We start from the raw sequence: 104,517 nt of genomic DNA, 5'->3' as shown, positions 1-104,517 counted from the left end.
GCAAAACTATTACTAGAATGACTGAACAAACATGAATAGATGAAAAGAACTAAAATATCGGAAACAGGACATTCTGAGTTGAAGAACTCCAGTATTTAGAAGCAGCTAGCTAGTGTGTAACACTGGCTAATCTAGGGGCTTTTACTCCAAGACTTGGCACCATAAATAATAAATCTAAAATTGCTGCAAAATATAGTGTATGTACAAAAAGTACAGTTTCCTGGAGCGTCTGGGTGGCTTAGTTAAGTGTCATCTTTTGGCTCAGGTCATGATCCCAGGGTCTGGAGTGGAGCCCCATATCTGGCTCCCTGCTCAGTGGGGAATCTGCTTCTTGCTCTTCCTCTCCCTTTGCCCCTTCCCTTGCTCATGTTCTCTGTCATTCTGTCTAAAATAATTCTTTTTTAAAGTGCTGTTTTCTGGGCAGCCCAGGTGGCTCCGGGGTTTGGCACCACCTTCGGCCCAGGGCGTGATCCCAGAGATCCTGGAGATCGAGTTCCACGACGGGCTCCCTGCATGGAGCCTGCTTCTCCCTCTGCTTGGGTCTCTGCCTCTCTCTCTCTCTCTGCGTGTGTGTGTCTCTCATGAATAAATAAAATCTTTTTTAAAAAACAAAAAAAATAAAGTGTGGTTTTCTAAAAAAAAGTCTGTTAAACAATGGGTTTTATATCTCTAAAGGTTTACTTAAGAACCATTGATAAGGGGGGATCCCTGAGTGGCTCAGCGGTTTAGCGCCTGCCTTTGGCCCAGGACGTGATCCTGGAGTCTCAGGATCCAGTCCCACATTGGGCGTCCTGCATGGAGCCTGCTTCTCCCTCTGCCTGTGTCTCTCATGAGTAGATAAATAAAATCTTAGCAAAACAAACGAACAACAACAACAAAAAAAACATTGATAGGGACACCTGGGTGGCTCAGTGGTTGAGTGTCTCCCTTCAGTTCAGGTCGTGATCACAGGATCCTGTGAGCACAGTCCTGCAATGGGCTCCCCACTGGGAGCCTGCTTCTACCTCTGCCTGTGTCTCTGCTTGTGTGTGTGTGTGTGTGTGTGTGTGTGTGTGTGTGTGTCTCATGAGTAAATAAATAAAATCTTAAAAAAAAAAAAAAAACATTGATAATTCATGGCTTTGTTGCCCAAGTATAGTTAATTGAGAGATTTTCCCATTTCAAAGAATTTCTATCTTCTACATATGTGGCAGGCACATCTATAGTTTACTTATCAGGTCTTTTTTTTTTTTTTTTTTTTTTTTTTTTCCAGTTTGCTAGGGTAGTAAAGACATGTTTGAGTAGTTATAGTCCTACCACTACAGGAATTTTCTCAGCTTAGTCAGAGGAGACCCCCTTTTACTAAATACAAAATAAGACAAACCGACCTTAAACGAATACCAAAACGAATACCAAAGTCTTTAACTTACTAGCAAAGGAACAACAAAGGTGTTAAAACAATGAGCCAGTTTAGAGAGTATGGAGGGAAACAATGCTTATACTCGTAGCTAATTAAATAAAGACCCTAATAGTTGTGACCCAGGAAACCAGAGGCAGGAAGCTCCGAGACGCCAGGGGTGCCCACAGTCCATCTCAGAAACAGAAAACAATGCATCTAAGAAGCCGATGCTGGGCAGCCCGGGTGGCGCAGCGGTTTGGCGCCGCCTCCAGCCCAGGGCATGATCCTGGAGACCCGGGATGAGTCCCACGTCGGGGTCCCTGCAGGGAGCTCGGCCTGCTTCTCCCTCTGCCTCTCTCTCTCCTCTCTCTGTCTCTCATGAATAAATAACTAAAAATCTTTAAAAGAGAGAGAGCGAGAGCGAGCGGGAGGGCAGGGGCTGGTGAGGGCCGAGGGAGAAGCAGGCCCTCTGCAGAGCGGGGGCCCTCCAGGACCGGCATCGCCGGGGCATCACCGGGGCATCACCAGGGCAGCGGAGGGCAGCGGCGGGCAGCGGAGGGCAGACGCTCGACCACGGAGCCACCCAGGTGCTCCTCTGCTTATTTTTTGTTTGTTTCCTCTGCTTATTTTTGAATAAGCACCACCAGTGAATTTCTCAAGCTGTTAACCAAAGCGCAGAACACAGTTTACACGTTCCTGAGACTGGAGGTTTTCAAAGCTGTTTCTTGCTGCTTGGAGGTCGTCGCTCGTGTCTAACATGTTTTCGTTCTTGCCACAGGTACCAGCACGAGCAGACGTCACTCCTAATCAGCAGGGGCTAATTTTCATCAGCAGGGACCCAGCCTTTCAATTTGAAATAGAACCTCCCCAAACCACACAAAAATCTTGCATTATTTCTGGCCCCATGCTTTATCTATTATCTACCTCGCCTCCCCCTCCTTCAGTAAGGGATTTTTGTCTGATAATTTGCCACATCCCCCGCTGCTAGAACTGTGCTTAGCACACAGCATTTGTTCAATGAATGAGCGAGCGAGGTATCCACAGACCGACCATCAGAGGGCGACAGAAAGACTTGGTGGAGGCGGGAACGGAGCGTTTCACCCGTTCGATTCGGCCGTTCCGCGAGGCTTGACCTCGCTCGGCCGCCGTAGTGCAGAGGCCGGAAACGACTGGCCGGAAACGACTAGTCGTTTCCGGCTTCTGCGGTCCGAGAAGACGGCTTGGGGCTGTGGGAAACCGAGACCCAAGGGTCAAAGGCCGGTCCTTTGCGGAGCTGGGACTCCAGTCCAGGGCTCCAGGCCTGCAGGCCTCCGGCGGGCCCAGCCGCCAGCGTGTTCACTCGACATAGTTCAGGGCCAGGAACCGGGCCGCGTGGGTCACCATGGCGACGCCGGCCGGGCTGGAGCGCTGGGTGCAGGACGAGCTGCACGCGGTGCTCGGGCTGAGCGAGCGGCACGTAGCCCAGTTTTTGATCGGTACCGCGCAGCGATGCGCCTCGGCCGAGGACTTCGTACAGCGCCTGCGAGACACCGATACTCTGGACCTCAGCGGACCGGCTCGCGACTTCGCCTTGAGACTCTGGACCAAGGTGTCTGCAGGGGCGGGGCGGGGCCCGGCGTGGGCGCGGCGGGAGAGCAGGTGGAGCAGGGGCGGGGCCCCAGGTTGTCTGTCCAGGTGAGGCTAGGCTAACTGTCCTTGGGGGAATTAAGTAAGCTCGGTTCACCAGCACCTAGCCTTTATCCGTTGTCGCCTGGGTACTGTACTAGGTGCTGGACGTGCAGCTCTGGGGAGAAGTTCAAGGACCGTGAAGTGCTGTAGAGCAGTGTTTCACGAACTTTAATAGGCATGCGACTCACCCAGGACCCTTATTTTAATGTGGATCCAGATTCGGTAGGTTTGGGGTGAGATCTTAGTTTTTGCATTTCTAGCTAGTTTTCAGGTGAAGCGGATGGTCCACGGACAGCATGTTGAGTAGCAAGGCTATAGAAGAAATGTGTGAGAAGTGCTGTGGTAGGGCACAAAAGGTAAGGGTAGTGATCAGGGGAAAGCAGGCCCAAAGATTACCCGGAATCTGTCTGATAGAGAAGGGGGAAGGAGTAAAGGTGTAAAAGTGAATTCCTGGAGGACAGGACTGTGTATTGCTTGTCTTTGTATTTCTTCCACCTGACAACACCTTACAGAACAGGTGCTTAGTAAGTATATCGAAGAGTGAAAGTGTTCAACGTGTTCATAGAATAGCAGATAGCCTGCTTGAGTTGTCACATATGGTTCCTGATGAAAGATGAATTTAGAATCTAAGTGGTATGAGGATAGGGACTTTATGTAAATCCGTGTAGCATGTATCCCTGGAATCTGGTACGGTGCCAAACATATGACAGGCCTCTGTAAACCAATCCTTGTAGCATGTCAGTCCTTGCATCGTGATGACTTAATTGTGGGGAAGAACAGAGTCTGAGCAATTGAGAATTGGTTTTGAGAATGTAGGGACTTGCCTTTGTCCCAGGGCGTGATCCTGAAGTCCCAGGATCGAGTCCCACATCAGGCTCCCTGCATGGGACACCTTAAAAAAAAAGAAAAAAAAAAAAAAAAGAATGTAAAATAAACTCCATGAGGGCAGGAATTTTTATTTATTTATTTTTAAATATTTTATTTATTTATTAATGAGAGACACAGAGAGAGGCAGAGGGAGAAGCAAGCGCCATGGAGGGAGCTCAATGTGGGACTCAATCCCAGGACTCCAGGATCACGGCCTGGGCGGAAGGCAGACCCTCAACCGCTGAGCCACCCAGGCCTCCCGAGGGCAGGAATTTTTGTCTTGTATTTATTCCTGTGTCCTTGATCCCTAGCAAGTACCTGGTGCATCAGACAGGCTTCAATAAATGTTTGTTAAATGAATGACTGCAAGGAGGGTCAGAAGCTGAAAGGCCCAGTTCAGGCTGATGAACATGGTGTGAAGCCATGGGGAAAAGAGACAATGAAGGTTGGTTTAAGATCAGGCCATTCCAGGCAGCCCGGGTGGCTCAGCAGTTTATTGCCTCCCTCGGCCCAGGGCACGATCCTGGACACCCAGGATCGAGTCCCACGTTGGGCTTCCTGCATGGAGCCTGCGTCTCCCCCTGCCTGTTTTTCTGCCTCTCTCTCTGTGTCTCTCATGAATAAAAAAATAAAATCTTAAAAAAAAAAGTCACGCCATTCCTTAAATTCAGAATGGGGCAAAGTAGATGGGTAAAAATCAGGAGTTGCTCACATCCCATTATCTTCCCTTCTACTGATAGGTACCACGGAAGGCAGTGGTAGAAAAGCCAGCTCGGGCGGCCGAGCGAGAGGCCCGAGCCCTGCTGGAAAAGAACCGATCCTATAAGTTGCTGGAAGACAGTGAGGAGAGCAGTGAGGAGACCGTAGGTAGAACTGGGAGCAGTCTCCAGAAGAAGCGTAGAAAACGGAAACACCTCAGGAAGAAATGTCAGGAGGAGGAAGAAGAGGAGGAAGAGATTTCTGAGAAAGGGAGAAGAAAGACAGGGTAAGTTAGAAGCAGAGTGAGAGAGGGTGGGGCAGGGGATAAGGGGGCAGTAAGCTTCCTAGGAGACCTTATGTAATCCTTTGGACTGGTTTGCAGGGGGAGTAAACAGACTGAGAAGCCAGAATCTGAGGATGAGTGGGAGCGGACCGAGCGAGAGCGCCTTCAGGACCTGGAGGAACGTGATGCCTTTGCTGAGCGGGTTCGGCAGCGAGACAAGGATCGGACTCGCAATGTCCTGGAGCGGTCAGACAAGAAGGTGCATAGGAGCAGCATGTTCTGTAAATCCCCAAGAAGATCCCTGGGTCAGATCTGGGTCAGTTGGGTGTGATTGCAGAGATAGGGCTCTCTGGGAAGACCAGGATGGCCTCTGGAGGTGTTAATCTCTGTAGTAAGAGGACCCTTTGGGTCCTCTGCCTCTGCTGATCCTCTGCTCAACCTGTAGGCCTAGAGATTCCCCCCTGAGAAGGGACATTTCTTTATGCTATAGTATATCCAAATGATCCTTGTGATTCTAGAGAGGGAGTGGCTGTGGGAGATTTTGGCCTCACAGCCCTGCACCCTTGGATTCTTCTAGGCTTATGAAGAGGCTCAGAAGCGCCTCAAGATGGCTGAGGAAGACCGGAAAGCCATGGTGAGTCCCAGCGCCCAGGGAGCTAACGTCAGAGGGCAAAAGAAAAAACAACTTTGTGATGAAGTGGTTTAGGGTAGGGAAAAAGGATACAAGGAAGTACAGGGAGGGTGCTGATGGGGTGTCAGGTCTGGGGTGTGAGGTCTGTGTTGACAGGAGCCTGCCAAGGACAGACTTAAGTTGTAGAAGGAAAGAAGCTGCCTACAGACCCTCCTGACTCCTTAGGATTGAGTCAGAGTGTTTTCGTCAGGGAGATGTGAGCTTTGCTTGCTCCTGAGACTTAAGGAGCCGTACTCAGTCAGCTGGAACATCAAGGGGTGTGGTTGGAGGACGGGGGACAAGGCAGTTGTCCCATTGCCTAGGAATGTGCTATTCATTCAGCTTAAGCACACTTGATTCCAGATGCCTTCCCTTTTTTTTTTTTTTTTTTTTTTAAGATTTTATTTATTCATGAGAGACACTGAAAGAGAGGCAGAGACACAGGCAGAGGGAGGAGAAGCAGGCTCCATGCAGGGAGCCTGATGCAGGACTCGATCTCAGGAATCCAGGATCGGGCCCTGAGCTCAAGGCAGACGCTCAACCACTGAGCCCCCCAGGGATCCCTCCAGATGCCTTCCTACCATCTAACTCCTCCATCCCAAACATGGCCTTGTGATCCTCTTCTATTCCCCAAGTTGGTCTTCTCTCTGACTGGGGACACAGCCCTCGCAATTCATGAACTGAACTTGTTATCATATGAGTTTTGGTAGAGCTGGCGGTTTTCCAAAAGTCTGGTCTTCTCAAGTAAGGTCACATTTCAGTTTCTAAAAAGAATTTTGAGACTTGATGCCCTAAGAATGGCCTAGTGGAACTCAGATCTCCTGATCAAGCCATCTCATGACCCACCCCACAAAATGACTGTGGTCAGAGACTTCGAAGATATCTGTCAGTATAGATGTAATGTTTTTATTTCCCAGAATTTAATTTAATTTTCTCTCTCTCTTTCTCTTTCTTCCTTCCTTTCTTTTTTTCTTTCTTTCTTTCTTTCTTTCTTTCTTTCTTTCTTTCTTTCTTTCTTTCTTTTCTTTCTTTCTTTCTTTCTTTCTTTCTTTCTTTCTTTCTTTCTTTCTTTCTTTCTTTCTTTCTTTCTTTTTTAAGATTTTATTTATTCATGAGAGACACAGAGAGACAGAGACACAAGCAGAGGGAGAAGCAGGTTCCCTGCAGGAAACCTGATGTGGGACTTGATCCCAGGACCCCAAGATCACGACCTGAGCCAACGTCAGATGCTCAACCACTGAGCCACCCTGGCATCCCTGGTGGTTCAGTCTCTTATGTTTGTTTCCTTTTCTCTCATCTGGTACCATGTCCCTTATTCTGGATTTATCTAACTCTTACCTTGTGGTATTGAGTTCTTCTATGCCCTGTGCTTCCTTTAGAGTGGAAATTGGGTCCAAATATTGCCTCAATTTAGATTAAAAAGTTGTGACAGGAACACTTCTTAGGTGGTGATGTGCCCTTCACATGACACCAATCACTTTAGGGGGACATACAGATTATGTACCTGTTAGTGCAGATAGCGTTTGTGCCAACAGCCTTTCATCTAAAGGTTTTAGCATAACTAGCACTACTACTACTACTAATGCTTTCCTGAATCTGCTGTTTCACTGGGATTGCAAAGGTGATTTTTGGAGTGTGACATTCCTCCATTTATTGGCTAACCTTTTATATAAAGAGTTTTTCCTTAACTAGAAATGAGCAAGGTGCCCTGGTAGCTTAGTATGTTAAGCATCTGAGTCTTTTTTTTTTTAAAGGTTTTATTTTATTTTATTTTTGTTAAGATTTTATTTATTCATAGACACAGAGAGAGAATGGCAGAGACACAGGCAGAGGGAGAAGCAGGCTCCATGCAGGGAGCCGGATGTGGGACTCCATCCCGGGTCTCCAGGATCACACCCCAGGCTGCAGGTGGTGCCAAACCGCTGTGCCACCAGGGCTGCCCAAGCATCTGAGTCTTGATTTCAATTTTTTTTTTAAAGATTTTATATCTTCATGAGAGACACAGAGAGAGAGGCAGAGACACCGGCAGAGGGAGAAGCAGGCTCCATGCAGGGAGCCTGATGTGGGACTCGATCCCGGGTCTCCAGGATCATGCCCTGGGCCGAAGGGAGGTGCTAAACTGCTGAGCCACCCAGGTGTCCCTCAACTCTTGATTTCAACTCAGGTCATGATCTCAGGGTGGTGAGATCCAGCCCCGAGTCATTCTCCGCCCTCAGCGAGTTTGTTTCTCCTTCCTCATCCTTGGCCCTCCCTCTACTTGCATTGTGCATGCTCGAGCGCTCTCTTTCTCTCTCTCTCTCAAATAAGTAAGGCTTAAAAATAACCAGGAATGAGCTACAATTCTTTCTTCAAAGGCTGAGCAAATGGGGCACCTGGGTGGCTCAGTCAGTTAAACATTCAACTCTTATCAGCTCAGGTCATGGTCTCAGGGTTGGGAGGCAGAGCCCCATGTCGGGCTTCGAGCTCAGCAGAGCTTCAAGAAGTGTGGAGTCTGCTTGAGTCTCTTTCCCTCTGCCCTTCCCTGTTGATGCTCTCTCTCTGTCTAAAAGAAGAATCTTAAAAAAGGCAGGGCAAATGTTTAATTACTAATTTTGAAAGTAAGGAGTTTGATGTAATAGTCACCTCACTGGTGGTAAAAACTTATTTCCCATGAGTTGTGTGTATGTGTGTCACACTGAACTCATGTGTTTTTATTTTTCAATATTTTACAGTTGCATATGATTTTTTCTTTTTGATACTCAAATTGCCCTGAGTTGGGTTTTATCGTTGTTGTTATTTATTGTTTTAGTAATCTCTACACCCGGTGTAGGGCACAAACTCAGGACCCCAAGATCAAGAGCTGCCTGCTCTTCCGACTGAGCCAGCCAGTGCCCTCAAATTGCCCTTTTTTGGGGCCCATATTTTAAAAGAACTTCCATGTGCTTCCCCCATCAGGTTGAAAGAGTATTTGATTGTGGTACTCAGATTAGATCATGAGCATAAACTCCTTTCAAGTCTTCACAGAATAAGCAAGAAAAGCCAAGCTATTAAGTAGAATCAGGGACCCCCAGGAGAGGGCTTGATGAAGTTTGGCCACCACCGTGGAGGAGGCTGTTTTGATCCCAGGGAAGACAGTGTTGCCACAGTGGGCAGGTTCATGGTGAGAGCTGAGACAAGCCTTAAGGATGATGTGACCAGTCTTTATCTGTCATCCATTATGTGTACTGAAAACCTCTTATCAAAGGAAATATGTAGAAGCTAGCTGCCAGATTGTATGAGGCGAGGAGAGGTTAGTCCCAGAGAGCTAATAAGCATTTCTGATTACATCTTGCAGAAACACTCTCTAATGCTGTACTTCCATTTTTTGTATATACTGTATTCCCCCCCTTTTCCAAACTATAGTCATTTGATTTAAGACCAGGGAGCATCTAACTAAGGCAGATTACCTTCTGTTGGCACATCCAGTGGTTACCAATAGTCTCACTTATTTTCAGTTTGAGACCTGTGCTTCTAAATGCTGGTATTAGCCCTTTAGTTTTCCTCCTTTCTTTTTTTTTTTTTTTTTATTTAAATATTTATTCATGAGAGACACAGAGAGAGAGAGAGAGAGGCAGAGATACAGGCAGAGGGAGAAGCAGGTTCTATGCAGGGATCCTGACGTGGGACTCGATCCTGGGTCTCCAGGATCAGGCCCTGGGCTGAAGGCGGCGCTAAACTGCTGAGCCTCTCAGGCTGCCCTGTTTTCCTCCTTTCCACTAAGTCGAATAAAATAGAATAAAACCTGAAACATACAAATAACCGTAATGCATCTATATTGACCAAGATGGCGAAGCTGTCCAGAAGGGCCTTCAAGCTGGATTGTGCTGCTGAAAGATAGTGTTGGGGGTCAGTGTGTGGCTTTCAGAGAGGCCCAGTTTGGGGCAGGTCAGGTTGGACATTGCAGAGGGACACTGCTGGCCTGTTGGGGGATTTGTCACTCTTACAGATAGGTAAGGAAGGGGGTTGCTGTTCCAGCAAGATGAGGATTTGGCTACCCTGTCCTGACCCAGGTTCCCGAGCTGCGGAAGAAATCACGCCGCGAGTACTTGGCTAAGCGGGAGCGAGAGAAGCTTGAGGACCTAGAGGCTGAGCTGGCTGATGAGGAGTTCCTTTTTGGGGATGTAGAGCTGAGCCGACATGAGCGACGGGAGCTCAAATACAAGCGGCGAGTGCGGGATCTGGCCCGAGAGTACCGAGCGGCTGGGGAGCAGGAGAAGCTGGAGGCCACCAATCGTTACCACATGCCCGAGGAGACCCGAGGCCAGGTGAGGCAAAGCAGAGTCCACTTTAGCCCTGCTCTCCAAGCTGAGCAGAGGGAAGTCTTCAGGGCTTTGGACAGGGCCTCCACTGGCCCCTTCTTGGTCTTGCCTTTCCTAGTGGGTACGGATAGTGACCGGAGAGGAGAGGCCTGGGAAGAGGGCATCCTCTGTCTTCACATGCCCTTCTCTCCACAGCCATCACGAGCTGTGGATCTAGTGGAGGAGGAATCAGGCGCCCCTGGGGAGGAGCAGCGACGCTGGGAGGAGGCCCGGCTAGGGGCAGCATCTCTGAAGTTTGGGGCCCGAGATGCTGCCTCCCAGGAGCCCAAGTATCAGCTGGTGCTGGAGGAAGAGGAGACCATTGAGTTTGTCCGGGCCACTCAGCTCCAGGGCAACGAGGTGAGCAGGAGAACTGTGGCACGTTCTAACGAGGTTGGGAAGCCGACCCTGAAGCTCACACCCCTCCTCCTCTGCAGGAGCCATCAGGCCCATCGCCTCCATCCCAGGCCCAGCAGAAGGAGTCCGTGCAGGCTGTCCGCCGCAGCCTCCCAGTGTTTCCATTCCGCGAGGAGCTCTTGGCTGCCATTGCTGATCATCAGGTCCTCATCATCGAGGGTGAGACGGGCTCCGGGAAGACCACCCAGATCCCGCAGTATCTCTTTGAGGAGGTACAGTTATCCGCACCCTCCAGGTTGCCGGCCACTGGCCCTTGACAAGCACAGTCCTGTCAGAGCTCCTTTCACCTGTTGTTTTGAGCAGTCACTTATCTTTTCATCTTTAGTCATAGTCTTCTCCATTAAATTGTGAGTTTAAGAATAAGGGCAAACTTGTTTCCTGTTTCTGTTCTCACTTCTAACACAGTATCTGTGTCTAGTGCCAGCGTTCATGTTGGAAAGATGCATAGACAGGTAGATGGTGGGGTTGGGACCTTCCCATACCAACCCATTCAGCCATCAGTCCTCTGCAAAGGCCAAAGAATGAGGAGTCAGAGGATTCATTTTCTTGCTTTTTCACCTTCTCTGGCTCCCCCTTGCTTCTGGGTCTGCCCTAGTTGGTCTGTCCTTTTCCATCTCAGATCTGAGCCTGAATGTGATCACCCAAAAGTCTGGGACCCTCAGAGGGTCAGGTTTTCAGTTTCTGTCTGTTCCTTCATCTCCCCCTGCCCTGTCGTGCACTTACACCTTTTTTCTCTGAATTATCCTAGGCCCCAGGAATATATTTAGCAAAGGGAAAACCTCTTCTTTTGTCATTCAGGGATACACAAAGAAGGGAATGAAGATTGCCTGTACCCAGCCCCGGAGAGTGGCAGCCATGAGTGTGGCTGCCCGAGTGGCCCGGGAGATGGGTGTGAAGCTTGGGAATGAGGTGAGATCTATGGGGCCTAGGTAGGGAGGGGAGCCTCTAGGGTCTGGGACGTAGCCCACACTGCATAGGGCTTCACACCACACGTCCAGGCCCTGACCCCTCATTCCCTAGCCCTGCACTCCCTTCCAGGAGCACCAGCCCAATCTCTATCGTTAATGGTCCCCTTGACAGGTTGGCTACAGCATCCGCTTTGAGGACTGCACATCAGAGCGAACTGTCCTCCGCTACATGACAGATGGGATGCTCCTCCGGGAGTTCCTCTCTGAACCTGACCTTGCAAGTTACAGGTACACATGGGGTCACCACCTCCCACCAGAGAGCCACCACCATTCCCGCCCAGTCTGCTGCATTCTGACCCTTCAGCACCTTCCTGTGTGTTCTTTAATCTCTAGCCTATTTTTCTTTTCTTGTCATCCAGCTATTTTGGCCTTTGTCTTCTGATTAGCCCACTGGTTTTTTTTTTTTTTTTTTTTAAAGATTTTATTTATTTATTCATGAGATACAGAGAGAGAGAGAGAGGCAGAGGCACAGGCAGAGGGAGAAGCAGGCTCCATGCAGGGAGCCTGACGGGGAACTTGATCCCAGGTCTCTAGGATCATGCTCTGGGCTGAAGGCAGGCACCAAACCTCTGAGCCACCCAGGCTGCCCAAGCCCACCAGTTCTTGAAGCTTTATGGTGTGGACAGTCCTAGGACTGACCTGTAGGCACCATGGAGATGAGGTAGAGGGACTGCAGAGATAGACCCCCACCCCCCATTGCTTGCAGTGTTTAGAAAAACACCAGGATGACAGAATGGTGCTTGAAAAGCCACGTGAAGACCCTTTGAAGAAACTTAGAATGTCCAGCTTAGAGAGAAGAGACTCAGGGAGACATCCTGGTTCCCTCTAAATGTGGGAAGGGCTGCTCCGTGGAAAAAGAGGTAAAGCTTGTTTCACGTGGCTGCAGCGAGCACAACTAGCAACCACAGGAGTGGCTACAGGGGAGACAGGTTTCAGTGCAACACTAAGAAGCGAGAGTGGTAGAGATTGAGGCCCTCAATTGAGGTAGAGATTGTGTGCTGGGGCCCTCATCTTGGGCCTTTGGCCCAGGTCTTGGAGTAGCTTGGTCTGTGAATAGTGCCTTCCCAGTTCTGGTGTTGGCCAAGCAGGGCTTGGATAAATATGTGTTTAGGAGGAGAAGGGATCTATGCATGGGCTGCTGGTGGGATCAGGCCAGCTGAGCAGTATGTGGTTTCTCAAATCTTAGGAGGCTGTGAAGTTCTGGTCCTAGAAGATCACAGATGGAGCAACAGGACAAATATGATCTGAGCCTTCACATCCCTTGCAAAAATCTCAGAAACCATGGAAGGCCAGCCAGTGCAAGAGTGTTTAGGGTGTGGGGTTTTCCTGTCAAGCCAGCCTGCTTTGTGAAACAGCTGGGGACTTCACTGGCATAGTCAGGGATACGCACAAAGAATTGAGGTCAGGGGTGAGCTCCTGTAGGCATGGCTGTCACCTGAGAATCCAAAGACTTTAGCAAAGATATCAGAGATGTGTCCCACATACAACTAAGGAGGAGACCAAGTGGCCCGCAGAGCCCTCTAAGGTTGGGGTAGAAAGGCCTACTGGGGGACACCTGGGTCCCTCAGTGGTTGAACGACTGCCTCTGGCTCAGGGCATGATCCTGAAGTCCCAGGATTGAGTTCCATATTGGGCTCCCCACAGGGAGCCTGTTTCTCCCTCTGCTTGTGTCTCTGCCTCTCTCTCTGTTTCTCATGAATAAATAAATAAAACCTACAGAAAGAAAGAGAGAGAGAGGAGACAGAGAGAGAGAAAGAAAAGAAAGACAGACAGACAGGCTTACCTGGTTCCTCTCTCCAGAAGGATGCAGCAGGACCAAGAGACATGCACAACAGCAGTCTCATGGAAGCCTGGGAGCTCCTGGGCTGTGCAAATCCTGGTGTTTCAGGTCTGTATGTTCATTCTCAGCCAGCCCGGGGAGCCCAGCCTTACTCCAAAAGGCCCTGTTCTCACTTTTTTCCCCCCCTTTAAAACAGAAACTCTTACTTCTGTTGAGTCTAACAGATCCATGACTCTGATCCAGAGAGCATATATGACTTGTCCTGGCCTTGGCTTTCAGCCTCCAGATCTTGGCCGTTGTTGTCTGTCCAGGCTGAGATAAACTGCAGACTGCGGGCCCTTGGCTTTCTTTAACATTGTATTAGTCTTCCTTAACTGGGGTGATTGGCCTCTCTTTGGAACCCCCCCTCCCATATTCACCATTGGGCTCTTTGCTTTCCCTTTGTGCCCTTGTCCAGGGGATCCTGTTGTCCTCTCCTGGGCAGCTCTCCTGGCTCACAGCCCTCTTGTTCTTTCCCCAGTGTGGTGATGATAGATGAGGCTCATGAACGAACCCTACACACAGACATTCTCTTCGGGTTAATCAAGGATGTTGCTCGTTTCCGGCCTGAGCTGAAAGTCTTGGTGGCTTCAGCCACACTGGACACTGCCCGTTTCTCTACCTTCTTTGATGATGCTCCTGTCTTCCGAATCCCTGGACGCAGGTTTCCAGTTGACATCTTCTATACCAAGGTGCTCCCCTCAGGGAGGATGGGCTGAAGTGCGAGGCTGAAAAGCTTGGGCCTTTGGAGAAGGTTGTCCCAAGGAGGGAAGGGGAAATGGAGAGTCTGAAGAAGAACTGGGATAAACTGATTATTGAGCTGGGAGAAGAGGAAGTTTCCTGAACAGATGGCCTTCCTGTGACCCTCTCCTCCTCACCCCCAGGCTCCAGAGGCTGACTACCTGGAAGCTTGTGTGGTGTCTGTGCTGCAGATCCATGTGACCCAGCCCCCTGGGGATATCCTGGTGTTCCTGACAGGACAGGTGTGAGACATGGGGCAAGGGGCAATGAGGTGTGTATCCCAGGGCAAAACAGAGCTGGCAGGTGGGCCTTCTGTCACTCTGGGACCTGTACTGCTCTCCCCATCCCAAATCCAGGAGGAGATTGAGGCTGCCTGTGAGATGCTCCAAGATCGCTGCCGCCGCCTGGGCTCCAAAATTCGGGAGCTCTTGGTGTTACCCATTTATGCCAACCTGCCTTCTGACATGCAGGCCCGTATCTTCCAGCCCACACCCCCGGGGGCACGAAAGGTCAGTTGGAGATGCCCACATTCTTCACCCCTATAGTTCACACAAATAGTGAAAAAGAGGGTGTGTGCCTGCCCTATGCAGGCTGTGTCCTGGGCACTGCTGCAGCTGCAAGGCTTAGTTGTAGTCAATCCCTAGCCTCCAGAGCTGGAGAGAGAGGGTGAATTCAGCAAATATTTGATCCAGTTAGTAAGTATGTGGAGATGCAGAGGAGAAGGGAAGTCCTCAGGGTGCCAAAAGGTGGGATTTGATTTGGATCTTTAGGAAAAAAGACGTAGGTAATACCAGAGCAAGGCTTAAGGTATGTTTAAGTCAGAATGTAATCCAAAAGGCTGAGGGGAAGGTTCACGTGGTGAAAACAGTTCTGGACTGAGATTAGGGAAGGCTTTTGATAGCAGTCGGAAGCATTTTGACTTTAGATGATTGGGTTTTGAGCAAAGACGTAACTTCCATCCAACAAATATATAACAAGCTCCTGCCATGTGCCAGATACTCTTCTTGGGCATGAAGATACAGTGATGAACAGAACAAAGTCCCTAGCTTCACAGCCGACAGTCTAACTTAAATTAGGAGACAGTGGACGCGTAGATGCCTGATGCTGATTTGTGACCAATGCTGTGGAGAGATATAGCCCAACATGGGGGAAAAGGAGACTGACTCCAGGGAGGCTGGGAGTGAGCAATGTCAGGAAGGTAGTTTCCTTGGAGTATAGGGAAGGTGAAAGGGAAGCTGAGGCCTGAACCCAGTGAGGGAGGGAGCCAGGCTGATAGCTGGGAAGGGAGTGTGTCCAGCAGAGGAAGGCGCTCATGCAAAGGACCCGAGTGAGGAGTGTGCTCAGACCAGCGAGGGAGCAACTGTGCAGGAGTGGAATGACGGAGCCCGTAGTCCTTGGAGATGAGATCAGAAAGGTAGAGCACTTGGAGACTTAAGGGGCTTGGATATAATTCTCCAGTAGGATGGGAAGCCATCAATGGATGGTGTTAGTGATGTGACAGGTTTACATTTTTAAAGGACAATCTGGGTGCCAGAAGAATGCCGGGTAAGCAGGACTTGGAGTAGAGGCAGGGAGACACATGAGGAGGCTATTGAAGGAAGTCCTAGCTGAGGCAGAGTGTGAAAGTGGTAGTGGGAAAGATGGAGGCAGGAACCTGGACTCCCTCTCCCATCTCTAAAAAAAAAATTTAACTCTTCCCATTTCCTTTCCGCCTTATGTCTTTTTTCTTTCCTTTCTTTTTTCTTTCTTTCTTTCTTTCTTTCTTCTTTCTTTCTTTCTTTCTTCTTTCTTTCTTTCTTTCTTTCTTTCTTTCTCTTTCTTTCTTTCTTTCTTTCTTTCTTTCTTTCTTTCAGACTTTTCTTTTTTAAATTTTTATTTATTTTTTATTTATTAAATTTAAATTTTTAAAATTTATTTATTCATGAGAGACACAGGCTCCATGCAGGAAGCCCGATGTGGGCCTCGATCCTGGGTCTCCAGGGTCATGCCCTGGGCTGAAGGCAGGTGCTAAACCGCTGAGCCACCCAGGGATTCCCTTATGTCTCTTTTCATTCCTTCTCTCCTTGACCCCTTCCTGGCCTTGTCCCTGTCTTCTGACATTAGGCAGTAATCCTCTTTGCTCCTGTCCCTTATCTCTGCCTGCTTCTTTACTCAAGTCTTCCGGATTACTCTTTCTAGGGAACTTGGTGGGTGGGGTCTCCGGGTGACTACATCCTCTCACTCAGGTGGTTGTGGCAACAAACATCGCTGAGACGTCACTCACCATTGAAGGCATCATTTATGTGCTGGATCCAGGGTTCTGTAAGCAGAAGAGCTACAACCCTCGCACAGGCATGGAATCCCTCACTGTCACACCCTGCAGCAAGGTCAGCCTGCTTGCACTCTCAGCAGTGTCTCTGTGGGGAAGGTTCGACTCAGGAGGCTGTGGGGGCCTCTTAGAGGACCGGAATAAGCAGCCTACGTCTTCTCAGATTTCTTGCATAAATATTGCACTTCCTTTTTCTCCTCACCAGTTGTCAGCCAACCTACCTCTCCTTTCTTTCCAGGCCTCAGCCAATCAACGAGCTGGTCGGGCGGGTCGGGTGGCTGCCGGGAAGTGCTTCCGCCTGTATACTGCCTGGGCCTACCAGCATGAGCTGGAGGAAACCACGGTGCCTGAGATCCAGAGGACCAGCCTGGGCAATGTTGTGTTGCTGCTCAAGAGCTTAGGTTATTGGGGTCGCCCAGTCCTGAGAGAGAAGGGAGGTGGGGGCTAGAGTCACAGATCCCTGTAGAGAATCTCTTCTACCCCTCATATCTTTCTTCAGGGATCCATGACCTAATGCACTTTGATTTCCTGGACCCTCCACCATATGAGACCCTGCTGCTGGCTTTGGAGCAGCTATATGCTCTGGGAGCCCTCAACCACCTTGGGGAGCTCACCACGGTGAGGTGGGATGGCAGCATGGTCTGGGGCACGATGAAGCAGTTGGGGTGAGCTCTTGGGTGCTGGAGGGGCACCAGAGGGAGGACTGGCCTCAACTCTTTTTCCTCTCCTTAGTCTGGTCGAAAGATGGCAGAGCTACCGGTGGATCCCATGCTATCTAAAATGATCTTGGCCTCTGAGAAGTAAGCACTGTGCTCCTACCCTACCCCATACCTGCCAGCCTGGCTAGGCCCCCAGCACCAGCACACGAACTGGCTGTGCCTCCTCCCATCTCTGGGCCATCTTTGTGACCTTGCTCTTTTTCCTTTCTCTCTCTGCTGTGGTATTCTTTAACAAATAAATTATTAGAAAACTCTTTCTGCGCCTTTGGAGGCTCACAAGGGCAATAAGACATTTATCAAATGGGTAAGATTGACAAACAGAATTTGGGGGTGTAAATTGGTATGGAAGACTCAGCACCTGTGGGGAGAGCGCTGTGTGTGGACTGGTCTGGAGATTCTCATTCCTGAGGTTTGGGGTTGTAACATTGAGATGTGGTTATGGAGGGACCACCTTTAAATGCCATTCCTCTGCCATGGTTGAGGTCAGAGGTCATTACATGAACTTGAAGTGCTGTCTTCCCTGATGCCCTTACTCCACACCTTCCTGCCGCAGAAGTCCTTCCTACCCTCAGAGGTCCCCAGTGCCCTCCTGCCCCCAGTTCTGTGGAGGGCCCTCCTCTGCCACTGTTACGTCTGCAGCCCACCTCCTTGACACCCCATGGCCAGCACCACCACCAAATCCATCCACTCTGACTTGTAGCCCTTACCCCACCCGGCAGTCTCCATGTGAAGACACATGTCCATAGGATGGTCGCTTACCCCACCCTGTGTACCTGTGTGTCTTCCTTTGAACCTCGTGCTTTGGTCTTCCTGCCCCAGGTATAGCTGTTCGGAAGAGATTCTGACAGTGGCTGCCATGCTGTCTGTCAATAACTCCATCTTCTACCGACCCAAGGACAAGGTAGTTCATGCTGACAACGCCCGTGTCAACTTCTTCCTCCCTGGTGGAGACCACCTGGTTCTGCTGAATGTCTATACTCAGGTCACTGGGCTTAGGTGATGGGACTGAGGGAGGCACAGGGGACTCTGGCTTTGCTATGTACTTAACCTCCCCCCTTTTTAACCATCTTCACAGTGGGCTGAGAGTGGCTACTCTTCTCAGTGGTGCTATGAGAACTTTGTACAGTTCAGATCAATGCGCCGAGCCCGGGATGTGCGAGAACAGCTGGAGGGGCTCTTGGAACGCGTAGAAGTTGGTCTCAGCTCCTGCCAGGGGGACTATATCCGTGTACGCAAGGTCAGCATTTCTTTAGTCTGCTGCCGTTCCTCCGATGCCCTCAATTTCCAGAGGGAGCTGCTCTGGGTGCCTGTAGCAGTACCTCCAGCCTGAGGCTAGGCCTCTTCCTCTGGAGAGTGTGCTCTTCCGTGCTTTCTTCCCCAGACCACTGAAGGTGCCTTCTCAGTGGGTTCTTCATGCATTCCTTACCTTTCTAGTTCTCCGAGGGCCTGACCTAAAAAAGGTAGTGAGTGCTTAGGGTCCCCAGATGTGTGGCTTTTCCGGTTGACTTTCTCTCCTTCTGCCCCTCAGGCCATCACAGCTGGTTACTTTTACCACACGGCCCGGTTGACTCGTAGTGGCTATCGCACAGTCAAACAGCAGCAGACAGTGTTCATTCACCCCAACTCCTCCCTCTTTGAGGAACAGCCACGCTGGTTGCTCTACCACGAACTTGTCTTGACCACCAAGGAGTTCATGAGACAGGTGAGGGGACCTTCCTCTGCCCAGGAAAGTGAGGATGTGTGGGGAGGTAGCATACTAGCAAGATTCAATTTGCTGAGACTAGCTGAGAAATAGGAAAACATTAATTTAAGGTAGGATAAAATAGAAAGGCGTGGTTTCTGTCAGATGTGTCAGCATCTACTAAGATCCAAGAACTGCATACTCATTCAGGGAGTATTTGAATGCCTATTGTCTCGTGTTTAGGATGCTGGGGTGAGAATGGTGAACAAAGCAGAAGTGGTCTCTGTCCTGAGTGTACTTTACAGTCTTTATGATTAGGTTTTTTAGGGATAGTTTATTGGGAATCCTGAAGGACTTGTAGAGGTGTGTCTGACCTTGAGGTATAGAGTATTAGAGCCTGGCACCTTTACCCTAGTCCTACAGTTGAAGGTAGAAGAAACTTTTTAAGATTTTACTTATTTGAGAGAGCGAGCGAGCACACAGTGGGGAGGGGCAGGAGAGGGAGAAGCAGACTCTCCGCTGAGCAGGCAGTCTGATGAGACCTGATCCCAGGACCCTGGGATCATGACCTGAGCTGGAGACAGATGCTTATCTGAACCATGCAGGTGCCCCAGAAGAAACTTTTTGATCACACATACATTAGAGTGCAAGTTGGAAAAAGGTGAACCTTACTGATTTTTTTCTCTCCTCTTGTAGGTATTGGAGATTGAAAGCAGTTGGCTTCTGGAGGTGGCTCCTCATTATTATAAAGCCAAGGAGCTAGAAGATCCCCATTCTAAGAAAATGCCCAAAAAAATAGGCAAGACACGGGAAGAGCTAGGATAAAGAGAAGGGGACGCAAGCTGAACTCAACATCAGCTCCTTTTCCTTCTGTACATTATTTAATATCTACTTTTGGAATAAAGCTTGGGGTAACTTTTATTTTTAAAGATTTTATTTGAGAGAATTTTTTATCTTAAGTAGGCTCCACGCCCAGCATGGAGCTTGAACTCACAACCCTGAGATCGAGTCATATGCTCGCTCTACTGTCTAAGCCAGCGAGGTGCCCTAAGCTTATGGGAATTTTTGAGATGCAGAGAATGTGACACGGAAATTCTCATATATTCACTTAGACTTTTATTTACAACTTAAATTACACAGCAGCTTTACACAGCATGAGATGGCAAAAAAGGAGAGCAAAAAAAGGGAGGAAGCTGGCTCCTGAGATTCTAGGCCACCTCCACCTCCTCCTCTTGTGCGTACATAGCAGAGTCTTCAGTGCTGCCTCCACTCCAGTTCCTGGATCAGGTCTTGGAACAGAGGTGTAAGTTGGGTTCTGGCTCTGACAGTCCCAGAGCCACCAGGGCTCCCACTAGCAGCTTCTTCACAGGCGTTGGGGCTGAGTGTGAAGGCATCAGCTGCAGGAACAAAGGTTAATGTCAGTTGATGGAATGTTCTGCCCCCTTCACACCATCCCTACCCAGCCTAAGGACTCACTTTGTCTAAGCGATGGCGACAAATGAGGCCGTTGGAATTCAGGTAGAAGGTGGAATAGGCATCATAGGTCCTGGTGTAAGGGAAAAAGAGAGTCTGACTGAGGGTTCCAAAGTTTAATTCAAGCATCTGTTTAAACCAGTACTTCCTAAATTTTGCTACATATTAAATCATCTGGAGAACTCCAATCCTGATGACCAGGCTGCACCCCATCCCACTCAAATCAGAATGTCTGGCACCAGTATTTTTTGAAGATCCTTAGATGACATCATCATGCTGCAAAGTCTGAGAACCACTGGTTTGGGCTGAGCCTAACAATTTCCTGGGATTCTCTTCCATGCCAGAAATTTTATGAAATACTCACCTAAGGTTGTGAGGCTCAACTTATTAGACGGGAATCTTCATTTTTTCAGTAAATACTTGAATGATTACTATGTGCCACATAACGTACACAAACTGAGTCTAGAGGTTTCCTTTTTTTTTTTTTTTTTAAGATTTTATTTATTTATTCACGAAAGACACAGAGAGAGAGAGAGGCAGAGACATAGGCAGAGGGAGAAACAGGCTCCATGCAGGGAGCCCGATGTGGGACTCGATCCCAGGTCTCCAGGATCACACCCTGGGCTGAAAGTGGCACTACACTGCTGAGCCACCTGGGCTACCCCCCCTTTAAAAAAAAAAAAAAAAGTCTAGAGGTTTCCTAACACAAAGTCTTGATTTCTCCCATATTAAAGTATATGAAAACAAAATCCCTGTCCTCAAAAAGGCCGAAGTCAGGGTTGATCAAGGACTCTCTGGAAGACCAGACAGACCGGAGCCCTAAAGGTAATAAAATTAGGAAACTGGATCTTTTCTCACTTGTCTTACCGATAAAGCTCTTCCTTGTCCCGCTTGTAGAAACGCAAAAAGAGCAGGTGGATGGGCAGCCCCACAAGCCGCCAGCGGGCTTGCAGGGTCCAATTCTCTGGGTGGCGGGTCAGCTGCAGAACCTCCAACCGAAGCTGTGCAAAATAGTTCCAGGCCAGGAAGCGGCAGAGGGTCAGTGACAGAATGTACCACGTCCGGCCCCTAGAAAGAGATGGGAAAGATTGCTCATGATGGCATAATCTGAAAACCAAACTGGCCTCTGGGGAATGGGAAACAGTTGTGAGAAGTGGCAGGACCTTCTCTGGTCAATGAAAAAGATCAAGTAGAAAACAGGGTGCTTTTCCTCCCCGAGGCCCTACCAGTGCCTGGATTCTCACTTGGTACGGATGTTCAGGATCTCATTGATGAATTCCACATCTGATGAGTAGAGAGTATAGTCGTGGGAGTGAAGGAAGAGATTGGGAAGCTAGGTGGAAGAAGAAGGCATCAGCCCCAGTAGGAAAGAAAAGATGATCATACTTCTCAGTTTTCTCTTTTTGATGCTTCTTTACTCTCCTCTGAATAAAAGGTCATCTCATCCCATGTTTAACTTCCCTTAAATCCAAACTGAAGAACATCTTTTCCTTAGGAAATGTTTATAACATATATATATATATATATATATATATATATATATTATAATTACCTCGTAATTCCAAGAAAACCCAGTTGACTAACACTCTATTTCCAAGTATTACCTACATCCCTTCTCAATGTGGATGAAGGCCACTTTCAAGCTGACTTACCTCTTGTCTGAGTCTCTCATACATGACAGCCAGGTGCTCCTCCATACTTGGATCTCCTGATGGAGTGGCAGGGGAAGGGCGAGCGGTCCCAGGGGCTTGGAAAGGTATCAAAGCCCCAGGACAGGGGCAGGGAGGTCCCTCAAATAGGCTCCTAAGCCCATCCAGGCAGCCACTATGCATTTCAGGTCCTGGTCCCTCCTCCCCCTTTCCTGGAGGGAGAACCACCCATGGTGAGCTGAAAGCCTGGATCTGAGGGAGAGGCAGTGGGGGAGCTCCAGGAAGCAGCCAAATGGGAGAGAGTGGGGGCGGTGGAGACCAGACAAGAGAAGATGGAGAAGTTGTTGTGGAGTGGGGCCAGAGGGGTGGGAATGGTAAAGCCCGTGGAGACAGCTGGTCCTAAGGGGAAGAATAAAAGGGAAAAAGATAAGAATCTAGCTGCCTGATGTCCCCCTCATCTAAACTCTCTTCATTGATGTGTTTCTAATCCCACCTGCTCCTCCTGACAAGAGATGAAATTAGAGGAAAATGGGATGAATTCATCTTCATCTCTACTGAAAACAGGAGAAAAAGTGTTTCCTATGACATAGGTTCAAGTAGTTCCCCAAAACGTTAGTAGGTACCTTTACATTGTTTAAGATCCCAACACTGTTTGGGGGCAGTCCCGATTCTCTTACAGAAAGAATCCTAATACATATTTTGAAAAATGAACGAGCAACAGGCTTTAGTGTACTGTGGATGAAATCACGTAGCTTGTAACAACTTCAGCATGGAGTGTGCGATAGAGAAAAAACATCCAACTGTACGTGGGAGGCATTTCTCTGAGCTCCGATTCCACTGTGACATCTTGGGCGCACTCATGCCCTATGCTTATCTCTTCTAAAACGAAGACGATGCAGCCATACTGAGTTATTACGAGGACTATACGACATGATAAACGTAGATAAAATTTCGCCGTCTACAAAGTGGTACGTACATGCAGGCTACGATCGTTTCGGGCCCCTCTAACGCCTAGGAGACCGTTAGAGGCAGGGACGTTGGAAGTGCGATGCGCGGGAAGTCACCTACAGTCGGGCCTAGTCCTTGCGCCCTCAAGGGCCCTGGGGGTCCCACTTCCGGGGAGGCTGGCCGGCACGCGCGCACCTGGGCGCCCGAGGGCAGCCAACGCGGGGGGCGTGGCCCCTGTGCCCGCCGGGCCTCGGGGGGAGCGAATCGTCGGCTACCCCCAGGCCAGCCTTCCCGGGAGACGGCTATCCCAATGGAAGACTCGCGGCCCACTCGTCTGTCTGGTCCGGCCCGGAGAATTCCGGGGCGGCTCCGCGATCAGGCTGCGAACCTCTCCGCCCCTTGTCCTTCAAGTCACCTCCAGGGCCAGGTAACCGCGTGAACGCGGGCGAAATGCAGTCGCGTCCCGCCGCCCAGACCCGGGAAAACCCACATCCCGTGCACCCCACGGCTGGCTGCGCAGCCCTCGGGTCCCCGCCAGCGACCCCGCGCCCCTCCCGCGCCGCCCAGCACAGGTGAACAGCGGCAGCAGGACGCTGCTGCGCCTGCGCGGACGGGGCGCACGCTCCGCCCCCCGCGCCGGCTCTGAGGAGGGTCCCCTCCCCTCGCCTCCCCTCCCGTTCCTCTCTGCCCTCACCTGGGGTCGAGCCTGGTAGGCACGGAGGCAGGGGCCGAGACGCCGGGCCGCCCCCCGGGTGGGCTGGTACATGATCTTCCGGGAGCAGAGGCTGCGCCTCCGGTGTCCGGCCTCTGGCCTCCTCACAGGGTTGACCGCGCCCCGGAGCCGGCTTCTTGAAGGGGAAGGGGGGGTGGAGGGGCTGAAGGGAGGGAAACGGAGATGGTGCGCGCTTGCGCACTGCAGCGGGCTCCAGAGGCGGCGAGGTCCTCCGCCCGCAGTGAGTGCGCCTGCGCTCGCCGGCCGCGGCGGCTGCCTCACAGCGCTTGCGCAGTAGACCAACGTCCCGGCGCACACGGCCGCCTCGCTGGCGCCGCTCACGCACGAAGCTGGGGCGTAGCGGACCGGAAGCAGGTACTCCGGGAAGCGAGTGACGGGATTGAAATAATGACAATACACTTTTGCAGCAGCTCTCGTGATAAAAATAAATACTTTTATTATTCTGTTAAAAAATAAAATACAAATGACTTGGCATTGATCAGCCCATGGAAGGAAGGAAGTTAGAAGGAATACATCCATCTGGAGGAACGGCTCGGGCCACCTCCTGCAGTGAGCATGCTGGCTGAGGGTGTGTGGGGGCTGTGCTCACCAAGGCCTGGTGCTGCGGCGGTCCTGCAAGTTTCGAATGAACCTGGCGTGGAGTATGTCCCCACCCATTGTCCAGGACTGGGTCTCTGGGGGCACAGTGTGCGTGGCTTCCTCCCCAGACCCAGCCTGGGACAAGCCCTGCTCCTGGCCGGCAGACCTAGTAGGCGGGAGGGAGATGAACAGTGGGTAATGGGGGTACTAGAGGAGCAGTGCAGAGGACTCTTCAAGGTCTGGTTCTGATGTGGAGTAGGGCTTAAGATGGACTGTGGGCTGAAACCATTAGTGCTAGGTACAAATTCGAAACCCCCTCAGATCGTGCTAAAGGTAAGCACGAACCCACGGGGAAAGAGGGTTTTAGGACGTTAGGTAGAACAATTTGTGGGAAGAGCTGGTGTTCAGTGGGGAAAGTAGCTGAGAGATGTTAGGAAAAGGAGTCAGAGATGGTGGGAGGCTGGCAGAGGAGGGGCTCGGACCTCACCTATTCTCTGTTTCCTGTTCCCCCTGCTTCAATTCCTGGTGGCCTATGGAAACACCAGGCATGTGCATGGGAAGGCTGGAGTGGGTAGTGAATGTGGCGTACCCTTTTTGAGGACAGGAGGGAAGAATACTTACCTGTATTGGGGGATGAGGAACTCAACCCCCCATGGCGGCTGTAGCAGCAGCTTTGGGCTACCAGCCCTGGGGGAGCCCCCCTGTAGAAACAATGGGAGATGATGGGGTAGAGGCCATAGGAACAAAGATGAGTGGGTATGGAGGAATCAGAGGAGAGGAATGGAAGAAATAGTACAGGAGAGAGAAGGGTAAATAACTACTTTTAATGTAAGCTGTGCCTCAGAAAAGGGGAGGGAGCTCATTTTATACCCCAAGATTTTCTGGAGCAGCCCTGGTTTGTTGGTATTAGTTCTAGTTGAGGTACTGTGTTAAAAGTAAGGCTAAACGAGGGCACTTGGGTGGCTCAGTGGTTGAATGTCAGCCTCTGGCTCAGCATGCTCCTTGGGCCCTGGGATCGAGTCCCTCATCGGGCTCCCCATAGGGAGCCTGTCTGCCTCTCCATCTGCCTGTGTCTCTCATGAATAAATAAAATCTTAAAAAAAAAAAAAAAAAGTAAGGCTAAATGTGATCGAAGTTATGTCAGAAAACCAGACTCCTATATAGGCAAAAAAATTTGTTGGACTAGGTGCCCTGGTGTTTGGTTTAGAAAACCTGATGACTTTAGTTACAGGACACGGCAGACCAGAGGGAAGTAGGGAGTGACAAGGCTGAATTCAGGAGGAAAAGGAATTGTCTTGGGAGAGGTCCAAGGCTGGGGGAAAGGGCAGGAAATCAGAACGGGAAGAGGAATTCAGGCAATGAGTGGATCCCAGGGATGTTGGCAGATCTTGACATTTTGGCAATGGCTGGCCGAGGCTAAAGGGCAGAAGTCACTGGGGGAGAACTGGAGGTTTCTGGAGGGAATGGGGGTGTAGATTTAGAAGCTGAAGTATCCAGTGACTATATGACAGGAGACAGAATCTGCAGAACATCCAGCAGATCACAATGGTAAGGAAGAGGATAGAGACAGGTCCAGGGATCCCAGGAAAAGAACAGGTGACACACAAACGAGGCTGAGACCTGAAGTTTAGGATTTTTTTGATTTTTTTTTTTTCATTGAAAATGTCCATTTAAAAAACACAAAAGAATGCACACTGTATTCAGACAACACTGAAAAAGAGAAGGAAAAGGAGTTGAGAGAGAGGGAGATCCTGCTCCCAAGTACTGGGATGGGGGAACACTGAGGGTACCTGAACTACCACACATTCAAGGAGTAGGGAGGGGGAAGGGTATTCCATACCCTGGGTATGGAGCAGGGAAGGTTCTTGGTATAGAGGAAAGAAATAGAGGAAGAATTCCCCCATTACCTCAAGATAATCTCACAAGACTGGAAAATACCATCATCTAGCTACGGGAAGAGGTGTATGCAAGAGGGGTGGGTTCCTGGGAGCTAACAGATACTTGAGACTCAGGGCTTGTCTCCTGAAACATGGTTAAGAGTGACCCCAGGGGACTCGGTGGGACCACTGCCAAGAAACGAACTCCCTCACAGAATCTGGAGCTGGGGGAAGTAGTGGTATCTTTAGAAGTGTGCGGAGTCTTTAGAGCCCCAAAGCAGACATCAGCTTGGGGGTTCCCAGACACATATGCAAAACATGAGAGTAAGAGTTTGGCAATGTTGAGTGGATCCCTTTGGGGAGCTGGTAAGGCCCTGTCCTTTATCACTGAACGGCTCTGAGGCAAAGCTCATTGGTCGGCTTCTGCAGGCCTCAAATGTTAAGTGTGGGAGGCAGCACAAAGCAGTGAGAGCCAGCAGGAACACTGTAGAAGGACCGTGGGATTTTTCCATGGACAAGACTCCTTATGGGTCTTGAGGAGCAGAGGAGGCCCTTGGGCCTTCCAGTGTATTCTTGAGTCTAACAGTAAGCAAGAGTGTGCTTCTCTGGATAATTAGTATGAGCCACCCAACCAAGGGATCTGGCAGCGAGTCAGGCTCCTGTCTGTGAGAGTGTGCGGAGCCCACTTAGGAAAGAAAGCGTGCTTTCTACGGGAAGAAGAGCTACAACGTACTAAGCCATCTGGGACCCTGACAACACCTTTGCCCAAGAAAGAGGAAAAGGGAATCCTACAAGCTCTGTCAGGTTCCCCTGGAACCTGGGACTACAATGGAAGAGTGAATCTGGGGTTCTCAGGGAGAGGGGACTCTGCCTGGCCCAGGTGTCCAGGGAGGGGGGCCACTAACTGTCAGTATCGACTCTCCTCTGAGCGGGGAAGGGAGCTGGGGAAGGGTGTTATGGACAGGAAGGGAGAGGGATAAGGGGAGAGAGAAAAACAGAAAGAGAAGTCAGAGGTGAAGAGAGAGCTAGGGAGAGAAATCAAGGAGGTACCCACTCTGCTAGGACAGGCCCTGCTATACAAAGCACCGACAAGGCCAGGGTTCCCCGAACTGCCAGAGACCCCACAGCTCACCAGTAAGTACTGAACCAAGACCTCCCCAATCGGAGACTGTTCTCTCCACCCAATGGATCTATACTTCCTAGCCTTCCTCCCATCTCTTGCTTTAAAAACCAGAGTCCCTCCTACACTCCATATAAAATACTATTCTACTCCTTCATGTACTTTATTTCCAGCTTCCAAAATCTGGTCCAATATATTCTTCTCAAAAGGTTCCGGGATTCTCCAATCCACCTGTCCTATCGCTTCTCCTCTATGGTAGACTCACACTGCCCTTTGCCATTGCTAACACCCTCTTTGACACGGTTCTGAGGCTCCCTGACCCTCCAGCTCTTCTTACCTGGTGCGGCGACGTTGGGCTGGGCTGCCCCCAGGATCAGTAGCAAGCAGAAGGCGAGCGGTAGGGTGTGGGGGGCAGAGGCGCAGGGAACGCAGCAAGTCCTGCTCTGGCACAAAGGGGCGGAGGGGACCCCGCTCTGGGGAGCTTCCCAGGCTGCTGGAGCGAGGGGGTGGGTGGGCTTGAGGCGTAGCTCGGCGAGGGGCTCTGTTCAGGGGCCAAGGAGGCTCCACAGCTACCTTCAGAACTGGCAGGAGGGAAAATACAGAGCAAGACGGAGAAAGGAAAAGGAGAGAGAAGAGATAGCAAAGATTTGGGTAGAAAAAAAGAGAAACCAGAGCCTTTAGAGAGAACCAATCCTTCTGGGTAACGGCCCCCAAGCCCAGCAGCCACCCTACCCCAGTCTTACATTCTCGGTCACTGGAGGAATATGGCTTAATGTCTCCCTCTGCTCTCTTGGGTGGCAGCTTTCTTGCTGGAGCTGGCAGTGGAGAGGACACACACAAGGTAAGCATCAGGAGACATACTTTGCACCCCTCCTCCCACCACCACCTCCTTGACCCCAGACCTCTGCTTCCTGACACCACAGTTCCTCCTGGGGAAAGACAGAGATCAGCTCCATCACAGAAGCAGCTGTGGCAATGCCTTCACACCAAGAGGGAGTTGAGGGGAGATGCTGGAGCACTTGAGGGGAGCCAGAAGGAGTAGGCCAAATGCAGAGTTGGGGAAGTTCAGGGGGAGACTCTGGGGCCTGGGAGATGCAGGAGAAGGGTGGCTAAGGGAGACAAGCTCTTACTGTTGGTGGGTGCTGTCAGGCCCCCCCGGGATCCTGGGGCAGTGCAATGGTCCCTGCCGGGCCAACGAGGACCCCAGGTCCCTCTGGATGAGATGGACAAAGTCCTTGGTTAATTAGGAATTGCTCTGGAGAGATTGGGGAGGGGGCTGGGGTAGGGCAGAACCTCGCCCTTCGGTGCAAAAATAGGACAAGATTGAAGTTTTAATAAGAAAAACATTTGACAAAACAAAGACATTTAGAGTTAGAGTAAATGGAAGGCAAACATATTATCCAAAGCCCTGCTTCCCGTCCCCTCCCTTTTCTAGTTGCTGACTCCTTTTCCCCGCTCAAGAGGTTCTCTTTTGTGTGTGGCAAATGAGAGACTTCTCAGCAAATCCCATTTAAGCTTTCCCCTGGTCCCCCCTCCCCTGTGGACCTCACCGGTCTTGTGGCTCTCGCTCCCTCTCACAGCCTGTAGGCAGCAGGAGCTGGATGGGGGCAGCCTTGGCAGGCAAAGCCAGTCATGGACATGAGCTGCCTCCCAGTGCCTGGCACTGGGCAAAGCTAATGGATGTAACAGATTGTTCTCTGAGGGTGGCTACTCCCCTTCCTGGCCACAGAGGAGGGGAGAGCTAGCCACAGAGCCAGCTCAGCAAGGGAGCACAACTGTGCACACTGTGCTTTCTCTACCTGTGGGAGGCAGTAAGGAAGGAGTGGCTCTCAGACTCCCATAGGGAGTGTGTGTGTATGAGGATGGAATGGGGAGCCTGCACGACATCTCAGCACCTCCTCGGTTAGTTTCTTCAGATCAATTTCATTATTTGGTTGGAAATAGTGTAAATTGTGAGCATATTTTCTAAAACTATTTCAACTTTGGACCACGTGTGTCACTATTCTGTGACTAGAAATAGAAGGGCTGATTGCACTTGTCTGTCCCTCAATGACGGACGGAAACCCAAGGGGTCCGCCAAGAAATGTGACTCTGGTCTCTTGTAATGGACCTGCAGCGACAAGAGACTCTACGAATATCGATCATCAAACAGGCTCCCAATGAGCTTGCTTAGTTAAAAGTTCTGACAAGCCTAAGATGTACTAAGTTCATGAGAGCAAAGGCAGATGGGTAATGACTGCCAGAGAATTCTCCTAAACTGACCACAATCGCACTGTGCTCCCTGTGGCCTCCAGAGGAACTAGCCACCATGGCCCTACAATTCCACCCACTCACTGCAGCTTTACCAGGGGGTGTAGGATCAACCGCAGCAGCACGAGAGTGTCGAGATGCCCTCAGGGAGGGAGCAGGGGGCCCTGTGAGGAAGGAAGTGGTGGTGCCCCTCAGTGAGGGGGCCAGTGGGATCAAGAATCCACCTCTTTCCTTCCCGTCACCCTAGCTACTTGGCCCACACACAAGGTGACAAAACTTACGATGCTGATGGGCAAAGAAGCCTTCGAAGATCACAAAGTTGTTGACCTATAAAATTAAAGAAGTGAAATAGTTATCCATTCAGCCATTCACCACCTAGGGACAGAACCTGGTCCTAAAAAAACTACAGTGGAAGAACAAAAGCCAACCTTCCTGTCCTTGTTGACAGACTTAGTCAAAAACTCAGATCCTGATAAGCTGATCCTAAAAGTTGATACGGAATTATAAAGGACCTCAAACAGCCAAAACAATCTTGGAGGAGTCATACCTCCTGATTTCAAACCTTACTTACAAAGTATGTTAATGAAAATGGTATGGAAGAGGCTTAAAGATAGACATAAACACCAATGGCATGAATAGAGTCCAGAAGTAAACCCACATTTCTACGGTTAATTTTCAACAATAATGCCAATACGATTTAATGGGGGAAAACACCTTCTTTAACAAACGGTGCTTGGACAACTGAATGTTTACATGCAAGATAATGAGCGTGGACCTCTGCCTCACATCAGACAAAAATAACTTCAACTGGGTCAAAGACCCTAAATGTTTTGGGTTTAAAAAAAATTGTTTTTAAAGTTTATTTAAGTAATCTCTGCATCCAACACGGGGCTCAAACTCACGACCTGCAGGACCAAGAGCCACATGTTCTTTGGATTGAGCCAGCCAGGCACCCCAAAGATCTAACTGTCAAGAGCTAAAAATGTGAAACTCTTAGAAGGAAACATGGAGGGGGGCACCTGGGTGCCTCAGTCAGATGAACGTCGGACTCTTGGTTTCAGGTCAGGTCATGATCTCAGGGTCATGAGATTGAGACCTGCATCAGGCTCTGTGCTCAGCTCAGAGTCTGCTTAAGATTCTCTCCCTCTGCCCCCACCTACCCCAAAGAAAGAAACATAGGGGGAAATCTTCATGATTTGGATTAGGAAATTGCTTCTTAAATATAACACCAAAGCACAAGCAACAAAAGAAAAAAGTAAATTGGACTTCATCAAAAGCAAAAACTTTTGCACTTCCAAAGACACGATCAAAAAAATGAAAAAGCCACCCACACATTAGGAAAAAATTTCCACATTAGGAAAAAATACTTCCAATTCATACATCTGATAAAAGTGTTATATCTAGAATATATAAAGAACACTTACAACTCAAGAACAAGGAACACAATTTAAAAATAAGCATAAAGGGATGCCTGGGTGGCTCAGGGGTTAAGCATCTGCCTTCAACTCGGGTCATGATCTCAGGGTCCTGAGGTATTGAGTCCCACATCAGCCTCCCCACGGGGAGCCTGCTTCTCCCTCTGCCTGTGTCTCTTCCCTTCTCTTTGTGTCTCTCATGAATAAAGAAGTTAAAATCTTAAAAATATATATATAAGTAAGCATAAGGAGGGCGCCTGTGGGACTCAGTCAGGTTAAGTGTCTGACTCTTGATCTCAGCTCAGGTCTTAATCTCAGGGTTGTAAATTCAAAGCCCCTTGTTGGGCTCCACGCTGGGTGTGGAGTCTACTTAAAAAAAAAAAAAATTGAGCATAGGTCTCGAATAAACATTTCTTTGAAGATGCAAATGGCCAATCAGCACTTGAAAAGATGCTGAACATCATTAGTCAACAAGGAGATCCAAATCAAAACTATAAAAAGACACCAGTGCATACCCACTAGCATAGCTAATAATTTTTAAAAAAGGAAAATGACAAATATTGGTGAGGATACTGAGAAACTGGAATACTTGTACATTGCTGGTAAAAGATGTAAAATGCTGTAGTCATTGTGGAAAAACATCTTGTCAGTTCTTCAGAAAGTTAAAGATCACCATATGACCCAGCAATTCCACTCTTAGGTATATACCCAAGAAGACAGAAAAGATATGTACAAACAAAATCTTGCACACAAATGTTCGTAGCAGTATTATTCATAATAGCCAAAACGCAGAAACCACCAAATATGAATCAGCTGATAAATGGATAAACAGAATGTGGCATATCCATATGTTGGAATAATATTCACCCCAAAAAAGGGATGCAGTACTGATACATGCTACAACTTGGGTGAACCCTCTAAAAACATTATGGTAAGTGAAAGCCAAACACAAAGGCCACATACTGTATGATTCCATTTATATAATATGTGTAGAAAAAACAAATTGACAGAGCAGAATACTGGATGACAAAGGCTGGGGAAAGGGGTATGGGAAGTGACTGCTTAATGAGTTGTGGGTTTCTCTTTCTGTGATGGAAAGGTTTTGGGATTAGATGGCAGGGATAATCACACAACACTGTGAATTTACTAAAAACCACTGAACTGTATATTTTAGATAATTAAAAGTGCATTTTATCTCAAAAATCAAAAGCTCATACCCTACTTTTTATTTCTCCCAGGACCCAGGCTAATGGAGACATAGTGCACAAAACATCAGGGAAGAAGAGCCATCCAAACTTTCAAAACAGCAACATATACACATACACACACATTAACAAGGCCAAATAGTTTAAGTATACAAATACTGAGAAAAACTAAGATTTAGGGTTCAAATGGGTGGAATTGTCAAGGGAAAACATACTGGAGGAGAGGGTTCCACTATGATAACTGTTTTAGAATTATTTTATAATATCATCACATTCAATTTGGCCTTCACAACAATCCTTGGAGTCACTATGTTTTTTGTTTGTTTGCTTGTTTTAAAGATTTTATTTATTCATTCATGAGAGACACAGAGACACAGATTATGCCCTGGGCTGAAGGCTGGCGCTAAACTGCTGAGCCACCCAGGGATCCCCTTGGAGTCACTATGTTAAAGAAGAGTCAAAAGAGCTTGGAGTATGGCCTGTCCAGAGTCAAGTAGCTAAGAAGTGACAGCTGGGCCTCAAGCTCCAGACTCTTGACTCTAGCTGTAGCACTGCAGTCAGGAATACAGTATAGTCATAAAGACTGGGCAATGGGTTAATTAATTGAATTTAAGTAAAAAAAAAAAAAAAAAAAGTAAAAACAAAACAAAGTGCTTAACATCAAAAAAAAGTGGGCAATGGGTTTAAATTCTTGCTCTACCACTTATTAGCTATGTTGAGTCTGGACAAGCTGCTAATCTGTACAAACCTCAAATGGAGTCAATAAAAGCACCCACCTTAAAGAGATGTACAAGGATCAACTGAGATGATCCATGGAGATGATGGCACCCAGAGTTCATGAATCATTGTTTATATGATTATTTATAGTGCTCTGGTCTTTTATATATATATATATATATATATATATATTATTTATTCATTCATGAGAGACACAGAGAGGCAGAGACATAGGCAGAGGGAGAAGCAGGCTTCCTGTGGGGAGCCCAATGTGGGACTCGATCCCAGGACTCTAAGATCAGGACCTTAGCAGAAGGCAGACGCTCAACCACTGAGCCACCCAGGTGCCCCTATAGTGCTTTGGCCTTACAGGTTACCAGGGTATGCTCCATACTGTGCTTCTCCACCGCTCTCCGCTGCCTCTTAATCGAACAATGTACTAGGAGAAGATATTCTAAATATAAATAGACCCTGCCTATCTCCTGCCTTAACCCTGTTTAGCCCCCCACCCTCCTCCTCCAGAAACAAGCAGATGCCCAGCACTCCTGCCACACCAAACTGCCTGCAATACCCCAAAAGATAGTTGAATACCCATCTGCTTTTGCTCATGCTAGTTCCTCTGTATGAAATGCATTTTAGTCTGCCCACTTCTGTCCCCATGATATTCACCTTTCTTTTCTTCTTTTTTTTTTTTTTTTTAAGATTTTATTTATTCATTCATCAGAGACACAGGGACAAAGAGAGGCAGAGGGAGAAGCAGGCTCGGTGCAGGAAGCCCGCCTCAAGGGTAGCACTCACCACCATGTCTTCATACCTTCTCTGTAAGCACATCAATCAAATCATATTGCTGTGGATTAAGTGTCCATGCTCCTAATTCAAGGCTAACTTGTCAACCCAATCCCGACCGCTCCTGCCCATTCAATGATATTGCTTCAGCAATTCACCCCACTTTCTCTGACATCATCACATTTTTTCTCTAGCAAGTCATTCATTTTTTTTTTTAAAGATTTATTTATTTATTCATTCAGAGAGAGCGCGAGAGAGAGGCAGAGACACAGGCAGAGGGAGAAAGAGGCTCCATGCAGGAAGCCCGATGTGGGACTCGATCCCGGGTCTCCAGGATCACAGCCCGGGCTAAACCGCTGCGCCACCAGGGCTGCCCCTCTAGCAAGTCATTCTTATGCTGTTGGTTCTCCCAACTGAAAACAATCAACCCTCTCTTAATCCACTTTCCCTCTAGTTCCTGCTCTATTTCTTTGTTCCCCTTAAAGTAGCAATTTATTTTAAAGATTACTCATTTGAGGGGTGCCTGGGTGGCTCAGTCAGTTAAGCGACTGCCTTAGGTTCAGATCATGATCCCAGGGTCCTGGGCTCCTAGCTCAGCAAAAAGTCTGCTTCTCCCTCTGCCCCCCCCCCATCCCCCCCTCTTGCACGCTCTCTCTTCTGTCAAATGAATAAATAAAATCTTTAATAAAAAGATTTACTTGTGAGAGAGCATGCAAGTACGCAACCCTGTAGAGCAAGAGGGGGAGGGGCAGAGGAGAGGGAGAAAAATATCCTCAAGCAGGCTCCCCGTTGAGCATGGAGCCACACAGACATGGGTCTCAATCCCAGAACCCAAGAGGATGGTCTGAGCCAAAATCGAGAGTCTGATTCCTAATCGACTGAGCCACCCAAGCGCCCCCTTAAAGCAGCAGCATTTAAAAAGAGTGGCCTATTCGTGTTGTCTCCACTTGCTAGCTTCTCAATCTCCTAAAGCCCACTCCATCCAGGCTTCCATCCACCACTGCACTGAAAAGGCTTGTTAGGATCACCAGTGGCTTCAGGGAACTAAATACAATGGTCACCTCTTAGGCCTCTTCTGACCTCACTGATCAGTAGCATCTGACTTAGTAAGCCATTTCTTCATACTAGAAACACCTTTTCACTGGCTTTCCAGGTCACCCTACCTGTAAATTCTCATCTACTTCACCAGTCACTCCTTGGTCACATATGCTTTCTCCTCCTCCATGACACCTCTTAAAAGAGTACTCAAGGTCTCAATTCCTTGAACCATTTCTCTATACTCACCCCTTAGTGACCTCGCCTGCCTCACTGCTCAATACCCTATGTATACAGAGACGTTTCTATTCCAAATCTCTTCTCTAAACCCGAGAAGTATCCAACTACCCATTCAACCTAGGATTAACAAAATCAATATGGACTCCTACCATTTCCCCCCCAATCTGCCTATCATCTCAGTTACGTAGACTTCATCTGTCCAATGACTCAGGCTGAGTTTTGGATGATCCTTAATTTCTCCATAGATAATCTATCAAGAAATCTTATTTACTTAACTTCAAAATATTTAAAACCTGACTACCCTTTATCCTCTCTAGTGCTACCATCTTGGTTTAAGCCACCACCATTTTTCATCAGGATTGTTGCTTCCTAACTAGTCTATTTGCTTCTATCTTTGTTTCCCTACTGCTGTTCTTAACAGCCAAAGTGGTCTGGCTAAATCAGATCATATCATCCCTCTGCTCAAACCCCTACTATGACACTCCTTTTTCCACTAAGAGCATAACCCAAAACCTTTACGATAAGGTAAGAAATGCTATTCCTCCTCTGCTGCTGGCTGATCTAATCTACCACAATCCTCCTTCACTCTTGGTGCTCTAGCTACATCAGCCAATTCACTTGCTCAGGCACATTCCTATCTCATGGACTTTGCACTTGCCATTCCTTCTGCCTGGGATGCCCTCTCTCCACATATTACTTGGCTCTTATTCTTACTTCCTTTAAGTTATTGCTCAAATGGCACTTTCTAAGTGAAGTCTCCCCTCACTATCCTATTTAAACTTACAACCCCATGCACTCCCATCCCCACAGTAGTACTCGCGGGCCTTCCTAGTGGCTCTCGTCCTCCCAGAGCACTTATCATCACACTAGATAGTCATTTATTGTATTTGTCTCACCAACTAGGATATAATCTCCACAAATGCAAAGACTTTTATCTGTTTTGTCGAGTAAAGTATTCCTAGCGTCCAGAACGGAGTCAAGGGCTCAATAAATATTTGCTAAATGAACAGATAGCATTAGTAACATTATATTGTATTTAATTGTACACAAAACATATTCTCCGTATTAGGCCAAAGCTCCCAAGGGATAAGAAATATATGTTTTTCTGAGTCTTAATAAATACTGAGTAAAGGCCTGTATAAAAACAAGAAGGTGAAATGAGCAGGCTGTGTTTGGGGCAAAAACATATTACTGGGTATATGGAACAAACCACAATAAAAAATTAAAATAGATGACAGTGAATAGCTGCAGAATGAGATGGTACCACAAAAAAAAAAAAAAAAAAAAGAAGAAGAAGACCTTAGCTGTATAAAATGAATCCTACATAATGGGGAATAAAAAGTGTTTCGAAGATGTCACTTCTTTGCCCCCAAATAAATAGATTCAATGGGAATGCTCAGTGAAGATCTACCCACTGAAACTTCTAACCTGTGGGACTGTGGTCTCCAGGTTGTAATGTTTATTCAGGAACTTAAGCAGCTTCTGTGAGGGTCGGTCAATGGCCAGTTGGTGTGGTTCAACTCGCTCCTTCTGCAGGGAACAGGAGACTCAGAGTAGAAGAAGGTGGGGGGAGAGCATGCCAACAGGAACCCAGCAGCCTGGGAAGGGAGTAGGAGGATATGGGAACATCACAGGCTGGGTCTCTGGAGGGGGTCAGCACACAAGGGCCTTTGATCTCTATTTTGGATGGACTGGTGAAAGAGTAAGTGATACCTGCAACATATAGTGGAAGAGTTCTCGCCCATGGCCATGACGCTGAAGTGATTCATGGATGTAAAAGTCCAGAATGCAAAGTGGTTCTACCTCATTGTGAGCCTCGCGATCATCCTAAGAGGTAAAGAAAAACAAGTATCTTTTAGGACCCAGACATCACTACCATCTTGCGACATCCAGCACTTTTATTCTCAGAAGCCAAGGCATGTGAACTCTTAGCTTCCAGTAACTCACCAGTACAAAGAGTTTCTTGTATCCAACTTTAAGGAAGCCGATTATGGCTCCTTTGCCAGCCCTGTAGGATGGGGAAAATAATGAAACAAGCTAGTAGCAGCTATTTGGAAGGCAAAGTCAACAAAGGAAGAAGGGTTGGGGAAGGAAGGAATAACGTATGGATGGAAGGGCATCTGGCACTCACGGTCGTGCCGAAGTGTCTTTGAGCACATACATAACATGGCGATTACTCTGCATCCTTGATGCACTGGTGATGGGAGCAGGAAGATGCTGGGCCTGCAGGAAAATAAAGGCCGACTCTCTGAAAGTCTGTTTCAAAGGACCAAGGCATCCCTATCTACTGGCCCCAGAGAAGCCTTCCCCTTTTCTCTATCTAAAGACTCCCCAATACCTTGGCAGAAGCCTTGCCCAGTTCATCTACAATGGTCATAATTTGCTGTTGTAGATCAACACTATAGAAAAAAAAAAAGGAACGAGTCAGATACTCACTGAATTAGAGGGCCCTGGGAACCTTGGCCACAACCCCAACCCAGGCTCAGCACTTACGGCTCTCTGACTTCACCTACGGCTCTCTGACTTTACCTTGGAGGCCTCCGGTCTGGTTTTCCACCCCACCTTTCAGGAACCTAAACTTTTGCCACACCTCTTCAAAACAGTACACTCCCTCCTCCCTGGGGTTATAGTAGGGAAGCCGGAAGGGCGGGTCAATCACAAGCTCTGGTGAAAGGTCACAGATGCGAGTGCCCATCAACTCCACCTAGGTCTAAGGTCAAAGGTCACCAGAAGGGCGCGCCAGGGCCACAAAAAGGGAGGTCACTCGTGAGAAGGGGGCGTGGTGCCTGGACCGGGTTTCGGAAGGAACCAGGAGAGAAGGGCTTTGGGGCGGGTTTGAGATGTCACCGGGCTGGCGTTGTGGTTCCGGGTCGGCGGGCTGGGGGTCGCAGGTGCTGGTCCAGCACCGTGATCCGCTCCGGGAGCAGCGCGTCCACGTCGAACGAGAACTCCATGGCCCATTGTGCGCGGCCCGCCCCGCCCCGCGCCACGTCACTTCCGCTCCTCCCTGAAGGGCGGGGCGAGGAGGGAGGAAGCGCTTCTGGGAGCCTTTATTTCCCGGGCTAGGCGGGAGGGGCTCAGGAGCCGCCCTTGCGGGACCGCCTCACCGCCCTCCCGCCCGTCGCCAGGCCGGTCCCCTCACCACTCGGAAGCCTCAGCGACGCACTTCGCCCAAGCTGGCCTCGCGCTCCCCAGTCCCGCCCCCAACCAGTGAGCTGCTAGGTACCGTGGTAACACGGCCCAGGAGGGCCAGGAGGCAGAGCATGACAAGATGGTCCAACTGCTTCTTCCTGGTGGCTTCGGGTCCCCAGAGTCCCTTGGCCAGCCTGGCCCAAGCCTGAACGCTCCTCTCCCCACAGCAGCACCCACATCCCCTCCCCACCACAAATGGTATTAATCTGAAACTCAGCCCAGAAACAGGAAATACAGCTTTATTGTGGAAAAGCCACGTTTAGCAGACATTGGAAGTAACAATGTTTAGCCTATCTATTTACAATACATAGGGGTTGAGGTTTCCCATACACATCTGCCCTGCCCTCCTTAAGCCGCCGATGCATTTATTCCCTTCAACAGCAATCATTTCTTTCCTCTGGCCCTGGGCCTGCCATTGGCCACATACAGACACAACTCTTGAGAGTGAAATCCCATCATGTAATTCCTAGGCACTATCCCTTAATCCCTTCCCCGACTATGGCTCCTACAGAGCACTCTGAGGGCTCTCCTCAGTGGAGGAAGATTCGGTTGGGCTGCTAAGGGGCACTTCAGGCATTGACTCAGGTGGGGGACCGCTCTCTTCTCGAAGATGGCCCTGATAGAGCCGTCGAAGGCGGGACAGCTCTCTCTCCGGTGGCTGTTTCCAACTGTACCATGGATACCAGGGGTCACCTGAAACCAGGGTGGGGGCTGGCGGAGTAGCACTCACAGCTCCGTGAGAGGTACTGAAATCAAGGTCCCGAGGTTCAACCTGAGGAATGTGGTAACTGAGGAGACCTAGGGGATTAAGAAAAGAGAAACTGAGGGAGGCAAGCAAGGAAGGCTAGGTCAGGTTAAGACAAGTAAAATGACATAAAAAGGGAGGGAGAAACCAGTCAGAGCCATAGGGTATATTTATGCATGTTGTACACAAAGGCAACTGGCCAAGGGAGCAATGTCAACCGATGTGCTTACTGCTGGGGCTCTTGTCTGCCAAGCTGTGCATCTCTACATCAAGGCTACAGAGCTGCATCTGCACTTGCAGAGCCATTCCTTTCTTAATTTCTGCAAAGGTGTCATGGAGCCCAGGGCCAGAAATTTATACAAAGATCTCTTATCATCTATCTCTGGCACTGGGACCAATACTTATAAAAGGGAAGAAAAAGGAAAGAGAATTAAGGGAACAGGGCAATGACAAGATAAACTCATGAGAGAGAAAAAGGGACAGTGGAGTGCTGAAAGGAGATTCTTGGGAAGAGCATGGTAGGTGCCACCTTCTCAGACAAGTAGAAATATTTGTATCCACCCTTCAGCCCTAAATCACCTTTATGGTTAATAAAACTGCACTGGGTCTATTATCATGCTCACCATGATCTCTGGCTTTCTGAATGGCCTGGGTCAACTTCTTGTGTTGCTTCATACAAACCCCTGTAGGGAGAAAGAGAACTCAGTGCTTATTCTAGAAAGCACCATAGAGTACACAACTGCTTCTATATGATTATAAAAAGCTGTACTTGGAAATCTTGCTCCACCTAATAACCCTACTTCCCTGACCCCTTGATGGGCCTGTTTCCCCATCTACCCAATCAGAAGAATCCCCCCCTTTCTGAAAGCTAAGGTTGAGACTTCCAAGAGGGTCCAGCCACTACAGAAAAGCCATTTAATTATTTATTGTTTTAAAGATTTTTATTCATGAGACACAAAAAGAGAGAGAGGCAGAGACACAGGCAGAGGGAGAAGCAGGCTCCATGCAGGGAGCCTGATGTGGGACTTGATCCCAGACTGGATCACGCCCTGGGCTGAAGGCAGGAGCCAAACCGCTAAGCCACCGAGGCATCCCATAGAAAAGCCGTTTAATGGTAAAGCCTCCAAGACAGGGCAGAACACAATTCAAAAGGCAAGTGTGATTAATTAAAGGTTTGGGTTGGACAATCCCCCGAGAATGATTCACTAAAGGAAGAAAGGCCTCCCAATCTAGAGAAGGTGATCTGAGAGTAGCAAAATAGCCCCTTCGGCTTTTTATAGCTTGACTTTATATAAAGCCCTTCTTTAAAGACTCCCTGACAAACCAAACTCCACTGATCATACTGCCATCCCCCAAATGGTGATTCAGATTACGCTTTGCAAATTAACTTTGCTTTAGAGCTGAGGCTGACAAAATCTTTCTGTGTGGGGCCACATAAATTTTAGGCTCTGCAGGTCCCGCAGTCTGCCTCAGCTGCTTAACTCTGCCATTGTAGACTGCAAGCAGTTGTGGACAATATGGACATAAACAGACATGGCAGTGGGCCAGATTTGGGTCATTAAGAATAGACATAATCTTAAATTGTTAGGATTACCATTCCAGATTTTGGGAGATCTACTTGGATTATCAATGGCAAAAAGAACTTATAGGACAATTTGCTAGAAAACCTTTTGTAAAAGCAGAGAGACCCAAAAGAAAATAATTACCACCACTTATCTTTTAAGAGCCATGTTTAAATAATTTAGTTACATTGGTACTTGCCTGTACCTTTTATCCACATGTAAATGTACCCATTAAGGCAAGATTTCCAAAAAAACGTTCATTCACGTTTTTTACGTCATATGTAGGAGCCACCAGATACCTGTTGTATGAATGAATAAATAAGAAGTGCTCCAGGAAAAGCTATTCTGGTGGTGACAAGATCGACAGACTAACCTGTATATGGGGCATGGAAGATGACACCTGTGTGGGCGCAGACAAACTGTTCCAGGAGCTTCACGTTCTGTGGGGGGAAGTGGTGGGGAAACATGAGAGAAGGTAGGGAGAGCAGCAAGACCTTGAGAAACTGGAAGTGCGCAATCCCTACACATGTGTGTGGACACCCTAAATGCCTGTCTCTCCAGGTGCTACCCTCCTTTGTGTCCCAGTTTTAGCCCCATCACTCTGCTGAACACATTCCTGAAAACTGTAGTAAGTGTTTCCTCTTTTTTGGCTTTCCAACCATTTCCTATGCTCACCCTACATTCTGTCACTGAGACTACTATAGAATCCCCTTCTGCAGGAGTTAAGTTGTAAAATCAGCCCTTCATGCAAAAAATTGGGGATAGTAAGGTGGTAATCCCTGAAATCACCCAAAGAAAAGCAGTATCTGTTATAATGTGCATGGGGATCCCTGGGTGGCGCAGCGGTTTAGCGCCTGCCTTTGGCCCAGGGCGCGATCCTGGAGACCCGGGATCGAATCCCATGTCGGGCTCCCTGTGCATGGAGCCTGCTTCTCCCTCTGCCTGTGTCTCTGCCTCTCTCTCTCTCTCTCCCCCTCTGTGACTATCATAAATAAATAAATTAAAAAAAAAAATGTGCATGTTTAAAATATGAATATGATAGCATGCTGTATGTAACATATACGCTACTAAGACCAATTTCATAGTTTTAATTATGTAGAATGACTCAGCCAGTGGGTTAGTCACAGGAGATGACACCCATGGAATTAAGTAGATATGCTTGTGGAGTAGAAGAGCACGCAGAGTCATTTGCACTGTTCAATTCATATTCTTTCTTCCTTGATCATGTAACTGATTCTAAACTGTATATGACTAGTTACATTCTCTTTTGTTAAAAAAAGAAAAAGAGAGTGAATGAGTGGAAGGAGGGGCAGAGGGAGAGGGAGAGAATCTCCAGCAGACTCTCCACTGAGCATGGAGCCTGGCATGCCCAGCACAGGGCACAGGGTGAGGCTCAATCTCAGGACCTGAGCAGACGCTCAACCAACTAAGCCACTGAGATGCCCCTATTCTATATTTATAACCAATCATACATAGTTGAAATTGAGAAGTTATCTATCTATAGGACCCTCTTACAATGGGGTCAGAAGGGACCTATGAGCAATCAGACACCCCCATCTACTGACTGATCTGTGAATTCTTTCCAACTCCCCTAATGACCATTCAGCTTCTGCTCTAATACCTTCACTGCAGGCTCAGAACATTTTCCCCATTATTTTTGAACTTTTTTTCCCTGAAGATAATATTTACTTACTCAGGAGACACACAGAGAGAGAAGCAGAGACATAGGTAGAGGAAGAAGCAGGCTCTAGGTAGGGAGCCCGACGTGGAACTCGATCCCCAGACCTGGGATCACACCTTGAGCCAAAGGCAGATGCTCAACCGCTGCACCACCCAGGGGTCCCAGTTTCTGAACTTTTTAAGGAGCAAGTCCTGTTCTCCCAATAAAGGCTTTCTGAAAAGCAATTAAACTCTGTATCTTGCTTCACGTATCTGCCTTCCAGCCTTAAATCTTGGCATGCCATTAAATAGTTACATGACCAAAAAACCCCAAACAAAAAACAAAACAAAACAAAACCCCCCAAAAAAACAAAACCAACCTCAAAAAACACTAGGCCTGGGATCCAGTCCTGCATCGGGCTCCCTGTGGGGAGTCTGCTTCTCCCTCTGTCTCTCTGCCTCTCTCTCTGTGTCTCTCATGAATAAATAAGTAAAATCTTAAAAAAAAAAAAAAAAAAAAAAAGAAAAGAAAGAAAAAAGAAAAACACTAGCCCAAACTACTTGCTAAAAATTGGGATGGATATAAGATATAAATGAACCTTTGAGTACTGCTCTCCCATTAGAAATAGATATTTTTGGGGATCCCTTTGTGGCTCAGCGGTTTATGCCTGCCTTCAGCCCAGGGCATGATTCTGGGGACCCAGGATCGAGTCCCACATCGGGCTTCCTGCATGCAGCCTGCTTCTCCCTCTGCCTGTCTGTCTCTCTCTGTCTCTCATAAAAAAAAAAAAAAAAAAAAGACATAAAGCTTTATTAGTATGAACCACAGTAGAAGATAAAAGACTAGAAAAGAAGAAGTTTTCATACTACTAGAAAATGAATGCAAATAGACTGTAGTGGGACACCCGTGGTAATCTCTCTAGCACTACAAAGAGAATCCAAGTCCTTATCTTGGAGAAGATTCTCCTTACCCTAAAGTCGACATGCAGCTTGTGATCACGGCAGATGGGGCAGGGATTCCCAGCAACTTTATCTCTACGCTGTGGAGAGAAGAAACTAGAAGGTGAAAGATGTTCAAAGTCCTATGAGAAAAAGTGCTGGTGCCACTGTCACTATGGCCTCCGCCCTCCTCCACATCCCATCCACGTACCACCTTCAGAAACTCACAATACACGTCTTTCGAGTCCGCTGTGGGGGTATTCCACCTTTGTGGTTTCTACGGTAGTCAGCCCAGACAGGGCGAGTGCTGTAACGATTCTGGTATTCTGAAATGAAAGACCACACAAATTATTCCTGGTAGGGATAGTAGAAGTGTCTCTGTTTATTTCAGACACCCTTGATTCTCCCCTTTCCATTTTAGAGGTACCTTCTGAGTCCAGATATTTCCACGGTTCATTCTTATAAGGACTTATGGGAACTGGGGACAAAGAATCTTCCTCAGGGGGGCCTTTGGTGCAAAGAGTCTGGAGGGGAACCTATAAAGAAGGCAAAAAAAAAAAAATGAGCAAATGAGTTCAAGGAAAGGATTGGATAGTTTCACTGCCCATATGTTAGGGAGAAGAGGAATACATGCTCATTGTATTAACAGAATATAGAGGCAATATATATATATACAAAGTAGAACTTTTGTTAGGGTAAAAGTAACATCAACAACCACTCTTCTGTCTTCTGGATCCTGAAGGAGAACCTAACGTGAGAAGGTAACTAGGATAGGTGACTGGGAAGCAGTCATGCCCGGTGGGGAGAGGCTCATTGGTGAGTCTCCAACTCAACCCAATCCTGAATCACTGAATTGCCCCTTTACAGAAGTTGAAGGTCAACATTCCACAGGCCAGAACAAACTTGAGTCCTAACGCTAGCTTTAAAGCCACCAGGTCTGTCATTAATTCCGTGGTGACCCCTGTCACCATTCTTCAGTCCCACTTTAGGAAGTGCCAACTTTGCAAGTTTTCCTATCTCACCTGGCCCCACCAAGAACCTTCAGTGTGGTGAGTACATGAGGCTGCAGGAAAACCTCAACCTAAAGGACTAAGTTAAGGCCTCATGTATACTCCGATAAGAGGGAAAAGAAAAACAAAAACTAAAACAGCACCCCCCCCCCCCAAAGTAATTGAGTGAGAGAAAGATTGCTAAGCAAGTAGGCCCCAGGTCGTGAGAACGTATCCGAGCTTTATCCGCGGATCGCTCCGCAGGAAGAAGCTAGTGTTTCTCAAAAAGGGCACTCCAGGGAATCACAAGTTTAGACATCATATGCATGCTTAGGAGCTGGCTGTGTACGACCAAGAGGTCCAATCCTTCACCTGGTGCTTTAGCCGAGTTGGTACGCTGGAAAAGGATGGTATCTAACCAGGCTCTTTTCCCTCGTCTGGCGATCAAAAATTCGCACAGTATTGAGAGCAAAGGGAAGGGGAAGGGTGGTGGAAGCACTGCTGCCTAGGCAGCCAAGGCATAAGCACTTGGGAAAGATTCCGCTCCTGGATTCCCAGCAAAGGAGCGATGCCCTAGACAAGGTATAACTAAGTTGCGGTTGTACAAGATGTGCTCCCAAGGAGTTACCTGAACTCCGTAGGCACTTCTGAAGGGCGAAAGGCCAGGAGGGGGCCTCAGCCACGAACGCAATGCGGAGGCCGCCATCTTGACGCACGCCCAATCCCAGAAAGGCGACTGCGCATGCTCCAAGAGACTGACTAGGATAGGGGCGACGGCGAGCCCGCAGTGCGGGAGGCGGCCGCGCACTTGCGTCAGGACGGAAGCGTAAAAGGGGGGCTGTGGGGAGAAGTCAATTTCTACTGCGTCACAATCGAATTTGGCCTCAAAATTGCGTTTTTCCTGAGCCAGTCAGTACGACTTCTAGATCTTATACTTACAGCTTGCGTTTGAAGCAATTTTGAAGGAGATTTCGAGGGACCTCTTCTCACTGCGCATGCGCCGGCCCGGTTCTACCAACCAGGGTGAGAACTGTTCTCGAGGACGGAAGTGGTGGAAGCAGAGGAAAGGGAGGTGCTAGGCTCCCCGGTCACGCGCTCGTCGCGGGGGCCGGGAAGGAGGCGGAAGAAAGTACCGAGGGGGAAGGGGCTGAGCGGAGGTGAAGGAAGGCTATCCAATCAGCTAGCGAGTTGTCTTTCGGGTTGGCCAATGAATTCACGCCTCGCGCACAATGTCTCGCGACAAGGGCGTTTCACTAGCATGTTTGGGCGCGTTGGGCGGCGTCCGGGTATAAAAGACACCGCCCGAGCAGACAGGCGCCATTCTGGGGTTCGTTTAGAGGTAAGTTTGGGCATTTTGTCGGTTGGAGGGTAAAGTATTGTTGAGCTTGTTGGGCTGGGGAGGGGGTTAGGCATGGGTTCTTTTGAGGACCATGGCTTATGGGACGCGGCTGTGTTCTCGTTGGGACCTGGAGGTGTTTGGCGACAACAACCATGGTACTTGTGCGTGTTTAAAGCAACCCGTGTTGATTGTATCTTTCTCCCTTGTGTTCCTTTTATCCCAGGTTTGAATTTTCTCGGAGAAAGACAGGCCGGCCACGAGGAAAAAAGAAACAAGCCGCAGCACCATCTAAGCCCTTGAGAGGATCCTGAGGGGGGAAAGGGAAAACAGCAGCCACCAGCCCAACCACTTGTGTCTTCTGCCCCTTCCCACCTGTCTTGCCCACCCCACCAGCCCACGCTGCATGGGACTTGAAATCTGTGGCCGAAGGACCGTCACCACATAACTGCAAAAATAATCAACCACCCACCCTTCCCAAACCCACCCAAATCCACTCATCCAGCGTTTACTTTTTTGAATCCACTCAGAACTTTTTTTCTACGACCCCCCTCCTTAAATGGAGTTGGGTGGGGGGAAAATGAATACTGAGTTGGCCTTCAATTTTTTACGAGACTTTTTGATCCAATGAGGCCCCCCAAATAATTGAGTTTTGGGTCCTGGTTGGTTGTTTTATTTTTTTTCTCCAAAATTTTAACCCCCTCCCCCCTGAGCCCGAGGTGCTGACGTCGCAAAAAAATTGGATAGTAAGTGTCGAATTTTCCAAAACCAGCCTTGCAACAAGAACTCAACGTTTCCCGTTGTGAAACCAAAAATAATGAGAGGAAGAAATGAGCCAATAGAACAAAATAGAGAACTGGAGAAGGACCAAGCCGGTCACTTAATCTCCATTAAAAAGGGGCCTTTGGTCTAAACAGTCTTGTTCTCTCCCCTACCACCTACCTTCCTGCCCGGCTGCAGGCAAGGAAAGGGTGGAGGGAGGGCCAGCAAGTGAGGATTTTGACGGTTAACCCTTGGTAATCCAGCCAATTTCCAGACTGCCAAAGCCATAAGTGTTTGCTTTTTATAAGGAGGAATGGTTAACTTCCTCTTGTTAGCAGTCTTCAAAAGGGTTAATGAGCTCACATACAAAAGATGGTGGATCTTGTGGCTCAGAAGTCCCACTTCTTTGTGTGTGAGACAAGCAGGGCGTCTTTCAATTTGCCAGATTAATAAGCAATCTGTACATAAAGATTGCAGGGTAAGGAGATGGGCAGAAAAGTAATAGCTGGCTATGACTTTTTAAATGATTGTTAAATCCTCTCAATTTTAATGTAATTTGCTTGGGGTATATTTGTGTGCTTAAAATAGGTGGCAATCTAGGAATAAAGATTGCAAGACCCTAAATTCAATACAAAAAATAATCTTAGTGCCAGTACATACAAGATAATGGGGAGGTAAAGAATGTTTTGTAATTGTTGCAGGTTGCATAGGTTATTTAAGAGCAAAAATGATTAACATTTTAACTTGATACGTTTTGGTGGGTGGGAAGGTTGGGAAATGTGGAATTCAGGAGTATAACTTTAAAAGCCATTTAGTGCAATTGAATGCTAGCTTTTCTAAAAGATTTGTGTCGTTAAAAGGAATTTTTTTCTTCCCTGCTTCAATATGGCGACTTTCCTTGTCCTTTTGTCTTCCAAGCGGCGTTGCAGGTTGTGTCTTGGCCCATTTTTCTCTTGTCCTCCCACCTCAATCCTATTTGTTGAGAGTGGTCCAAGTCCTCCCCTTTTCCCTTTATAGGGAGGATGGGGGTGGTCGATGGTAGCAGGTTGAACCTCAATTGCAAATTCAGTTCTTCCCCGCAGAAAATTGTTCTTTTAAATATTTTAATTGGTTTTATTTTCACAACTCTCTTCAATTAGGTCAAAGACCATTCAGGATGGGTGCTGGTTTGGGGCATTTTACTGAAAAGGGGTGTTTTTTAAGGTAACTGGCTGCCGGCAGAGCCGGGATGGCTTTTTAAGTTTTCTCTTCTCCATTACAAAATGGCGTCGTCCCTGCTGCTTTGTTGTTTTTTCTCCCCCTTTTGCCATCCAGAGCTTAGGGCCGCCCTAGAAACTTGGTCAAGGGGGAGGAGCAGCTTGGAAAGGTGATGTAATCAGCTTTCTTCCTCTCCACCCTCTTGAAACTCCACCCCTGAGCCGATGCTCCCTCTGCACGCTGCTGTTAGACAGGAAGAAACCTTTTCTTATCTTAAAAGGAAAAAGCTTTGTAGCAATTAGGTCTTGAAGTTGTCCGTTTCCTGGGCAGCTCTTGTAATTTAACAATCTGAGCCTGTTGCTTTTATTTCCACCTTCACTCATCACAACTGCTTGGAGGTTTTCCCCGCTTCAGTTGCCAGGGGTGGAAAAGCAGTCAAACCAGCTATACTTAAGGCTGGGAGCCTTCTGGTGGGGTGTGTGTGTGTGTGTGTGTGTGTGTGTGTGTGTGTGTGTGTGAGAGTGAGAGAGCGCGCGTGAGCGTGCTGTGTGGTGGGGGATACTGGGGTAGGAGGACTTGGGAAAGTGACTTGAAAGACATGGGGCCTAATGACACTGAAATGTGCCATTTATGCCCAGGAGCCAGTCCTTGGGCCTGCTTTTGGTTGCTTTGTATAGAGACTGGGGGAGTGTGGGTACTTCAGGACTTCCTTTTAAATCACCCTTATTCCCACTTCTGGGTTTGGGGATAAACTCTTTGTGTTCAGTGCTGTGTCACGTTCTCCAGTTGTGTAGCTCCTGTACTTTGGTACTAGGATTGAGAAATGAATAGGAAAGGAGGCGGCAGTTGTAAACTCAAGGCAGGGGGATGCGAGCTACGGTGTCTGGTAAGCAAAACCTTTCTGGTATTACATTTCACAACCTTCATTTCTTTTTTCCAAAGAACCACCTTTTTTGAATTTTTTTCCTTCCCTTTAGAAAGAAATTCCTTTAAAACATTAGTGGAATAATAACGTCTTCATTTTTCAACTCCTGCAGTGCTTTAGCAATGGGTGCATGTTTAAAGCCATGCTCTCAGGGTGGTATTGGGTGTCCTGCCCCTTCTCTATCTTACTCCAACTTTTTCAAAGTCAAATCTTTGTCAGATTTTCCATATACTTTCCATTTTTTAAAGTCCTGCTTTGAAGCATGGAAGTTCTAGGCAGAATCAGAAAGCCATTTTGTACAGCTCTCCTATGGTGACTTGAGACTTTAGGGCTAATTTTTTGCTGGGTACAGATTCTCAAATTAGTACTTAGACTTCTGATTGGGTGGGAGGGACTCTTTCACATGTCTATTGACCACAAATTTTTTATCTTTCAAGCAGTTTGCCATGTGCCTCTGCAGCATACCTTCCTTGGGAGCCGAATATTCTACCCATTGGGGTTCCTGACCTCTAGTGAACAGGGTATTAATAAAGAAGATCTTCCTTAACATGGGAGATGGGGAAACAGGGTCTTCTAGGGAAACCACATCTATTCGGAGAACCTGATCCTTATAGTCTGTGACTAGTGTTATATTTTGGATCTTTTGCTGGGGAGGGGGAGGGGTGATTTTACATCCTTACTAAAAGGCAGATACGGTTTTCAAAATGAATTTGAGGATTAGGGACTTAAGAGAGGTAAGACCTTGTGCATCACCTAAAGATCTAATTCAGTCCACCAAGTGGTATAAGGACATATCTCAAACACCAAGAAAAGGAAGTGGAATGTTAGGATCAGGTACAAAGTGTTTTCATTTCCAGAGTGCTAAGACTTCTGTTAAGGTAAATTTGGATTCCCTTCTGTGTTACAAGTGTCGTGATTGTTTTTAAGAGGGCTGTGATTTGCCATAGGGGTTTTGTCCTAAACCAATTAAGTTCTTTTCTTGGTGATAGGTATGGAATAACTAGCCAAGTTAGATATTTTTCACTCTTAATTGAATAACCCTCAAGTAAAACTCAATTCGGAGGCCGGAGTGGGTGTCACTTTTAAGTTTCTCTCTGGTAAGATTAGAAGATTCCCCAGTGCCTGTGCTCGGAGTGCTCATCTCCCTGGAAAATTCTTGATGAGAAGGAATGCACAGCTTAGGACAAAGTAGAGATAAGGCTGGGATTGTTACCCTCCCCCTGCCCCTTCTGTACTGTCTTCGGGGAGTTTAAAAACAAAAGTATGCCCTAGATTGTTTGCTTCCAGGAAGCTTCCTCAAGCATTCATTTGAGGCTCCAGATAAGACTGATGCTGACACTTGGTTACTGCCCCTCCTTCTCTGGACAACTCATTAGCCTTTTCCACTGTAGGTAGGCCTGTGCCAGGATTTTAGGCTCTTCATTCCTTTCCACTTGAGTGCCTTGTACCTTCTCTCAGAATGTACTGACTTTAAGGAAGTTTGGTTGTGAGACACTTGGAGTCCTTCATTTTAAGTGACTCAAAACTAATTTGCCTGTAGGAAAGCCATGAGAAAACCCATTTACATTTTGTCACAATTGCTACTTAGGAGTTGAAACTTAATTCTGTTGATTATATTTCCAAAATATAAAAGGAAAAGTAATAGTGGAAAATGAATATTTAAGATTTCTGTTTTATGTTCTAGCTTTCCCTGAGTATTTTTGCCTGTTATGAATGGGAATGAAAAAGTTGTCCCTGGGTCCCATTCCTAGCATAAGGCACTGGACAGAATTTAGCGTTGTGCTGATTGGTCTCTGGGGATGGTTAATTCTTTCTTCTCTGCTACCTTCTGAAGGAACATTTCGGCTCAAGTGACCCCCCCCCCTTTTTTTTTTTTTTTTTGAGTTTCTGAAGGAAGGAGAGGTAGCAGTCCTATTGGCTTAGCTCCTTCTTGGTTCTGCAAAATGTTCTCGAAGGTGGTGTATCTTCACTCTGGGTTTGAATCAGTGCGGTCAGCAGTATTTGGCCGGGTGGGAGTGGGGGTACTGGTTTGAAGTGATGTTAATTTAAGTCTTTTTGTCAAATTGTATACATTGTGGTTGCTGATGATATGTACTGCTTTGGATTGACTCCTTGTTTTTCCAGTCGCCCCTAGATGGGAAGCCTGTTTTATCCCTTTGTTGTATCTGTGTATCTCTTGGTATGGTGTCTGTGTCGCTCTATGTTGTCTTACCACATGGGAAAAAATGCTTTTTTCTCCTTCCCTGTCTGTTAGAATCTGCACAGTTCTGTGGATTTGGCCGGGGGCTTCTAATCTATAGTATTCTACTTCAGTGTTTCTCTGACCTCAGGTTCTACCTGCCCTTGTGGAAATTCCAGGACAGCAGCAATGCACAGTTAACCCAGATTTGCTCACCATTCAGCATTTCTTACCTCCTCACTCTGTATTCATCCTGCAGGTTATGACCTCAAGAACCAGCCCCTTCCTGCTCCTGCTGCTTCCTAGGTTGTTAGGACTTCTCTATTTAGAAATTTATTGGCCTTGTTGGGAGGACTAAAAGTTGAGATTGTTAGGCTTGGGGGTTTTTTTTGTCTTGTTTTTTAATTTGAGAACAAATAGAACATCTCTGTTATTTTATAAGAAACTTGGTCTTTTTTCCTGCACAAATAGAGTTATCTTTGTAAAACACTGATTTTCCCACCCTTCTGGGATCATGTCTGTTATCTGTACTATTAAGCTGGAGGCAAGAAATTGTTTTCTTCTTGTCTCCTTTCTACCCAGTGTTAGTCTTACATCCCAAACATAAGTATTACTTTCAGTTCTCAGAATCCCACTCAGAGCCACATTGATTCTAAATTAGCTTGGGTTTTGGACTAGAATTGCTTCACACTTTATCCCATAACAGCAGTTTAGCTTTTAATGAGCTCCTTTTCTAACCTGGTTTAAAGTAGCTACTTAAAATTTAATAGCATTTTTCAGCTTCTAGTTTTTTTCTATTCTTTTTGGCTTCATGGTTTCTAATTTCAAGCCTTTCTTTTGGGGATCATGGAAAGTGGTGTGGTTTTGAAGAGGAGTAGTGATCAGATTCTCATCTTTGCTTTTGAAATCACAAACCAGCCTTCCTCTTAACTTTGAAACCATAAAAATGTGTGTAGTATCTGGTTAACGAGTGGCAGTTCATTTCAAGGCTTAGGATATAAAGGATTTCCTTTAAATCCATTTGTCTCCATTTCTAGGAAGGTGCCCACAACTCTCTTGAGGGAAAGAGGATGTTTTCTAGTTTTGTATCACCTGCTAGTTTAGCTGATTGTCTCTTGGTGCAAACAGAGCATGTCCTGCCGCTTGAGGTGATTATGATTCTTAATAGAGTGAGATAAAAAGGAACTGATTAATCTTAGAAGGCATATAGCCCAAGTGTCCAGGATTGGCCCAGTTCTTATTAAGCTATTCGTTTTTTCCAAGCCAAATTCATCAGCAGCTAAGGGGAAATAGGACCTAACAATGAGCAAAAAAGCCTGGGATTGTTGAGTTTTAGTATAGGAACTTGACTCTTAGCTCTCATACAATTTAGTGAAGTTCAGCTATCTAGAAAGGATGTAACTGGGAGGGAGAGAGAAATACGTGGTGCCCAATTCTCCAGTCTAATTTTAGTCTTCCCATTCAGTCCTGTATTAACACCATGCTTAACTTGCCAGGGGTGGTGATGGTCTGTGTTGATTTTTTTCTTACCTAGAAAATGATGAGTATAGTTGAATATAGATTGAATAATTAGTCACAAAATTTCATCTGCTGTAGAAGTGGAATTTATTAGAGGGTATAGTGGGATTGTCCTTGCCGGCCATTTATTCTGTGGGTTTATTTTGTCCTTGTCTTAGAAACTTCAATCATGGGTTCGGGTCCCATAGATCCCAAAGAGCTTCTCAAGGGCCTGGATAGCTTCCTTAACCGAGATGGGGAAGTCAAGAGTGTGGATGGGATTTCCAAAATCTTCAGGTGAGTCTGCCTATCTCTGGATTCATTGTGGTTAGAGTATATTGTAAGTTGTACTATATAAGGCAGAACAGGAATGAGTGTTCTCAGAGGGAAGAGGGAGAGTCTAGAATAAGATTGGAATCCAGTAATTTTAGAGTAAATGATAGGAAGAAGTGATTCCTTGGTTCCTAGCCACAATGGAGTCTGGGTTTGGGAGTCATACTTTGAAAGGAAGGGAACAGGGAAGCCAGGTGACAGTTCTTGGTTCTGTTTTGGGTCACATTCCACATCCCAAACTGTCCTTTCCTTCAGGGCTCTTCCAGTCTCCCAGGGGAAGGCAAGAGACTAAGCCAGTCCTGAACAGACTATGAATGGATGGCTGTTAGTGCTAGTATTCTTCACCGGGAAGCAGAATCAAGTGTGTCCTGTGGGTTAGAGAAGCAGTGATGTTCACCTCCCCAGAGGCTTCAGTGTCTCCTCAGTTGTCTTTCATCCTCTCATGGGATTCCATTGGACTCTGGATCCATCCCATCCCCTGAGAGGCTTGTGTGACCTTCCCACTCTGGCAGAGTCCCAAGTCATCAGGGATTTTTAGGCACTCCCACAGATCAGAGATGCTTCTGCTGAAAGAAGAGGCTCTTGCTCCATTTCTAAGCTTAATTTCCCTCCTACAGCCTGATGAAGGAAGCACGAAAGATGGTGAGTCGATGCACTTACTTGAACATTCTCCTGCAGACCCAGTCACCAGAAATACTGGTCAAGTAAGTGGGGAGGATCTGGGAGGCTGGGATGGGAAGATGTAGTTAGAAGGCAGGGGAGGTGAGGCACGGGGTTCCCAGGTCATTGACGGGGGAGTAAGAGTGTGGGATATGGCACTCCAAAACCCAGGAAGGGCATTACAAATTCTCCTACTTGCCTGCAGGTTTATTGATGTTGGTGGCTACAAGCTTCTTAACAATTGGCTGACCTATTCAAAGACAACCAACAACATTCCCCTCTTGCAGCAAATTCTGCTTACCCTGCAGCACCTCCCGCTCACCGTGGACCATCTCAAGCAGGTACCCTAAGTCTGTACAATGCTACTGCTCCTTTTTGCTTTAGCCTGACAGATAAAATACACCAACTCTGATGTGGTTGCAGTCTTGGACCTGTGCAGAAGAGTGATGGAAGAAAATAGGAATATAGTATCAGAAGGCTTGGTTTAGGCCCTTTAACAGATGTATGGTTAGGGCGCTTCTAGATATTTGAGACTCAGTTTTCTCATCTCTTGTTGGAAATGATTTCTACCTACTTTGGTTGTTTTTAGAATTAAGTACAATTGCACCTATAAAGGTTTTGTAAAAGGTAAAGTACCATAGTAGCGGTGGTCGCCATTAGGGACTATTAAATTGTAGGCAGGGCACTCCAGTTGGTGGAGTGTGTGGCTCTTGATCTCGGGGATGTGGGTTTGATCTCACCCCATGTTGGGTGTAGAGATTACTTAAAATTTCACAAAAAAGAAATTGTGTGTTAGTGCAGTTGTAAGCTCTGAGAGGACTCCTGTTCCTCCTGTTACTTAACCTTTCTCCCCGTCTGTTGTAGAACAACACAGCCAAACTGGTGAAGCAACTGAGCAAGTCAAGTGAGGATGAAGGTAGGGGCCAGTCCTTCCTCATCACTTCACTTCGTTACCTTCATGTCTCACTCCCATCCTTGAACTGTCCTGTCACTCCTTTCTACATCACCTTACTTTTCTCTTTCTTGTAAAAAATTTCAAATGGGATTTGTCCATTTCTCTACCATTGAATGTAAGACAAGACAGCATACTTTTTACAAAAAGCTGATTCTTGATATCTCTTGGTTGTGAAAGCTATGCACTTGAAATTCTTTGGAGAAAATAGTGTCATCCTAGAGAGTGTCATCATCGTTTTCTTCTGTTATTCTAAATAAACGTAACATATTCTGGGGCCTTCAGTGTGTGTTTCCTATATAGTTCTACCAGTAAATACCTTCCTATAGGCCATGGGTCAGATCCTGAATCCTGGAGTAGATCACAGCTTTGGTAGCAACAGTCTGTCTTTTTCTAAGATAAAGGGTTTTGGAGCCCTTGGCAAGGGCCATATAGTTCTGGCTTGAAGACAGAGCCTGGCTCCAGAAAGTCACAGCCTCTCCTTCAGCGAAGAAAAGGGTTTATACCCAGGGTACAAACCACTAGCACAAGATACTAGTGTGCCACAAGTGAGCAGTGTTCTAGGAGAGCTGATCCCCTGATCAGAATACAGGCTTGCTTTTTTGTCTAAAAGGAATGGCGTGCTAGGTCCTTTTGGAAGGAGGCTTTGGCAGTTTGGTGTAGAAAGAACATGTAGCCCTGGGTGAGCCTATCTGAAGTTCCTTTAGCTATAGGAGAAAACACTGGGAACATTTAGCAAGTTAAAGAGTTTAACTCACAGTGTTTAAGTGGAAAAACATTCTCTAGCTTTCCATTATTTTAGTTATATTAAATCTTGGTTTTGGGTCCTTTCAGATATTGAACACTTCTGTGTTTGTGACCTTACAAATTATCTTTAATAACTTATAATGTAAAACTACAGAATTTTCTATTAAATCATTGTTCATCTCTTATTTTTTCATTGTTGGGTATATTGTTCCCTGTTTTCCAATTGTCTCAATTGTACTGCCACCTTTGAATGTAGATTTAATTGTTTTGTACTTCCTTTGGAAATTTGTACATTCCTAATAAAGTCTGACTAGACTATAGTATCAATTGGTCCAAAAAGGTTCAGGATATCCCTGTATTAGGGATGCACTGGGGTTTGTGTTGCCTTAATTATAGAAACTGCTAGTTGTGGGTATTTATTTGAAAAATTTGGTTTTAATGTTTTCAATAATCTCATTATTAAATGAATCTAAGTGGAAAAGCTGGCAAGAGGATAGATAGATAAGCGATGTGATTTGCTAAGTACGAAAAGCAAGAGCTGTAAAGGTTTTTGTTTTTTTTTTCTGTATATTTGGAAACACATTTTGTCCTTTAAGTTCTCTGACCGTCTTTTTTCTCTAAACACTGCCTTCCCCATCTCTAAAGTGGTCTGCTTTATTAGCTCTTCGCTACACTTATTTGCTACACTTCCTTGATTTTTTTTTAAGATTTTATTTATTCAGGCAGCCCAGGTGGCTCAGCGGTTTGGCGCCTGCCTTCAGCCCAGGGCGTGATCCTGGAGACCTGGGATCGAGTCCCACGTCAGGCTCCCTGCATGGGGCCTGCTTCTCCCTCTGCCTGTGTCTCTGCACCTCTCTCTCTCTCTCTGTGTGTGTGTTTCTGTGTCTCTCTTATGAATAGAGCAGCAGAATGAAGCCAGTGTCCACACTCTTCCACTAACCATGTGCTAAAAGAACAGGAACTAAACTCAAGGAAAAAGCAGGCAGGGTTCAAGTGTCCAAACAGCTAAGAACAGTATTACTGTGTTGTCCTAAAGGCAAACAAAGTATCAAGGAGCATGACTTAGGTTCATCTTATAAAAGATTTTCTAGGGGATCCCTGGGTGGCTCAGGAGTTTAGCGCCTGCCTTCGGCCCACAGCATGGTCCTAAAGTCCTGAGATCGAGTCCCGCATCAGGCTCCCTGCATGGAGCCTGCTTCTCTCTTTCTGTATCTCTCTTTCTGTATCTCTCATGAATAAATGAAATCTTAAAAAAAGAAAAGAAAAAGATTTTCTAGGCCACCTTTTTTCCTAGAATGCCACTAGTAATAATGGCTTAAAAAAAATCAAATAGGGACACCTGGGTGGCTCAGCAGTTGAGCATCTGCCTTCAGCTCAGGGTGTGATCCCAGATCCAGGGATCGAGTCCAGCATCAGGCTCCCTGCATGGGGCCTGCTTCTTCCTCTGTGTCTCTCTCTCTCTGTGTGTCTCTCATTAATAAATAAATAAAATCTTAAAAAAAAATAAAGATTTTATTTATTCATGAAAGACACAGAGAGGCAGATCTAGGCAGAGGAAGAAGCAGGCTCTTCACAGGGAGCCCGATGTGGGACTTGATCCCAGGAGCCTGGGATCACGACCTGAGCAGACGCTCAACCACTGAGACACCCAGGCGTCCCAAGAGTTTGAGCCTATCTCATGTTCTCCTTAAAACTCTGGGCTACGGGGATCCCTGGGTGGCGCAGCGGTTTGGCGCCTGCCTTTGGCCCAGGGCACGATCCTGGAGACCCGGGATCGAATCCCACATCAGGCTCCCGGTGCATGGAGCCTGCTTCTCCCTCCGCCTGTGTCTCTGCCTCTCTCTCTCTCTCTGTGACTATCATAAATAAATAAAAAATTAAAAAAAAAAAAAAAAAAAAACTTTGGGCTACGTTTTCTGTTACATAGATTTTCACAGTATATCTTTAAACCTCTGTATTTTCTATTATTGGAAGAATATTTTTAGTTACTTAGGGATTTTCCCTTATACTCTCACCTGCAGAGCTCCGGAAATTGGCTTCAGTCCTTGTCAGCGACTGGATGGCTGTCATCCGCTCCCAGAGCAGTACCCAGCCTGCTGGTAAGCTCCTTAGTCTTTTATCCCTTGTATTTATTTCTTTCCCACTGGCCTTCGGTGGCTTTAGCCTGCTTCACCTCTTGACAGTCTTTCTCTTTAAATAAAATCCTTTTCTGCTTTGTTTTTTCACAACAGAGAAAGATAAGAAAAAACGTAAAGAAGAGGGGAAGAGTCGAACCACCCCTCCCGAGCGACCCTTGACTGAGGTGAAGGCTGAGACCCGGGCTGAGGAGGCCCCAGAGAAGAAGAAAGAGAAGCCCAAGTCTCTCCGAACCACAGCACCCAGTCACGCCAAGTTTCGTTCCACTGGTAGGGTGGTTGGCTGATCTTGGGAGAGTCTGTGGGCAGATATACACCTAGGGCCTTGTGGTGGAATAGTGGATTTATGATAGGGCACGCATGGGGAAGAGAGAAGACAGAAGACTAGTAGGTGAGGTTTGGGCTGGGTAAAGATTTAGTGTTGGAGTGGGGAGGAAGAGTTAAAGAGAGTGGTAATAAGTTCAACGCAATGGCATGTTTCTTCCCTCAGGACTAGAGCTGGAGACCCCATCTTTGGTGCCTGTGAAAAAGAACGCCAGTGCAGTGGTGGTTTCTGACAAGTACAATCTTAAACCCATCCCCCTCAAGCGTCAGAGGTATGGCCCTCGTCCTGGGTTCTGCGTGGGTTATGTCTGTGGACATGAGGGAGGAGGAGGGGGCAAGTTAGGGTGCATCAGAGATCATGTTGACGGCTCATCTTCCAACAGCACCACAGTTGCTCCAGGAGATGGTGCTCCCCCTGCAGAGAAGAAATACAAGCCACTGAACACCACACCGAATGCCACCAAAGAGATCAAAGTGAAGATCATCCCACCACAGCGTGAGTCTGAAGTAGAGGAACACACTTTGAATTGGGAGAGAACTCCATGGAAATGAGGGGGAGGGGGGGTACAGGATGGATTTCTTAGTTTTGTGTGCTTGTCTTAATTTTTGCACCTCTGGAGCTCCTCTTTCATAGGATTACTTAGAAGTAATCTTGGAGATGGGAATGGGGTGCTATTCAGTGACTGGTTCGGGGTGCTCCCAGTCTCGGGATAGTTGGTCCTGTCCATGAGGGTTTTCCTGAGTTACCTGAGCTCTAATTAATACTGAAAGCCTCAAGTTGCTTTTATTTAGTTATTATTTATTACTAGTTAGTTAGTTTAGCACCCCTGATGTGGGGCTCGATCCCAGGACCCTGGGATCATGACCTGAGCTGAAGGCAGACGCTCAACCCCATGAGCCCCGCCAGACACCCCAAGTTGCCTGCCTTTAAAAGAAAGAATAGGGCACCTGGCTGGCTCAATTGGAGGAACATGCAACTCTATCTCCAGGTTATGAGTTCAAGCCCCCATGATGGTTATAGAATTTCTTTTTTTTTATTTTAAAGATTTTATTTATTTATTCATGAGAGACAAAGAGAAAGAGGCAGAGGGAGAAACAGGCTCCACGCAGGGAGCCCGATGTGGGACTCCATCCCAGGTCTCCAGGATCACGCCCTGGGCCGAAGGCAGACGCTCAACCACTGAGCCACCCAGGCATCCTGATTATAGAATTTTTAAAAACAGGGGCAGCCCCAGTGGCCCAGCAGTTTAGCACGCCACCTTCGTCTGCCTGTCTGCTTCTCCGTCTGCCTGTCTCTCTGTATCTCTCATGAATAAATAAATAAAGTCTTTTTTTTTTAAACTGAAAAACAAAATTAAAAAAAAAATTTTTTTTTTCTTGTGTGAGTCCAGCATATGCATCCTGGTCACCTTGAACTTAACTGTGTCCTAAGTTGGGGTAGGGTCTCCATTGGCCCATTTCCTGCTCAAACTTTGTAGGAATAGGATTGTGAAAGAGGTCTGATGGTTCCATTTTATGCTTTATCCTCTTGTAGCTATGGAGGGCCTGGGCTTCCTGGATGCACTCAATTCAGCCCCTGTTCCAGGCATCAAAATTAAGAAGAAGAAGAAGGTGTTGTCACCCACAGCTGCCAAGGTATGAGCCCTGTGCCGTAGATGTCAACAACAGGATGTCTAAAGTGAAAGGAAGGGCCCAGGAATGGTTGGGGAGGACCACAGGATGTGGACTGGGGTGAGGGTTGGGGGGCTGGCAGTGGGAGACACAAAAGTCTTCCTTCATCTGAATCCGCAGGGGAGCCTGTCTAGGATGCTGGACTAACTGCCTTACCTTAACCTTGGCTTTCGTGTCAACTCATTAACTTCTTTTTCTTTCACAATAGCCAAGCCCGTTTGAAGGGAAAACGAGCACAGAACCGAGCACGGCCAAACCTTCTTCCCCAGAACCAGCACCAACTTGTGAGGCTATGGACACAGATCGCCCAGGAACCCCAGTTCCCCCTGTTGAAGTCCCAGAGCTCATGGATACGGGTAAGTCTAGAAATTGGTTCAGGTTTGGGGGGTTTCTAAAAGGAACAACCTGGGTCTGACACCTCTCCTGCTTCCAGCCTGTTTAGAGTCAGGAGCGCTGGATGCAAAGCCCGTGGAGAGTCCCGGAGATCCCAGCCAGCTGACCCGGAAAGGCAGGAAGAGAAAGACGGTGACATGGCCTGAGGAGGGCAAACTGAGAGAATATTTCTATTTTGAACTGGATGAAACTGAACGAGGTGAGCCGTCAAGGTTCTTGTGTAGTAGATGGGTATAGAGAGTTTTATTTTTTATTTTATTTATTTTATTTTATTTTATTTTATTTATTTATTTATTTATTTATTTATTTATTTATTTATTTATATTTATTTATGGGTATAGAGAGTTGAAAAAGAACTTGTTTTGTGCTTATATTTTCTCTTTTCTCTCATTGCCACTAGTAAATGTGAATAAGATCAAGGACTTTGGTGAGGCAGCTAAGCGAGAGATACTGTCAGACCGACATGCATTTGAGACGGCCCGGCGTCTGAGCCATGACAACATGGAGGAGAAGGTGCCCTGGGTGTGCCCCCGGCCCCTGGTTCTGCCCTCACCTCTTGTCACCCCTGGAAGCAACAGCCAGGAGCGATATATCCAGGCTGAGCGGGAGAAAGGAATCCTTCAGGAGCTCTTCCTGAACAAGGAAAGGTGAGCAGAACCGAGTTCACACCCTGGGCATGAACCATGTCCACGTTAAGTGCTTGGACTCCTGACAGGAACATGCCCTGGGGTAATTCAGAAGGGGGTGGGGGCTAGGGGGGAATGTGAGGGCTTGAATAAATAATTTAACTATCATTCTTTTTTTTTTTTTTCTTGTCCCATCACCTGTGGCATTCCTAATAGTCCTCATGAACCTGATCCTGAACCCTATGAACCTGTACCCCCAAAGCTCATCCCCCTAGATGAGGTGAGTATATGCTATGTGGTGGTGGAGTTGTGATTGTGATCTTAGTGCGTCTTTCAGCATTTTTCAGTTTCAAATGGAATGTCTCTTCGTTCTTTCAAAGCTAGTTCTGATTGTTCTGTTCTTGCAGGAATGTTCCATGGATGAGACCCCATATATTGAGAGCCTAGAGCCTGGGGGAGCTGGTGGCTCACCTGATGGAGCAGGTGGCTCCAAGTTGCCTCCTGTCCTGGCCAATCTCATGGGAAGCATGGGTGCTGGGAAGAGCCCCCAGGGTCCTGGAGGAGGAGGCATCAATGTCCAAGAGATCCTCACCTCCATCATGGTATATGAGCCCGCCTTCCTCTTTTCCACTTTGTCTGGAATCTGCCTTTCTGTATACCCCAGTACTTGTCTCACTTACCTCTTCATCTAGCTCTCTTTTCTTTACTAGTTTTTACCCTTGCATTCTGTTGACTGGCTCTTTATTCACCTTGCCTCACAGGGTAGCCCAAATAGTCATCCCTCAGAGGAACTGCTAAAGCAACCAGACTATTCAGACAAGATCAAGCAGATGCTCGGTAATCACCAGGGCCAGGGAGGAAGCCTACTGTGGAGTTGGTGTGGGGGGAGCAGGGTTCAGACAGTGGTGAGCAAAGGTATTGCTTCTGCTAGGAGGGAAGACTGGATGGAGCTTTGGTCTGACAAGTTGGTCTGAGAGGGCCAGAGGGGCACACCTAAGGAGGAAGTCATGCCACTCTTCTAGAATCCTCTTGCTGACTATATTTTGTTTTTTAATTAACAGTGCCACATGGATTATTAGGCCCTGGTCCAATAGCCAATGGTTTCCCACCAGGAGGTCCTGGGGGTCCCAAGGCCATGCAGCACTTCCCCCCTGGACCTGGAGGACCTATACCAGGTAGGTGGGAAATGAGAGGTTGGAATGGGTTTATCTGCTTAATTTTGGCTTAGTAATAGTGTAGGATTGACCAAAGGGTGGGAGGTAGGTTAGGCTGGGAGAGGCCATCCCTGAGTGTAACAAGTCGCTGATACAGTCTCCCTTTCTTTCCATAACAGGTCCTCATGGAGGCCCTGGTGGGTCAGTGGGTCCGCGTCTCTTGGGTCCCCCACCCCCTCCACGAGGGGGTGATCCCTTCTGGGATGGCCCAGGTGACCCCATGCGAGGTGGCCCAATGCGGGGTGGCCCAGGACCAGGTCCTGGACCATACCATAGAGGCCGTGGTGGCCGAGGAGGAAATGAACCACCTCCTCCTCCTCCTCCCTTCCGGGGGGCCAGGGGAGGTCGCTCTGGAGGAGGACCTCCAAATGGACGAGGGGGCCCTGGTGGGGGCATGGTTGGAGGTGGTGGGCATCGTCCACATGAAGGCCCTGGTGGGGGCATGAACAGCAGCAGTGGACATCGTCCTCATGAAGGCCCTGGTGGTGGTATGGGTGGTGGGCATCGCCCCCACGAAGGCCCTGGCAGTAGCATGGGTGGAGGTGGGGGACATCGTCCTCATGAAGGCCCTGGTGGTGGCATGGGCAGTGGCAGTGGCCATCGTCCTCATGAAGGCCCTGGCAGTGGCATGGGTGGAGGCAGTGGACATCGCCCCCATGAAGGTCCTGGTGGAGGAATGGGTGCTGGCAGTGGACATCGCCCCCATGAAGGTCCTGGACATGGGGGGCCCCATGGCCACCGGCCTCATGATGTCCCTAGTCACCGAGGCCATGACCATCGAGGGCCACCACCTCATGAGCACCGTGGCCATGATGGCCCTGGCCATGGAGGAGGGGGCCACCGAGGGCACGATGGAGGCCACAGCCATGGAGGAGGTGAGAATGGTTCCTGTTCATTGCATGGCTTTTGGTGTTCCATTTAAGTTTTGGGGTAGCATCATCACTTCCCCTGGGTGTGGTAGGCCAGGCAAGTCCCCCTATTTTCAGCATGCCTGGCAATTGCTACTCTTTGCCCTTCCCCCAAATCCGTAAGATTCAGTATCTCCCTGCACGCTAGTTTTCAGGGTGCTGTGGACAGGGTGGGGGTGGGGAGGCAAGGGTGGCATTGACCTCTGAGCCGTGTTCTAACTGTTCTGCCATTGTTCCCACAGATATGTCCAACCGCCCTGTGTGCCGACATTTCATGATGAAGGGCAATTGCCGCTATGAGAACAACTGTGCCTTCTACCACCCGGGTGTCAATGGGCCCCCCCTGCCCTAGGGACTGCCTCCTCTGCCCCCCCCCACACACCCCATGGACTGCAGCCTTGCTCCTTCTACCCTCTTATGGCTTCTGTGAGGCCCACTGTCCCGTCCCCTGCTGATGAGGAGCCGGCCCCTCAGTCCCCACCTGCTTGGGTTTCTGGGGGTTTTGTGATCACTGGTGCACATCGATGTACATATTTTCCTCCAGTCTGGGGAGGAGAGAGACTGGATACATTCTGTACCCTGGACGGCTGAAGAGAAGACCCGGTTGGCTTCAGTTTTTGAGATTGGCCCTATAGCCCCAAACCCCTTTCCAGTATTGCCCTTTATGCCTGAGAACCTAAAGCTGGTTATCCTGGAGAACACCTCTACTCTCCTATTGTGGGTCCTCCACACGCACACAACTGATACGGAATCAGCTGCACTTATGAAATCCTCCCAGCCAAGTTCATTATTCTTCATGGGGTGGGGAGATGGTAAAAAGGGGTATTATATATCCCGCTGCACTGAGAGGGCTCAATCAGGCTGGATTTGAGTTCTGGAATACATCATCCCCACTTCTCCCTGGACACAGGCTTTTTACATTGAGTCCTTTCTCAAGTCAGACTTTGCAACCTGTGAACACCCAAGTCTGCACCATGGGTCTGCTAGTTCCAGTGATGGCCAATTCATGTCCTGCAGCCAGTGGAAGTTGCAGCTGGCATAGGTGAGACTGGTGGTGGTGGTCCACCCTCACCTGCAGCTCATTCTGGGAACTTTGTAAAACACTTCATTGAGACCAGCTTTTCATCAATTTGCCCGGCACGCTGGGCCTGACAAGTCACACTACATGCACTGCCTTCAGGAGTTGGCATACTCTGCCCCCCACCTGGAACCTTGTCAGTGTGAGGCCTCTGGCTCCCTTGCCCTGTCAGCCACCTCTGAGTCCCACCAGGTGCCTTCCTGGGTGGGTGCCGCAAGCTGACGCACCCTCCCCCAGCCCTCTCCTTCCCAGGTTTTGGCATCAGTTGTTTTCTATGAAAACAGTGGATTGGTTGGCTTTTGTGCAGGGTCTTGTGTTAGAGCCACGATGGATTTGAGGGATGAGTATTTTTTTTCTTTTGGTTTTGTATATTTTGTACATTAATAATAAACAGTGGAAAGAGAAGCAGCTTATTTAACCCCTAGTGTGTTTGGGCTCTGTTTAAACAAGAACGGCCATTGTCCTCTATTTTAAGTACATTAGTACAAACCTCTATGGAATCTTTGGTCCTTTGAGGAGCTGAAGTTCTGTTGTGAGACAGCGTGGGTGTTAAGTATTTTGAATATAAGGAACCACAGGTACAGAGTAAGTCCCTTGGGTCGACATCCTTTGAGCAGCATTGTGGCCTAGGGGAGCAGCTTTTCAGATGGCTGGATCTGCAGGTGGTGTTAGCGGACACTGACTTCACCCCTAGTTGAACCTACCATCCCTGTGGTGTCGCTTAGGAAAGGAATTCCAGTGAGCAGGAGGAAGGGGAAAAATGAAGCAGTTTCTGGGGAAGGAAAAACCAGTGGCTCCTTTTCTCAGTGGAGAAAGAACAGTACAGGCTGAGGCTGCTATTTCCTCAAAAAGTGGCTCTGCAGGGCAGGCGTTACTAGGCCGACTTGCCTGACATTGGCTCCTTAAGGTCAGGTATCCAGGGTTTCCATCATAGGGTGAGGTCTCGGGGAGGCAGGTTTTGGAGATCGGAATGTAGGATTAACTCCAAATAGGAATTTCTATTACTGAAATTAGGAATTAGAGTGCATTTTGGGGAGGAAGGTGGGCTATGGGAGCAGGAGTTCAGAAGAATGGTCTTCAGGGGCACCTGGCAGGCTTGGGAGAGCATGAGACTCCATCTGGGGGGTCATGAGGGGGAGCTCAATGTTGGGCCTAGAAATTACTTAAATCATTAAAAAAAAAAAACAACAAAACACCAGTTTTCAAACTCTTAACACTCATCAGAATCATCTGAGGGGCTTTTTAAAAGGCATGAGGAATGAGTCCAGCACATATTCTGGTCAGTAGTTCTGGGAGAGATCCTGAGAGTTTGCTTCTAGCAAGTTCCCAGGTGCTGATGCCCATTGGAAAGCACTGAAAACACTGCCATACAACCAAGTTTCTTGGCTGCTGTGTCAAGAATTGGCCACAGGAGGGCAATAACCTACATTTCACGGGCCTCATTTACATGAACAAGGCCAATGGGGCTACTTTTAGTTTTCCTTTGCCCACAGAGGCTACACTCAGTGCTTAGCCACTGTAAGTGGCTCCGTGCACTTGGGATCTGAGAGCACCCAAACTAAGAGGTCACAGAACCTTGAAAGGGCTCAAAGTTTTTTCTATTTTAAAAGAGTTCACCCATCATCTTTCCTTCAAACTCTCCACGAAAATCCAAAGTAACCTGTTGAGATTTTTTTTTGGTGGAGGCTGATCATGCCCTCCATTTCAGGCACTGACCCACTCCATCCATACCTTCACCAAGTCCCTACAGGCACCTCTCCCATTTCAGTCGGTCTGTTCTCATTCAATTTCCCTTACCCCCAAATAGCCTTCCCGCTGTAGCCTCTCTGCCAGTCCCTCCCCAGGCACACCGGCTCCATCTCTAATTCTGGCTCATCATGAGTGTTCTAGTTCTCCCATTCCTACTCCAGAGCAGCAAACCTAATGTTGCAAAAACGCAAAATCCTACCATCTTGGCTCCGTACGAATCACTAGCAGCAACTCTACTGCTGCTTGCCAAGTGCTAACTCCTGTCTAGCAACAGAACTCCTGAGCGAGCCCTATCCGATGGGGACACACCATTTCCCCTTCAGCTAAATCTGAGTCTAATTTTTCTTTCCCAAAGAAGGGTGGCTCTTTCCAAGGCAGTATCCAACCCTTCTCTTGGTATCTTCCTGTGTACTCCACCCAATCTCTCTCCTGGATTTCACTTCTCCAACTGTACTGACACTATTCCCCAAAACCCCTTGTGTATTCCTAAAACACAGTGCTATCCCAGCTCCAGGCTCCTCCAGAACTTGTGCTTTGGTCACCTTGTCCACATTTTACACGAGAGAAAATGTTCAGGATACTGAAGTCAGTAAACGAGGACGATTACAAGAACAAAAACAAAACAAGGGCCAATGTGAGCAACGAATGTCTCTGTTGAAGGTGGATGACTGTGGGCGGGTCTTGGTCCTCGGAGTCTTCATTAGGAAGCTGTGCAGAAGAATCTGCTTTTCAAAAACACTTCTACGGCACTATGTACAACAGTACACAATTTATAGATAGCAAAAGTTTATGAATATTTAATTCTGTTAATTTTCCAGGCTTTGAGTTATCCATATATACTGTATCACGTAAACTGTGTGGCAGCCCAGATGGCTCAGCGGTTTAGCGCCACCTTCAGCCCAGGATGTGACTGATCCTGGAGTCCCGGGATCGAGTCCCACGTTGGGCTCCCTGCACGGAGCCTGCTTCTCCCTCTGCCTGTGTCTCTGCCTCTTTCTCTCTCTCTCATGAATAAATAAATAAAATCTTTAAAAATAAACAAACTGTGTTTAAAAGATTTGAGAGACACAGGGAGGGAGACAGCGTGCTTGTGCACGCATGAGCAGGATGGGTGGAGGGAGGGAAGTAGGGAGAGAGAGAGAGGAGGGAATCCTAAGCAGACTCTGCTGAGGGCAGAGCCAGACATGGCGCTCAACCTCCCAACCCCTAAGATCATGAAGGGAGCCAAAATCAAGAGCCAAAGGCTCAAATGACAAGCCATCCAGGCACACCTTCTTTGTGCTTTCTGCATTCAATTGCGTTTATGCTGCTTTTTTGGGGTGAGAAGGAGCAACCTTTTGCTCATATTTAAGTGATTAATAATTCCTTTAACTATGTATATTGAATGAAAAAGTACAATTTGTGTCTATGGACAGAAGCGGTTTTGGAGCATCTGAAGTACTTGTGAAATTAGTGATCAAAACCTTAAAACGTAAAATTTTGGTGTTCCTTTTATAAATAACATTCCTACATATTTTACGAATCCTCTAGACTAGTGAACTGAAAATTTTAAGTGTAAAGTGTAACATGAAACACATGTAACAAAAGCAGAAATTTAAAGCACTTCACAAAATAATTGCACATCTAATCCCTTAATAATAACCCTACAAGGTAGGTATTTTTTATCATCTTCATTTTACAGAAGAGGAAAAGGTACCAACACCATGCCATTAGTAAGTGGACCTGAAGCCTGGTCCCCATTGCTCTCTGACAAGAGTTACTTCATACAACTGTGGAAATTACTTCACATGGAACATCTTACTCAGATGCTTTGGTTCAAGATCCTGATTTTTCCCCCTCAAATTCCGTTAAGAGGGACGCCTGGGTGGTTCAGTGGTCGAACGTCTGACTTCGGCCCAGGGTGTGATCCTGAAAACCGGGGATTGAGCCCCACATGGGGCTACCTGCATGGAGCCTGCTTCTCCCTCTGCCTATCTTTCGGTGTCTCATGAATAAATAAATAAAATCTTAAAAAAAAAAAAAATTCCGTTAAGAGGGATGGTTCCTAATTTGAGATGTTCTCTAACAACACTTTTCTACACACCAAAGCTGCACTTCCAGTAGAAAATCTGTACTTCAGGCCCATTATTTTTATAGTTTCCCATAAATAGATGTCCACACTCAGTGTCTTAACCAAAATAGTGCTTTGTATTCCCTCTAGAACTGGATACATCAGATCATTCTCCTCTAGAATTCTCTCCAACTCCTACACTTCTTTTGACCTTTCCCTCTCATCCCTCCCATACCCTAGTTCAGCATTTAGTTACCTCACCTGCAAGAAGTTATGGGGTCCACTCCATATGCTTCCACAGCCCCATCATCACCTCAAGTCACCACTGGTTACTTTCCCAATCTGCCTCTGCAATCTAACTCTAGGAGTGGCCACACCAGCTATGCTCTCTCATTAACTCCCAAACAGTCTGTTCTTTCCAAGACTTAGATCTGCTCTTTTCCTAGATTCCAAAAATGGCTTCCTGTTCTCTCACTATTCAAATTTTTCCTTTTCAAAAGGCCCCTGAAGTGATCCTGTCAAATAATCAAGTTCTGGATAATCTTTCCCTTCTATGAGCAAATTGCAACTTATAGAATCTAGAGTACCACAAATTGGCAATTAACCAAATCACCCTTAGGCTGATGTCTCATTTTCTAAGTCTTGTGTAGCTAGACTACTGATGAGGTAGCCTTTGTCTTTTCCTTTTTTATACCCCAGTGTTGTTTGTACAGGATGGTTGATTTAGGAGTTTCTGAGAGGATCAGTACTGTGATCCCTGACCACAGGTCAGAGCTTGGACAATGAGAAGCCCAGGAGTCCCAGATGAAAGGGATGAACCCCTTTCCCTTCCTGTCTGAAGGGCTGGAGGAAGGGAGGGAGACTCCTTAAACAAGCACCATCTAAAATGCATTAAGACGGGATCCCTGGGTGGCGCAGCGGTTTGGCGCCTGCCTTTGGCCCAGGGCGCGATCCTGGAGACCCGGGATCGAATCCCACATCAGGCTCCCGGTGCATGGAGCCTGCTTCTCCCTCCGCCTGTGTCTCTGCCTCTCTTTCTCTCTCTGTGACTATCATAAATAAATTTAAAAAAAAAAATTAAAAAAAAAAATAAAATATTAAAAAAAAATAAAATAAAATGCATTAAGACTACAAGGTGGAGCCTTCTGTATTAGTGGGGAAGAGTGGATACTGAATGCTGCTAGCAAATGGAACAGAGCAAATCAACACTGAGAACAGTCCCAACTCCCACAAATCTCCAAACAGTGATAGGGCGGCAACAACTCCTTTCCTTTATTTCTTCCCCTTGTAAAGGGAGATTCAAGCTGAGTGTCCGTTCTTTCCTGTCCCCAAGTCCCCAGCTAGACAAGTGACTGCAGGCACCAAACCCTGGGCTGGGTGATAGCACAGGCCTCAGAACGTGCCTCTAGCACTGAGCTGCAGCAGCTATTTGTATGAGTAAGTCAACATTAAATCCACCAGAAAAGAGGAGCACCACTCAAAGACCAGGGGGCCAGCTGGGCCTGAAGCTTTCAGGTGGACCAGAGGCAGGGTTCTTAGTGATAACAGAGTCTCAAAACAACTGGCTACTTAAGCTTGGCTGGTTGGAGCCCACAACAATGAAGGTCACCTCTGTGTATATGGAAGGATGTCAAGGATAAGGCCAGCTCAGTTACCTGAAGAAAATTGAAACACAAAGTCTTTCAGAGAGAAAGAACCAATCAAAGTGGTACCCTGGTCACGTCAAGACCATGCTCTGCCTTCCTGTGCCTGAATAGCTGCTGGGTCAGCTGCAGGCCAAGAGGAAGGCTTCCAAGAGGAGAAAGGGAGACAAAAGGGGACTTCTAGGCCACACAAGCTTGTTTTTCAGGAGACTTCCAGGAAGGAAAACTCACTCTCGGGGTCTGTTGACCATGACTTCACCAAGGGCCTCCAACACCTCTCGTTTGTAGTCCTCGAAGTCACCATCAATCTGGCTAACACTCTGCTCCTCCACCACCCACAGCTGGCAGTTGGTTTCTGTGATGAGTCGGGCATCGTGGCTGACGACAATCACAGCTTTGAAAAAAGATGAGAGAATGGAGGGCAGGCAGGAAAGAGGTAGAAGGCAATCAGAGCCTGAAAGAAGGGAGCCCTGGCCAAGGGACACAACAGTCTGGTCCCCAAGGAAAAGAGGAGTCTGCATCCTGAGCCAACTTACCGCCCTTGTATTCATTGATGGCTTCCCCAAGAGCATCAATAGACTCGATGTCCAAGTTATTGGTGGGTTCATCCTATGGAGGAGACATTCCATGACCAAGCGTTAGAATTCCTTCCAATACTGTCACCTTTAGCCCCTCTTGCAGTCCAGCTCACTCACCAAGATGAGGACATCAGGCTCCCTACAAGCCAGCTCAGCAAACACAACTCGGGCTTTTTGCCCACCTGTAGCAAAGGAAGAGGAGGACCATCACACTTGACTGCCTTAGATTTCTGAAGGTAAACTGAACATGTGTGTGCAGAGTTTCCCCAAGTCCTAGCTCTTCTTCTCTTCTGACTCTAGGTACAGTCTGGAGATGAAAATTAAGGAGAAGGACATCTTCCCTAGCCCCCTACAGTGGTACCAGAGAGTTTGCAGATCTGGATGGTGTGGGCGTGACTCTCAAGGCCAAAGCGGCCCAGGCACTTCCGGGCATCCTGGTAGGGCAGATTGAAGCCCCGCTGCAGGTACTCAGTGGGAGTCTCCTCCATGCGCAGCTGCTCTGCATACTGCTGGTTGAAGAAGCCAATTTTCTGCCCGAGAGAGGGAGGTGGTCTGTGAAAATCATACTTCCTCTATGAGACTCTTTATTCCCTAATTCCCAAAGCTAACTTACCAGCCGGTGGTTCTTTCTCATTTCTCCACGCGTCTGTAAGGAAAAAGCAAGTGATAAGATAAGGGAAAGGGGAGAAAGTATCCTGCTCCACACCCCAACTTTTCTAAAAGGGAGACAAATACTAGAACTGGACTGGGAATAAGTCCATGCAAGAAAGGGAACCCAGATGTTCTCCCTAATGTGACAAAGGCACACCCAAGAAAGGAGAATAGTACGGAGCCAAAGGGGAATGACAGACAAATGAAGAGGAGAGACACAAAACACAGACTGAGAACCAGGAGGGAAGGGACCACAGACAAAGACGACCCCCTTCCCACCCAGCAAGACCCACCAATGGCATCTTTTTCATGGTTCTGCCTCAGATGGGGATTAAGAGACAGTTTGTGAGAGGCTCTAGCAATGTGGTGTGTGAAGAAAAGGGCTCTATTCTCAACACTTTCCTAGAGGGAGTAAAGAGGGCTACACCCAATCTAAAGCACTGTATGGTAATATGTTGTAAAAGTCCTAAGAGCGATTATAGGCAGTATATCCTAAGAAAAAACTACATCCATGAACACATACCATAAGAATATTTACAACCGACCTTCAGTGAAAAATAATTTAAGTGACTGACATCAAATCAAATAAATCATAGTAAATTCACAAAAACATGAACATACACGGATAATTACTGGCAAGTAAAAATTCTCAATGTACATTATCTGAAAGAACTGGCTATAAAACAATCTGAGAACCCATTTTTGTTAAAAAAAAATTTCTATGTATATATATATATATATTTTTTTTTTAACATTTGCAGAACCAAAGGGGAAAACAAAGCACCAAAATTAAGACCAATGACCTCTAGAATTTTCTTACACAATTTCTAAGCATTCTATAACAGACTTATGTTTCTTGTATAACCAAAGCACATGTGAGGGAGGGATACCCCCAGTCCAACCCCTCTTCTACCTGCATTCCTCCCCCAACTGATCTACAAGCACTCTCTTCTACAACACCTCTTAGAGAAAGGAGTCATCTGTGGTGAGTTCTGTATTTAAATCTTCAGCACAGAAGGGGGCTGCCTGATTCTAGCATCTGGTGAACAGCCGCCTTTTCACAGCTGTCATGTTCTCCTGGCCTGGCTCCAGGACTTACTGGTGTCAGCTTGCCCGTCAGTAGCAGGAGCAGGGTGCTCTTCCCCACGCCGTTAGGGCCCACAATGCAGACTGCAAGGAGGAAGACAGGTAATCAGAAGTCCCCAAAATTGTCCCTGCAGTCTAGCTTCACATCCCCAAGCACTCGACACCAACTCACTCCTTGAATCCATGTCAATGCCAAAATCCAGATTCTTGAAGAGTGGTTTCTGCCCCTCATAGCCAAACGTCGCACCTGAGAAGCAGGAAAAAAAAAAAAAAAAAAGATTCACTTTCTTTTCAGTCAGCCTGAAGGTCCCGGCCTTGGGAGAAAAGAAATGGATCCCATGCTGGATGGAGGACATGGGGTGCACACGCTTCCATCCAGCACTGTTGGGGTCTGCAGCCACTCACCGTGCAGACCCAACACAGGAGGGCTGAGTGGTGGGGGGTTAGGGAAAGTGAAGCGCACAGTGTACTCCTTGGGGCGCTTCAGCAGCTCAGGAGCCTCTTGTGAGTCCTCGTCCTGGTTTTTCCGCCGGCATTTCTGCTGCTTCCGTGTCAGGGCTTCCTTTGTTTGCTTTTCCTGGAGAGAAAGGAGAAAAGGAGAAATCTTCACTGTTCACAGCGGTCCCTGGAATGGTGAGTGGTGCCCCTCCAGAAAGAGCCCCCTCTTTCTTTGTACTGAGAAAAGCCCTCCAGGAAAGGAAGACCCCCAGGTGCTCACCGCCTGCTTGGTGGACTTGCCACCTGCCTTTAGCTCCTTCAGCTTTTTCTCCTGCTTCTCATACTGCTTCAGTAGTTCTTTCTGCTTCTGCTGATACATCTTCTTGAAGGTCACTGCAGCAGATGAGGAGGACGGGCATCAACGGTTGTCTCTCTCCCCAGCAGAGGGACAACCAGGACCAGTGAGGACAGAGGTGGGCATCACTGCCTAGACTCCGGAGATTTAACTTATCACTGCATCCCTACCAGTCTTCCCTCTAAGTAAGGCCTTTTCTCGAAGCCTTGTCTCTTTCTTCCCCCTACAGATGATCTCACTTACTGTAATTGCCCCGATAGTAATGGAGCCGCTGGGCATCAAGATGGATAATATCGGTGCAGACATCATCCAGGAAGCCCTGGTCATGGGAGACGATGAGCAATGTCTTCCGCCAGCCCTGGAGGTAGCTGGGTTTTAGAAAAGAGTGTGAACATATCACAATGGTCAGGTTAGGGTTAAGTCAGAGAAGCAGACAGACAACAAAAAAAAAAAAAAGGGAGGAAGAGAGGAAGGGCTAGATTGTAAAGACAGAATGGGAACCCCTGATGCCAAAACTGTAATCAAGGGTGATGTACTTATTGAGCCAGATAACAGCATTGAGGTCCAGGTGGTTAGTGGGCTCATCCAACATCAGCAGCGTCGGTTCCATGAACAGCGCCCTAGAGGGTGGAGCAGCAAAATAGAGGATCAGGGCTAGCAAGATCCTTGCTCAGAAAACCCCACAGAAGCCTCTGGTAAGAGACCATGAACACTCCTCTCCAATCTCTCCTCAGAGAAGCTTCTATGCAGGACATGTCGATGAAAATATACCACCAGGTAGGGAGGAAAGATCTTGAGTTTGACAATGCAGATGATACAGAAGAAACTCCGGAGGCCTTGCAACTCCCTACTGGCCCTAAAACACGGAGAAGGGAAAGCCTTCCAGTAGATAGAGGCTGGAAAGAGGAAGGTGGTGATGTGGGTTGCCCACCTGGCCAGAGAGACACGCATGCGCCAGCCCCCCGAGAACTTCTGTGTGGGCCGATTCTGCATTTCAGGGTCGAAGCCCAGACCGGCCAAGATCCGCCGGGCTTTGGCCTCTGCAGCTGCTGCCCCGGTCGCCCGCAATTCTTCATATACCTGGAGGAGGGAGAAGAGGACACATGTCTGGAGGTTCTAGGAACTCCCAAGTCTCAGCCCATGTCCCCTGCGCCATCTCCTCTACCTTCTCTAGCCTCTCAGCAGCTGTGTCATCTCCCTGCTCCAGCTGCCTCTGGAGCCGACGCTCCTCCTCCAGCAGCTTCAGTCGCTTCGTATCAGCTCGAAGAACAGCCTGCACGGCCGGCGTCTCATCTGCTACCACCTCTGAGGGGAAGGCAAGGACAGACAGGTCACCTGGAGAGAAGACTCCCATCCCTTCTTTCCTTCAGCTCTACTTCTGGTTTGCCTGGCCTTGCCCAACATTTTGTACTCGTTCCACATAAAATATTCTCTATATCTTCTATCGTTGGCACCCATCTCGCAGTCCCCAATCCCTGCCCCCTGCCCAAACGTTTCTCACTCCATAACCACAATTTTTCTACTGTCAGTTGACTCTTCTACCCACTGCCCACCCCTCAGACCCCACAAACCCATCCCACCATTGGCCTCACCCTGCTCACACAGCAGCACGTCGATGTTGGGAGGGATGCTCAAGGCTCGGTTGGAGATATGCTTGAGGAGAGTGGTCTTGCCCTTCCTGGGGAATGAGAACTATTGGGACCAGGACACCCCTGAGAAATCTCTTCTTTTCCTTCCAGCTCCTTCCCCTTTATAGCTTCAGCCCTCTCCTCACCCATTGGGTCCCACTAGTCCGTAGCGGCGGCCGGCTACAATGTATAGGTCTGCGTTGACAAATAACTCCTTGCCATGGGCCGAGATGCTGAACTTCTCCAGCTGCAGTCATCAGGGAAGCAGAGGGAAGGAACAAGTACACAAGAGCCCCCCTCCCACACAGCAGCCATAACTTCCTAAGTGCTGGGAAGCTTCTGATGGACAGCTCCTCTTACCATACTGGTCTCCTTCCTGTTCACTGCTTTGAATTGGCATCTCCCAGATTCTAAGCCAGTCTAGCCCATTTTACTTCACCTCCAAGGGTGGATCCCTCTACTTCTGTTGGTTTTCCTACTTTCTCACTGAAGCTGACAGAACTCAAGGTATGGAATGCGCCTCCAAGCTGTCTTCCAGTGGACTAAACCACTCATAGTTTAGTGGCTTTCTTGGCTGCCACGGCCGCCTCAGGAAAAGGTGGTGCTTCCCTGAGCAAAATGGTTGGGAGGGGCCCCTCAGACCTTACCTTAATGTCAGATGCATTTTCTAACATGGCTTGGCGGGAGGACACCTCCGCTTGGGACACAGAGAAATCATTTTCAGCAGCATTGGCTGCTTTTAATGAAGCCACCTGGCGCTCATACTCCATCTGAGAAGGAAGTAAAAGCCACATATGAGGTCACTGTCAATTACCTGTCACAAACAGAGCCATTTATCAATAGACAGCAAGAAAAAGTTAACAGAGCGCCTGGGTGGCTTAGTCTGTTAAGCACCTGCCTTTGGCTCAGATTATGATCTCTGGGTTATGATCCAGACCCACGTCAGGCTCCCTTCCTCTCTCTCTGTTCTCTCACTCTCTTTATTTATGTATTTGAGAAAGTCTTAAGAAAGAAAGAAAGAAAGAAAGAAAGAAAGAAAGAAAGAAAGAGCTAACGATACAATTCTTTCCTTATTTTAATTGTTTTTCTTGCAGTGTCCCCCAAAGCTCTCTTTCTTGCCCTCCAAATTCAGATGTCCCTTAGCTGAAAAAAAATTTTAAAGATTTTATTTTTTGGAGCACCTGGATGGCTCAGTGGTTGAGCGGCTGCCTTTGGCTCGGGTCGTGATCCCAGGATCCTGGGATCGAGTCCCATATCAGGCTTCCTGGAGGGAGCCTGCTTCTCCCTCTGCCTGTGTCTCTGCCTTTCTCTGTGTATCTCTCATAAATAAATAAATAAAATCTTAAAAAAAAATTTTATTTTTTTAATTTCCCAACATATAGTATGACACCCAGTGCTCATCACATCACGTGAAAGACTTTAAGTAACCAATGTGGGGCTTGAAGTTACAACCCCAAGATCAAGAGTCACATGCCAAGACTGAGCCAGCCAGGCGCACCAACCCCCTCACCAGAATTTTTTTTTTTTTCGAAATATTAAAAAAATCAAATGTTGCTAACATTGACCAAGGTCTTACCTGTTTCTTTAGCTTTTTCTTCTCCTTTTTGCTAAGGTGAGCATAAGGATCATCAGCCTTAGACTCCCCTTCCTCCTCTTCATCTTCTCCTTCTTCCTCTGAACACTGTGAGAACCAGGCGGTGATGAAAAACAAAAGATCCCTTCTAGAACTCAGATTTCATGTCATTCATCCAGGTACATAGCTCATCCCTTCTCCACCCAGAGTCCTGAAATATCTTGTTGGGTCCTCTCTCTCTCACACACTAACCCCTGGGCTCCCTGGAGTCCTTCAGCCACTTCTGCTGCCAGCAATGGTATATGACAAATAGTATAAACAAGTATGTATAAAATATAACAATTCTACATATCTACAAATTAACTAACTATACCACTAGGGGAGGGGGGAATAAATGAAATAGGTTTTCTTCATGTATCAGTGAGTTTCTGTGGCTTATATGCAAAAAAAAAAAAAAAAAAGGTCTAGAAACACTCAGAGCACTGAGAAACCTAACTGACTCCAGAATTAGAAAGTGCTAGAGGTGCAGGGACCTCAGAGAGCATTAGATCTTACAGATAATAAGCCTCGAGGTTATTGGCTTACAACCGAGGTGAAAAAGTCACACCGCTGGTGATTGGCAGAGTCAGAACCCAGATCATCTGAGGCTAACACCAGGGTCCTTTCCTCTCTGAATCAGGAGGTGAATGGGCCATGGGCCAGATTTCACTTGAAGCCTATTTTTTTTTTTATAAATTTATTTTTTATTGGTGTTCAATTTGCCAACATATAGAATAACACCCAGTGCTCATCCCGTCAAGTGCCCACCTCAGTGCCCGTCACTGTCACCCCCACCCCCCACCCACCTCCCCTTCCACCACCCCTAGTTCGTTTCCCAGAGTTAGGAGTCTTTCATGTTCTGTCTCCCTTTCTGATATTTCCCACTCATTTTTTCTCCTTTCCCCTTTATTCCCTTTCACTATTTTTTATATTCTCCAAATGAATGAGACCATATAATGTTGTCCTTTTCCAACTGATTTAGTTCACTCAGCAAAATACCCTCCAGTTCCATCCATGTCGAAGCAAATGGTGGGTATTTGTCGTTTCTAATGGCTGAGTAATATTCCATTGACTGATGCCTATCTTTATATGGCCCACGAGCTAAGAATGGTTTTATACTTTCAAAGAGTCATTTTAAAATAAAAGGATACGTATTAGAGATTGCATGTGGTCCCCAAAGCCATAAATTATTCTGTGGCCCTTTACAGAACTCCTGCTTCCCCCAACACCAAAATATACACCTGCTCTGCCTTCTTGGCCTTCTCCTTCCCTTGTCTGGGTGGCTCCTTTTCTTTTGTTATTTCTTCTTCCTCCTCCTCCTCTTCATTGTCCAGAGCAGCAAATTTATTATGAGGCTAATAGGGAAGACAGCAGGTCTGATGAAATTTTCTAATTCCTGAGCCCCAGCACCTCCTCCTGCCAATACCTGCCAATACCTTGGCCTTCCCCTTTGATTTCTCTTCCTTTCCCTTTCTGCCCTTCAGCCCAGGCTGCTGTTCCTCGGATACAGCCTGGAGAACACACACACAGACATACACACACACACATATACAAAGTTAATTCACTACTTTGTTGTTTACTAAGCATTTCTAGGGAGCCTAAAACTAGGAATTAAGTATTACCAAGTCCTACTCAGGAAAAAAGATCTAGGAAAATCCTAGCTTCCAGCTTGAAATGAAACAGTGAAGAAATTAGTAAATGATGTTAGCAAAGCTAAGGGACTAAGTCAGGAAAGTGAGCAATGTGGGTGGGTGGCACTAGCACTGCAAGGCTTCCTAAGAGAGGGTAAATCTTGAGAGCAGATAATGGATATGAGCTTGAAAAAGGCATTCTAAAGAGGGAAGATGACATAGTGTAAGAACAAAAAATGGCTCCAGGGCAACTGGCTGCCTTACCTGATGGAGTATGCGAAAGATCCCAGGTGTTTATGTTTGTTTGTTTTTTTTTTAACACTTTATTTATTCATGAGAGACAAAGAGAGAGAGGCAGAGACACAGGCAGAGAGAGAAGCCGGCTCCATGCAAGGAGCCCGATGTAGAACTCGATCCTGGGACTCCAGGATCATGCGACTCCGGGATCACCCTCAACTGCTGAGCCACCCAGGCACCCTGATCTTAGGGTTTTAAGTCCAAGCCGCAAGTTGGATGTAAAGATTACTTAAAACAAACCAGCCTCCAGAAAAAAAAAAAAAAATGCTTCAAGAGACATAAAAACGAATGCTGAGAAGTGAACAGGATGATAAAAAACACACACAAAGAATTCCAATTCCAATTCTGCAAGAATTCCCTTGCAGAAGGGTACAAGAGGAAGAGCAAAGATCCTTTGCTTCAGATTTTAAGTGTAAAGCCCACAGAATCATTACAAACTTCTGAATGATGAGAGCAGATATCACAAAGCTGATTTGATAGTGTAAATAAGACAGATCTAGAAACTAGTTTATTTACTCATTTTTAGGCAGGCTTCGTGCCCAGCATGGAACCCAATGAGGGGCTTGAACTCATGGTACTTGAACTCATGACCCAAGCTGAGATCAAGAGTTGGCTGTTTACCCAACTGAATCACCCACGTGCCCCTGGAACTAGTTTAAAAGCAGAAGAAGAGGTGCCTGGCCTCCTCAGTTAGTGGAGTGCATAACTCTTGATCTCAGGTTTGTGAGTGCAAGCCCCACTTAGATGTAGAGATTACTTATATATCTTTTAAGATTTTATTTTTAAATTTACAAATTTAAGAAAGAAAAAAAAGGAGGAAAAAAAGCAAGGGAATTACCACACCATAGCTAGAAGGTGCTACATGGGATGGGAGTGACCAGCAGGGCTGCCACTTTCACCTTATTGATCCGATTCTTCTCCAGCTTGGCAGGCTTAGGAGGATGTTTTTCTTCTTCCTCCTCATCCTCACTGTGATCCTGAATCAGGGCTGCAAAAACATTACCACCCTAGAGAATAGAATGGCCAGAGAAGTCAGTGGAATGGTCAAGGTTGCAACCCTGGGGTCTCTGTTTACCACACAGGTGGCTTACCTTAGTTTTCTTCCCTCCTCGGGGTATGGGGGCAGGGACTGAAATAACAAAGGGAGAAGATGAGGTTGGAAATGATTATAATGTCTGGTTCCTCCGTCTAATCCAACTCAAAGATCAAGGAACAAGGCACTTTACTATTCATGACTCAGGAATTTTGGGAACCCATTTCCCCTCAGGTCATTTACCCTCATCCTCCTCATCACTGGCTGGCACAGAGAGCTTCTTAAGACGCTCCATGAGCTCCTTTTCTTCTCCATCATCATCCACATCCTTCTTCCTTCGGCCTTTTCGGGTGTCTCGTTTCTTTTTTTGCTGCTAAAAGGAAAAGAGAGTAAGACAATGAAGCCCAGGCCCTTGCTGCATCTCTGCCCCAGAGAGTTCCCCATAAGCCGAGTGAAACAATGTAAGCTGGACAGGGTTGGCGGACCCCCTGACACTTGAACCTGCTGTTGCTGTTGCTCCTTCTCCTTAAGCACCTTCTCTTCTTCCCCAGCCTGTTTATCTTCTATAGCCAGCTCCTCAAAGAACTGTAAAGGGAGGTAAAATACAGGTAAATGTGGCTCTGAGACCAGCCCCCCCCACACACATAGGCCCACTGACCCTCCAGTCCACCCTCACCTTTCTTCCTCTCCAGAGCCCCCACCTCCTCCACATGGCCATATTTTGGTTGGAAATATCAATGGTCATTTCTTACCGACAACCCTTATTTTCTCACCGTCTTTTTGGTCTTTTTGTCCTTCTTCCCCTTCTTCACCACTTTGTCTAAAAGGTTAAACAGACATTGTGAATGCTTATCTACAAATCCCAAAAAAAGCATGACCACCCCTGCAAAGCTCTCAGTGGCTCCAGTCTAATTTACTATTTTCTATCATTCCCTAGGCATTTGTACTGTCCCACAAAAGACAATGGTGCCCTGGTAGCAGTAGAAGGAAGAAGTAGAATTCACAAGGTGAAGGCAGAAGTGGGAATGGGAAGTAAGTAGTCAGAGTATTCAGAGATGATTCCTATTGTTTCTCGGTTTGGTTTTTTGTTTTGCTTTTAAGATTTTATATTTTGGTGATCATATACTCAAGATTTTATATTTTGGTGATCATATACTCACCCCCAACACCGAGATCAAGAGTCCTATGCTCCACTGACTGAGACAGCCAGGTGCCCCAATGACTACTGTATTTTTAGCTTAGCAAAATTAGCTGTGCTAGTGGTACCACTATCAGCTCAGGATACACTAAAAAAGCCCTCTCCCCACCCCTGCCACCCATGAGGGAAAAGTACGACACAGATACCACACATTCAGTTTCCCAAATGTCATTTGTGAAAAGCACAGACCGTGTAAACAGAGTGGTCTGGTAAGTAAATGAATACCTGGACCTCTGCTCCACCTGCGCTGCTCAAATTAACATTCTAGCATAAATCACACTGCATTGTACTTAACTGTTGGTACGTTCATCTTTCATCCCAGAGAGTGACCTGTCCTACTGTTTAGCTTGCGTTCCCATGGAACAAAGTGGGAAATCTTATATAAAATGTGACTCGGGTAGCCCAGGTGGCTCAGTGGTTTAGTGCTGCCTTCAGCCCAGGGCGTGATCCTGGAAACCCGGGATCGAGTCCCACGTCGGGCTTCTGGCATGGGGCCTGCTTCTCCCTCTACCTGTGTCTCTGCCTCTCTCTCACGAATAAATAAATAAAATCTTGAAAAAAATCTGAACAAATTCCAGCTCCTTTCTATCCAATCCTGATTCCTTGAAGGTAGGGGACTATGTCTAACTCCTCTTCTCCCTGCCCCCATCAGAAGGGAGGCACCAGCAGCCTCACGACTTCTCTTCCTGTACAGGTCTACGTACCATCATATTCCCCTCTATACCACCCCATCCACCAACCGCTATCCAACTCTATGCAGAAGCACTCTGATAATCATTTAGTTTAAAATAAACAAATAAGTAGCTTTCTGCTACCTGCCACGTTAGTATTTTTCTTTTCATTTCTTTTTTAGGGAGGCTCCATGCCCAATGTGAGGCTTGATCTCTTGATCCTGAGATCAAGAATCACATTCTCTACCAACTGAGACAGCCAGGCACCCCTCACATTAAGTATTTTTAGTCTAAAACTTGATATAGTCCATAGTAATCAATTATTCAGGGAAGTTTTACTGACCATCTACTGTGCCGAAAACTGGAGTTATCAAAGGACACTCCCTATAATGTAAGGCTTCACAAACTAAAGAGTCCTATCCTCTTCTCTGCTGTATCTGTTTCTCTACCCACACCTATGTTCTGGACACTGACCTCTCCTTGCTCCCTGATTAAGTCCCAGACACACGTAGTCTTTTTTTGCTTAATCTGTGTCTTCCATCCAGAACACATTTCAAAATCTGATTCCCACATTGGGTGACTAGTGTGAATGAGCTGAAAAGAAGTGTTGAAGAAGTAATGAAAAGTTCTATAAGCTATTCTAAAGAGTTTAATCCTAAAGACTTTTTTGTTGTTGTTGTTTCAAAGATTTTATTTAGGGATGCCCAGATGGCTCAGCGGTTGAACATCTGCCTTTGGCTCAGGGTTATGATCCTGGGGTCCTGGGATCAAGTCCCATGTCAGGCTCCCTGAATGGAGCCTGCTTCTCCCTCTGCCTGTGTCTCTGCCTCTCTCTCTTTAAATAAAGATTTTATTTCTTAATTTTAGAGAAAGAGAGTATAGGAGTAGAAGCAGAGAGAGAGAGGAAAGAGTCTTTTTTTTTTTTTTTTTAAGATTTATTTTTTTATTCATTCATAGACACATTGAGAGAGGCAGAGACACAGGCAGAGGGAGAAACAGGCTCCATGCAGGGAGCCCAATGTGGGACTCGATCCCGGGACCCCAGGATCATGCCCTGGGCCAAAGCAGAACTGCTGAACCATCCAAGCGTCCCCTCCTTTGGCTTTAATCTGCATACTCCCCCTAGCAGACTCCTTTGCATTCAACGTTACAACAACATGCTTGTGGTTTTTTACTTTGTAGCCTAAGATCTCTCTTCCTCCCACCTACTCTTAGAAGTTCTCCAGAAATCCCCAAATTGGCAATCAAAAGCTGACCTTATCACTTCCCATTCCCCACCCTACTGCCCACTTCTGATTTCAAGCAATAGTCTACTACCCTCTGAGTTACTCGAGTGTCATCTTTAAGCTCTTCTTCCTTCATTCAGTCAGTTATCAGACCTGCTCAATGCCATTTCCTCAATAACTCTTTGGTCTCCACTGTCTTGGCTTACTCTCTTACTGCTTCTCACTTAGCTCATTGCCAGAGCCTCTTACACAGTCATCCTGTCTCCAATCTTGATCAATTCAAGCCATTCTCCACTGCTCAGTATTTTCAGAATGAGCCGATCCAATCATTAAGCACACAAAAAAGTCCTTCCTTGGGATCCCTGGGTGGCGCAGCGGTTTGGCGCCTGCCTTTGGCCCAGGGCGCGATCCTGGAGACCTGGGATCGAATCCCACGTCAGGCTCCCGGTGCATGGAGCCTGCTTCTCCCTCTGCCTGTGTCTCTGCCTCTCTCTCTCTCTCTCTGTGACTATAAAAAAAAAAAAAAAAAAAAAATTAAAAAAATTAAAAAAAAAAAAAGTCCTTCCTTAATGTCATCAGGATTAAAGCCTTTGGAATAGTGTATAAAGCCTTATTATTTGTCTCCTGAACATCTTTCTAACCTCATCACATTAGTCACCCAATATTGGAACCAGCCAGGATCACCTAGTTTTTACCTTTGCACAAACTTCTTCCTCTGCTTAGAATGCTCCTCCCTTGGCTAACTCATACTGACTCTTCCAGAATCAACTCAGCTACCACATATATCTGGGAGGCTTTGTTGACATTCCTACCCTATCTGTCCGAGTAGATGCTTCTCGCCGCTGTAGTCTCATAGCATTCTCAACCACATTCATCACTGTCAACCACTTTCTGATTAATGCTGTCCCTTCCACTAAACTCCATGCCCCTTTGGGGCAAGTCTTATTTTTTATCTCTACGTTCCCAGTTCTCTACACAGCACCAGTTATAAAACAGGCACCCAATAAAGGCTCGTAAACTTAGTCACTGTGTACCCACTATCACTGTTTGTATCCCTTTTCTCTCCCCTTGAAGTGCCTTCAAATTTGGGAGGATGTCTTCATATTTTTTCTCTCTCTCCTAACCACAGTATACATGGTGCTTAATTTCAGGCAGCTACCCAACAAACATTCCATACACAGCTTAGCCTTCATTCCAACACCCAGTAGCTACACTACGCTCTTGCTGCAGATGAGCCTGACATATACTACGCAGGAGCTCAAGAGGGAGCCCTCCTCTGGCTCCTGAAGGGGTGTGGGTGGGGGTACCGAGGCACAGCTGACAAGTTCCTGTGGTGTGGATACAGTGTGGTGGGGAACACGTCCAACAAAGAAGAAAGGAGGTCTTCCTCAATTCTCCCCTCTCCCGCGGCACCATATGCTTTTCGTCGCCCCTGGTCCGGTCCCACTGAAACTCGTGCGCCATAGCCCGGCGCTTTCTATCGCTGCCACCCGACTCGCTCCAGCCTGGGCCAACTCTTGCCCCCCATCACGACCCCCCCCCCCCCCTCGGGCACCACTGCATGACTTCTCTACAACAGTCCAAGCTACCTCCTCAACCTTAACTTCTCTCCATCCTCCACCCTCGGGCACCATTGCACGCATGCGCAGTCGCCCCTCCCGTCCTTCTCACACCCCGTGACCCACTTCTAAAATACGCGCAGTCTCTTCTCCCCTTTTCTCTCCCGTTGGTTCCCTGCCTATCAGCCTCACCGGTGGGGCTCGTACTCTCTCCGTCCCCGATCCACTCGGGCTCCGGCGGCTGCTGCCTAGGTCCCTTCGGCATCGCGGTGGCAGTTACAAGTACCCCGGGGACGCCGGGCGCTATTTCCGGTTCCGGCAGCGTGGGGCCCGGACGGGGCGGGCTCTCCACTCCGCCGCCGCCGGCCCTGTCCCGCGCGGCGCACGTGCGCACGGCGCGTCACCTCGGGGGCGTGCCCGCGGCCGCGGGGCGGGGCCAGCGTGCGCCGCGATAGCGACGTCAGCACGGCGCCGTGGGCTTTTTGGGAATGTTGGGTCGTGACTCGATGACGTTGCGTCGCCGAGTACCGAACGGAGTAATTTAGGGCTAGGACGAAGGGGAGGAGGGACGCTTGTTCTGCTTGCTTTTGTATTTTAAGTGGTTAGGAGCAGAAGGACGCAGTCCGTCTGCTTAGAAACGGGCCGGTGTTGAGATACGTTGCAAGGCGATCAGGCGTAGACTTGTAAACGGTGAGCTCGGGTCCGTTTGTGGAGGTGGTGGTGGGTCAGTTGTCCTGAGGTGCGGTTGCTACCCGATAAACTCACTTGCAGTAAGTCGACAGGCAAAATGTACGCTCTGATCAAAGTCTTGGCATGTATACAGCCATTAAACCACCACCACAATCGAGATTCGGGTTCACGCCTAACTATACCACGTAATAGATGCGGGAGCAAGAGGCTCCCATAGTTCTCTCAGCTCCCGTTCACTCCGTAAACCACTCTGATCATGCTCTCGTCCCTACCATTGCCTGAGTCCTTCCTTGGCAAGGTCAACAGACAGGAGGCCAATTCTCTGTCCTCGTCTTACTTTCCCAGTGGCATCTGATGCAGATGCTCACTCCCACTTTTTTTTTTTTTTTCAGGGAGACTGCTCTCTGCAGGTTCCCCTTCCATTTCAGTGGTTGCTCCCTTTCCCTCCTTTCTGGCTTCTCTATGTCTAAATGTTTTAGGTCACATTCTTTGACCTTTTCTATCTAGACTTATCACCTATGTCTCACGACCTTCAATACCATTCACAACTGACGAAGATCTCTGGATGTCTCTTGACACCAATTTCTGCCCTAAGCTTCAGGCTCACAAATCCAACTGCTTAATGAACATCCTCTCTCAGATCTCTAATAAAATACCTCAAATTAATATTTGCAAAACTGAGCTCTTGTTTTTATTCCTTAACCCTGTGTCTCTTCCAGGTTTCCCACCAATAAATCACATCATCGGGGCACCTGGGTGGTGAGTGGTTGGGTGTCTGCCTTCTGCTCTGGCCTGGGATGCAGCCCGGCATCCCACTCCCTGCTGAGTGGAGACCCTGCTTCTCCAACCTCTTCCACTCCCCCTGCTTGTGCACTCTGTCAAATAAATAAAATATTTGAAAGGAAAAAAAGAAACCACCTTTCATTTACTTACTTGAGCCCAAACTGAAAGGTCATTCGCTCTCTCCATTCCCCCTCATCAGCAAGCCATGTCTACTTTATTCAAAAAACATGTTTAAGTACATGGTATATGCCAGACACTCTTCTAGGCTCTTGGGCTCAGTGAATAAAATAAAGACCTCTGATCACATTTCCAGTAGGAGAGAGAATGCCATGGAAAAAAGAAAATACAGGTCAAGGTAAAAGTACGAAGAGGGCAGGTTGTAGTATAAACTAGGAAGCCTCAGTGAAGTGAAATTCACCTTGAAGAAGGTGAGAGTTTTGGCTGCATGGGTTTCCAGGAGAGGAGCCTTGCTGGCAGAAGGAATAGCTAGAGCAATGCTCTATATCAGAAGTGTACTTGGTATAAAATGAGGAACAAACAGCAAGGACAGTGTGGATGGACCAGTGTGAGAATAGATTGTTGGAGAGGTGAACAGAGAAGTAAAGCAGGGTCTGGATTGGGAAGGGTCTTGTAGGTCATCTGAAGAATTTGGCTTCTACCCTTGACTAAAATAGAAAGTCATTACAAGGGTTTTTGTTATGATTTTAGGTTTATTTGAGAGAGAGAGAGAGCACAAGCTGGGGGAGAGTCAGAGGTAGAGGGAAAAGCTGACTCCCCACTGAGCAGGGGTCCTAACATGGGACTGTATTCCAGGATCTAGTGATCATGACCTGAGCCACCCACGCATCCCCATTAAAGGTTTTGACCAGAGCAGTGACATGACCTTACATCTTAAAAGGATGACTTTGGATGCTGAGATGAGAATAAACTGAGGAGCTCAGGGCGGGGAGGAATGGCAGAAGCAGGGAGACATGTTAGCAAGTGTTGGTGACTCAGACCAGGGTCGATAGCATTGGAGGTGGTGAAAAGGAGTGGTTTCTGGATATGTTTGAAATGGAACCAGCAGGTCTTATAAAGAATTGGATGTCAGGGATATCTGGGTGGCTCAGCGGTTGGGCATTTGCCTTTGGCTCAGGGCATGATCCTGGCCCTGGGATTGAGTCCTGCATTGGGCTTCCCATGGGAAGCCTGCTTCTCCCTCTATGTCTCTGCTACTCTGTGTGTCTCTCATTAATAAATAAATATTAAAAAATAAAAGAATTGGATGTCAGGTGTGACCAAAAAAATTTTTTTAAAACGATGGCTCCGAGTTTTCCAGACTGAACAAATAGAGAGATGGAGTTGCCATCAACTGAGACTTTAAAACATATCCCAAATCTGTCCATTATCTCCGCCTCTACCCCAGAGCATACCACCATCTTTTTCCCTTGCACGACCAAAGTGGCCTCCTAACTGGTGGTTCTGTTGTCATTCTCGGTCTGTAGTCTATTCTTCACACCTACATCAGTAAGATGTAAATCAGATCTTCAAAACACTCAGAATAAAATCTGAGTGCTTTGCTACAGCTTACCAGGTTCTATATGACCTGGCCCCTGTTGGAGTTCCTGATCTTTCTCCATAGTCTAGCTATATTGGCCTTATATTTTACTTCATACACTTCAAACTCATTCTTTTCTCAGAGATTTTGCCCTTGTTGCTCCTTAAACTTGGAATGCACTTACTCCAGATACTCACATCGTTGCTTTCTCATTTAATTTCAGTCTCTAGGGCACCTAGGTTGCTCAGTCAGTTAAGTGCCTGCCTTTGGCTCAGGTCATGATCCCAGGGTTCTGGGATTGGGCCTGGCATCAGAATCCCTGCTCAGTGGGGGAGTCTGCTTCTCCTCCTTCTGCTCCTCCTCCCTGCTCATGCTCACTCTCTCTCAAATAGATAAAATCTTTAAAAAATAATAATTTCAGCCTTTATTGATATCTTACCTCCTCAATGAAGCCATATTGTAATACTGATCTATAGTCTTCCACCTGTCACTTCACTCTCCAGCCTCTTCCTTCTCTTTTTCTTTAGAGCACGTATTACTTAAGTTTATAGTACATACTTATTGTCTATTATCCTCAACAGATTATAAGCACCATAGGGGCAGGGATTTATCTTTCCCTTTATTACATTTCCGGCCCCTAAATAGTGCCAAAATATTTATTGAATGAATGTGAGACTTAAATAACAAAATAAATAGAAAAAACTTAACATGGTACCTTGCACAGAACAAACAATGGAAAGATCTTACACTCTGAGATACTTCCCCAACCTCCTCTGGCCATCCCTCCTCAGTCTCTCTCTCTCGCTCTCTTTTTTGATTTTTTATTTTTATTGGAGTTCGATTTGCCAACCTCCTTAGCTAGTCTCCTTGTTGGTTTCATCCTATCGTACTTGGCCACTAAATGTCAGCCCTCCTCAAGGCTATACTGGGCCCTCTCTTCTTTCCACTTGACATTCTCCTCTTAGGTGGTTGGTTTCAGCAGATTCCTCAGAGTTCTATCCCAACCACCACTTTTTTTTTTTTTTTAAGATTTTTATTTATTTATTTTTTAAATTTTTTATTTATTTATGATAGTCACAGAGAGAGAGAGAGGCAGAGACACAGGCAGAGGGAGAAGCAGGCTCCATGCACCGGGAGCCTGATGTGGGATTCGATCCCGGGTCTCCAGGATCGCGCCCTGGGCCAAAGGCAGGCGCTAAACCGCTGCGCCACCCAGGGATCCCTTTTTTAAGATTTTTAAAAAAGATTTTATTTATTCATAGGCACAGAGAGAGAGAGAGAGGCAAAGACACAGGCACAGGGAGAGGGAGAAGCAGGCTCCATGCAGGGAGCCCGACGTAGAACTCAATCCCGGGTCTCCAGGATTACACCCCAGGCTGCAGGCAGCGCCAAACCGCTGCGCCACCGGGGCTGCCCTTTTTTTTAAGATTTTATTTATTTATTCATGAGAGACACACACACAGAGAGAGAGGTAGAGACATGGGCAGAGGGAGAAGCAGGATCCCTGCAGGGAGCCCAATGTGGAATTCAATCCCAGGACCCTGGGATCACGACCTAAGCCAAAGGCAGACACTCAACCACTGAGCCACCCAGGTGCCCCCAACCATTACTCTCTATAGAGTACCCCTCATTTACTTCCTTAATATCATTAATCACAACCTGTAATTATTCACATGTTCACTTTTAAGAAAGACAGCCCCTGACAACTGAGAATTGGCCTGATCCTACCAGTTAAGCCATGATGCTCAACTTGAACATAGCCTCACAGAACATAAATGTCAGCTGTTACTATGACTGTCACGAAGACAAAGTTCAAAACCTTCTCTAAGCACAAAGACAAGGTCATCATGCAAACCATAAATATTAAACAGCCCCCTCTCTGCTAAAATGAATGAGGGCTCTTTTTGACCAACTGCACTTTTAGCCAGGTTTCATTCCTCCCTCCTATTTTTTTTTTAAAGATTTTATTTATTCATTCATTCATGAGAATACACAGAGAGGAGAGAGAGAGAGGCAGAGACACAGGCAGAGGGAGAAGCAGCCCAACATAGGACTCGATCCCGGGTCTCCAGGATCACACCCTGGGCTGAAGGCAAGGCCAAACCACTGAGGCACCTGGGCTGCCCCATTCCTCTCTCCTTCTAGATGAGATTAAGATGTGCATTCACAATTGCCTTCACTTCCTGAGAGCACCCAACGCAGACCAATTTCATTTCCTTGAACCTTTCCCCCAAATCACCTAGCAGAAACCCTGAACCTGTCATTTCTAACTTAGTGAGATAACCTTCAGAATTAATAAATCCAATTGCTTGACTAAGTGTGTTCCTGGTGGTCTTTGGCCGGAGGGCATTGATACTTTTAGTGTTATTCTCTATTGCATCTCCAAATTTTACCAGAGAGCAGCCAATAAAGGATGTTCATCCTAAAAATCCAGGTGCTTGAATAGAGTACCTTTCCAAGCTTCAGTGGCAGCTAGGACTAGTTATGGCCAGTGGCATAAAGTTGAGCTGTTAGCTTTAAAGAAATTTCCTCCAAGGGGATCCCTCAGTTGCTCAGTGGTTTGGCACCTGCCTTTGGCCCAGGGCGCGATCCTGGGGTCCCAAGATCAAGTCCCACGTCGGGCTCCCAGCATGGAGCCTGCTTCTCCCTCTGCCTGTGTCTCTGCCTCTCTCTCCCTGTGTCTCTCATGAATAAATAAAATCTTAAAAAAAAAAAAAAAAAAAAAAGATTTTAAGGTCCATACTGAGGATTGGAACATGGATAAGTTAGCTTATCCACTTCCCAAACCATGAATAGGAGGATCTGACCCCAGTAATTGTGGAGCTGAAATCTGAAGGGAGGGGTTCTGAATACCCAAGGACCTTGTGGTAGCATTATGCCTCGTGCTGTCTACCTCCTGAGTTGTGAGAAATAAGCTTTTATTTTGCTTTAGGACTAACTTTGGTTTCCATTACAACTGAACTTAAAAGCTAATATGGAGGGATCCCTGGGTGGCGCAGCGGTTTGGCGCCTGCCTTTGGCCCAGGGCGCGATCCTGGAGACCCAGGATCGAATCCCATGTCGGGCTCCCGGTGCATGGAGCCTGCTTCTCCCTCTGCCTATGTCTCTGCCTCTCTCTCTGTGACTATCATAAATAAATAAAAATTAAAAAAAAAAAAAAAGCTAATATGGGGCAGCTCGGGGTGGGGGGGGGGGTGGCTCAGCAGTTTAGCACTGCCTTTGGCCTGGGGCTTGATCCTGGAGACCTGGGATCAAGTCCCACCTTGGGCTCCCTGCGTGGAGACTGCTCCTCCCTCTGCCTATGTCTCTGCCTCTCTCTCCTTGTGTCTCTCATGAATAAATAAAATCTTTTAAGGGATCCCTGGGTGGCGCAGCGGTTTGGCGCCTGCCTTTGGCCCAGGGCGCGATCCTGGAGACCCGGGATCGAATCCCACGTCGGGCTCCCGGTGCATGGAGCCTGCTTCTCCCTCTGCCTGTGTCTCTGCCTCTCTCTATCTGACTATCATAAATAAATAAAAATTTAAAAAAAAAATTAAAAAAAAAATCTTTTAAAAAAGCAAAAAAAGAAAGCTGATAAACCATTGTAGTAGGTACTTAATATTTAGTGAACGTTTCCATGCTCATGGTTTAACTACCTATATTGTAAAACACTCAAATATGCAGAAGACATTTATGACACCAGTTTTACTGTGAATACTAAACCTGTATATCCAACTTCCCTTTTACTCTCTTCTGAGGTTTTTTTTTTTTTTTTAAATTTTATTTATTCATGAGCGACAGAGGGAGAAGCAGGCTCCCTGCAGGGAGCCCAATGTGGGACTGGATCCCAGGATGCTGGGATCACACCGAGTCAAGGGCAGACGCTCAGCCACTGAGCCACCCAGGCGTCCCTCTTCTGAGGTCTTAAAAGGCAGCTCAGACTCATTACAAGAATAAATTCATAGCATTGTCTGTTTCCTTTCTATTTCTTTTTAAATGGTAGTTATGCGGGCCAGTATTACCCTGAGAAACCTAAAATATTCTCATTTTGATCTTTTCATGTCTACTTTTCTCCCATTCCACCACCTACGACTATACCATCATAACTCACCTGGACTACGGAAGATACCTTGCAAGGCACTTCCAAGCCTGGCCAGCTCCATATTAGAGTCCATCTTCTTGAAAAACAAAATCTAATCCATGATAGTGAATGGCCTAAGACACTTCAGGTCTTTGGTAATAAAAGAGACCCAAGTCTTTATTTCTGCAAGGCCATGAGTGGTCTAGCTCCTCTTTCTTCTGCCTCATGTTCTACTTTTCCCATCTCTTAGCAAACACCTTTGCTTGGCTTTTGCTCTCCTACTCAGGCCTCCTGCTTGTCCTTCAGAGCTTGTCTCATGTCACCTTCCCAGTCTCCCTTTATTACATACTCCCTTTTCATTATATCTCACTTTTGACAGGTGTGGCCTTATGCATATTCATGATTTTTTGATAAACGTGTCTCTCCTATGGATTTAAATTCACTGGCTTTGGCTCTGTTCTTTCTAGTGCCTAGTATATTGTCAAGCCCACAGTCTACAAATATTTGTTCAAGGACTGTTTTGTCATTACACTCTATAAACATCAAACCTATAAACATAGATAGAATATTAAAATATTACTCCACAGATACTTGGCCTTTCCTTTCTCCTATAAAACCTTACCTGTGAATGTAATGCAGCCTGGTATATTTGATGCTTATAGATTAATGGGACCTCACTGGTTCCTTCAGACTGAAAGAAACGTAAGCTTTTTCCTATGAACAAATGGAAGAATAAAGCGACTCCAACAAGAACAGCCTCATCTGCACCTCCAGAGATGACTGGAACACAGGGATTGAGGAAAATGCTTGTTTCCACTGCATTTATTACTAATATAAAAAATGTTTAAAAGAAAAAAAAAATTCATTCTCAGTTCTCCAACGGCTCTCATCCTTCCCTCTTGCCCACACAACTCCTGACCCATTTCCTCAGGGCCAGTGCAAAACCGAACCTGTTCACTGCCGTTTTCACAGAAAACAACCAGTGCCAGGGATGTAGGGAAGAAGGTTAGACGAGAGCAACAGTACCGTCCAGGTTCCACCCAAGGGTAGGCCAGGTGGAGATTCACAGAATTCAGACGAAAGGGCTGGTGGCCTCACAATGACATACTCTAACTAAAGTGGGCTGGAGAGGAGATAGGATAGCCCGTAAGAGGCTTTAGAGGACATCTCATGGGCTTGTGTCAAACCCAAAAAAACCGACACCAGGAGAATAGGGAGACCAGGGAGGCAGTCTTGCAGAAAGTTTCACAATTCTCCCATGTTGGGAGGTGTGGAAAATCTAGAGGGCATCAAGAGCCTCACTCATTTTGGCAGAAAAACTTACTCTAGTGTTGGGAAGTCACAATGATGCCACGGACACTGAGAAAGGCTACGTACGAGGGGATGCACAGTTTCACAAAGCACAGTGATCACAGACGAGTGGTGGGGATCATGCTACTGACGCAGGATCTACAAAATCCAAAAGCAGGGAGAGTGGCCTTTCAGGGAATAACTCTGCACCAGTCATCCGTACTTGACCCCAGGTCAACCTGGTGAGTTTCACAGAGCAACTGGCAACTTTGGGGGTAGGGTTTGTCACATAAAAAGGACTTAAAACAAGCAGCTAGAAGAAGGGAATGGCAGGAAACTGCTCCAGGGCTCTTAGGAATCGAGGGCAGTGCCGAGGGCTGGGTGGACAGATAGATGCACAAGAAACAGCACCAAAGAGGTTTCCTGTTCAGCAGTCAATCGGCGAAGGGGAAGAGGATCCAGGAGGCAGTTGAAGAGAGCAAAGGTGGGGTCCTGAAGGCGAGTCTCTGGAGGCTGAATCGGAAGAAAGCCCACACGCTGGGCACCAGTGATGAAACAAAACTCTGGACCCCAAATGGGGGAGGTGAGAGATGGGGGTGGGTGTAACAGCCTCACAGTAGCCGTCACAGGGCCACAGGGAAATATATGGCCACTAGGTCAGAGGGCTCCTTCCAGCCTGGATGGGAAGGCACAGTCTCACAGAGGAGGTCCATTGACGCCTGGGTGGTAGAAGGCACAGAGGTCCTCATATCGACAGTGGCCCTTTTTGGCAAAGTGTCGGCAGACGGGGCGGTTGGATTTGTCTGTGAACAAGTGAAAATTGAGCAGTTTAAAATGCAAGACAGAAAACAAATATAACAAAAAGGAGAGAGAGGGCAGTCAAATTTTTCTACTCCCCACCATTTCCATACGTTTTAGAATGGTAGTCATTTTCCTGGGAGAAAAACACATTCAGGGCTACTCCTACTTCAAAAGGACAAAGCAGCCTGGGTGGCTTAGTGGTTTAGCACCACCTTCAGCCCAAGGCGTGATCCTGGAGACCCGGGATCAAGTCCCACATCAGGCTCCCTGCATGGAGCCTGCTTCTCCCTGTGCCTGTGTCTCTGCCTCTCTATGTCTCTCATGAATAAATATATAAAATCTTTAAAACAAACAACAAAAAAAAAAACAGGACAAAGGACAGCCTAAAAGAGAAGAGTCACAGGCATTCTGGGAGTGATGGGTATTAAATATGTACAGGCATCAAAAAAAAAAGAACCTCACCTTCCATAACTTGGGGGCCATCCTTGGGCGGGCAGGTATTTTTGATAAGAGACCAACTTTTGAGCCTTCGGGGATTTCTCTGCTCTTTGTGAAAGCCTCCTCTGGAAGGACCCCCATGGCCTGGTCCAGGAAAAGGAGGTTCAGTATTGGCCCCCCACCAGCCACGACCATATGGGCCGCACCTGGGGCCCAGGCCTCCCCGGATTGGGCCTCTGCCCCTGGGAGGAGGTGGGAGGCTCAGCAGTGGTGGAATCATTGGTCCCCTTGATCCTGGAGGACCTCTGTGAAGAGCTGGAGAGAAAGAAAGAAAAAGAAAGACATGGAAAGGTGATCAGTGGCCAGCTTAATCCTCATAAGGAAGCCCTGTGTTTTTGTTTACTTTTTTGAGGTACGGTATACATACAGAAAAATACACCAATTTTAAGTGTGCAACTTGATTACCATCAAAGTAAACACACCTGTGTTTTTAACCACCCAGGTGAAGGGATAGAGCCTTCTTAGCACTCAGAAGTCCTCCCCCCCCCTTTGTGCCCCTCCTCCCCCACTATTCCTTCCCCCCCCTCCCCAAAGTAACCACTATCCTGACTTCTAGCACCATAGGTTAATTTTTGCCTGTTTTTGAACTTCGCATAAATGGAATCATACAGTCTGCATTCTTTTCTGTCTGGCTCCTTTCGCTCAACACCGTGTTTGTGAGATTCATCCAGGTTGCCTGTAGCAGGAGTTCGTTCATTTTCATTGCAGTGTAGTATCCCATTGCATGCACACACAACAACTTATTTATCCATTCTACTGATGGTGGACATGTGGGTGGATTCCAGTTTGGGGCTATAACGAAAAATGCTGCTATGAACATTTTTATACATGTCTTTGTTACACATATGTATGCATTTCTGTTGAGTATAAACCTAGTAAAAGTATTGTTGGGTCCTAGGAGATATGTATGCTAAAGTTTAATGAAGTCCAACTCTTTTTCAAAGTGGATGTACCAATTTACGTTCCCACTGGCAATTGTTCCACAGCCTTGACAACACTTAGTATTGTCAATTTTTTTTTCATTTTTGCCATTCTGGGGAGTGTTGTTGTTGTTTTTTAATTGTGGTGGAACATGTAAAATTTGCTGTCTTTTTTTGTTTTTAGAGCAATCTCTATGCCCAATACGGGGCTCCATCTCACAACCTTGAGATCAAGAGTCACATGGTCTATGGACTAAGCAAACCAGGCACCTAAGATTTGCCATGTTTCAGTAGTGTTAAGTAAATTCTCATTGTTGTGAAAAGATTTTTACAACTTTTCCATCTTACAAAACTGAAACTCTATAGCTACTAAACAACTCTCTTTTCCCCTCTCCACTCAGCTCCTAGTAACTACCATTCTACTGTTTCTATGAATTTGACTATTTTAGATACCTCACAAGTAGAATCATACAACATTTGTCTTTTTGTGACTGGCCTGTTTCATTTAGCCAGATGGCCTACAGGTTCTACCATGTTGTAGTATGTGACAGGATTCCCTTCCTCTTGGGGGCTGAATAATATTCCGTTGTATGAATATACTGAATTTTATTCATCTGTCAATGGACGTTTGGGATGCTTCCAGCTCTTGGCTCTTGTAAATAGTGCTGCTATGAATATGCGTGTGCAAATATCTCTTCAAGACCCAGCTTTCCATTTTTTTGGATATATACCCAGAAGTGGGAATGCTGGATCATGTGGTAGTCCTATTTCAAAAATTTTTTTTTTTGAGGAAACTCCAGTGTTTTCCATAGAAATGTACCATTTTACAATCTCACCAACAGTGCACAAGCATCTTAACTTTGAAGTGTTATGTTTTTATCTTGAGATTATTTAACAACTAATGACATTGAGTTCTTGTTCACATGTTCTTGGTCACTTAGATCTCAGTTTTTGAGAAACAACTGTTCTGGTCCGTTGTCCATTTTTCTAACAAGCTGTCTAAAAGAGTTCTATATATATTCTAGATATGAGCTCTTTATTGGTTGTGTTTATTGCAAATATCTGCTATTCTATTAATTTCTTAACGGTGTGACTGGATTAATAAAAGTTTAATGTAGTTCAGTTTATCCATCTTTCCTTTATGGTTAGTGTGTTTCTTGTCTAAGAATTCTTATCCCTTCCAAGACCATGAAAATATTTTTCTTTACCTTTAACCCTTAGATCTACGGTTCACTCTGAGTTGATGTTTACATATGGTACGAATAGGTCAGATTTCATCTCCCCACATATCCAATTAACCAACATCATTTACTGAAACGACCACTATTTCAGCTCCATCTTCATCATAAATGACGTATCTATGTATGTGTAGACCTGATACTGGACTTTTTTTCAGGGCTATTTGCTTATATGTCTGCTGTTGTGCCAATACCACACCATAATAACTACTATAGCCTTACAATAAATCATGATAGTCAAGTAAGTCCTCCTACCTCAAGACTGTATTTGCAGTCTCTTAGCCTGATCCTTTCCATGTCCACATAATTACATAGAATGTTTATTTCCATTATGGGGATCGTCACTGGGAATGCACTGAATCTATAGATCAATTTGATTATAAGTGTCATTTTTGCAATATTGAGCTTTCCAACCTGTGAATATACAACATCTTTCTATCCATTTACGTACAGAATCCCTGATCTTTTGGTTTTAAGTTCTTACTGGGTTTTAGTCCCCCCCCCTTCTCCAGGACCTAATCAAAGAATCAGAGCCCCCTTGTCCTCACCTGACTTGGGATCACCAGGCTTTCCATTGGCCATGGGGGGAGGGCCCAGAAGGCTAGGTGGTCCTAAGAGTAGACATAAAAATATAGTCACCAGAATGGACTACAGGTACTGGTAAAACCCTATTATGTTTTTCTACTACTCATTCCTTAATCCGATCAGTAATAGCAGATATATTCTCAGTAGCGTTACAAATTCTCAGCCCATCTGCCTGCTCTTTCCTTTGCAAAGCCTTTTTGAAGTTCGCAAAAACAAAACAAAACAAAACAAAACAAAACAAGGAGACTCAAGCAAGAAGCATACTACGGGAAGGGTATCTTACAGCTTTCTCTTTCCCTTACATAGTTGCCATTCAAAACATCCCAGGTGATTCCAGAGGTAATCCAATCCCTCTCTTTAACTGTTGGCCAATCGGAATGATCCTCCGCACTCCCCGCCTCAGAGTAGTTTAGAGAAGGCTGCACTTCCACCTTCCTTGGGCCCAAGTCTGGTCACAAATTGTTATCCTAAATCATTGCAATCTGCGATCTCTGTAGGGTGCCCTCTCCCTTGCTGTTCTGCGGCTGCGCGCATGAGCTTTTTATGCTACCCCCCCCCCCCCCGCCTTCTTCAGAAAGGTTACAGGAGGATAGAAGTTGAGGGATCAAGGAAGAGAACTCGCTCAGGGCTCCACTGGGGACAGCCTCCTAGCCCCGCCCCAGCGCCCCTTCTCCTTCCGTTAGAACCCCCTCCCCCGCACCTTTTCAGACCCTAACCCCTCAGCTAGACCAGCTGACAGGCATGTGCACAGCCCTCCCGGGCTCCTCACCGATGGGACTCCCATCCTCCTCGTCTCCAGTCTCCCCCCGCTCTGGCAGCGGGGGCTGTTGCGGTGGCGGCGGCTGCTGCTGATTCTGCTTCTTTCGTTTGGGCATCGTGGTTGCGGCAATGGCTGCAGCGGGATTTGGAGGGCAGTGAGGAAGGGGCACGCTGGGATTCTGTTTCCGCTTCCGGGGAGTGGAAGGAGAGGCTGAGACTCCCGCCCTTTCACTTCCGGAAGGCTCCGGGGAGCTTTTGTGCTGCTCATTCTTGATGTCTCCGTCGGTCTCTGCCAGGCACAGAGACAGTCCCAAGCCGCCTTCTTGCTGCGTTCCTATAAATGCTTAAAAAAAAATTCCTCTCTTCTCCGCTCGCTGAAAAAAAAAAAAAAAAAAAACCCACAACCGGCTCCTCATAGTATGCCATAGAGTCGACCGGCTCTCGGGCCAGAAAGCCTGAGAACGCTGTCGCACCTTAAGATCGCCACATCCGGTCCCGGTTACCATGGTAGCAGCGGTAGGCACGACTTCGCACCCTCTGACCTCTCTCCCAAAGTCCTTGTCCCACCTGGGTTGCCTTCCTCGCCCGCGCATGCCTTTATGATCTGTAAAGCTGCTCATCATCGCTCCCACAAGGAATCTGGGCCCCAGCAAGGTGGCGCCCAGAACTCTTCAGACCGCTACCCGCCCCTCAAGACGTCTGGCACTGCCCTCAGTGTAGACCAGCAAGTCGACTTCATTCCCCGGAGGCGCAGTCCAGTCTTTCCACTAAGGTCCAACCTGGTGGCGGGGTAAATTAGCTTCGGCGCACCCACGCCCCTCTCTGTCCCAGACGGTAGGCCGGCCCTCCGCGCCCCCGCCCCCTCCAGGTGAGTGATAGGTTCCCTCAGCGCGCAAGGTGATGACACACGCCCCCCCTCCTCCGAGAGCGACTTGGTAGCGTCCGTGACGAAGTCCGCTCGATCCTCCCACGCGCGCCTCCTTGCTCGCCGCCGCTGCGCCCTCTTGATGCCAGTGAGTCTCAGGTGCGGAGAGTCCGGCCCGCTGCGTCCTTTCGCCTCGCTCCCAGAAGGAAGCGGCGGTGTTGCCTTCGCCTTCCACCCAGGCCGCAGGCGAACTCGGCCGGCCCGCCCGTGACGTCACCGCCTGGCCCCGCCCCCTCCTGGGTCCCAGGCCCCTGCGGCGGGGGTTGCCCGGGGGGGTGGGGGGGAGTCCGTTGAGGCGGCAGGATCTCGGTGGAGGGTGGGCCAGGGGACTGGTCCAGGCCATGCCGAGAAAGAAGCCCTTCAGCGTGAAGCAGAAGAAGAAGCAGTTGCAGGACAAGCGGGAGCGGAAGCGAGGTCAGTGCGGGCGCGAGGGGAGGGGGCGGAGCCCGACTCCCCGCCTCGGGAAGGAGGGGTGTGCCCCCTGGCCCGTGCGGGGCGGGCGGGCCCGGCGGTGGCCGCGCGCCCACGCCCGCGGGGCCCGGTCGAGGGGCTTCTCTCAGCCCGGCCTCCCCGGAAGGAACGAAGGAGGACGGAGAATGGGGGCGGGGAATCCCTCCCGCTCGGACAGGGCGTCGTTCCCGCAGAACCCTGCAGAAGGAATGACTCCCCCACGCGCATCCTTTGGGGTCTTGGGAAGGATGGTGGGAGGATGGCCTCGAAAGGAATGGGGTGGTGGTGGGGAAGCCAGCTGGACCGGGGACGGGGTCTCGAGCTCCTTGGAGCCGGCCGGTATCGGCGTCACTGCCTCCTCCCCGCAGGGCTCCAAGATGGGCTGCGATCCAGCTCCAACAGCCGCAGCGGGAGCCGGGAGCGGCGGGAAGAGCAGACCGACACCTCGGACGGAGAGTCCATGACCCACCATATCCGCAGGCTCAACCAGCAGCCTTCCCAGGGGCTGGGCCCTCGGGGCTACGATGCGAACCGGTGAGAGCGGGCGGGGGCGGGAGCGCCGGCGCCGGCCGGGTGTTCCCCGCCCGCCTGGAGACAAGCGTGTTGGGGAGAAGGTGGCTGCTACCAGTGGGCGAGTGGGTCTGGGATGCCGCGGCTCCGAGGCAGCTGGGCCCACGGGACGGGCCACAGGCCTCCCTTCCGGAGGGGCTGCAGAGAGTTCTTGGCCCTCAGAAGGGCGAGGCTTGGGACAGAGACTCGAGGGAGGGCCCGACAGAAAGGTGACTTGAACAACTCTGGAGAGAAAGCTCTGCGAAGATGTCTGCCCGGAGGGGGCTTTATGGGCACGGGATTGCAAGAGATGCTGCGGTCCCTGTCCCATTAGATACCGGCTGCATTTCGAGCGAGACAGCCGGGAGGAGGTGGAAAGGAGGAAGAGAGCAGCCCGAGAGCAAGTGCTACAGCCTGTCAGTGCTGAGCTGCTGGAACTGGATATCCGAGAGGTCTATCAGCTTGGCTCAGGTAAGAGCTCAACACCTGGATATTTGGGAGAGGCAGTGTGCTCCGGGAAGGAGCTGGGATGAGCTGTGACCAATGAGAGATCTGGGTGCCGCCACTGCTGAGCCCTGAAACCATTCTCAGACTTACTCGGGCTTTTTCCTAACCTTCCAGTCCTGGACTTTCCCCGTCGTCCTCCTTGGAGCTATGAGATGTCCAAAGAGCAGCTAATGAGCCAGGAGGAACGGAGCTTCCAGGAGTATCTTGGGAAGATTCATGGGGCTTACTCCTCTGAGAAACTCAGCTACTTTGAACATAATCTGGAGGTGAGAATGGAGTGGGGCCAGGAGTGGGGCATAGCAACCCCTTGGTCAAGTTGTTCTGGGATCAGGCAGGAGACGGATTTGGGTCTTCGGTACTCTTCCACTGAACTTGTCTTTTCAGACGTGGAGGCAGTTGTGGCGCGTGTTGGAGATGTCTGACATTGTCTTGCTTATCACTGATATCCGACATCCGGTGAGTACTGGGGATGAGGATGACAAGGGGTATGAAGGAGGAAGATTCTTCTGGGGTAAAGGCCAGAGGCAGAAGTTGAGAGATGGAAATACCTACCTCATACTGATGTCTGTGATCAGGAACTCAGTCCTTTATTCATCAGTGTCACAGCTTGTCACTCCTGCTCTGGTTAACTGACTTTTTTCTTTACTTCCTTTGATAAAAATCTGTATATCCCATTTTTATTCCACCACAGCTAGACCGATAGGAAGTTCCAATGTGGAGTGCCACGGGATTCTGTGAAGGCAGCTGGGGGCTCTTCCCTGCCCCACAATAGTCGCTATAGAGCGCAACCCTACTTGGAATGCTAGGACAGTGGTTAAGGCTCTGGGATCAGCTACTGGACAACCTTTGTGTTAATTTGGCTATACCACTTCACTGCTGTCCTCCATTGGGAGACAGAGAGGTCTGTGGGGACATTTAGTTAGCGATAATCATGCTTCAGATAAACCTCATCGGCTATAATACTGCCACTGCACAGAGCTTGTGGGGACATTTAGGTTGTAAGTTCTTAACAGCATGTATACACACGCACTCTTGCGCGTACTCACGAACATGTGTTTGCTTGTGTGCACTCACACAGCCACACATAAGCATCACAAACATGCAGACATGTGCACGCCCATACATGCATGTGTATATGCATAGATAGTTATGTGCATACAAAAACAGGTATTAAGTTTTATGCCAGCTCCCACCCCATGCCTGACCCCAACCTTCATGCTAGTTTGCTAGGTGCAACTATTTGCTTGTCTTGTTTTGGGCTCATTTTCATCCCTAATCAGGACCTGTAAGAAGTCCCCCAGAGACAAATGCACAGGTATTGCTTACTGCTACTTTATCTTCCTAGTTCAGTTTTGCTGATTTACTGTTTTGCCCCCAAATCTGCTACCACCAGAGTCTTGTCTCTGAGTCGTCCCTGGTGAGTGGGGAGCTGGAAGCAGAGAACTCTGGGTTGACCTCTCATTGCTCCCTCCTCTCACTAATCCTGCCTCAGGTTGTGAATTTCCCGCCAGCACTTTATGAGTACGTGACTGGAGAACTTGGGTTGGCCTTGGTCTTGGTCCTGAACAAGGTGGATCTAGCCCCACCAGCTCTCGTGGTTGCCTGGAAGCATTATTTTCATCAACACTATCCTCAACTCCACATAGTCCTTTTTACCTCTTTCCCTCGGGACCCCCGCACCCCACAGGACCCTAGTAGCGGTGAGTAGGCAATGAGGAAGGCAGCATGGGAAGGGTGGGGTGACAAGGGACAACAGGGAGAACAGAGAGGCTTGTTGACAAAGGAGTCCCTGATCTCAGGCCTAAGGGTGGTGGGTGAGATGGGGTGTATAAGCCCACATGCTAACACTTTTGTACTCTATACTCTCAGTGTTGAAGAAGAGTCGGAGGCGGGGGAGAGGATGGACTCGGGCCCTGGGGCCAGAGCAGTTGCTGAGAGCCTGTGAAGCCATCACTGCAGGGAAAGGTATATACCTCTTGGAGGGGAGCGGTGGGAGGATATGGGGGAGGACATGACTCCCAAGGCCTGGAGTCCTTTTGCTTACCTTCCCTGAAGTCAGTCCCTTCTATTATGATTGTAGGCGAGTGACCAGGAGGAGGTATAGAAGAGGGAGCAGATTAACTTGGTGGAATCAAAGGTAGCAAGTAGGCAGGAGCCCCCGTGGTCTGTTGCCTTCAGTCTTCCTAGTATTTTTCCGAAACTCAAAAGTTCACGTGATTTCTAGGTGGGGTCAAGTGAAGGCCGGGGAGAATCTGTCCTGTAGGCTGGCACTCTCCAACTCCAGAGGGTGCCAGTTGCATTAGCTGTGCAGTGCATAGTCTGTGCAATCATCTGTGATGGCCCTGGGGAGAGAATCTTCATCATCTTCTCCTTCCTTGAACAGTGGACTTAAGCAGCTGGCGGGAGAAGATTGCTCGAGATGTGGCTGGGGCCACCTGGGGAAATGGCTCTGGGGAGGAGGAGGAGGAAGAGGATGGGCCTGCAGTGCTGGTGGAGCAGCAGACTGACTCAGCAATGGAGCCAACCGGCCCGACCCAGGAGCACTACAAAGACGGGGTGGTGACCATCGGCTGTGTGGGTAAGGATGCGGTGGCCCATGCATGGCAGTCTCTGAGGTACATAGTTTCACTATTTGGAAAAGGAGAGTGTTGGCAATAGTGGAAGGTTCCTGGCACCCTTGACTTAATTTCCACCTTTTCCTAGTTATTTACCCACCCTGAGTCTTAGTTATTTTGATTTTTAGAATGAGGATGCTGATACCTAATTAGAAGAAAGGACGTAAGGAATGAAGACAATAGCACAGGGAGGGCCTAATAATGCTTATCAAATAGTGTTATTAGTAATAATCACGATTGTTAAAATTGAAATTTACATGGTGCTTACCAGGTATCAGGCACCAGGCATCATTCTAAATGACATAAATCTTAACTGTTTCTTTGATGGTAATCAATCTGTAATAGAGGAATCGTTAAGTCCTAGCAGGAGCTTAGTTACCATCAGTATCTTCCTGAGTCTTATCTTTATAAGTTTGTTGTCAAGAAGAATCTACCCTGAATTAAAAGAGCCTTGTCTCTGCTCTTCGTGAAGAAAGGAATGTATAATTAGGGCCCAGGGCCCCTTTCCTTTGTGCGTGGGAAAGTTAAGAAGTGAAGTGGGCAAAAAAAAAAAAAAAAGAAGAAGTGAAGTGGGCAAAGTTGTGTCATCTGAAGTGATAAGGGAACCAAATTAAGGAATAGAGTAGTTAGTTGGGCTCCTGGGAAACATTCCTGACTTACCTTTCAGTCTTATTTTTGTCCTGGAAACAATCTACCTGACTGCTGACAAATGGCGCCCTTTCCAGTCCTTTCTTCCTGGTTCTCTCTTGCCAAGGTGGGAGGTGGGAGGTGTGGGATGGGTGGAGATGGGGCATCCACTCTTTCAGGCCTCTGTAGTAACCTTTCTGTGTTCAAAGTGATATAGGGAGAGCATTTTCTTTTTTTTTTTTTTTAATTTTTTATTTATTTATGATAGTCACACACACAGAGAGAGGTAGGCAGAGACATAGGCAGAGGGAGAAGCAGGCTCCATGCACCGGGAGCCCGACGTGGGATTCGATCCCGGATCTTCAGGATCGCGCCCTGGGCCAAAGGCAGGCGCTAAACCGCTGCACCACCCAGGGATCCCCTTTTTTTTTTTTTTAATTAGGAGAGCATTTTCTTTTAAAGATTTTATTTATTTATTCATAAGAGACAGAGAGGCAGACAGAGGGAGAAGCAGGCTCCATGCAGGGAGCCCGAGTCCCGATGGGACTCCAGGATCATGCCCTGGGGTGGAAGGCAGACAACCGCTGAGCCACTCAAGTGTCCCATAGGAGAACATTTTCTGTGGCACAGGCAGTCCTGAGTTTAGATATTGGCAAATATTTGTTATGTGCCAGGTGCTGTTTACAAGGGCAGGTTATGCTGCCATGAAAGTGGCAGAAAAGTCCCTATTCTCACAGAGTTTATTGCCTTGGAAGTAAACTAATTCTTGAATTTTAAATCATATTATTTAGGGGCAATGAAAGGGAGTAGAGAGTGACCCAGAGAGGAGGGTTCTCATGGGAAGCCCCCTGTGAGAAGAGCCTGGAATGTTGAGAGGAAGTTGCCATTTGGAGATACGGGAAAAGGGCCTTCCAGGCCAAGGGATCGGTAAATGAGATCTCAATGTAGGAACAAACTTGGTGATTGTGGGACAAGCCAGAGTGTCAGAGCATTGGGAGACGGGAGCCATGGGTGGGGGGTAAGATTGAGGAGAGGGACAGGACTTGGGAGTTCAAGGTCTGTGAAAGGGGGTGGCTGTAGAGCCGGGTCATGGTGTCTTGGTTGGTATAGAAAGGAAGTGAGGACATGAGTCCAGTATGGAGTAGTTGTCCTAACGAGAGGCAGGGTCAAAGAGCAATCAGAATCGAAGAACAGAAAAAGTGAGCTGGGATGTCACAGCAGAGAGTGGTGCTTGTGGTTGAGATTTTGGAGGTGTGAAGTGACAAGATCCAGAGTATGACCAAGGCAGTGGGTAGTTGAGGAAATAACCTTCGGAAGACGGATGCTGGCACTGGGAGGCCCAAGTGCTTAACAGGCCACCTGTGCGGATACTAAGGTCCCCCAGAGTGACGGAGGTGTCATGAAGAGAATGTCAATAAGCCCCAAGGGTTTCCAGTCTTCTCCCTGGAGAAGTTGCAATGATTGTGAGCTGCATGTCTACATATTGGGCATTTAATATACTGCAGGCACTGAACCACGCAATCCTATTTGTTTTTCATTTAATATGGACCACTCTGAGCTTGAAGGTATCTGCACTTGTGAAATGAAACAGAGGCTCAGAAAGTGAAGTAAATTGCCTTGAGGTTATAGAGTTGATAAGTGAAGAGGCCAGGATTCAATCATGGCAGCCCAGAGTCTGATTTGAAACTTGCAAGGTTATACTACTTCCGTAACATCTGTGCCTTACTTCCCTTTTTATCAATAGCTATAGCACTGCATCCTGCCTCACAGAGTAGGGATCTGTCCACTATTAAGTTTTTTGCCTTCCTTAGGTTTCCCTAATGTGGGCAAGTCCTCACTGATCAACGGGCTGGTGGGTAGGAAGGTTGTGAGTGTCTCCAGAACCCCCGGCCACACCCGATACTTTCAGACCTACTTTCTCACCCCCTCTGTGAAGCTCTGTGATTGCCCTGGACTCATATTCCCATCCCTTCTGCCCAGGCAGTTACAGGTATGAGGGCAGAGGGGGCAGGGAGGGAGAGAAGGCAGGAGGCCAGGAACAGACTGAGCATTCTTGTTTCCCCTCAGGTTCTGGCAGGGATCTACCCCATTGCCCAAATCCAGGAGCCGTACACCGCTGTGGGCTACCTGGCCTCTCGAATCCCTGTGCAGGTCCTGCTCCACCTGCGCCACCCAGAGGCCAAGGATCCCTCAGCAGAACACCCCTGGTGTGCCTGGGACATCTGTGAAGGTGGGCTCCGTGTGCCTGGCTTCTCCCCTTCCCTTTTACCCTGCCCTATCTCCTCTCCTCTCCAGAGGTTCTGCCATTGATGAAGTACCTGGCTACTCGTGCCTGGATTTCTGTCGTGGGGCCAGCAAGATCAGTGGCCTGGGATGTTCTGGAGAAAACTGGAAAGACTTTGTTATGGGAACAGAGTGGTGATGACAAGGCTTTAACGGTTTCTCTCCCCGCTATTCTTTTCTCTCTCCAGCCTGGGCAGAGAAGCGTGGTTATAAGACAGCTAAGGCAGCCCGGAACGATGTGTACAGAGCAGCCAATAGCCTCCTACGACTGGCACTGGATGGCCGCCTCAGCCTGTGTTTTCATCCCCCGGGCTACAGTGAACAGAAAGGTCAGAGAGCCAGAGTTCTTATGCTATAATATAGGCAAAAGGGTGTGGGCTCTGCAGCCACACAGAATGAGGGTCAGACCTGGATCCTGTACCTGCCAGCCAGAGAGTAGAGTTAACATATGCAGAGCTTGTGTTCAGTGCTTAGCACATAGGAGTTGGAATGAATGAATGAATGCCAGCAGCTGCAAAACCGATGTTAGTGTTAGTCTTTGCCTCTTCTCATCTTTCTTTGGCTTTAGTTACTGCTTAAAACTTTTCTCCATTCTTTTCTTGTTTTGTTCCCCAGGCACTTGGGAGTCCCATCCAGAGACCACAGAGCTGGTGGTTTTGCAGGGCAGGGTGGGGCCAGCAGGTGACGAGGAGGAGGAAGAAGAAGAAGAGCTGAGCAGCTCCTGTGAGGAGGAGGGAGAGGAGGACCGGGATGCAGATGAGGAGGGGGAAGGGGATGAGGACACCCCAACTTCAGCTGCAGGAGCCAGCCTGGCTGCCCGAAACCCTTATGCCCTACTGGGTGAGGACGAGTGCTGAGTCCCTACCCTGTGCCACCTGCTCCACCCAGTATCTCTGCTTTTGGACTGACCTGGGGGTACCTCCCCTCTGCCGCCCCAATTGTGAATAAAGATTGTCTGCTTTGTAGCCCCTTCCCCGGATGGACTGAGGTGAGAACAGGTGAGAGCGGCTGCTTTAGGCCAACAGCTCTGGGAAGCTTTTCTCCTCTTTTCCCTTCTTGCCTTGTGCATTCTCTTTGGGAAGGAAGAGTTCTCTTAGGGGTTAATTCACTGGGTGCTAAGGCCCCAGAGTCCACTTTCTGCTAATTCTCCCACTCTGCACCTTATGAATCCCATTATCATCATGGAACATGGGGAGGGGAGGTCACTTCAGGCTTTGAGGCCTGGTCGAAATCCAGCCCTCATGCAGCTGGTGCCATTCCTTCTCTCTCAGATTTGAGCAGCAGCCTCATGTTGCCCCCTGCTGCTAGATCTGAGTCTACTAGCTCTTTGGAGCTTTTTGGAGTAGAAGTGGTAAGAGGTGTGATGAGCTATTGTCTCTGCATGAGCGTTTTATAGGATTTATTCAAATTC

The 104,517-nt window shown here is 47.6% G+C and overlaps 8 protein-coding genes across 21 annotated transcripts; 3 read left to right on the top strand and 5 right to left on the bottom strand.

Moving 5' to 3' along the window:
* The first annotated feature begins 2,432 nt into the window (after window positions 1-2,432).
* Window positions 2,433-19,463, top strand: DHX16 (DEAH-box helicase 16). The gene is made up of 20 exons (XM_025990367.2): window positions 2,433-2,966; window positions 4,654-4,898; window positions 4,995-5,154; window positions 5,473-5,529; window positions 9,594-9,848; window positions 10,038-10,241; window positions 10,319-10,510; window positions 11,097-11,207; window positions 11,379-11,494; window positions 13,567-13,777; window positions 13,970-14,068; window positions 14,183-14,335; window positions 16,052-16,192; window positions 16,373-16,535; window positions 16,634-16,752; window positions 16,867-16,934; window positions 17,673-17,835; window positions 17,929-18,090; window positions 18,382-18,555; window positions 19,231-19,463. Exons 1-20 carry the CDS (start codon window positions 2,760-2,762, stop codon window positions 19,357-19,359), a joined length of 3,129 nt encoding a protein of 1,042 aa, XP_025846152.1. The 5' UTR covers window positions 2,433-2,759; the 3' UTR covers window positions 19,360-19,463.
* Window positions 19,464-19,627: 164 nt separating this feature from the next.
* Window positions 19,628-23,591, bottom strand: C1H6orf136 (chromosome 1 C6orf136 homolog). The gene is made up of 6 exons (XM_025990366.2): window positions 23,299-23,591; window positions 21,660-22,055; window positions 21,252-21,340; window positions 20,875-21,075; window positions 20,011-20,080; window positions 19,628-19,931 (listed from the first exon to the last, which is right to left on the bottom strand). The coding sequence occupies exons 1-6, from the start codon at window positions 23,368-23,370 to the stop codon at window positions 19,818-19,820; spliced, it is 942 nt and encodes a 313-aa protein (XP_025846151.1). The 5' UTR covers window positions 23,371-23,591; the 3' UTR covers window positions 19,628-19,817.
* A 157-nt stretch (window positions 23,592-23,748) lies between these two features.
* Window positions 23,749-37,565, bottom strand: ATAT1 (alpha tubulin acetyltransferase 1). Of its 8 annotated transcripts, XM_025990360.2 has the most exons (13): window positions 37,409-37,564; window positions 36,900-36,960; window positions 36,693-36,784; window positions 36,509-36,569; window positions 36,275-36,388; window positions 35,990-36,091; window positions 29,445-29,490; window positions 29,259-29,327; window positions 27,657-27,728; window positions 27,251-27,494; window positions 24,538-24,617; window positions 24,404-24,446; window positions 23,749-24,082 (listed from the first exon to the last, which is right to left on the bottom strand). In XM_025990360.2, exons 1-13 carry the CDS (start codon window positions 37,513-37,515, stop codon window positions 23,923-23,925), a joined length of 1,251 nt encoding a protein of 416 aa, XP_025846145.1. In that variant the 5' UTR covers window positions 37,516-37,564; the 3' UTR covers window positions 23,749-23,922. The 8 variants fall into 8 exon arrangements, with proteins under 8 accessions (XP_025846145.1, XP_025846144.1, XP_072583005.1 ...); XM_025990359.2 differs by lacking the exon at window positions 24,404-24,446; XM_072726904.1 differs by lacking the exon at window positions 29,259-29,327.
* Window positions 37,566-37,976: 411 nt separating this feature from the next.
* MRPS18B (mitochondrial ribosomal protein S18B) lies at window positions 37,977-44,424 on the bottom strand. Its single transcript, XM_025990358.2, has 7 exons — window positions 44,276-44,424; window positions 43,086-43,194; window positions 42,887-42,984; window positions 42,691-42,759; window positions 40,434-40,500; window positions 39,122-39,181; window positions 37,977-38,551 (listed from the first exon to the last, which is right to left on the bottom strand). The coding sequence occupies exons 1-7, from the start codon at window positions 44,351-44,353 to the stop codon at window positions 38,259-38,261; spliced, it is 774 nt and encodes a 257-aa protein (XP_025846143.1). The 5' UTR covers window positions 44,354-44,424; the 3' UTR covers window positions 37,977-38,258.
* On the top strand, window positions 44,374-63,002 carry PPP1R10 (protein phosphatase 1 regulatory subunit 10). 3 transcript variants are annotated; one of them, XM_072726821.1, is made up of 20 exons: window positions 44,374-44,670; window positions 45,210-45,729; window positions 51,723-51,840; window positions 52,494-52,580; window positions 52,742-52,877; window positions 53,401-53,452; window positions 56,257-56,334; window positions 56,467-56,640; window positions 56,861-56,966; window positions 57,078-57,190; window positions 58,229-58,329; window positions 58,574-58,721; window positions 58,799-58,957; window positions 59,159-59,405; window positions 59,601-59,664; window positions 59,792-59,986; window positions 60,146-60,221; window positions 60,446-60,559; window positions 60,718-61,473; window positions 61,749-63,002. In XM_072726821.1, the coding sequence occupies exons 3-20, from the start codon at window positions 51,734-51,736 to the stop codon at window positions 61,856-61,858; spliced, it is 2,823 nt and encodes a 940-aa protein (XP_072582922.1). In that variant the 5' UTR covers window positions 44,374-44,670; window positions 45,210-45,729; window positions 51,723-51,733; the 3' UTR covers window positions 61,859-63,002. The 3 variants fall into 3 exon arrangements, with proteins under 3 accessions (XP_072582922.1, XP_025846137.1, XP_025846136.1); XM_025990352.2 differs by lacking the exon at window positions 44,374-44,670 and adding an exon at window positions 44,740-44,986; XM_025990351.2 differs by lacking the exons at window positions 44,374-44,670; window positions 45,210-45,729 and adding an exon at window positions 47,155-47,828.
* A 4,629-nt stretch (window positions 63,003-67,631) lies between these two features.
* On the bottom strand, window positions 67,632-82,408 carry ABCF1 (ATP binding cassette subfamily F member 1). Of its 5 annotated transcripts, none has more exons than XM_025990353.2 (26): window positions 82,182-82,408; window positions 78,109-78,155; window positions 77,837-77,920; window positions 77,579-77,708; window positions 77,394-77,431; window positions 77,202-77,309; window positions 75,811-75,885; window positions 75,616-75,729; window positions 74,339-74,443; window positions 73,410-73,532; window positions 72,909-73,009; window positions 72,727-72,812; window positions 72,300-72,439; window positions 72,066-72,214; window positions 71,671-71,754; window positions 71,378-71,502; window positions 71,060-71,172; window positions 70,747-70,918; window positions 70,514-70,588; window positions 70,355-70,425; window positions 69,218-69,250; window positions 68,966-69,134; window positions 68,722-68,786; window positions 68,563-68,635; window positions 68,258-68,420; window positions 67,632-68,038 (listed from the first exon to the last, which is right to left on the bottom strand). In XM_025990353.2, exons 1-26 carry the CDS (start codon window positions 82,252-82,254, stop codon window positions 68,035-68,037), a joined length of 2,520 nt encoding a protein of 839 aa, XP_025846138.1. In that variant the 5' UTR covers window positions 82,255-82,408; the 3' UTR covers window positions 67,632-68,034. The 5 variants fall into 5 exon arrangements, with proteins under 5 accessions (XP_025846138.1, XP_025846140.1, XP_025846142.1 ...); XM_025990355.2 differs by having other exon boundaries at window positions 77,579-77,705; window positions 82,182-82,402; XM_025990357.2 differs by lacking the exon at window positions 75,811-75,885 and having other exon boundaries at window positions 82,182-82,396.
* A 7,445-nt stretch (window positions 82,409-89,853) lies between these two features.
* Window positions 89,854-95,424, bottom strand: PRR3 (proline rich 3). The gene is given in 5 exon segments (XM_025990350.2): window positions 89,854-91,152; window positions 91,613-91,903; window positions 94,355-94,417; window positions 95,161-95,361; window positions 95,364-95,424. Coding segments are annotated over 5 exon segments (717 nt in total). The 5' UTR covers window positions 95,419-95,424; the 3' UTR covers window positions 89,854-91,045.
* Window positions 95,425-95,540: 116 nt separating this feature from the next.
* Window positions 95,541-104,071, top strand: GNL1 (G protein nucleolar 1 (putative)). Its single transcript, XM_025990348.2, has 12 exons — window positions 95,541-96,489; window positions 96,894-97,059; window positions 97,409-97,545; window positions 97,696-97,847; window positions 97,966-98,037; window positions 99,074-99,281; window positions 99,451-99,546; window positions 99,965-100,159; window positions 102,635-102,813; window positions 102,891-103,053; window positions 103,295-103,435; window positions 103,722-104,071. Exons 1-12 carry the CDS (start codon window positions 96,417-96,419, stop codon window positions 103,961-103,963), a joined length of 1,824 nt encoding a protein of 607 aa, XP_025846133.1. The 5' UTR covers window positions 95,541-96,416; the 3' UTR covers window positions 103,964-104,071.
* Window positions 104,072-104,517: the final 446 nt, after the last annotated feature.

The sequence above is a fragment of the Vulpes vulpes genome, chromosome 1, assembly GCF_048418805.1.
Source record: "Vulpes vulpes isolate BD-2025 chromosome 1, VulVul3, whole genome shotgun sequence".
Classification (NCBI taxonomy): domain Eukaryota; kingdom Metazoa; phylum Chordata; class Mammalia; order Carnivora; family Canidae; genus Vulpes; species Vulpes vulpes.
This window is presented reverse-complemented; position numbering and strand designations above follow the sequence as displayed.

Bases quoted from the DNA above. Each gene is read 5' to 3' on its own strand.
- DHX16 (XM_025990367.2), top strand. From the start codon at position 2,760: ATGGCGACGCCGGCCGGGCTGGAGCGCTGGGTGCAGGACGAGCTGCAC. The intron at 4,899-4,994 runs GTAAGTTAGAAG...ACTGGTTTGCAG, and splicing joins AAAGGGAGAAGAAAGACAGG to GGGGAGTAAACAGACTGAGA. The intron at 14,069-14,182 runs GTGTGAGACATG...TCCCAAATCCAG, and splicing joins TGGTGTTCCTGACAGGACAG to GAGGAGATTGAGGCTGCCTG.
- C1H6orf136 (XM_025990366.2), bottom strand. From the start codon at position 23,370: ATGTACCAGCCCACCCGGGGGGCGGCCCGGCGTCTCGGCCCCTGCCTC. The intron at 21,341-21,659 runs GTAAGTCAGCTT...TCTTCCACCTAG, and splicing joins ATGAGAGACTCAGACAAGAG to CTTCCCAATCTCTTCCTTCA. The intron at 19,932-20,010 runs GTGAGTCCTTAG...TTGTTCCTGCAG, and splicing joins GTCGCCATCGCTTAGACAAA to CTGATGCCTTCACACTCAGC.
- ATAT1 (XM_025990359.2), bottom strand. From the start codon at position 37,515: ATGGAGTTCTCGTTCGACGTGGACGCGCTGCTCCCGGAGCGGATCACG. The intron at 36,785-36,899 runs GTATTGGGGAGT...ATTTTCCTGCAG, and splicing joins TGGGCAAGGCTTCTGCCAAG to GCCCAGCATCTTCCTGCTCC. The intron at 27,495-27,656 runs GTAAGACTGGGG...CCCTCCTGCCAG, and splicing joins TTCCTCCAGTGACCGAGAAT to TTCTGAAGGTAGCTGTGGAG.
- MRPS18B (XM_025990358.2), bottom strand. From the start codon at position 44,353: ATGGCGGCCTCCGCATTGCGTTCGTGGCTGAGGCCCCCTCCTGGCCTT. The intron at 42,985-43,085 runs GTACCTCTAAAA...CTTTCATTTCAG, and splicing joins GAAATATCTGGACTCAGAAG to AATACCAGAATCGTTACAGC. The intron at 40,501-42,690 runs GTAAGGAGAATC...TTCCCCCCACAG, and splicing joins AGCTGCATGTCGACTTTAGG to AACGTGAAGCTCCTGGAACA.
- PPP1R10 (XM_025990351.2), top strand. The intron at 52,581-52,741 runs GTAAGTGGGGAG...ACTTGCCTGCAG, and splicing joins TCACCAGAAATACTGGTCAA to GTTTATTGATGTTGGTGGCT. The intron at 58,330-58,573 runs GTATGAGCCCTG...CTTTCACAATAG, and splicing joins TGTCACCCACAGCTGCCAAG to CCAAGCCCGTTTGAAGGGAA.
- ABCF1 (XM_025990353.2), bottom strand. From the start codon at position 82,254: ATGCCGAAGGGACCTAGGCAGCAGCCGCCGGAGCCCGAGTGGATCGGG. The intron at 77,709-77,836 runs GTTCAAGTGTCA...TTTTCCTTTTAG, and splicing joins AGGAGCAACAGCAACAGCAG to CAGCAAAAAAAGAAACGAGA. The intron at 75,886-77,201 runs GTGAAAGTGGCA...TGTGTTCTCCAG, and splicing joins AGAAGAATCGGATCAATAAG to GCTGTATCCGAGGAACAGCA.
- GNL1 (XM_025990348.2), top strand. From the start codon at position 96,417: ATGCCGAGAAAGAAGCCCTTCAGCGTGAAGCAGAAGAAGAAGCAGTTG. The intron at 96,490-96,893 runs GTCAGTGCGGGC...TCCTCCCCGCAG, and splicing joins CAAGCGGGAGCGGAAGCGAG to GGCTCCAAGATGGGCTGCGA. The intron at 103,054-103,294 runs GTGGGCTCCGTG...TTCTCTCTCCAG, and splicing joins TGCCTGGGACATCTGTGAAG to CCTGGGCAGAGAAGCGTGGT.